General features: G+C 45.1%; 1 long non-coding RNA gene across 1 annotated transcript; it reads left to right on the forward strand.

The window, feature by feature from the left end:
- Positions 1-32,350: 32,350 nt before the first annotated feature.
- Positions 32,351-83,311, forward strand: LOC115073220. The gene is made up of 3 exons (XR_003851950.1): positions 32,351-32,556; positions 47,735-47,917; positions 83,251-83,311. It is a non-coding gene; the product is annotated as an uncharacterized LOC115073220 (long non-coding RNA).
- Positions 83,312-123,656: the final 40,345 nt, after the last annotated feature.

Consider the following 123,656-nt stretch of genomic DNA (forward strand, 5'->3'; position numbering starts at 1 on the left):
GGGCAATTCCAGTCCTCGAGGGCCACAAACCTGTCAAGGTTTTAGGATATCCTACTGAATATGCATGACATAGATTTGCATACAACTGAGGCAGAGTGCATGAAAATCTCTCTCATGCATATTCATTAGGGATATCCTGAAAACCAGACTGGTTTGTGGCCCTCGAGGACCGGAACTGCCCACCCCTGCTCTAGAGGAAATGTGGGACAGGGGAGATACGATACCTCATAGGGTCTCTTCCAATGGAAAGGAAGCTCTGAAACGAGAGTCATGGAATGAGGGTGAAAGGGGGTAGACTCAGGACTAATCTAAGGAAGTATTTCTTTACAGAAAGAGTGGTGGACGATTGGAATAGTCTCCCAGTGGAGGCCATGGAGACGAGGACAGACTCTGAATGCAAGAAAGCATGGGGCATGCACAGGGGATCTCTGAGGGAATGGTAGGGATTGTAGAGATGAGTAATTGGTGTGGATGGATCACCACATTTCTGTTCAGGGTTATGGCAGTTGTTGAATGGCCACAGATAAGTTCATTACATGATGGTATCACACAGCTGTCCTTTGCTTGGCTGCCTTCTTCATTGTCTGTCTGTTTACTTTCATGTCAGAGAGCGCGGGCAGGAAAGAGACTTATGTGACAGGGACTATAAAGCAGGAAGCCAGAAGCAGAGAGACAGGTGGCTCTCAGTCTTCATTTCTGGACACATGTGGCTAGTCTGAGGCTAGCGAACTTACTAAGGGCAAGATTTAACTTCAGCTAGGTTTCTGAATCTTTGTCCCTGGCTTAACATGCTACCTAAGGAATCAGCCCGGGCCAGTGGAGCTGCTTCCAGGGTGTGCAAGGTGCCTGAACAGAACCAGTCTTCATACAGGGGCTGCAACACGTGAATCCCTTTCTCGCAAACTCGATTACAAACTGTTTTTCAAGCTTAAGGAACACTGCTGACTTCTAGGAAACTGCAGACTGCACACCAGATTGTCACGAGCTTTCGTCGTAGACTTCTTTGGCACAGAAATATAGGAATTTCCATCTCTTGGTTGCTTCCTTTACAAATCGAGAGCCCCTGCTAAGAAAAGAAGGTGGGCAGCCTGAGCCATGACTTACAATCCTCAGCCTTCTGGAAAGTTTGCAGCACACTATAGGGCTGGTGCCATATGCATAAGCTGCCACACAAACAGGAATTACATCAAGAAGTACATGCAAACAGCTGCTTACAGACCTTTGGATATTGAGCACAAATATCTTTGGACTGATCGGCACTGGCATAATATAATAAACCTGTTGGAGGAGCAAGAAACTGCTTGATGAGAATGACTGGATGTGAGAGTGGCACACTGGGAGGAGGTGCTCAGTAAAAGAAAAGCTTCTTCATCCATCAGCTGATCAGTGTCTGCAGCAGCAGCAGCCCAGGGCTGACCACCATGGAAAGAAGATGTTACAGCCAACATCCTGTAGGGAATGAGACCGCTAAACCTTCATTACAGGAACGGCTTGCTAGCTGACCCAATGGAGAGTGAATTGAAGCAATACTGTGAATCAGACACTGCTTAGTGACTTGGCCCTTCATCATTTCATCTGGTAGGAAAGCAAAGGGAAAGAAAGCTGAGCAGTCAAGTCAAACAAACATCCAGTATAGATGCTTTCTTCTCTCTCATTCTCCATATTTCATCATCAAACTGAGTCATTTCACACTTTTCCATCAAGAGCTCAAAGCTATACAGCATATAAGGCAGGGGTGGCTAACTCCGGCCCTTGAGAGCCACAAATAGGTCTGGTTTTCAGCATAGCTACAGTGATTATGCATGAGAAATTTGCATGCATTGGGCCAGATTTTAAATGTTACGCGCACGGGGTACATTTGTGCGCGCTACCCGGGGCGCACAAATGTGCACCCGATTTTATAACATGTGCGCGCTGCCGCGTGTTATAAAATAATAGCATATTGATCCCAATACAGAATACAACTGAAGAAACTTATAAGAGAATAACCAGCTATCTCGCAGAAATCAAACAGTGCCTATCCTCCATAAAACTCATAATAAACATTGAGAAAACAGAATTAATAATCCTAGACAAAAAAAGTCAGTGAAGCTCCAATGCAGCTGCTCAAAATGGAAGACCCTAAAACACTGATCTCTCCTGTTAGCCACGCTCAAAACCTAGGAATAACCGTAGACAAAGAGCTATCTTACATAACCCACATAAATAAAATCAAAGAAGGATACCACAAATTACTCACACTCAGACGTCTTAAACCTTTTCTCACACAAGAAGATTTCAGAACAGTACTACAACTACTTATATTCTCCAACATGGACTACTGCAATGCCTTACTGCTCGGCCTCTCTCTTACTACCATCCGTCCGCTCCAAATACTACAGAACACAGCATCCAGAATCCTTACAGGAACAAAGAAACACGAGCATATCACACCAACCCTTATCTCTCTACACTGGCTCCCAATAAAATACAGAATAGAATACAAAGTTCTAACAATCCTTCACAAAATAATCACAGGACAACAAAATCTATGGCTGAACAAACACATCATACCCCACGCTCCAAAAAGGAACCTTCGATCAACGAACAAAGGCCTCTTCAAAATACCTCATGTAAGATGCACTCATCAGAACACAACTCGTGAGAGAGCTATATCCCTCGCCAGCCCCGCCCTTTGGAACACATTACCAAGCGAAATAAGAACGCAATCCGATACCAAAACCTTTAAAAACAGACTTAAAAAACTGGTTGTTCATCAGAGCCTATGCAAATGATCTCATCCATCAACACAACAAGAATCCCACACAAACTTCCACCAAGAAAAGTCCACATCCTCAAAGAAACATAAAAACATCTAAGACAACTCAAGAAAACACCAAGAAAAGTCCACAGCCTCAGCGAATCATAAAAGCATCTAAGACAACCCAAGAACTTACAAGACAATGCAAATGGGCTGGCATAACTACTTAAACTATATAATAACCATGATGTTAATGCTATCTATAAAAAATATGATGTAACAATGTTCTCTAATATGACTCAACGTTTAACTAATGTAACTATTGTGAAGTTATGATGGCGAAACTGAATGACGGTATACAAAACGTGTTAAATAAATAAATAAGATGACTTAGGATTTCAGTTTTACTGGCGATTAGGGTGGGTTTCTGGAGGACTGGTAGCATTCATTTAAGACGCTGTGAGTGGTAGGAGCAGAATATTTTGAGGTGCAGTTTTACAGTACCATCATTATAAGACTATTTAAGGTTCGATGAGTGGTAATGTCAGAGAGACACATCTTAAATTGTGTTTTGATTGCCTGCATTGATCCTAAGGTGGTCCTTTCTCTGGCACTGGTCCTTAAGTGGCAGAACCATTAGGCGTGCTTGTTGCAGGATTGCTCAGAGCAAGAAGGGAGTCAGATGGCAGCTCAGGTGAAACATGGCAGAGCCAAGGTTTTAAACTTTGCATGGTGAATATCGGAAGCCAGTGTAGGGATTTTATAATGGGTGTGAACCTCACAAATTCTTTTACATTCACTAGCATTCAAGCTGCAGTATTCTGTATAGGGTGCAGATGCTGGGCAAGTTTTTTCTGAGATGCTGATGCAAGTTACAGTAGTCAAAGTGGGAAGTTCCACAGGTCTGGACAACTGTGGCAAAAGCTAGGCCATCTAACTAGGGGCAAAGATGTTGCAGTTGGAAGAACGCCATCTTTGCTACAACCTGGACCTGAGGCTCAAATACAAGCTTGGAGTCTCATAAAGTCTATTTTTTCCCCTTACCAACCTTCTGTAATCTGTCTTTTGTGGGCTGAGCTTCAATGTATTATAGCATCTTTGCCAGGCATTTGGTTCTTTTCATTATCTCTCTATCTGGGGCTGAATATAATCTGTATATGTAGTGGGTCATCTGATGGTTTCCAATGAGCTTGCCGGGGGTGGGGAACAAGTAGATGTTGATAAAATAGAGAGGGTAGGGAAGAGATGACACAGATCCTAACATGATAGTTTGACAGCAGTTTTGGAGGAAGCATATAAACCAAACCAGCACTAGGGCCATCTATCCTCAAGGCCCTTGGGCAAGTGATTAAGACATCATGGTCCATAGTGTATTACTCCATTACGTATGATGACTTAATGTTCCATGTTCAATGTAAAGCCTGTTGCTGCATTACTTTCTCTGTAAATCGATAAGATGTTCAAAACGATTGTCGGTATATAAAAAACGTTAAATAAATAAATAAATAGTGCTGATCACCACAGAGAGGTCAAGGGGTACTACCAGGACTATGCATAGGCATAACGCATCACCAGGCTTCCCAGCACTGTCTTGGTGGTTGCGCAGGTTACTCGATTTCTTTAAACACTGGTCTGGCTCTTGCTGTCTTTACACATCAGTCAGCAAGGCACTTATGATGGGTTGGAGACAGCCAAGAAGACCAGATTTAACTTGCTCATGCCCTCTCTGTGTACAGCATCTGTATTCAATATGTAGCAGAGATGGTCTACCAGCAAGGCTGATGGAAGGAGGGAAGAGGGTCTCTGTGTAATGCTGAGGGTATTTGTCCAACACTGGGAAAAAAAATGTCAGCTCAAAAAAAAAAAAAAAAAAAGAGAACCAAGTTGAGTGACTTCATTGCAGAAACAACTGATTACTAAATTAACTGCTGACTGCTTTGCAGGACAAGTTCATTATATGTTGAGCCTTGCAGTGAGTGCTTAATAAAACTTTTATTTGTTACATGTACACACAAAATGCTTGTGAATCTGTGTTGCATCAAAACTGTTTTTCAAGGAAAGCATTTGGTATGAACTATTACACCTTTGAAGTTGTTCTGAATAATTGTATTTGAAAAAAAATGTTTCCCACCCAATCCCCCACCCAGAATTCATATTAAATTTCAACATGTATGCTTTGGAAATCAGAAACCTAGTTAACACGAGTCTAAAACTTGTCACTTACTTCCTTTTAGAAATAATTACCTTCCACAAGGCATTGTGGTCCCCACAAGAGCGCCTAATTGAACCTCTGTATCATGTGGTGTGTTGATTGCAAAGCTGCTGGATAAAATAAAGTCATTGTTATCTCACTAGGAAGTCAAGCAGCTGCTGTTATGAAAAGCTCACTCTACGAGTAGGAAATGATGTCTATACGGGTCTCCAAACTGCTCCTGCAACGAAGGTGGTGAGTGCCACAGGAAAAGAGAGACCAAGCTGAATGAACAAGAAGTTAAACTCCCAGCGCCTCTCCAAGTAATGCATGCTAATGCACTAATGGCAAACCAAATAGAGGAATAGATTTTAAGGCTGCTGAGTTCCCATGGACTAATACGAAGGCTCTCCACACATCTTTGAATGGACCTTTCAGGCATTAAGTTTGAAAGGGGATTAAATCTGAAAGCTATTGCCGGTGGTCACTATTATGTATGCAGCCAAGCTACGTGTTTGAAGTCACAGGGCGTCTGCAGGAAGCTCTGTAAATTCTGTGTCTGTAGACCTTGGCTCCACAAAAAGGCTGCCCGTCATCATACCCACCCCACCTTGCTTCACCAGACAACATTCCCCTTACTTCCGGTACTGCCACAGATTAATTTCTCTTTCTTTCCTAGCAGATTGTAGTAAAACCCGCATTCTTATCACAAGAGAAAAGTGGAGGTAGCGTGGAAAACAAGTGACTGTGATGGGCTGCAGCAAGCATTAACCTGTGACCTTACGGTGCTGGCCTGCACCGGGTGGCAGAAGATTTGCTACTCCGAGGGGGATTTTGTACCTATTCTTGACCTTGGCTAAACAGCGCCCCATTCCGCCTCCCCGGAATCCTGCTGGAGTCCGGACCGGAGGAAGACGATGCGCCCAATCTGCTGCCGACTGGAGAAGTTAAAGGAGAAGAGGAATGGTAAAGAAATGGCTGGTGACTTAGCCTCTGTAAAGGATCTCATGTAGAAATAAAACACAGTGCACGGCTTAAGAAGGATGCTTGCAATTAATTTCTCCAGCTCTGTTTATTTCCACGTTATGCCATAAAGTTCTGCCACTATGACACAAGTGCTGGTAATTCATACTTCCTGACTTCCTTCTGGGTCATCGAGTACCTCGTTAGCTTTTATTGTGACTTCCTCATGAGTTATGGGTATACTTATTACTCTATTTATATGTACTGCGGGGATATTAATTCCTTCTGAAATTCCACAATTCTCCCTTTTTGGCAGCATTTTACAATAGGCGGCAAATCATTCTGAATTCCTCTGGTAGTTGTCAGTGTGGGTCTCTTTTGCCACTCGTGTGGATAGAAGCCCCTGATGACGGGGGCGTGTTCCTGGTAATTCAGCACTCCTCAGCCCGCCCTGTAACTTGGGCATCTCATTTGGACAAGGAGGTCTACAAAGAGCAGTGGATACGGTGCAGCAGGACCCACAGGGGAAAAGCAGAAAGTAAGAGAGCAAAATAATCAAACTGAGCCGAGGATACAAGTTATAAGGCTAGCGAGGGGCCCATATTCATTAGGGTCATCTTTCTCTCCTATCAGAGCTTAGCTTAGGCTTGAATCGTACGTACATGGAGTATAAATGGTGCTAAACTGCAGACCATCCTAGGTGCTTCACGGAGGTTTTCTCGGCACCGTGCAACGCTGCTGCTCGCATGTGGCGGGATGTTTTATCTTTTTTAATTTATGCTTTTGGGGTTTGGGGGACTTTTCATTCTTTGTAATTTGTATTCATTTGCATATTTTGATTTTATGTAAATTTCGTAATGATGTACATTTCTTTGGGTGGTTCTGTGAATTGGAAAAGCAGTGAAAAAAAAAGAAAAAACGAGCTGTCACTAAGTGTCAAGGTCTCTTCTCGTTTGTTTTTGTAAACTCTTGTGAATATCTATCAGCTCCTGTCACCCTCCCCCCTCCCCCAAAATATTATTAAGTGCATCATTCAGGGGTGTTTTGTATTATCTGTCCATCTCTGAAACAACTGTGTGCAGGGCGATGGCGCCAGCCATCGCCCTGCACACCAGCAATTATTTATGTGAATTTGATTGCCTGTGTTATTGTTACACATCTTGTGGCCTTAGTTTTTTTTAAATGTAAAAATAAAAAAATATAAATAAAGAGGAGATAACCAGGAATGCAAATGATTTTGCAGAAGCAAGGCCCACAGTCCGGTTCTGCTGTCATCCATAGGCAGGACTGGGAACCTCTAGTCCTTCAGTACAGAAGCAACCGATGGGGCTTATCAAACCATCTCAGAAAGCATGGGAGCGTCCTGGAAGCCACATGGGACCTGGGCATCATTTATTCTTCTTGCATTTCACTCAGAAATAAAATGGCAGCTGATGCCCAATGTGTGCAGGCTCTGCTTTCACTTTGCTTTTGTTTTTTTTCAGCACCACTTTCAGAGTGAGAAGTATGGATTTTTCCATCCTGGAAACAGGAGCATTTCCAGCCAGGGGAGCACTGGAGAGCCGTTTATACGTTCCAGCAGAGAATACCGTATGCAAAGGCCCCCCCCTCCCCCCCTCCGAGATAATTACAAATCAAGGGAACGAAAAATGATATGAAGCAGTTACTTGTACTCTAAGGCTGCTACATAATGAATCCTTAAAGCATCCTCCACCATTAGAAAGAGAGCCCTCAATCAACTAAAAACTTAATTTTACACTGCGATGGATTCAGCAGTCGCACAGGTTCCCATGAAACGTGCTGGAGACATCTTCTTTCAAACTTCAGTTCACTGCTATGAAGTGAGCTCTTAATTCCATACTGCAGTTCCAGCTCTGTGCTATCGCTTGCAGCCGGAGACATTACATCCAGGACGGGGCACCCAGCAGTGCCAGCTCTGTGCTATCGCTTGCAGCCGGAGACATTACATCCAGGACGGGGCACCCAGCAGAATCAGCTCTGTGCTATCGCTTGCAGCCGGAGACATTACATCCAGGACGGGGCGCCCAGCAGAATCAGCTCTGTGCTATCGCTTGCAGCCGGAGACATTACATCCAGGCCGGGGCACCCAGCAGTGCCAGCTCTGTGCTATCGCTTGCAGCCGGAGACATTACATCCAGGACGGGGCACCCAGCAGAATCAGCTCTGTGCTATCGCTTGCAGCCGGAGACATTACATCCAGGACGGGGCGCCCAGCAGAATCAGCTCTGTGCTATCGCTTGCGGCCGGAGACATTACATCCAGGATGGGGCACCCAGAAGAATCAGCTCTGTGCTATCGCTTGCGGCCGGAGACATTACATCCAGGACGGGGCACCCAGCAGTGCCAGCTCTGTGCTATCGCTTGCAGCCGGAGACATTACATCCAGGACGGGGCACCCAGCAGAATCAGCTCTGTGCTATCGCTTGCGGCCGGAGACATTACATCCAGGACGGGGCACCCAGCAGAATCAGCTCTGTGCCATCGCTTGTGGCCGGAGACATTACATCCAGGCCGGGGCGCCCAGCAGAATCAGCTCTGTGCTATCGCTTGCAGCCGGAGATATTACATCCAGGCCGGGGCACCCAGCAGAATCAGCTCTGTGCTATCGCTTGCAGCCGGAGACATTACATCCAGGCCGGGCCCCCAGCAGAATCAGCTCTGTGCTATCGCTTGCAGCCGGAGACATTATATCCAGGACGGGGCACCCAGCAGAATCAGCTCTGTGCTATCGCTTGCAGCCGGAGACATTATATCCAGGCCGGGCCCCCAGCAGAATCAGCTCTGTGCTATCGCTTGCAGCCGGAGACATTACATCCAGGACGGGGCACCCAGCAGAATCAGCTCTGTGCTATCGCTTGCAGCCGGAGACATTACATCCAGGCCGGGGCACCCAGCAGAATCAGCTCTGTGCTATCGCTTGCAGCCGGAGACATTACATCCAGGCCGGGGCACCCAGCAGAATCAGCTCTGTGCTATCGCTTGCAGCCGGAGACATTACATCCAGGACGGGGCACCCAGCAGAATCAGCTCAAAGTCATGGAGAATTTTCATTAGTGCCTAACTGGCCAGCTTTTAAGATGAAATTTCACCCTCATCGAGCCAGCCAAAATCTCACCAGGCTAGGTTTAAGCCTGCAATTCATGCAGCTCGTTTTAACCTTAGCCTGCCCCAGGAATGTCCATGTTTTAGCCGGCTAAATTCATGTACCTTTTGCGTTTAGGGAGATAAATTTAGCTGATCAAAGGGGGTAATTCTGAAACACTGTAGTTTACCTAGCTAACTCTGGAAGTAGCTGTATAAAACCTTTGACAGATTGACGCCGCCTACTGCACTTCCTCCTCTAATCTCCAGCGTTTGTTAGTACGGAGGAGGAATGAGCACGGAGGTCACCACAGCCTCTGGCCAGGGCTGACCCTAGGGACGTCGGGGCCTGGGGTAAATCTGCCTGGGCAGAGGACCACCCCCGCAGACACTAAGGAACATGGGGAAGGGCCGGCCCATATGTTGAAGAATGGGAGCAGCCCTCTTCGTAGCAGCTGTGAGTTGCTTTGTATTCTGGCCCTGCTGGCCCACAAGAACAAAAGAGCGGCAGGACTCTTGTGGCAGTGCACAGCCCGGGGAGGTAGCCCCGATTCAAACCCTTCCTGAAGGATAGTCCCGGCCCTGTAGTTCAGAAAACGGCGTGAACACGTTGCACCTTGATTTCCTGGAGCAGCTGCTTCATTAGCAAAGCATTGGCACACGTTGCTAGCACTGAACTGTGTGCGAGCTTGAATGAAGAAAGCAGATGCTGGGATAGTTAAAGGTTATGATTTATTCATGAGAATTCCTGCTATGGCCGGATTTATCTTAGGCTCGCTGAGAGAAGAGTATTTTCAGAAGCCCAGAGTCACTCACAAGTGACGGAACTGTCTGCATAGCCCTGATCGGACCTTGGTGGGCCTGCCTGGTCCTCTCTTCCTTCTATTGCTGGCAACCTACCTAATTTACTATTACTACTGCTGCTACCCGCTGTACGCAGTGCTGTACCTTTTTGAAGCTTATAAGCAAAGCCCCCTTCAGATCCACCATCCAAAATCAAACCCTGTATCCGTCCGTTCTCTATTTATTTCTGAATTACCTTTGGGTGATATTTCTATTTTCCTGTATTTCTGCAGCTTGTTTTTTTTGTTTTTTTTTTAAATTTGCTCAGTCTGGTAAGGCAATCAACCAGGCCCTGGACTCAATGACCATACGTTGCACACTAGCAGACAGATGATGCACACTTACACAGCACACAACTGGACCCATCTCCATAGGCCTCGGCTGACCCGGCATCATCATCATGCAATCACCAAACCGGAAGAAAAATTCATCTAAGAGATACTGCTGCTTGGGCATGAGGAGAGGATGGATATTATTGCAGAGACGCTCCACACCTGGAGGGCTCGGGAGATGGTTTCAGCTAGCACCGAGCAATAAATCAGAGTCCTAGTGAAAATACAAGATTTCTTTCTGAAACAACAAACAGACAGAAAATAACTGTTCTTTCTCCTCTCCTCACCTCCCCCAAAGTAATTACCGACTAATGTGAGCTGGGACTTATTCCCCTCCCTTTTCAGAGGAAAGTAAATGAAACAGCTTTGGCAGGGACCATAAAAGGATTTCTTACTTCAAGAAAAAGTATATTGTGCAAACTGCTGGTGTAGTCAGATGCCACCCCGCCTGAGCCAAACTTAATGGGAAGATGCCCCAACGCCATCCCAGCTGCTCCCCCTGGCACTCCTGGGGGAAAAGAGTGAAGGAGGTGCGGTAAGAAGGGTAGAGGAGGAGGAGGTGAGGTGGTAAAAACAGACAAAAAACCATAGCGGGTACTTCAGCAAGAGAGACCCACAAGGGTATCATTCCTATTGCACAATATTAAAGCTCAACTAATAGAACATTTGGGAAATCCGTAGTATTTGAACTGAGCCTGACTGGGCCACACACAGGGTGCTCTAGGAGAGATAGGCCTGAGGATACAAAAGGAGATGAGGCCAGAGCAGAGGGAGAATGCAGCGTCTTCTCTCTACAAATGTAAAAGTCTCACCCGAGGATGTGCATGAGTTCTCCCCACTTTCTTTCCTTTAGATTGCACAATACTGTGTATCTTAGAAACCGAAAGTCATTGAGTTGAAACCAAAGAAGATGGAGCTTTGATGTAAAGGGCGTACAATGAGAGCTTATGTAGGTGGGTAGGGCATGGCCGTCCATTAGATTTGGTATGCATGAACATTTCTGGAGAGAGGGAGGAGGGGAAAGTGTGAAGAAGCTCAGGTAGATCTCCTGCCCATGAATTTCTTGAGTTTTTTTTTACTCGTGTAACTATAAATACACTAAGAGATGTTGTTACCTTTGGTAAGCTTATCACTAACACCCAATGCATGGGTCATCCGATGACATGTAGCATGACAATCCTTCCTTTAGCATATTCCTCACTCATGGCACTGCCTTTAGAATTCCTTCATTTATCACTGTTCACTGCAACGATTAAACTGTTATCATAGTATCATAATACAACACGAGAGGAAGAGACCAGCTGCTCCATTCAGTCAGCCCACTTATTCCTGTCCATACGATTAAGCAAATTCCCAGCTGACAGTCACAAAGCATGACTGCCTGTAGGAAATCATTCCCTGTCCAGGGCAGTTTTTGTCAGCCTCTTCCAGTGTATTCACCCTCCTGGAATAATGCAGTATGCAAGATCTCTTTTTAGTTTACCCACCTCATCCCTCTCCTTCCATTTATTTATTTAAAACTTTTATATACCGTTTTTCCATATTCTATCACAACAGTTTACAAAACTCAACAAGTAAAATCAAACATAAAAATACAATAGATATAATAAAACAAGTACATTATATGATAAAAATTAAAAACCACAAGGTCCCACAATAATCTACCCACAACCACTAAGACCAGCGTGTCTGCTACCTGAACACCTGACCCCCTCCCCAGTGCTCCTGCTGATCCACCAGATGGACCCTTGCCATTCTGATCCAGTGAACACAAGGAGTGAATAGCCTGCCAGACTGACCCAGCTATGAGAGCAATTGCATTTCTACTAAGATTTCTAGATATTACTGTACTTGCAGCCTACCAGATAGACTCAGGAGCTAATTAATTCTTCCAGCTACTTGTGAAAGGTAGGCTGAGTGGTGATATATTATGTCATAGAACACACTATACAACCTTGTAAAAGCAAAACTCAGTTTACTAAAAATGGTGAATAATTGGTAGAAAATTGTATTATCAGCAAAGACAATATCTAAAGTAAATATCAGTAATAAGCACACAACATCACAAGAAGCATTATATAACAAAGATAGAAATAAGGAAAGATTTTTTTTTTTTACACAGAGTACTTCCCTCATAGATCTCCCTTTCCATAAGCCAATGTATTCTGTGAAACGGAAGATTGTACGATGCCAGGAACTCCACAAACCAGCTATTCACTCTTTGTTTGTGGCTCATTCAAAGAACACTATTACATGTAGCTTCTCTTATATCTCATTTTCTGGCTTTAGTCTAGCGTCTGCAAGTATTAAATGTTTCAATTTGCACTCATAGCACCGACATTAGCTAGACCAGATGCAGCTCATTAAATTATGATCAATTTAGACTCACAGTTACAGTAAGATTTATAGCCCCGGCTATGGCTATTAAGGCGATATCCTGTGTTAGTCTCTGAACACTGGCCCTCACCAACATTATCTCTTAGAAAAACAAATGTAGAAAGAACAGAGTATCCAGGCTTATCTTTTAGCACATTCGTACCAAGCAGCATGACTAAAGAAAAACAATGACGACATCCTACAGTTTTCAGGCCTTTCTTATGCTATGTGCAAAGTACATATATTGATCCACATCTATCAATTATTGCTGATTGTTTTGGTCTATCACTAACCCCATCTTTTGCTTAAAATAATCTTAATACATTACTCTTCATATTCTTCTGTGCTTATTCCATGCCTTCTTGAAGTCCATTACTGCTTTAACTTTTACCACCTACTCTGGGAGAGCATGCCAGGCATCCACAACCCTTTCCATGAACAAATATTTCCTGATGTTGCTCCTGAGTCTACCTCTTCAAAGCCTTATATCATGATCCCTTGTTCTAGAACGTCCTTTCCATTAAAAAAGATGTCTTTTTCACGCGTTTGAACGTCTCAATCATATGTCCCTGTTTGTTCTTTCCTCTAGGGTCTAGATTTCATCTCATAGGGCTTCTGGTACAAACAGTACCCCACTATAGTAGACCTTCACTGGACTATCTCCATTCTGACTATTATCCTGGAAATATGGCCTCCAGAACTGGGCATGTTACTCTAGTTCTGGAAGGCTTACACAGAAAATTACTTATGTCCTCTTGGACTTGCAGGGATTTTAGTTCACAAACATGATAAAGGGGAAGTGGACGTCAGCACTGGATGACATATTGGAAAGTGAAGAGGATCATGGCATATAGTGACATCAGCATTCCTCTTTGAGAAACAGTTACAGTGCACCACGATGTAACACTATAGTGACTGGCTCTGGGGAAAATGATCCCCAAGATGCAACATTACAGCAACGGACTCTGGAGGAAATGACACATTGTGGTGAAAAACATGGTATAATGAGGTTCAGTATGCAATCATTGTATTCACCTTATGTATTTAAAACTGCAGTTTAGCCTGAATTTGACTCTCTCTAAATTATATTTGGAGCAAGTTACAAACCAGTTTAAGGGTATTCCCACATGACTGAAGATAACTTACTTTGCAATTTGGAAATGGGGAACAAATGAATTGTACATATTAAGTTGCAAACAAGGGCTGTGCTGTACGAGATGCAGGTACAATGTTAATTCTTGCATGGGGGTGCAGTACTTAATGCCATGCCCCTAGCAGCATGTGTACCGATGTATTCCTGGTGGGCCATGGCTTCATGGAGCCTGAGCTAAGGTGTCTTTCCTGTTATGCCTGAATGACCGTACCATGTTTTGGGTTCTCTGGCAAAGATTTTGTGACTAATTTACTGAAATGTACACTGAAGCAGCAGCTGGGAGCAGCAAAGCCCTCCATGCCCATCACATGGAAACCCAATAGATGCCATGCGTTTCTCTTCTTTATCTCACCCCGCTGACTTCATTAAGAGAAACTGCCATACTCCAGGAGACACAGTTAAACAGACATAATTGCTCCTTCAACTTCTGATCAATTTATTTTTTTCAGCTTCGTAATTCATTTCTGTGAGACGTCCACGTGTGGACTATTAATGAGCTTGTTGGTCTGTCTCACTCCTTTTCTAATGGAGGCCACGTGATCCTTGGACCAGTGGCCCGTCTGTAAAAGAGACAGACAAGTTAGTTCTGTCACTCTCATCTTCTGTCTTGGACACTGTGTGGAAAACATTTAAATTGATATTTAACGCATGCCCATTAATCTGGAGACGCATGGTAAAACTTACAGAAGAAAATCCTTAGCCAGGAAACTGAGCAGTCAGAAATGAGTTAGAGAAGCAAGAGAGTCAAAAAAATCAGGACTCTGTGAATTATCTACGCCATGCCGGCAGATTCTCCCCATCTGATCCATGGTGGTGCGATGAGGCTTATGGCATCAACCAATTCTCCAGGCTAATATGGGTTTATATATTAAATTCATGACAGTGAAGAATATTTATTATTAACAGGTCGGTCTCCAGTGCAGTTCATGGAGAAACCATGCATGCAGGGTGAGACCAGTGGTTCACCAAGCCAGCATTCTGCCTCCCACCATGGTCAGTCTGGCTCATTTGTTCTTTTATAAAGAGGAGCGAGGGTTATTTTCTGCATCACAGATTTATGTTAACTCACTGCTGCCTGCAGGCTTCCAACTATACTGGGATTCTCCTAAAATACACTGGGCCCAGCATAGAGATGTGAGTGACACAAATCTCCTCTACAGTAACCTACCAGTCTGAAACAAGCGTTGGGTCCTTCCGGGCAAGATCAGACTTGACTGAGGGCAAATATCTCACCTAGAATTCAGGCAACGTTATTTGAAGCTGGACATTTCCGGCCACTAGTACGTCTGATGAAATCATCAAAGCGTGTGAAAAGCATTCCCCCTTCATACTCGGGCTCCTCGCTGGACAATAACTGTCTTTTCTTTTTATATTTTTCTGTCCAAATCAGAAGTTCCCAGCACAAGTATTGTAGCCTGGTGCAAAAACAGCAGCATCCATCCCCGGCCCCCATGCAAGGAGCCAGCAGTGAACAGCGCTTCAGAGGGCCAAGACAGAGAAAAAGCTGAGGGTAAAATGCCCTTTGAAATTTCAATTATTAAAAAGTCTTTTTGCAAGACTGGGTTTCATTTTGTTTTTATTAATAGGAGACCATGACGGAGCTGAGCCATCCTCTGGGGGAAAAAAGGCCCTGATAAATCTGGAGAAAGACCTTCAAACGGTGTTTGGCTGAACATAAGAGATGGGGTCTCTCTCTCCGATTGCCACCCAGGGGAGAAAATAAAGCAGCACGGCAGGAAAAACAGACGGGCAGCCCCCTTTCATCAGGGATGCACTTACTGACTGAGAAGGTAAATGGACACGGTCATAGCTCATTTAGCAAGAGACTAATAATAATCAATACTTGCTCCAGAGCCTTGTTACTGATCCTGGCGGCCTTCCCACTCTGATCATTAAGGCAAGCACATGGCCAGGCTGCGGGTGATGAATGGGCTCTTCAGCCTTACAGATACAGGTCTCGCACACAGACCTGGGGCAATCAACAGCACGAGAGGCTCGGGGGGGGGGGGGGGGGGGGGAGACTACGTTACTGCTTCCCCACCCCCCTTTCTTCTGGGCTGCAGGGCCACCGCGCCGCTCTCCCTTGGGCCTGACCCTGTATTGCGGGCGAGAGCTCTTTAAGGACGTTCAGCTTGCCACGCAGAGCTAATGCAAGAGACTGCAGTCCTGCTGATGCTAGCACACGCTTGCCACGCAGAGCTAATGCAAGAGACTGCAGTCCTGCTGATGCTAGCACACGCTTGCCACGCAGAGCTAATGCAAGAGACTGCAGTCCTGCTGCTGCTAGCACACGCTTGTCACGCAGAGCTAATGCAAGAGACTGCAGTCCTGCTGCTGCTAGCACACGCTTGCCACGCAGAGCTAATGCAAGAGACTGCAGTCCTGCTGCTGCTAGCACACGCTTGCCACGCAGAGCTAATGCAAGAGACTGCAGTCCTGCTGCTGCTAGCACACGCTTGCCACGCAGAGCTAATGCAAGAGACTGCAGTCCTGCTGATGCTAGAACACGCTTGCCACGCAGAGCTAATGCAAGAGACTGCAGTCCTGCTGATGCTAGAACACGCTTGCCACGCAGAGCTAATGCAAGAGACTGCAGTCCTGCTGATGCTAGAACACGCTTGCCACGCAGAGCTAATGCAAGAGACTGCAGTCCTGCTGATGCTAGCACACGCTTGTCACGCAGAGCTAATGCAAGAGACTGCAGTCCTGCTGCTGCTAGCACACGCTTGTCACGCAGAGCTAATGCAAGAGACTTGACAGTATGACAAAATTATGTACAGACTGCAGTCCTGCTGCTGCTAGCACACGCTTGCCACGCAGAGCTAATGCAAGAGACTGCAGTCCTGCTGCTGCTAGCACACGCTTGTCACGCAGAGCTAATGCAAGAGACTTGACAGTATGACAAAATTATGTACAGACTGCAGTCCTGCTGCTGCTAGCACACGCTTGCCACGCAGAGCTAATGCAAGAGACTGCAGTCCTGCTGCTGCTAGCACACGCTTGCCACGCAGAGCTAATGCAAGAGACTGCAGTCCTGCTGCTGCTAGCACACGCTTGCCACGCAGAGCTAATGCAAGAGACTGCAGTCCTGCTGCTGCTAGCACACGCTTGCCACGCAGAGCTAATGCAAGAGACTGCAGTCCTGCTGCTGCTAGCACACGCTTGCCACGCAGAGCTAATGCAAGAGACTGCAGTCCTGCTGCTGCTAGCACACGCTTGCCACGCAGAGCTAATGCAAGAGACTGCAGTCCTGCTGCTGCTAGCACACGCTTGTCACGCAGAGCTAATGCAAGAGACTTGACAGTATGACAAAATTATGTACAGACTGCAGTCCTGCTGCTGCTAGCACACGCTTGCCACGCAGAGCTAATGCAAGAGACTGCAGTCCTGCTGCTGCTAGCACACGCTTGCCACGCAGAGCTAATGCAAGAGACTGCAGTCCTGCTGATGCTAGCACACACTTGCCACGCAGAGCTAATGCAAGAGACTGCAGTCCTGCTGCTGCTAGCACACGCTTGCCACGCAGAGCTAATGCAAGAGACTGCAGTCCTGCTGCTGCTAGCACACGCTTGCCACGCAGAGCTAATGCAAGAGACTGCAGTCCTGCTGCTGCTAGCACACGCTTGCCACGCAGAGCTAATGCAAGAGACTGCAGTCCTGCTGCTGCTAGCACACGCTTGCCACGCAGAGCTAATGCAAGAGACTGCAGTCCTGCTGATGCTAGCACACGCTTGCCACGCAGAGCTAATGCAAGAGACTGCAGTCCTGCTGATGCTAGCACACGCTTGCCACGCAGAGCTAATGCAAGAGACTGCAGTCCTGCTGCTGCTAGCACACGCTTGCCACGCAGAGCTAATGCAAGAGACTGCAGTCCTGCTGCTGCTAGCACACGCTTGTCACGCAGAGCTAATGCAAGAGACTGCAGTCCTGCTGCTGCTAGCACACGCTTGCCACGCAGAGCTAATGCAAGAGACTGCAGTCCTGCTGATGCTAGCACACGCTTGCCACGCAGAGCTAATGCAAGAGACTGCAGTCCTGCTGATGCTAGCACACGCTTGCCACGCAGAGCTAATGCAAGAGACTGCAGTCCTGCTGATGCTAGCACACGCTTGCCACGCAGAGCTAATGCAAGAGACTGCAGTCCTGCTGCTGCTAGCACACGCTTGCCACGCAGAGCTAATGCAAGAGACTGCAGTCCTGCTGCTGCTAGCACACGCTTGCCACGCAGAGCTAATGCAAGAGACTGCAGTCCTGCTGATGCTAGAACACGCTTGGTTTTCTTTTCATCACGGATTTAGGGCAAGGATCCTGGTGAATGAGTGCAGGGACCTAGCCCCAGCAGACAGGGTATTGGGCGCCCTAGCCGACCCTTGCGCTGTCGCCACCCGGTCGCGGCCCTCCCCTACCTGTTTCGGCACAGACTGTGCGCTTCTCAGGGCACTGAGCCGTAAGGGGCACCGAAGAGCAGCCACGTGGTGCCGCAAGCGGGGCCTATCCTGCTTACGGCAAAGAGAAATAGAGACTGTGTGCACTGTTTCTCTTTGCCACAAGCGGGACAGGCCCTGCCTGAGGCACCATGTGCACTATTTGAGGCACCACGTGCACTGTTTCTCTTTGCCACAAGCGGGATAGGCCCTGCTTGAGGCACCACGTGCACTATTTGAGGCACCACGTGCACTGTTTCTCTTTGCCACAAGCGGGATAGGCCCTGCTTGAGGCACCACGTGCACTATTTGAGGCACCACGTGCACTGTTTCTCTTTGCCACAAGCGGGATAGGCCCTGCTTGAGGCACCACGTGCACTATTTGAGACACCACGTGCACTATTTCTCTTTGCCACAAGCGGGACAGGCCCTGCTTGAGGCACCACGTGCACTATTTGAGGCACCATGTGCACTATTTGAGGCACCACGTGCACTGTTTCTCTTTGCCACAAGCGGGATAGGCCCTGCTTGAGGCACCACGTGCACTATTTGAGGCACCACGTGCACTGTTTCTCTTTGCCACAAGCGGGATAGGCCCTGCTTGAGGCACCACGTGCACTATTTGAGGCACCACGTGCACTGTTTCTCTTTGCCACAAGCGGGACAGGCCCTGCCTGAGGCACCACGTGCACTATTTCTCTTTGCCACAAGCGGGACAGGCCCTGCCTGAGGCACCACGTGCACTGTTTCTCTTTGCCACAAGCGGGACAGGCCCTGCCTGAGGCACCACGTGCACTATTTGAGGCACCACGTGCACTATTTGAGGCACCACGTGCACTATTTCTCTTTGCCACAAGCGGGATAGGCCCTGCTTGAGGCATCACGTGCACTATTTCTCTTTGCCACAAGCGGGGCAGGCCCTGCCTGAGGCACCACGTGCACTATTTCTCTTTGCCACAAGCGGGGCAGGCCCTGCCTGAGGCACCACGTGCACTGTTTCTTTTTGCCACAAGCGGGATAGGCCCTGCCTGACGCACCGCGTGCACTGTTTCTCTTCCCACAAGCGGGATAGGCCCTGCCTGAGGCACCGCGTGCACCGTTTCTCTTTCCACAAGCGGGACAGGTCCTGCCTGAGGCACCACGTGCACTGTTTCTCTTTGCCACAAGCGGGATAGGCCCTGCTTGTGGTGCCACGTGGCTGCTCTTTGGCGCCCCCTACGGCTCAGTGCCCTAGGCGACCGCCGAACTTCGCCTAATGGACGCTCCGGCCCTGCCAGCAGAGCACAAACCAGGGTCAGAAGACAGCCAGCGGAGGAGCAGTCCTTTATGCAAGATACATGCAATTATACTCGCCGCCCATCCAGAGGCAGTAAATATTGGCGTTGCACACGCAACCTTCTCAGCTTTTGCGTAAGTTCTAATTTATATTTTAGGCTTTCAGTAGTTATAATGGAGGTACTTTCTTTAAAAGGGGTTTGTGACTGACCTGCCCGTTCTGGCCAAAGGGTTTTCATACAATTAAACCAAACTAAGATGTCAATTGTTATTTATTTATTATTATTTAATTACACTTATAGCCTGCACCGTAATACCACAAATCTCTCTAGGCAGGTAATGCAATGAAACATCACAAAAAAATGATAATCAACAAAATATAAGACAATAAGATAAAACCTAATATTATACTATGAAAAAACAATCTCAGGAGACTCAGTTGTAAAACGAATACAAAACACAAATAAGGACTGGAAGAATTTAAGTTCAGTCCATGGAAAATGCTGTTTGAAACAGCCCAGACTTTACAAGTTTATGCAAGTGTGAATAGCCCATACAAACTCCGACTTCAACCGGGCGCGTATTCCAGAGCGATGGGGCGACACAGCTGAAAGATGTACAGCGCTTCCCCGGGAGTCCTGCTTCTCATAACACGGAGGCAGCAGAGCAGGGGCAGTAACAGGAGAGAGGGACCAGCAGGCAATTTTGAATGTGAGCCGATACATAACTGGCAGCCAGGGAAGGTCACATAAAACCGGGGCTGTATGATCTCTGTACTTCACATTAGGGATATCAGGCCCTTCAGCACTCCGAACCAGCTGAAGGCAGCAAAGATGTTTTCTGGGTAAACCAAGTAATAAACTGCAGCAGTAATCCCATCTTATAAGCACCAAGGAAGAAGGACTGTGCTTAGAGGATCTTCTGAATGGGCCTGTTAGTGTTTTATAAGGCAACGCGAGGAGAAAGCGAGGGCATGGACAAACAAGGTCAGACAAATTATCCAGCAAGATTTCCAGGCTATTAGCCTGAAGAGTCACTGGAATAGCCGGCTGTCCTGACACCTGGACAGCCTAATCTTGCCGAATTGTCCAGCATCTCCCCATCCCAGATAGTCTTGCTAAATTAAATAGAAGAGAGCTATTGCATCAAGAACTGTGAAACAACATTTGCTCAGCATTTTCCCACAGACATAGAATGGCAGTAAAGTCTTAGTAAATCAGGCCCTAAATTCTGTAAAACTAATGAAGTGTCCTGCCCAGCAGCTGACAAAGGTCAATATACAGAATCCTGGGGGACCTAAGAGACTGTATTGATACAACCAGGGAATGATCAGACAAAAAAAAACTGCAAAAGCCAGCAGCAGACGTTCACCCCAGAACTCACCTGCAGTCCTGGCTTAGCACCGAGCCCCGCTGCATTTGGAGGTCATCTCTCAGGACGGCTCTGACAGAACCTAAACTGCGGCTCCTCTTCTCATCCACTAAAATCAGAAAGCTGCCCAGCGTCTCAATAAGCTCTCCTAGAAAATGGAGGTTGGCTACGGGGCACATTCTCGACATTCAGGCCTCTTGAGCATGGCTTGAACGCTGCTGTTGTGTAAAGTTGTGAATGTTTCCTGGGGGGGGAGCAGGGGAGACTTTCTGACAATGTTTTTCTGCTTCGGGGAAGGTAGTGGGCACACAGGGAACCTTTCTAAGGTCATGGGAGTCCCTCCTTCCGTGCACCAGCGCCCAGTTTGCAGTCCTGAGAAAGCGGGGGGTGATCCCAGTCCCTCTGCAGGAGCTTGCCTGCCTCCTGGCCCGGTTCTTCTACTCTACACCCGTCAGTGCTGAGCAACTCACACCTTACCATTCCTAATTAGCCCAAGTATGCAAATTAAACCACTTCCATCCACAGCTCAGCTCCAAGCATAGGTGCAGGGCTGCTTGATTTAAAATCCATTATTGGGATGAGAGACTGCAAATTACAATCGTTAAAGACAATTTGGGGCCTCTGGTGAACAAGCCTATTGGCAGTGGAGCACTTTATGCTTTTGTATCTTTGGTTTCCATGGAAACATTTCATAGCAGTGCTAATGTAGAAAGCAGCTAAAGAATTGGGGAAAGTTAGCATTGGCTTTGCAGAGCTGTCAATGCACTTCTGCAGCACCACAGGACATTCTGGACTGTTAGGCGAAGGGTTGCGTTTCAGACAAGATCCGTGATGCTCACTGCTTGGGTTTTTTTTTCTCTAAAACTGAGAATCGGGTTTTAAGGTCCCGCTTCCGGAGTCCCCTGGGGGCACAGTTTTATTGCAGATTCAACTTCCTGTTACGAAACGCCCGTCATCAGGGAGGGGCTGGTGCTATAGGAGAGGCCTCCAGGGAAGGCGCGGTGCTCGCTTCAGTCCAGTGAGTCGAGGCGATTTGGAGAAAAGCAGAGTTGCGTCATTATTAAGCTTCCTGGGTAAAATGCTGGAAATGGATGAGCTCTCTGGTGAAGCACACCCCACATAGCTTACTTTACTTATTTTACTATTTCCGAGAGTTTTAGGCATCCTTCCATTTATCAGCCGCATCCAGTTCTGGGAAGAGACTTTCTTGAGAAGTTAATAGCTCTGTGTACAATGCACTGTTCTTTTTTTTTTTTTCGCTCAAGATAACAAACCGAAATCCATCTTTCCCCTACCCGCTGACGTCCCTGGCTCTATTTATTAATATTAATGCAAGCCACTTCCAAGTTCGTGTATTCATTTCGTGCCCACAAGGGGACCTGAATAAGAACACAGTCATAAAACAACCGTCCCTGTTCTGGGGAAGGGAACAGTTCGAGAGATCTTCTAGCTGCTGGGCAATGCCTTCGCGAGCCCAGCAGTGCTCGGGCCTCTCTCAGCCATTTTATGATTGTTTAATGTCCACGCTGTGCATAAGGAGGGTTCTGTTACCTAAACACAATGCTGCAAGGGTTTCCGACTTTCAACCAAATAACAGCCATCTCCCCCGCGGCACCGCTCTCTCCTTCCCCGAAGGCGCGCGCGCGCGGACTCACATCTTGGCCCCACGCGCCGGGCGGGCGCAGAGCCCGCGCTGATCTCGCGCTCCGGGAGGAACCTGGGAGCAGAGCTCGCGCTGACCAGCACCTGGGCCCCGCGCGCCTTCGGGTTTGCTCCTGGGCGGGAGGTGGTTGCAGTGTGGCTAAGGCTGACCTCGGGCACGTTTCTAAGGTATTGTGTTTCAACTCCGGAGCCCCCAGGCTGCTCCGCCGTTTGTTTATTTGCAGCAGGCGCGTTAGAGCAGTTACCACACGTTGGAGGCGTGGGCCGGGTACCACTGCCGCAGTTTCACTTCTCCAGTCGCTGCACTTCCTGGTTCGTTTGCTCCTTTATGGGCCTGACGCTTTCTTGGTGTCGCATGCACCTACCCCGCACCTTCATCCCGTTTAAGTTTTATGCATTTGAACATTATGCGTGTCTTATTTTGTAAACCGCCTGGGTAGTATATAAAGTCAGGTGGCTGAGGCACCCCTCGGAGTTCATTTTCAGGCAGTCTAGTACGGTTTATTCTTTAACGGTGAATTTTCAAAGGCGTTCCACATGTAAATGTAATATGCCATCCTGCCAATTTTCAAACGCCATTTACTCATGTTAACATATATTGACATTCATTGTAGCACTTTTCAAAAGCCCACTTACATGGGTAAAGTGCATTTACATATAGAAACCAGTTTTAAGTGTGTAACTATTTTTGAAAATCAGGCCTTACGTGAATACAACACTTTCCTCTTAGAAAGTATTCCAACGTAAGGAAGGCCAGACATTAAAGCAAGAGAGGTCAATAAGTGGTTAATAAATTTTAAATAAATAAAACATAGACCACAGAAAAGACCAAAGCAACACTTCCATTGGGCGCACGTTTCTGAATTAGACTACTGTATCAATGAGCTTATGCATGGAATAAGTAAAGAAAAATGTAAGACTTTTGAAGCTAAGCCACTTCAGACGTGACAAGAGAAGAAGCCACAAAGACCTGGGTTTCTTACCTTATTATGAGTCATTATCCCCATTATGAGCTCCTGAATAACGTTTGATATCACGAACAGGACATAGAGAAGTCATACAAAGACCCGAGTTTTGAATTTTATAAATATGGACTTTGTCAAAATGGGGATGTGCCTGAAAGAACTGAAATGGTAGAAAATGGAACAACAGTGGGCCAAATTAAAAGGAGCTATTACAAAGGCAACAAATGTATATGTTAGAAAAGTAAACAAGAGTAAGAGAAAAAAGAAACTGATCTGGTTCTCAATGGAGGTAAAAAGGCAAAAAGAACAGTGTTCTAGAATATAAAGGATCCAAAAAAAGAGGAAGACAGGGATGCATATCTGATGAACCTGAGGGAAATGAAAGAACGAAATCAAGAAATTGAAAGATAGTGGAAGAAAGGACACCAACAAAGTAAAGTGAGGTGAGACGACAGTTTTCTGATGGAAGAGGGAAGGCCTGAAGAACTATAGTGAAGGAGCAATGTGTGGAGAGAGACAAAGAAATGGCAGAAATATTAAAGAAATACTTCAGTTCTGTGTTCACTAAAAAAAAGACCCTAGAGAACGCCCATTGCTGGTTCACAAGATCGTTGATGGGGATGGGGTAGATGAAACTCCATTTACAGAGGAGAATGTATGGGAAGAGCTGGGGAAACTGAAAGTGGACAAGGCCATGGGGGTGGGATGAGGAACATCCCAGGATACTGAGGGAGCTCAGAGATGTGTTGGCGGCTCCGCTGAGTGACCTGTTCAATAGATCCCTAGAAACGGGAGTGGTGCCGAGTGATTGGAGAAGAGCGGTGGTGGTCCCACGTCACAAGAGTAGGAGCAGAGAGCAGGCTGGAAACTACAGACCAGTTAGCCTCACCTCAGTGATGGGAAAATTAATGGAGGCTCTGCTGAAGGAAAGAATAGTGAACTATCTACAAACTGGTGGGCTGCTGGACCTGAGGCAGCAGGGATTCTCCAGGGGAAGGTCCTGTCAGACCAGACTGATTGATAGGAGGCAGTGGGTAATGGTAAATGAAACCTAATCTGAAGAGAAAACAGTGTTAAGTGGCGTGCCCACAGGGATCGGTTCTGCTCAGTATCTTTGAGCGACATTGTGGAAGAGATAGAAGTGAAAGCTTCTCTTTTTGCGAATGATTCTAAGGTCTGCAACCGAGTGCACATGCCTGAAGTTGTAGAGAGAATGAAAAGTGATTTAAGAAAGTTGGAAGAGTGGTTGAATTTTGGCAGCTGGGATTCAATGCCAAGAAGTGCAGAGTCATGCATCCGAGATGCAGTAATCCACAAGAGCTGTATGTGATGGGGGGTGATTCACTAATGTGCATGGACCAAGAGAGACCTTGGGGTGACAGTGTCTGGCGATATGAAGATGGCGAAGCAGTGTGACAAGGCGATAGCTAAAGCCAGAAGAATGCTGGAATGCATTGAGAGAGGAATAACCAGTAAGAAAAAGGAGGTGATAATCCCCTCATGCAGGTGCTTGGTGAGGCCTCACCTGGAGTGCTGTATTCATTTCTGGAGACCGTATCTCAAAGGAGACAGAGACAGGATGGAGGCAGTCCAGAGAAGGGCGATCCAAATTGTGTGGTGTCAGTATTGGAAGATTTACGAGGAGAGGCTGAAGGATCTAAATATGTACACCCTGGAGGAGAGGAGGTGCAGGGGAGATATGATGCAGACCTTCAGATACCTGAAAGGTTTTAATGATGCACGAACTTTGAACCTTATCCGTTGGAAAGGAAACAGGAGAACTAGGGGTCACGAAATGAAACTCCAGAGGGGACAACTCAGAACCAACATCAGGAAATATTTCTTTATGGAGAGGGTGGTGGATGCACCTGGAATACCTTTCTGGAGGAGGTGATGAGGAAGAAAATTCACCAGATTGAAAGAAGCATGGGATAAACACTGTGGATTTTCTAAAGGCTAGAGGATGGAAATGAAGATACGAGTGCATGGGGGTAACCTGCACGGAACGGCAGCTACTACCATAAGAAACTTGCTGGGCAGATTGGGTGGACTTTTTCTGCCATCATTGCTCTGTTACCATGTATGTAAAGTTATTCTGTCCGTCACTTTCATTACCCTCTAGCGCCCTCCTTCACCTCTGTCTTCTCCTATTGGAAGGCTGTTTATGATTTATTTGTATTTTCTGGTAATGTCATCCTTTGCTTGTTTTATACTGACCCGAGGAAGAGAGTAAGCTCTCAAAAGTAATCAAGCAGCCTATTAAGTTGGGCCAATAAAACGCTCTCCTATATATATATATTGGTTAAACTCTGAGAGGAATATGTATAGGATATATATATATCGGTCAACCTCTGAGGAGAGGAATATGTATAGGATATATATATCGGTCAACCTCTGAGGAGAGGAATATGTATAGGATATATATATCGGTCAACCTCTGAGGAGAGGAATATGTATAGGATACATATATTGGTCAACCTCTGAGGAGAGGAATATGTATAGGATATATATATATATATATATGTCAACCTCTGAGGAGAGGAATATGTATAGGATATATATATCGGTCAACCTCTGAGGAGAGGTGTAAGATATATATATCGGTCAACCACTGAGGAGAGGAATATGTATAGGATATATATATCGGTCAACCTCTGAGGAGAGGTGTAAGATATATATATCGGTCAACCACTGAGGAGAGGAATATGTATAGGATATATATATTGGTTAACCTCTGAGGAGAGGAATATGTATAGGATATATATATATTGGTCAACCTCTGAGGAGAGGAATATGTATAGGATATATATATATATTGGTCAACCTCTGAGGAGAGGTGTAGGATATATATATTGGTCAACCTCTGAGGAGAGGAATATGTATAGGATATATATATCGGTTAACCTCTGAGGAGAGGAATATGTATAGGATATATATATCGGTTAACCTCTGAGGAGAGGAATATGTATAGGATATATATATCGGTTAACCTCTGAGGAGAGGAATATGTATAGGATATATATATCGGTCAACCTCTGAGGAGAGATATAGGATATATATATCGGTCAACCTCTGAGAAGAGGAATATGTATAGGATATATATATCGGTCAACCTCTGAGGAGAGGAATATGTATAGGATATATATATCGGTCAACCTCTGAGGAGAGGAATATGTATAGGATATATATATTGGTTAACCTCTGAGGAGAGGAATAAGCACTTCTAGTCACAAATTATATTTAGTCCAGTAAAAAGGTATTGCCAGTTTTTGGTTAATCTTTGTTTGAAACTGAGTTAAATGAAGAGACTTTTTTAATGAGGCAGTTTTTCCATGCTGGGACTCCATAATCCATGAAAACTACCCCATTGGTCTAGAAGTAGAGCACATAATGGTCTCCCCTGCATGGGAAAAGTTGCATCAATCTGTGTTGTACGCAGTTACATCAGACTTCTCTCTCTCTCTCTTTACTTTTCCTCCTCTCTGCTCATTCTGTACCTCGATATCTTCAGGCAGACCCTCCCGCTTCTCTCTTCCACACAGTCAGTCTTCCTTTATACATGATGAAGGAGACAGGATCCGGGTTCAGTCCGTGCAGTTTTGGGACCAGGGTCACAGGTGTGATATTGCAGAATACGAGACCACATACACGGAGGTTTAATGTACCTGCACTGCCCTCCCTCTCTGGCGGTTACATTACTCGCACTCCGAAACGTGTTGTGGGTACTTTGTGTGTGTGTAGGGGGGGGGGGGGGGTTATTTTATTTTATCAATTTCAGTATTAATACAAAGAAAATCTTTGTTCAGAAACATCAGAGAGAACCTAAAGGTAATAAATATGAATCAGAAAATACATCAAATGAAACTTTCTCTCCTTATTGAGCATTTGCAGTTATCGGGAGGGAGAGAGAAAGAGAGGAGAATTGAAACAGGGAAAGAAAAGGAGGAGAAAGCCATAGCATGAACTCCTATGTCCTGTGGGGGACACAGATGGAGGAGCAGCTTTCTCATATCCCAGAAGCTCCGCAGCTGTTCTGAGTGTGAGCGCACACTTGCAGGGAGGTTCCTAACGCCCTGTACTTCCTGACTTTCTCACTTGGTACTCCCCAAGCCTAGGGGTAATTCATACTCCAGACCCAGGGGGATGGGGACACAGAATAACTTCAGTCTGTCTCTCACCTTGCTATGTGCTGCGTGCAAGATGCAAAAACATGGAAGCAGCCCTTCCTCCCTTCAGTCAGGAGCTGATCCAAATAACCAAACGTTCTCTTTCTTTCAAGATCCTCAAAAACTCCTAGTCTCCCAAAGCCTCTTAACTTGACAAGGCCTTGAGGACACTTTTCTTCACTGTGACATCCAGGGATGATGGCCTTTCTCTTCAGTACCTCCTAACGCACTCTGTGTCTCCCAACCCTCTGCAGCCTGGATTCAGGGGATGTTTCTTCATGGAGAGGGTGCTGGGGGCCTGCAATGCCCTTCCGGAGGAGGCGGTGAGACAAAAACAGTAAAAGATTTCAGAGGGGCAAGAAGACGGAAATGAAGAAAGAGTGCATGGGGGGGTGACTTGCTGGTGCGGCGGTCGCTGCCCTTAGCAGATGGCATGGGGATTACTACCCTTAACGGCTTTAAGGCAGCTGCAACATTGCTCCCCACGTCGGCATGGGGGAAAGAGGAATTTGATTCAGACAACAGCCAGGAGGGTCCCGACTTCTACGCTCTGGGGAACTGATATGCAGACATCAGGGAGAAAGCGCAGGACTGCATCTACAGCCAAGTCCGTAAGCAACGCACGTCAAGCAGCAGGGTCTGGATTTTCAAGAAAGCTCCTCACCCAGTAAAGATGTTGTTAGCAGAAATTTTATGGGTTATCATAAACCTTGGGATAAGTGCACGGCGTGGCAGTTACTACCCCTAAGAGAAACATGAGGGTAGCCTGCACGGCGCGGCAGTTACTGCCTAGGGAAGCTTGCTGGGCAGATTGGATGGACAATTTGGTCTCCTTCTGCCGTCATTACCACGATACTTTGTACGTTTCTTGTATTGATAAATCCTGACTGGCCGGCCCAAGACGTTTCCATTCGTATTTTGGAAATAACATTTCATAATATGACTCTGTGTGCATGCGTGTCACAAAGCGGCAGGTCCAGCAGATTTGTGGCTCTGACTTTCATGGGTACAGGAGTTACCCGTGGGGTGCCGGCCCACCGGAAAGTCTCATAGCAAGCCCATGGTCTGCAACATAGCCGTGTTTCAAGTTTAAAAATGATACCTCATGGTGATGAAGGAAAAAAAAATGTAAAAGTACAGAGGAATAAGCATCAAAATGTTCTCTGGCTGAGGGCAGCTAAATCCCCCTTCGGGCAATAATTAATGGGGTCGTCCCCCTAGCAAGCGGTGGCGTCATTCCCCCGGGGCATCTCTGGCACCTAGAGTGGCTTCCTGAGCAATGCACAGGCCTCTGAAACAGTAAACCCCGTCCCGCACGTGCCACAAAAAGTCAGCAAAAACTCCTGCGCTTTTTCCTGAGGAAGAAGAAGAAACCTCTTGCATGAGTTTCAGGGAACAATAAGGAATAATCATGTTTATTGCTGGCATTTGAACAAAGTCTGCAATCTGGGCAGCAGTAATCAAAGTTAATTTTATGAAACCTGTCTTGCCATTGGAAAGATTTAGCTTTTCTAATTACCACGCTGAATGTGGGGTGCTGCAGAGGAACAAGGCTTCAAGTGGCTATTAAGCATTCACAGCAACAAGGAAATTGATTTCCAGCCACCCCACGTTATCAGTGGTTAATTTGCTAAAGTGAAATGCAGCTCCCCAGGCTGAGCCCCAGCTCCCCTGAAGGTGGGCTGGAGTGCAGACAGCTCTTCCTTCTCATCCTATCTGCGGGAGCTCTTACCTGTATTTATTTTAATTATACACCACCCTTCCCCCTCCAGCTCCCATCAAGGAGCCGATACAACCTCATGGGGATTGGGGTGGGGAGCTGCGCCTATAGAATTTGTCATATAGGGTGGGAATCATTTCAGGTTGAATTTTGCTGTCTTTGCCTGTGCGCTATGAGGAAAGGCTGAAGAGGTTAGGGCTGATCGGTTTGGAGAAGAGATGGCTGAGGCGGGGATATGATAGAGGTCTTTAAAATCATGAAAGCACTTCAACAAGTTAATGTAAATCGGTTATTTACTCTCTCAGATAACAGAAGGACCAGGGGGCACTCCATGAAGTTAGCAAGTAGCTCATTTAAAACAAATCGAAGAAAATTCTTTTTCACTCAGTGCATAGTTAAACTCTCTGGAATTCATTGCCAGAGGATGTGGTTACAGCAGTTAGTGTAACTGGGTTTAAAAAAGGTTTGGATAAGTTCCTAGAGGAAAAATCCATAAACTGCTATTAATTAATAAAGAATAGTAGCTTGAGATTTATTTAATGTTTGGGTAATTGCCAGGTACTTGTTACTTGGATTGGCCACTGTTGGAAACAGGATACTGGGCTTGATGGACCCTTGGTCTGACCCAGTACGGCATGTTCTGATGTTGCCCACTATAGGGTTGATTTTAAGACCCGTGTGCAGTTTGCACTGATTTAATAACATGGCATTGGCACATGCATGTTATAAAATGTTTCCCGCAAGCACATGTGCGCCAGATTTTCATATCCGTGCACGCGTGTGCAGGTGGATGGCCTGCTCCATGCGTGCGGTGTGTGGGGAGGGAATTTTTAGAATAATATGCGCGGCGACACGTGTAGGGCTTCCCCTGTTCCCTAACCCTATCCTTCCTTCCTCTTCCCCGACCCCTAAATCTACACTACCTAACCCCAGTTTTTTTGTTTTGATACTTAGTGCTCCTCTGGAGCAGAAGTAAACTCCGGCATGCGCTTCCCCGGGACAGCGTCTAATCTCCCACCCTGCAGGCACGGAGCTTGTGCGCATTTCGGGGTTATGCACGGGGCGCATGCAAGGCCCAGCCATATGCGTAACTCCCATCCAGAAATGCAGGTTAGCACAGGTGTCTCCCCTCCGTGCTTCCCGTTAAGGGAGTAATCCAGCTCCCGTCCAGAAATGCAGGTCAGCACGGGTGTCTCCCCTCCGTGCTTCCCGTTAAGGGAGTAATCCAGCTCCCCGTCCAGAAATGCAGGTCAGCACGGGTGTCTCCCCTCCGTGCTTCCCGTTAAGGGAGTAATCCAGCTCCCGTCCAGAAATACAGGTCAGCACGGGTGTCTCCCCTCCGTGCTTCCCGTTAAGGGAGTAATCCAGCTCCCGTCCAGAAATACAGGTCAGCACGGGTGTCTCCCCTCCGTGCTTCCCGTTAAGGGAGTAATCCAGCTCCCGTCCAGAAATGCAGGTCAGCACGGGTGTCTCCCCTCCATGCTTCCCGTTAAGGGAGTAATCCAGCTCCCGTCCAGAAATGCAGGTCAGCACGGGTGTCTCCCCTCCGTGCTTCCCGTTAAGGGAGTAATCCAGCTCCCGTCCAGAAATGCTATGTCTCCAGTTACAGGGGCTTTCCACTCCTCCTCATTTCCATCCTTGAGCCGTTAGGGATCTTCTCTGTTTGTGCCAAAGCCTTTTGAATGTTAGACAAGGCCCTAAAAATTACACAGCCTTGTATTCTCCATCCAGAGTAGTAAAAGTGCTGTGCGGGGGTTCCCTTTGACGCCTGTGAGACCCTTTTTAAATAGCTGAGAGCCCCCAGTGAGACGTTCATAACATATCATTGATTTATGGGGGTGGGTTTTTTTGGAAATCATGAAATTCCATGTATGTAAATTTGGTGCCGTTTTGTTTTTGGAGTCAAAACAATAAAAACCTTTTTATATTTCAAAGAAAACAGGTGTGGAAAGCAGGAGCTTCCTAGTCTGAGTTTTTGGATGTGTTTATGCTATTTTTAAGAGGAGATATTCTCGACACGCTCCTGGGTGATTTCTAACTTCAGACTTTTCTTCCCATTTTGTTCTGTCATGGATTTTTCTGGTAGGGACAGAATAAAGCTGGGAGCTCAGTGTGTGGGTAGAAGAGGGTCCATGACTGACCATGGTGAGAATCATCATGATGCTTTCCGTAAAATGAAACCATTGGAAGAAAAAGTTCAGGTCCAGCGGGGATGGTGATCAAGGAACGTACAGCCCTAGGAGAAGATGAGTACTCGCAAACCTTTTGCATGCAAGGGCAATATGTTATTTTCTCAACGTTTTTTCGAGTTGTATTTGTCCTGACAGTGCCTTGGCTAGGTTGCAAGCTCCATGGAGCAGGGACTGTCTCTCAGTATCTATGCATGTTTTGTAGCACTATGTAAATAATTAGTAGTATAAGTCAGATGGCCTGGTCCAAACAAACAGGCAGGCATCTTCTACCTGAGCAAGTAGGGGAGAAACAGGATCTTCTCCTGTGCTGGGGAGTTTTCAGTCTGTGAAGCTTTGCAGTTTCCCATATGAGCCTGCAGAAGAGATGGTTGAGGCCAGATATGAGAGAGGTTTAAAAAATGAGTGGAGTGGGACAAGTAAATGCAACTCAGTTGTTTCCTCTTTCAAAAAGTACAAAGACCAGGGGACATGCAATGAAGTTACTGGGTGATGCATAGAAGTCAAGAGAGAATATTTTTTTTACTCTCTCTGCATAATTAAACTCTGGAATCTGTTGCAGGAGGATGTGGTGAAAGCTGTTAGTGTAGCTGCATTAAAACAGTTTGAACACTTTCCTGGAAGAAAAGTCTGTAAACCATTATTGAGATGGATTTGGGGATATCCACTCCTTCTTGCTGGAATCTGTCCAGTGTTAGGCACTTGATTAAAAGAATATAAAATCATTAGCAGGGCATGCTTTGTGTACAGCATGTTCTGCCAGGATAGATTGGATTGCAAGACTTTCTCAGAAAGGGCTGGTGCTAAATATAGACTGAAGTCGCCTGTATGTGGTTGCAGTAGTTCTGTCCATCCAGATCTCTCCATAAAACATTTTCTGTTCTACGCTAAAGACGATGCATATGGTTGCCATAACCTCCCACACTAGAGAATGACACTGCAGGGAGAAAGACTAAAAGTCCCTCTTTTGGGTCTGCTTGGAGATTGCAATGACTTTGTGGAAGAATGGAAGACTCCTATCATTTATTTGCCAAAAAGGAACAGGGACTTCAGAGATTTGAATTGTTTCTTCAACCAAGCTGCTGTGAGATTTATTTTAATTTTTTGACTTGCACCTTCATTCAGGCACTGTATGTATGTCCTTGTCAAAGGGGTTATATGCGTAAATATAACATTTAGCAACTTTTAAAAGCCATTTACTTGAGTAAAGTGCACTTGTGTAAGTAAATCCTATGGACAATTTAATGGCTTATATTGTAGCACAGTAACGACGGAGAAAAAGAGCAGATGGGCCCATCCAGTCTGCCCAGCAAGTTATCTGCCACTCTGTGTAGTATACCCCAGTTATCTGCCACTCTGTGTAGTATACCCCAGTTACTACCCCAGCGTTTCACTCTGTGTAGTATACCCCAGTTATCTGCCACTCTGTGTAGTATACCCCAGATATCTGCCACTCTGTGTAGTATACCCCAGTTATCTGCCACTCTGTGTAGTATACCCCAGCTATCTGCCACTCTGTGTAGTATACCCCAGTCACTACCCCAGCGTTTCACTCTGTGTAGTATACCCCAGTTATCTGCCACTCTGTGTAGTATACCCCAGTTACTACCCCAGCGTTTCACTCTGTGTAGTATACCCCAGCTATCTGCCACTCTGTGTAGTATACCCCAGTTACTACCCCAGCGTTTCACTCTGTGTAGTATACCCCAGATATCTTCCACTCTGTGTGGTATACCCCAGATATCTGCCACTCTGTGTGGTATACCCCAGATATCTGCCACTCTGTGTGGTATACCCCAGTTATCTGCCACTCTGTGTAGTATACCCCAGTTACTACCCCAGCGTTTCACTCTGTGTAGTATACCCCAGATATCTTCCACTCTGTGTAGTATACCCCAGCTATCTGCCACTCTGTGTAGTATACCCCAGTTATCTGCCACTCTGTGTGGTATACCCCAGATATCTGCCACTCTGTGTGGTATACCCCAGATATCTGCCACTCTGTGTAGTATACCCCAGCTATCTGCCACTCTGTGTGGTATACCCCAGATATCTGCCACTCTGTGTAGTATACCCCAGCTATCTGCCACTCTGTGTGGTATACCCCAGTTACTACCCCAGCGTTTCACTCTGTGTAGTATACCCCAGCTATCTGCCACTCTGTGTAGTATACCCCAGTGTTTCACTCTGTGTAGTATACCCCAGTTACTACCCCAGTGTTTCACTCTGTGTAGTATACCCCAGCTATCTGCCACTCTGTGTAGTATACCCCAGTTACTACCCCAGTGTTTCACTCTGTGTAGTATACCCCAGTTACTACCCCAGTGTTTCACTCTGTGTAGTATACCCCAGCTATCTGCCACTCTGTGTAGTATACCCCAGTTACTACCCCAGTGTTTCACTCTGTGTAGTATACCCCAGTTACTACCCCAGTGTTTCACTCTGTGTAGTATACCCCAGTTACTACCCCAGTGTTTCACTCTGTGTAGTATACCCCAGCTATCTGCCACTCTGTGTAGTATACCCCAGTTACTACCCCAGTGTTTCACTCTGTGTAGTATACCCCAGTTACTACCCCAGTGTTTCACTCTGTGTAGTATACCCCAGTTACTACCCCAGTGTTTCACTCTGTGTAGTATACCCCAGTCTTTCACTCTGTGTAGTATACCCCAGTTACTACCCCAGTGTTTCACTCTGTGTAGTATACCCCAGTTACTACCCCAGTGTTTCACTCTGTGTAGTATACCCCACAGGACGGCACCCAAGGTCAAGCAGCAGTTTCTGAATTATCAAGAAGGCTCCACACCCAGTAAAAATGTTGCAGGCAGTAATTTTGTTATGAGTTTGACAGTTGCCTGGTTTTGATTAATATTGCTACCTTTATTAGGCTTGGGGGTATCCTGCACAGAGCTGCAGATACCCCCAAGATAAGATTGTTGGGCAGACTGGATGTGCCATCTGCTCCTTTTCTGTCATCATTGCTATGTTACAAGGAGCGTTGGCGGGATTTGAACCCTGGCTTCTCCAGTTTTCAGCCCTCTGCCCTAACCACTAGGCAGAGACTGAAGGTTTGCAGGCTTTTGCTCAGCATTACCCATAAAACAGAAGTAACTTTAATGAAGAGAAATATGTTCTCTTTTACAAACATTTTAAATACCAAAATGGGTCCATCCATAATTTTCATTAGAAAATGCCAAAAAAAAACCCAAACCCACTAGTATTTGTCTGCTTAAATTCCTCAATGACCACCTTAATGAACGAGTACACAAACCCACCTGCTGCAGGCTTGCGCTGTGCTGCCAGCAGCTCTCAGGGTCTGAATAGGTTTGATCTGGCAGATGGGTTGTGACTGAGTTATACAATGGCCTTTTACTTTCAGCAGCCAAAAAAATAATTACAGCTCAACCAAAGAGAGGAAAATTTAAAACAAATAAATTAAAAATAAATGAGAATCAAAATGCCCAAGATCACAAAATATAATCAAGACTTCTTTGAATGGAGGATATCCTCTGCAACGACTAAAAATGATGGGAAAGCAGAAGGGGTGGGTGTGTGTGTGTATGGGGGGTGTGTGTGGGTGTATGGGGGGTGTGTGTGGGTGTATGGGGGTGTGTGCATGTGGTGATGTATGGGTGACTGTGGGGGGGGGTGTAGGCGTATGTGTATGTGGTTGTGTGTGGGTTGGTATGGGGGTGTGTATTTGTGGTGTGTGGGTGGGGGTGTATGGGTGTGAGTATGTGGTTGTGTGGATGGGTGTGTGGGGGTGTATGGGGGGTGTATTTGTGGTGGTGTGTGGGTGGAAGTGTGGGGGTGTGGATGGGGTGTGTGCGGGGGGTGTAGGGGTGTGTGGGTATGGGGGGTGTATGGGGTTGTGTATATGTGGTGGTATGTGGGTGGAAGTGTGGGTGTATGGGTATGAGTATGTGGTTGTGTGTGTGTGGGGTGTGTGGGTGTGGGGGTGTGTATTTGTGGTGGTGTGTGGGTGGAAGTGTGGGGGTGTGGATGGGTGTGTGTGCGGGGGGTGCAGGGGTGTGTGGGTATGGGGGGTGTATGGGGGTGTGTATATGTGGTGGTGTGTGGGGGTGTATGGGTGTGAGTATGTGGTTGTGGGTGGGAGTGTGGGGGTGTATGGGTGTGAGTATGGGGGTGTGTGGGTGGGTTTGTGTGTTGGGGATGTGTGCGGGGGTATGGATGGGTGGGTTTGTGTATTGGGGATATGTGTGGGGGTGTGGATGGGTGTATGGGGGTGTGTATATGTGGTGGTGTGTGGGTGGAAGTGTGAGGGTGATTGGGTGTGAGTATGTGGTTGTGTGTGTGGGGGTGTGTATGGGGGTGTGTATATGTGTGGGATGGAAGTGTGGGGGTGTATGGGTGTGAGTATGTGGTTGTGTGTGTGGGGGTGTGGATAGGTGTGTGGGTATGGGGGGTGTATGAGGGTGTGTATATGTGGTGGTGTGTGGGTGTATGGGTGTGAGTATGTGGTTGTGGGTGGAAGTGTGGGGGTGTATGGGTGTGAGTATGTGGTTGTGTGTGTGGGTGTGTGGGGTATGGGGGGTGTATGGGGGTGTGTATATGTGGTGGTGTGTGGGTGTATGGGTGTATGTGGGTGTGGGTGGGAGTGTGGGGGTGTATGGGTGGTTGTGTGTGGGTGGGTGTGTAGGTGTGTGTGGGTGGGTGTGGGTGGGTTTGTGTGTTGGGGATGTGTGTGTGTGTGTGTGAATGAATGTTTGGATCCACAGACAGTGGCCTGTAAAGCAGCTGTGTAATCACTGAAGGGAGTTCAGGTGAGAAAATGCTGTCATCTTCCTGTTGTTCATTTCATTATATGGGCACAGCTGCTTACAGCATCTTCAGGACTGACCATTTAGTACATCCGAGGCACGTGGTCAGAATAAGAGCTTTTGTTGGAGGTGATCAGAGAAGCCACAATTAAGCCTGTGCTGAAGCCCCAGGTCATGAGGGAGAGAAGCGATGGCTCGGGCTCCCTGGCCCCAGCAGACCTGGGGTTCATTTCCTGAAAAGTAGCTGAGCAGTCAGACGCCACTTACTGAAGTCCCAATTGATTGTGTTACAAAAGAATCGGTGTCTGTTGTCGTCTGATTGACTTTGACCATTCATCCATGACCATGATCCGTAATTCACTTCTGTTCCTGCGTATTTTAGCCTGAACCGTTCTTAGTTTCATCTCGTGTTCCAGCAGGCAGAAGCCGCACTACTTGAGATTGGATTAGATTTGGAGGCCTTGATAATACTTTGCCCACATTTTTATTTATTTGGTTTATGTTTCACTTATTCCACCGTTCACGGTGGATTCCATTTAAAACTTGCAAAACAATAATGTATTTTATAGATAAACAAACATACAATAAAAACAGTACAAAAATAGTGCCAGCATAAATACTTTATAGATAAACAAACATACAATAAAAACAGTACAAAAATAGTGCCAGCACAAATTAGAAGACTGGAGGGTGGCCAATGTAACCCCTACATTTTAACAAAGGATTCAGGAATGATCCGGGAAACTATAGACCAGTGAGCCTGACTTCAGTGCTGGGAAAAATCATGGAGACTGTTATAAAGAATAAAATCATAGAACATTTAGATAAACATGGTTTTATTTATTTATTTAAAAACTTTTCTATACCGTCGCTAAGTTATATACCATCGCAACGGTTTACAAATAGGCACATAGACTAAGGTATGAAATGTAGGTTATCGTACATTCTAACAGGTGCCAATAAAGTTTAGTTACAATTTCATAAATAAAATCATTATTTGAGTAATGTTGGTCAAGTCCAGGTATATTATTGAGTTACTATCTCTTTGAGATATTACTTCTTAAATGTAGGACTGAGTAAATTCATTCTCATCTGCATTACCCTGTACTTTCATTCTCTACCCTGGTTTGATAGGACACAGCCAATATGGATTTACCCAAGGGAAGTCTTGCCTCACAAATCTCTTACATTTTTTTGAAGGGGTGAATAAACGTGGACAAAGGCGAACCAGTAGATGTAGTGTATTTGGATTTTCAGAAGGCATTCGACAAAGTCCCGCATGAGAGGCTTCTAAAAAAAACTAAAAAGTCATGGGATAGGAGGCGATGTCCTTTTGTGGATTACAAACTGGTTAAAAGACAGGAAACAGAGAGTAGGATTAAATGGTCAATTTTCTCAGTGGAAAAGGGTAAACAGTGGAGTGCCTCAGGGATCTGTACTTGGACCGGTGCTTTTTAATATATTTATAAAGGATCTGGAAAGGGATACATCGAGCGAGGTGATCAGATTTGCGGATGACACAAAATTATGCAGCATAGTTAAATCTGAAGCGGATTGTGATGAATTGCAGGAGGATCTTGCGAGACTGGAAGATTGGGCATCCAAATGGCAGATGAAATTTAATGTGGACAAGTGCAAATGCATATAGAGAAAAATAACCCATGCTATAATTACACAATGTTAGGTTCCATATTAGGAGCTACCACCCAGGAAAGAGATCTAGGCATCATAGTGGATAACACATTGAAATCGTCGGCTCAGTGTGCTGCGGCAGTCAAAAAAGCAAACAGAATGTTGGGAATTATTAGAAAGGGAATGGTGAATAAAACGGAAAATGTCATAATGCCTCTGTATCGCTCCATGGTGAGACCGCACCTTGAATACTGTGTACAATTCTGGTCACCGCATCTCAAAAAAGATATAGTTGCGATGGAGAAGGTACAGAGAAGGGCAACCAAAATGATAAAGGGGATGGAACAGCTCCCCTATGAGGAAAGGCTGAAGAGGTTAGGGCTGTTCAGCTTAGAGAACAGACAGCTGAGGAGGGATATGATAGAAGTCTACAAAATAATGAAAGAACTTGAACAAGTTAATGTAAATCGATAATTGAAAAAAGCAGAATACTCTCTCAGATAATCGAAGGACCAGGGGGCACTCCATGAAGTTAGCAAGTAGCTCATTTAAAACAAATCGAAGACAATTCTTTTTTCTGTCAGCGCATAGTTAAGCTCTGGAATCCATTGCCAGAGGATGTGGTTATGGCAGTTAGTGTAACTGGGTTTAAAAAAGATTTGGATAAGTTCCTAGAGTATAAATCCATAAACTGCTATTACAGTAATTAATAAGCAATAGTAGCTTGTGATCTATCTAATTTTTGGGTACTTGCCAGGTACTCGTGACTTGGATTGGCCACAGTTGGAAACAGGATGCTGGGCTTGATGGACCCTTGGTCTGACCCAGTATGGCATGTTCTTATGTTCTTATACAAACCAAATGACATAAAACGTTTAACTGATCAATCACAGAGCTGAGTCAAGGTTGTCATTTCTTATGGTGGCCCACTTCTGGATTAAATGTTGGTCATTTTTCTGCAAACCCCCTTAGTTCTCAGGGGCAGATTAATTAGTGAATTGCATCTAACTTGAACGACTTAAATTAATGACCCACAAAACATAACATTAATGAATGCCCCCTGCTCCTCAAATGCCACATTAACCGTTCCATCCTGGTAAACCTCTTCATGCTTCGGCATTGTCTTAACTTGGTAACCACTCAAGTCTTAAATAAACAATTAACAGCCATGTAGTGAATGGACGTGCTAAGGAACTCTCCGGAAGACAGACAAGGCCCATCTAGTCTGCTCAATTTATTTCCTGTTGCATTGCAATAGGTCCCAGTTGACTTTGGGCTTTTCTTCTCGACTACGGATCACTGGGCCTTTCTTCCAATCTTCCTTTATCATTTTTGTTTGGTTTGCTGTAAGAATATTGTGTTCATACATCATTTCACAGCCAAAGAACCTAGAGCAGTTTCATATATTTGTACAATTAGTGTTACTCTGCTGCAATTTATTCTCATTCTTTCTAGCCCAGAGGAGTGAGAGGCTGGCCTTGCCGCGCTAGTAGTATCTGTCTCCTCTTCTTTCCAATATTTTTTTTGAAGTCTGAATCAAATGTAAATAAAACATCTTTTCAAGTGTGTTTTGCAGTTAAGACAGTGCCTGTGTGCTTGGGTCCTGATCTATTAATGTTTTGAAGCCTTGGTGGAACGTAACCAGAAAACAGAATTACCCCTTCCATGCCTGTGCTGGCCTTAATGAAGAGGGGTTCTGCTTTTAATCTTCTTCTTTTCCTGCAGTCTTACCTTGAATTTTAATGTGCTGGGACTGGGAGCTGGCTGAATAGTATTTGATGAGCAGAAGCCTTTGGGATAATGTTTTTAATGGCCTGCAGTGATTTTGGGAGGTGTCTGGTAATCCGTTGCCTGTTCAGCCCCATGCACCTTTACAGGGTATCTTCAAAGGCATTTACACAAGTAAACTGGCCTGGCTGAAAATTGCCTTCTCTCAATGTGGTTAAAAGTCTGAGATTTGTGAAATAACAAGTGTACTCACAGCTGCCTTTAGGGGAGATGTTCCCAGGGGTGCCTTTTTGGCAGGATTAGGAAGTAATGCATGTAGATTGCATACATTTGAAAATACACACTATTTTCCATTAACAACAAACTTACCCACACACAAAGCATGTGAGGATTTTTTTTTTTTTTGTGAGTGTGAAGGGTAGTGGGTGTGTGAGTCCTTGGTGCTGCAGTGTAGTTTTCTCAGCCTCTAGGGCAAACCCCGAAGGCCTACGCCAGCAGCTGGTGACCATGCCCTGTAGTGGGACCAGTCTGGAGTTTATACCTAGACCAGCCGTCGCCTCCGTGGGTTGAGCTCTTCGGTTCAGGCGGCTGGCAGGATTTAGGCGAGTCCCTACGGCGGTGACGATAACTAAAGTCCAAAAGTCCACCGGGGTCAGGGCGGGCAGCAGACAGAGACGGGCCAAGGTCAGGGCATGCACCAGACAAGAGTGGTCAGGTGCAGGTGGCAGGCAATAGAGGTCGAGATCCGGAGAGTTAGGCCAAGGACGGGCGAAGACACACTGACACTGGACAAGATGGATAAGAGAAGGCGAGGCTGGATTATAAGGCTCGAGGAGATGAGGCACTGGAACAGGAATCGGGAACGCTGGGCAACACACAGTGCAAGGCAAGGAAAAGCAGAGTGGCTGAGCCTGAGATAGGGCGCCAGATGAGGTCCTCACTAGGTGATCTGAAACGACTTTCCTGCCGTGGGGCGTTTACGGTGTGCGCAGTTGTGTGCACATGCTCCTGAGGCTGGCGCGGAGAGGGGAGCAGCATCCTGGCAGCGTCCCTGCTGCATGGCACTCTTGGCCAGCATCCGGGACCTTGGCGTGCACGGGGTAAATGCGACTGGTTTCCGGGACCTGCTTGCAGACGCCCAAACGGAAGAGAGGGTTTTTTGGAGAGGGTTGGAAATTGTTGGAAAGCATGGGGATAAGAAGTATCTATGCACTTTGTGCCAATGTGGATGGTTTGAATGTTGACTCCGCCCCCCCCCATGATACCTGAAAAAGCCTCGGTTCAGATTTTTCTTTTTCTTTTTTTATTATTTAAAGTTTATTGATTTTCTAACATTTTAACAATGCATGAAATAGGACAGTTTGATTTACATCACAATTAAAAACAAGAAAAAATTTCTTAACATTACTATAATTGTAAACTCAAAACACTCCAGCCCACATATTTGGGGTACCATCCAAGGAAAAAAAAAAGAGGAAATAACTTCAACATATACAAGTTAATTAGGAGATGAGCCTTACTTTACATACCAGTTAATTATTCCCAACTGCAGGAGTTGCTAGAATGTCCTGTCCTCCCTTATCCAGAAGAAAATTTTCAAGGTGGCTCGGTTCTAGAAAAATAAATTTATTTCTTTGATAGGTAATTAAACACTTGCAAGGAAATTTAAGATAGAAGGTTGCCCAGATTTTTATTTTTTTATATTATATATTTATTCATTTTTCAAACATTATAAGCAGAAACAGTATATATACTTATAAGGACATAAAGTACAGATAAACAAAAAAAAAAAAAACCACATAAGGAAAATAGTAATGTTAAAGTGACCCACAAAGTGGGGAAAATCGAGAGAATATAAGCCCAGCCTAAATTAATATTCATTCCTGAACCCCAGACTCTAAAGTATGCACTGAAGAGCTATCCTTATTGAGCAGAATAAAAAACGCACTAACGTTATGTTGAACCTCCAAGAAAACTCCTTTCAGTAACTCTAGAGGAGAAATCACAGACACTTAGGGAAAATGTAGAAATCTTAAACTGAGCTTTCTTGAAATGTTCTCGAGATTCTCCATTACAGTGGAGAGTCTCGTGGTCCTTAACCAACGAAGGATCGCAATCATTTCTTAACCTGCTCTTCCAATTCTTCAGTTTTTCCCCGAATGATCTTGCAACACTGACGAGTGTTCCTGTGCCCTGCGAGTTAGAGCATCCAGTTTAACTAAAGCATTATCAATCTGTGTGGTCAAAGAGCTTTCCGTCCGCTCAGTAGCAGTCCATGATGTCTCTAAGGTACAGCTGGAGGCTTGGGAGTCAAACAGACGACCGATTAAGATGACCGCTGAGGAGAGAGTCCCCTAAAGTTCTTATAATTGCAGGTGAGCAGAATAAAGCTGCATCTCCTCCATCGGTTGAAATGGCAGCCGAGGCAACTGACGTCGTAGGAGGCAACCAGATCCATGCTAAGGTTTGGAGGTAACCGGGAAACTGGACTGAGAGACGAGCAAATCACCCTAGCACGGTTACCCAGATGTGGGCTGCATAAAGACTTCAGCTATTGGCTGAGAAGACGGAGGTTTTGCCCCGATGAATTAGGCTTCACTGTGCCCTTCCTCTTCTTTTCCAAATGTTCGCTAAGGGGCCTGCGGCTTCGGCTGCGTGCCGGCTTGCTTTTCGGCAGGAGTCAGCATTGCTCCCTCTGATCTCAGATGCCAGGAACGACGCGACTCTCCCTCACTGGCTCGGCACAGTTCCTGCAGAGACTCTCCCCTGCATTAGACTGAAGTTTAATTTTAGTTTACGTGTCCCATGTATGCTGCTGCTGGAGGCACTGGTTGGTCATGACATAGAGCTAACATAGCAGTTGCGGGTAGATAAGAACATCTTGGCCTATCAAATCTGCCAGGTTTCCCTGCCTCCTGAGCTCCCACACATGCCACCTGATCTCCCACACATGCCACCTGATCTCCCACGCATGCCACCTGATCTCCCACGCATGCCACCTGATCTCCCACGCATGCCACCTGATCTCCCTTGCCTTTACCACTGGCCTATGTACCTTTCTCACGCGTGCTTGAATTCTGTCATTGCTTTGGTTACTGCCGGCTCTGATGGTATTTTTAAATTACCGGTACTCAAAATTCTGCTTAGGATGCTGTCATTTTTATCAGTGGTTTCAATCAAAGTACCCATCAGCTCGTTTTCCCGCAGGGCCTCTGCTAGAGAATAAAGAAGCGAATTATTCTAACTGGTCCGTTCCATAAGAAATCTCTCGCCGTTGTAAAACCATCGAGTATGCTCCTTTGACTTCTACATCTCGGTGCATCCAGGAGTACAAAAAGGAGGCCAAAAACTGGCTGGTTCCACACAAACAAACTATAACCAAAACCAAAACACAGCAGTCCCACACCAATCCAACCTATGCAGTTCTTAGGTAGGCTGGCGTCCTGCCTTCTTGTGCGAGGCTGCAGGGACCCTCCCTTGCTGGGTTGCCTGGCTCTGGTCCTCTAAGATGTTCCGAGGGAGTTTCTTATCTCACACTCTCCATATAAATTTGGAGAAATGCTTAAAGTTCAATGTTTAGAAGATTGGAAGCCTGTCCATGTTTAAGAAGTCAAAATAATACAACTGAATTATGGGAAGTGGGATAGTTTTCTTCTTATTGTAGGAGGTGGTGTTGTGCATGGAAGATGATAGCCTTGGATTGAGAAACAGCAGCCCAGCCTGTAAACTGGTAGCCTGAGCTGGAACCTTTTGACTCTTGATCAGATTACTGTGGGACAAGGGTACAAATAATTGATATGATGACAGGTTTATTGGATCGCTGCTATCCAACCTTAGATAGTGATCCAAAAAAACCCCTAACAGGGCAAAGCACTCAGGTTAATGATGTTCAGGGGATTTATTTATTTAAACATTTTTATATACTGGCATTAGTTGTGGACATCATGTCGGTTTACAGTGAACAGGTTAAGTTTGGAAAATTACATTTTAACAGGGAAGTCAAAACTGGGAGAGGGGGTAACGAAAGGCAGCTGAGAAAAGACAGGATAACAAATTCATAAAGCAGAGTGGTGGGCTTCTGGTTTGGTAAGAGGCCTGGCATATGATGGGCACATGCTGCTCTGCTTTCACTCGCCTGTCCTCGCTGCTTGTCTTACGTCATCCCCTACTCCTCTCCTGAATCCAGGCCAAGCATGGCACCCTGTGCAGTCTCCACGCTGCCTTATTTTCCTGCACGGTTGTTATTTGAATGAGTGCCCTGGCAGGCCAAGACCCGCTCCCATGAAGGTACACTCGAGATGAATGCCTAATTTTTCTGCATCTGAGTGGTTTTTTTTTTTTCTCTTGACTTGGTTCTAAGCATGAGTCAGCGTATGAACCAAGAGCACTAATAGCTTGCCTAGCTTCTGCTTCAGAGAAAATGAAAAAATGCAAGACTATTACTCACAGTGCCTAGTGTCCAACTGCCTGACTGAATACCCCTAATATTATAAGAGTCGGCTGCAGAGAGGCTTGTTAGCATTGCACACAAACACAGCCACACGTCAGAGCAAGCATCTTATGGACAGATGTGCCTGGCGAACACCAGAGCTCTCACCTGTGCTTGTCCGATGTCCTGAGTTGCAGCAGTTTGCCCTCCTCGTTTGTCTCTCTCCTGTCACGTCGTGGATTGACAGAGGGCAGCAGCTGTGGTAAAAGGGACCTCACTCTGAGGTGAGACGGGTCACTAGTGGACTGCCTGTGGGATTGGTTCTAGGACCAGTTCTGTATCTTTGTGAGAGATATTCCGGAGGGCTTAGAGCAGTTTTTGTCTTTTTGCAGATGACCCCAAGATCTGCAACAGAGTGGACATCCTGGAGTAGAGAGAAAGAGAAATGGTCTAAGAGCTTGAGGAGTGGTTAATAGTTTGGGAGCTGGGACTCGGTGCCAAAAAATGCAGAGAAATCCATAAGAGCTGCACTTGATAGGGGACGAGAAACCTCAGGGTGATGGTGAAGGTAGTGAAGCGGTGGGGTAAGGCAGTGACTTGGGCCAGGGACATGCTGGGCTGCATGGAAAGAGGTGATAATGCAGGTCTTAAAGAGGTGAAAGGTAACCAGAATGGTGTGGGGTCTTCACCAAAAGACACATGAGGAGACTTGAGGACCTAAATATCTCCTTAAACTCATCCATCAAGCTGCTGGAGGCAGATGTGGGACTCTGTCATATGGAGAGAGCTGCTGGAGATTCACACATAGTGACGGGTTATTTAGCTTGGGGGCCGAGTGCTCTTCGGCAGAGTCTCCAGCAGAACGTGCTTGCTGCGTTAGTTTATCCGCACGTGAGACGCGTCACCAGTGATGGCGCATGTCCTGTAAAATGTCTGTCTGTATTGTTGTACAAATACAAGGTTAAAATCCATCACTTGCTGGCATGCAAGCCTGGTCAGGTAAGCAGTATAGAAGTATTTAAAATAAACTTTTCGATACGGCAGTGCTTCCAATAGCTGTATGAGAAGGCTTTCTCAGCAGTTTACACCTGTGGGGATCTTTCCTCACGGTCTTGGCTGTGCATAGCTCTGTGACACCACAGTTTCCTATGGCAGTGGCTTGTGCATGTGGCACAGTCTGATGATTTATCATTTTTCCAGCTCTCCTCAGGGAACCACAATGTAAGGCCCCTCTTTTTCTTTCCGTCTTCCTATTGGACACTCGGCCGGGGGGCCATCATACACGACCTCTCTGCTTACACCTGCACATCTTGTTTCCGCATCGCGTGTGATCTCCGGTGTTGTGCTTGTTACTGCCCTGCATTGTCTGCGGGTCGCGTCGCAGGAATCCTCTGCAGATGTGCTCGGTGCCGCTATCCCATCAGCTGCTGACCAGTCCCAGACGTTCAGGCCCGTTCCTCTGCTTTCTGCTGGGCTCTCGGGGTGCCGCTGCAACTTATCGATGATTTCGGCCAGGATTTAAACCCATAACCTGGTGAGAAGAGCCTGGATGCCAAGAGTTTCGGTAGCTGGAGTGTTACCCTTTCCACTCCCAGTCCTATGAGTTTGTGTGGCGTGCGCGTGGTTCTTCTTCTTACCTATGTTACGCTGAGAACCCAGTGCTGTGATAGAACGGGTGCTCCTAGCATCTCCTAAAGACACATTCAAATGAAGCTGAAATAACGAGGTTCGAATTAGAAAAAAAACTGAGGTGGCATCTTTCTAAACTCTGTGAACTCTAAATTATAGTTTGACAAACCAGGATCACAGTTTTTTTGTTTTGTCTCTTTTGGGAGAGAATTGTATTTCCATATGAACAGAGAAATTTTAATTTCATTGTACTTTCTTTAAAAAAAAAAAAAAAAAAAAAGAAACAAATCCAAACCCTTTTTACAGAGACAGAGATAAAGGCAGACCTAGCTCTTACAGAAGCTGTGGGTATTTTTATATTTTGTCTTGTGTTCCAGAAATGGAAGGAAATTGCAGAGCAGGTAGTGTCCTGGCTGGAACTAGCACTGAGATAACTTTGTAGTTTATTTAATGATGCCTAGTTGGGGAGATCCTTGTTCTTCCATGCCTGGTGTTACAGAAGAAACATCACTCAATTTCTCTAAACTTATGCATCTTATTGGCCAGCCAGTTTTAGAATTGCTGAATATTTTATAAACTTTATAAAATTCTGGTGGAGAAACAGAGGAACATACACTGTCTTAGTACTACTGCCCTGTTTCATTTCTAAAGCACTACTAGATGTACACAGCACTGTACAGGTACAATTGTAGAGCTTAGCTAGTGCTGAGATGCACCTTTGAATTGCAAAGTAAAATGTGATTGCTATTTAAACTGGTACACTCATAGTATTATAAAGCTGCAAAACACTTTCTCATATGCTGCTATTCTAATATATTGTAAACCGTTTTGGGTGAACTGTGTATTCGAAAAAAGCGAGTAACAAATCCAAATAAACATAAGAGTCTGTCTTGTCTTCATGGAACTTACAATGTAGTCATGACAAACGAGCCTATGAGAAGTGCATTTATTATTGGAATGTGGTTATGATTTGAAAGTGGCCTCAGAAAGTATCTAGCTTAATTGGTTAGGGGTAGTAACTGCCACAATAAGCAAGCTACTCCCACGCTTATTGGTTTACCCAGCCTGTGCAATTCAGTCCTTGTTGGTTGTTGTCTGAATATAAATCATCTTTTATTCATTCCCCCTGCCGTTGAAGCAGAGAGCTATGCTGGATATGCATTGAAAGTGAAGTATCAGGCTTATTTGGTTTGGGGTAGTAACCACCGCAACAAGCAAGCTACTTCCCCGCTTTTTTGTGAATGCAAATCCTTTTTTCCACATTTCCTCTTGCCGTTGAAGCACACAACATAGTAGGCATTATGTAGATGAATCAAGTAAATAAGGTTGCAATCATAAGAATAAAGAAAAGGTATTAGACAAAGAATACTCTCCTCATAGGTCCTCCCTGCTATGGAATTGTGTATTCTTGAAAACAAAGGACTATTCGAGGCTGGGAGCTCCAAATATAGGAGCTATTCTCTCTCTTGTTCATGGCTCATCACTGTTGCACACAGCTTTATGTATCTGACTTTAGTTCAGTGTCTGCAAGTTAGGTGCTCTGTTTGCATTTTAAGAAAAGATTCACAACCAGCTGGGTAGGAAGGTATTTTAGTACTAATCTCTGATCTTCCCCACCTTTATTTCTTAACAAAACTGTTGTTAAGAGCTGATTATCAGCTCATTGGTGCCAGGGAGTCTGGGGGGAATGAAGGGGAAATAATGCCATGTCTTTACAATCCTTGTACTTAAATTAGATATCTATTTGGGGCCTGTTCTGATCCATAGCTCTCTTTGGTTATAAAGTCTTCCGGGGTTCTAGCTAAGCTGCCTAAAATCATCTTCTTACAAAAGGGTGATGAGGAAAAAGCAGAACTGTGAATATTTCTATTCAGTATTCACTGAGGAAGAGCCAGGAATTGGACCACAGAAACTTGAGACACGTAGGACTGGAAATCAGGTAAACTTTAAATGATTTTCAGAAGATTGCATTTCTGAGGAGATAAAGTAAGTTTTTGGGTAAAGAATGAGGATGGATTGAGACACATGCAAGGACTGGCTGACCTTTCTCTGTGCTTGTTTAGATTCTGCAGGAGCTTTGGATGACTGGAGACAGGCGGATGTGGAAGTAAGGAGGAGGCTGGGAACTACAGGTCCGTCAGTCTGACCTCTGTGCTGAGTAAATTAATGGAATTGCTGCTAAAACGGAGGATGGTGCAGTTTCTGGCGTCCAATGGATTGATCTGAGGCAGCTTGGCTTGCCAGAGGTAGGTCTTCCCAGACGAATCTGATCAATGTATTTAATTGGGTAGAGAGAGCACTGGGTGCACTGTGTGCTTGCAGTTTGCTACGGTCTTTGACAGGGTGTAAGCTCTAAAGGTGAATAATGGGGTTAGAAGCTGGTTGAGTGAGAGGTGACAAAGGGTAGTAGTGGTAATGGAGTTTACTCCCAGGAGAGGGGCATTACTACTAATATGCCACAGGGATTGGTCTTTGGACCGATTCTTTTCAATATTGTCAAATGATATTGTGGAAGGGATGTTGGGAAAGGTTTTCCTTTTTGTGGATGATACCCAAATCTACAACAGAGTAGACAGCCAAGAAGGTGTAGAAAGCATGAGGAGGGATTTAGCAAAGCTTGAGGAATAGTCTAGACTGGCAGCAAAGATTTAATGCTAACAAAAAAATACAGAGTCAGGTTTTTGCAGCCCAAAGGCCAGTACAGTATAAAGGGTGAAGTTGTTCCAGGCATAGAACAAGAGTGGGATCTGGGAGTAATCGTATTAGATCTGAAGGTGGATAAAGCGATGGCAAAAGTTAGAAAGATGCTTGGCTGCATAGGGAGAGGACTGGTCAGCAGAAAAAGGGAGGTGATGCTGCCCCTGTATAGGTCCCTGGTGAGACCTCACCTGGAATACTGAGACCGCACCTTCATAAGGATAGAAACAGGATGGAGTTGGGCCAGAGGGAGGCTACTAACATGGCCAGTGATCTTCATTCTAAAGCACATGGGGATAGACTTAGAGATGTAAACATGAACACCCTGGAGGAAAGGTGAGATGGGGGAGATAAGGTAGAGACATTCAGATATCTCAGAGGTTTCCATGCACAGGAGCTGAGCCTCTCAATGGAAATGAGGCTCTAGAACGAGGGGTCATGGGTTGAGGGTGAAAGGGGGATAGACTCAGGAGTAGTCTAAGGAAGTATTTCTTTACATGCAGGGTAGTGAATGAATGGACCAACCTTCCAGTGGAGGTGGTGGAGAGAGGACAGGATATGAATTTAGGAAAGCATGGAATAAGCAGAGGGGATCTCTGAGGGAGAGGAAGGGATTGTACAGCTGAGCAGATGGGCAGACTGACATATTTCCTTGTCCTGTGTTGTATTTCTGGTGTCTTCTGGGTACTGACAGTCTATTTTCTTTCATTAATGCTGCTATGAGGTGTTTTTTTCCCAGGCAGACAGTAATTCTTGTCTGGCATCAGCATAGGAGAATCTTTCAGTGTCTCAGTATTTCTCAGCTGTGCAGATCAGTTCCCTATAGCTATAAATTTGCAGGATATGACTTTTTTTTTCCCTATTTTATTTATTTATTTGTTTATTTAAAACCTTTTTTTATACCATCGTTTAGTAATGTACCATCACAACGGTTTACATATTTAGTTTGGTTACAAAAATATCTCTGAAAGTGCCACTATAGTGTCGGTACATGTTTATATAATAAGAGGTAGGTGACATGGATCGAGTCCATTTATATGATTAATAGGGTAATCATACAAGTATTGTGCTTCAACCGGAGTTCTCTAGCATTATCTTTTGAGTAAAAAAAAAAAAGAATTGAGACCATGCATCTATGTAACTGTGTTTCTTATTCTCCGTTCTCAATGTAAAATCACATCAGCAAAGCAATTAGAGGCTGCAGTGTCCTCTCTCGCTGAGTCTCAGTTCATACAGGCCCTCCTATATGCAGTGTGATATCACCATTGAATATGTCGTGGCAGTTAAAATCTTTAAATGCAAGATGGCTACAGTCCTATGTACATTTTCTTCTTTTTTTTTTTGGTCAAAGAAAGCATTAAGAAATTACCAATGTCCCTGAGAGTCCTAAAGTAGAGGCTAAGGTTTATTTTTTTTTTTCTGTGCTTTTCCTGGGTGTGGGTACTGCTGCCTCAGACGATGGCTGGATTGCATGGGCTTATTCAACGTGAGCAAGGAGAAAAACGTCTCTGGCTGTGTGACAGCAGCATCCTCCGCAGCCTGACCTCCAGGAGGGCTTCATCTGTCACTGTCACGGGCGCACAGCTGCCCAGCAAACCTCTCCCCCACAAACAGATTCTTTATTATGTTTCTCGCAGGTAATTGAATACAGCACATTTTTCAAAGGTCAGAAAATGGTTTCTTCAATTCGCTAGTTGTCTTTTTGCAAAAGTAAATTATGAGTGCTTTATTCTGCCCTGGGCGCTTTCACTCTGGGCGTAGCGATCAGGGATAACGTGCTGATTTTATTTATTTTTTTTATTTCCCAAAGCTTTCTGACACTGATTGCTTTTTCTTTGGATTCCTGATGATTTCCCAAAGTTGGCCAGAATGGGTGTTTCTTGTCTGCTTTTTTTTTTTTTTTTTGGTTCTGCTTCCTTGCTTTTTCCCTCCTCTGGTTGTTGCAGCATTGCCAGTTTTCAGTCTGGTCCTGCCTCAGCTGCAGTATTTGATTTTTATTGCGCAGTGCTGGAGGCATTAGATGATGCTATAGTGCAGGCCTGAAAGCCCCTTTACATCCCTTCAGCTAGCCTGAAATCTAGTTTTATTTCTAGATTGCCTTTCCAATTTTAACATGAAAGCACTTTACAATATTTTTTTCAGTCCCTGCCTGAAGAGCTTACAGTTCAAATGGGAGGTAGTGACTTGCCCAAGGTGACAAGGAACGTGAGTGGAAGAAGCAGCTCTTGAACCCTGGTTTCCTGTTGTTCTAACCTCTTGCCCATTCCTGCGCTCAATTTAACTTCTCTATTTGATGAATTTGAAAAATGTTTTTCATTTAAGTTTTTAACTGCAAAATGAGCACCTTCTTCAACCATGGGAGAGAGAGTTCTCATGGAGTGCACGAGAAACTCTCTCTTTCCGTGGCAAAATGAAATGCTCCACCTTCCCAGGTTGTGGTCTTTGACCTGCTGTATCCACCTCCCATCCTAATGCAATCTGAGCTGCAGCTGCCTGGCTCCGTGCGTGGATATACTTTGCAGTATGAGGACGAGTGGCATGGCCTGTGCTGGACTTCCTTCTCACACCTGCATTTCCTTCTGTAAGGAGAGGAGCTCACACAGCTGGATACATTCTGCAGGGACGCCTGACCACCTTAAAAGCACCAGAAAAACCAGGGCACAGCGCTTGATCAGGAAGAGCAAATCTAGTTGGAATCCAGCCCTTCCATAAGAGGGGGAGAATTACATGCTGCATACTGCTAACGGTGAAATCACTTCTCATGGAAGAGCTAGAGACGTCTGCTGGGCTTTGGACCTTGCTCTGACCCAGCATGGCGTGTTCTAAAGACATGGAGTTAACTGTGACTCTCGTGAGATATTTGCTACAAAATGGCTGCTCCCAGTTCAAGTCTGGATTACTGCACATCTGCTTGAACCTAAAACTTCTTCACAAGCCATTCGGGCGTTTTCATCTGGCTGGGCAGAAGTTTGTTTTTCTTTTTTTTTTTTTTTAATGGTATGTAATTCTCTTTTTTAAAAAAAATAAATTAAAATCCCAGATGCTGAAGCTCAGAATCCATCTATAAGCCACATTGCAGGCCGGCAAGTCATGGGCAAGTAAATTCAGCCCTGTACAAGGGGCCAGTATCCACAAGTGCCCAAGCCTGTGGGTGTGGCAGTCTGCTTTTATAATCTCTGCCTGGCTTTCAGCTTCGTGTTCCTATTAATAAGAGTGGAATTAGCAGTCCAGCCCACCAGACCCAGCGCAAAGGAATGACATCTTTCATTTTGCTCATAATTGGGTGTCATAAAGAAGAAGAGAGATGCCTCGCTGACAGCACCAACTACGTCCCTGGTTTTTCTAAAGTTCTATTGATTACACTTTAAGAGCCTTGCAAGAAAATATTCATTTTAACAGAGTTAAATTTAAGTGTCAACTCCTATTGGCAAGGTAGGGTTAATCAAGAGGAAAAGCGAGCCTTTAAATACCATGCCCTGACTGAGCAGTCATGCCTGAAGAGAAGGCCAAGCTCGCTATTAGCTACACTTTCCTAATTTGACTCCAAATGTTAGTCAATAGCAGTAAGAAATGTCAGGGGACCTGGGTGGAGAGTTTACTCTCCTGGCAAGCCAGTGGTTGGCAGATGCTGAACTCGTGCCTACGGCCTCTTCAGGTGGATTATGCTTTCATGCAGCTGTGGTGCTGTTTTGCTGATGGCAGCCTGTTGCTATCTGTCGTGTAGTAACAACAATCACAGTGAAACTCTCGGTGCAGTCACCAGTGTCAGCTCTTACCCAGCGTGCTGACGAATGACGGCGGTGGCCTGCTCTGTTCTCTGGAAGCAAGGTTAACACATTTGGTTGACTTTTTTGCAGTGGTGTTACCTATGTTCCTGCACTGTACAGTGTAATAATTCATTAAATGTTTTGGGTTTTCCAGGATAATCTGAGTACTATTACACTTAACTTACAGTTGGATAAGTTGAGGTTGAAGGTGATAACAGTGAATCTGAAATCGTGCAGAGAGGTGGTAGAGTTGGAATACAGATCCTGCAGTTTCTAATTCCCAATCTAACCATTGTGGAGAAATTTTCAGACTGTTGGTACTGGGCAAAGTCTATGGGTATATATATATATATATGTTTTGTTTTTTTTTTCTTGTGAGCTTTGCATCAGTTTACAAAGTGAAAATATGCATTTACTTAGCTTTCAAATGTTCTGTGCGCACAAAGCACCCATGGATGTATGTGTTTCTTCTGTGGGTACTTTTTAAATTGAAAATGCATTCTCTGTGTGCTGCCTTCCTCCCTGTCATAACCCCATAGCACAATGAGGGATGATTGGACAGTCACTTAACACGAGTAAATGCCTTAGACCAGCTTAAACAACTTCTGAAATTGTTCTTGATATCTTCTCCCTTTCTGCAAGCTCACTGTCAGGATTTGCTTGCTCTTGATCCAAGCTTTCACACTTAGTCGCTATATGACTTTGACCAAGGGAATTACCGCTCTTAAAGCCTTAGCACTGAGGTGTATTGGAATAGCAGAAAGCGTCTCAGGGCAGGACTGGGGTGATACTGTACTGGTCTCTTTCATATGATCCAGTGTATTTCAGTTATCCATGCTTCCACTTTCACTGTCTTTGATTAATATCTGAGAAAACAAGGAGGAAAAGAGGATTAGTGGTTACCACAAAACAACATTTTGCTAAAATGAATAGAATCCAAACATTCATTAATCTGATTTTTGGTATTTGGTGTGCTTTCAAGTAAGCGGTATTGATTCCTCAATATAATCAAGTTCCCATGGAAATTTTTTATGTGTAAAGGTGAATTAGTGAAAAAACATGAAAAGTCCATTTTCAAATGTACATTAATTGTAATGTAACGCAAAATACTTTGTAGCTGTGAAAGCACCCAGTGGACCTGACAAGCGACACTGCTAGGCACTCGTGTGCCAGTATCGGGATCAGACGGCTATCATTCACTTCAGCTTCTACTAGAATTGTCCACTAGTGTCTGAGGTTTGGCATGGCACTGTTCTTACATGCACATTTTTTTTTTTTGCCCAAAGGAGCTCCTTGCTTCATTTAGCAGGTCCTGGAGGCTGCCCCAGAGTAGTTATGTTGCAGGCTGACACTACTTGGTAACTCATTTTCTCTTCGGGGTTATCAGAACTACTGGATTCCTTACGGAAAATTACTTTCCTGAATAACCCCCAACACAACATTAACAAGCAGCAAAAGATTGACCTTTAACCTCGTTATGATTTGAATTTCATTTGCATCTACCCATAATACCCCTTCTTATATATATTGTTATTCTGGAACCCAGCAAAGAGTACGGAGCTTTATAAAAGCGAGCGATTATTCCGCCGTCTTGAAGCTGTCGCCTGATCGATGATAGCGTAAGGCTGGCACTTCTGGTGGGCCTGGAGTTTGCTGGTGCGCCTTTAGGATTATTTTTAGAATTGAAACAGAATTTTACCACTGTTCTTGGGCAGAAAGGGAGAGGTCTGTGATTAAACATATTTAGGGAAAGAGAATTTTCAGTGGAAAGCAACTTGCCAGCAGCTAGCTGGCTGCTATTCTCTGTGCTCAGTCTCGCCTCATGCTAGGCAGCTACAGCGCACAGCCACTAATGAGAACACCAGGGGTTGCAGTGGTGCTCTTAAGCTTAATTAAGAAATTTCACCCACAATAGGCTGCGTTGGGTAATTACTGACACAATCCACTTCTCAGGGGTAATAATTATTACCCAGTAATATCTGCTTTGTACAAGTGGGTGTTAGGACGGCTGACACTTGAATGTTGCTTTTCACGTTGAGCCTAGCATAACTGAAATAGGAGAATGCTGCGGCGGAGGCTGCTTCTGACAGCTGTCAACGTAGGGTTTGTGGGTTGCAAGCTGAGCAGGGCCCGCTCAGCCTGTCATCCTGGGAGGTAGGTCGAGAGAGATCCAGTTTTAATAACAAGAATCTCTAACTTTTATCTGCAAGGTGCATTGGATTGAAGCACTTATCTCACAAGAAGGAAAATATTTTCCTTCTCAGGACTGAAAAGATCTGCAGATTACAGGATGATAACGACAACAATTTGAATCTTTTGGCCATCTAAGCCATCCACTTCTCCAGCAGGAAAAAATGCCCCCTCTCAAAAAATGCACGTGCAACAGGGGCCATACGGTATGCTAGCGAGCGCCCTTGAGGAACTCTCACTGTACTAGTGATGAAGTGACGTGCAGATTGTACGTTAGATGCAAAGGTGAGTCTTATGGCAGCCTTCCAAAATGCACGTGCAACAGGGGCCATACGGTATGCCAGCGAGCGCCCTTGAGGAACTCTCACTGTACAAGTGAGGAAGCGACGTGCAGATTGTACGTTAGATGCAAAGGTGAGTTTTATGGCAGCCTTCCAAAATGCACGTGCAACAGGGGCCATACGGTATGCCAGCGAGCGCCCTTGAGGAACTCTCACTGTACAAGTGATGAAGCGACGTGCAGATTGTACGTTAGATGCAAAGGTGAGTTTTATGGCAGCCTTCCAAAATGCACGTGCAACAGGGGCCATACGGTATGCTAGCGAGCGCCCTTGAGGAACTCTCACTGTACAGGTGATGAAGCGACGTGCAGATTGTACTTTAGATGCAAAGGTGAATTTTATGGCAGCCTTCCAAAATGCACGTGCAACAGGGGCCATACGGTATGCTAGCGAGCGCCCTTGAGGAACTCTCACTGTACAGGTGATGAAGCGACGTGCAGATTGTACGTTAGATGCAAAGGTGAATTTTATGGCAGCCTTCCAAAATGCACGTGCAACAGGGGCCATACGGTATGCTAGCGAGCGCCCTTGAGGAACTCTCACTGTACAGGTGATGAAGCGACGTGCAGATTGTATGTTAGATGCAAAGGTGAGTTTTATGGCAGCCTTCCAAAATGCACGTGCAACAGGGGCCATACGGTATGCTAGCGAGCGCCCTTGAGGAACTCTCACTGTACAGGTGATGAAGCGATATGCAGATTGTACGTTAGATGCAAAGGTGAGTTTTATGGCAGCCTTCCAAAATGTTGACAATTTGTGGCCAATAACTTTATCCCTGTCTCTTGTCATGGCACCCAACTCCTCCATAAACTGAAAACTACCAGAGAACTGAGGGTTTTTTGTTTTTTTTTTAAACCCAAACTGTTAACCCTGTCCTTACCACTGCCCTCCTCTTCTGAGCATGTTCTTTGTGCTTTCTCCTTTTCAGCATCATTGAAATCCTTCTGTTTGGAACCAGCCTTATAGGGTTGCTGGCTGGCTCCATTATTATTTCTTTTACCAACAGTCTCATTCTCATCTAGTCCAGCCTTTAACCCCGTTGAATGCATGCATGGTCGTTATACCTCCTGCTTTCATAGGGGAAATCGGAACCAGCCTGTGGGGGTAAAGTGTGGAATGGATCAGCCTGTTTTGTTTAAGAAAAAAATGAATGATGTCTGCAGGCAACCGTGCTCTCTGCTGTGGTGGGTGCTGGTGCTAGGCTGGGCTGCCTGTGCTGCTGTTGCAATTATTTCTGTTCTTACCAAAAGCAGAGCCATAAAACCTGTATGTGTCTGACTAATCTTGACGAGCACTGCCCTGGGCTTAAGAGCTCGTCTGAATTGTAATCTGTGCGGCTCTGGATGCTTTTTTGCTATTCTCCCCCCCCCCCCCCCCCCCCTCCTCCCACCAAATTGGCATCCAGAAAAGAGGTCGCTAGGGCCTCCTCTCGTTTAAGTAGCACACAAAGTTGCTGTTGCATGGAACTCTCTCTAATTTGTTTTGTCTCGTTTCCAGAGTCCTGTTTTGGCTAAATATTTATACCTACATCTTTACATCATTACTGTGTATGAAATGTCATGATTGCAACTGAGCATAAAAATTAGAGATGTTTTTGCTATCACTGTTCTGTGTGCTTGTTACCGCGTTTATGGAAATTTCAGTAAGAACAAAGAATAAAAATAAGCCCTGGAACGCTGTAAAGCCACAAGCTTAACGGCAAAGTAAAGGCGATCTTGCCACCTTCCCTAAAACAAAATGTGAATCTTCAGAGGAGGAGAGGAGGCAATGGAAGGCATGGCTGGGGCTGGAGGCCAGCCAGCGTGCCCTCGCTCACTCGCACACCTCTCCTGCACTGCCTTCCTCAGCCAGCTGCTGACCACATATATATATATATATATATATATATATTTTTTTTTTTTTTTTTTTTGCAGACAAGTTTCGGTATGCTATGTTTCCATAGCAACCAGGAGAATGCAGTGGGTTACCAAATCCCTTCTGCCTGTACATGCGTGTGGCTCATGCTCCCTGCATCCTCTGGGGGATATTTTTGAAAAATGGCAGAATTAATGACCTAATTCCATATTATCCTGAGGTCTGGAGTGGGGGCGAATTTAATTGCTCGAACCTTCCTTGCAGGCTCCTCTCCTTGCTGTAGCCTCATCCAGTTCTCATCAGGGAGCCATCGTGCAAATCTCTTTAATCTATTCATGCTGTTTTCTCTATCTTTTCTCTCTCCCATTGACCAGGAAGGAACCTCAGTAACTAACTTTGGTCACGAGATGTTGCTGCTGCGCCTTCAGTGCTCCCTTTTAATGTTTTTTTGGGTTTTTTTTTTATCAGTCTGATTAGGGGTGTGCAAGGAAAAATGTTTTTTTTTTCATTTATCTTTTCATTTTGTTTACTGTCTGTATTTTAGCATCTGCTAAAACAATTTAGCTTGCATTCACAACAAAACCATTTTTTATGCCTTTTGGGTGAGAGGTCATGGAACAAAACCATAAATGTTGTCCCATGTCATTTTAAACACTTGCATATCCATATTCCTAAGGCCTCAACCTCTGCTGAGTGCTGTTTTATCTTAACTTAGTGCTAGAGCAAGGAGCAGAAATGGATGGAAATCAGCTCGGGCTCATGAGAACCAATGTCTGGATCTTCACTTTTCATATGATAGCATGGCCAGAATGCATTGGGGGCTGGAGCTGGAGAAAGAGGGACAGTTCCCAGAATGCATTGGGGGCTGGAGCTGGAGAAAGAGGGACAGTTCCCAGAATGCATTGGGGGCTGGAGCTGGAGAAAGCGGTACAGTTCCCAGAATGCGTTGGGGGTTGGAGCCGGAGAAAGCGGGACAGTTCCCAGAATGCGTTGGGGGTTGGAGCCGGAGAAAGCGGGACAGTTCCCAGAATGCGTTGGGGGTTGGAGCCGGAGAAAACGGGACAGTTCCCAGAATGCGTTGGGGGCTGGAGCCGGAGAAAGCGGGACAGTTCCCAGAATGCATTGGGGGTTGGAGCCGGAGAAAGCGGGACAGTTCCCAGAATGCATTGGGGGCTGGAGCTGGAGGAAGAGAGACAGTTCCCAGAATGCATTGGGGGTTGGAGCCTGAGAAAGCGGGACATCTCACAGAATGTGTTAGGGTGAATGTAAAGAAGGGAGTGCTAGAATCTCCCCCAGGATCAAGAGTTTGACAGTTCTTTGATAGTAATTTGTTGCCATGACAGGACATATAAGAGCTGAATTTGCTAACAGCTTCTCTGAGTTTCCTTAATGAATGCTTGTAAATGCCCCAGGATGTCAGCAAGTGCCTTTATTTCATTTTTTTAATTAGTGAGTTCTTTCTTGTAGAACAGTATTAGTCTAATTAATCAATCCCCTTTTTTTATTTTTCCCACTGTGTGTTAAAACGACCCTGATCTCAGCGCACACATGACGTGCCTTATCTTCATTTCAGAAATTAGCACTGGAAAATTTAGAAGACCATGGTCACACCTGTAAATGGGAGAGATCTAAGCTCTGGATCCACCTTTTGCATCTAATGATACGCAAAACCTGGCAGTTGCCTACAAAACGTGCACATGGCTGCCGCAAGCTCCAACTGCACACTTTATAAATGCATGCAGGGTGCTGATTTGTTCCTTCATGACATCGTAACCCAGCTGGACCAATAAGATATCTGTGTGTGATGTTTTCACTAATACCTCGTACAGTCACGGCTGCTCTCGTGTGTACTGGGGAGGGAGAAGAAGAGTGTGGGAGCCAAAATGGTAAAATAGAATTGACAGAAAACGGCTGCATGAAAAACTCAAACTAGAAACAAAGAATCCGGGGCTGCTCCTCGTGACCTTGTGCAAGTCATTTCACCCTTCAGTGCTTCAGATACAAATTTAGACCTAGATTTATCAAACTGCTATAAATATCTCAGAAATAGAGCCCGCCATTAAAAAAAAAAAAAAAAGTGGAGGTGGTTAGGCTAATTTTCCTGCTACGCATGGCATGGGATACACGAGGGAGACGCAGACTCTATGGAGGCTCACATATAAGCTAACTATTTATACCACTGTAAGAGGGGTGGGGTAGGTTTTGCATTCACAGTCATAAGTGTGAACACAGTTGGCAATGTTCTCTCTACCTCGATCGAGAGAGCATTGTACAAATCTACTCTTTTTACCTTTTATCACTCCGAATCACATAATCTTCAGTGATGGCAACTGTGCTATTTGTACCTCTGACTGTGCATGTAAAATTGCCCCCCCAAAAACCTCACCTCACGTTACTAGTGGCCCCTCTTACAGTGGTATAAATAGTTAGCTTATATGTGAGATTTCCTCTCGCCACGTGGGCACAACGCACAGAAAAAAAGTGCAGTGATTTCCGGCATTGAAACCTGCGTTGCTGTGCCTCACTCCATCGCACGCCACCTTAACCAACTCTCCTTCCCAGAATCCTCCCACTTCTGTACTAACTTTAAATTTGCATACGCATTTTGTGATGCGGCGTTATCACCGGCGTTAGGGCCCTAACGCAATTTGATAAATCACCCTGAAAGGAGACCTCTCGGGACAGAGAAATACCTTCAGGTACCTGAATGTAACTCGCCTTGAGCTAGCATGAAAGGCAGGAACTAAATCTAAATAATAATAATAAAAAAAACAAACAAACAATCAGCTCAAGGGCTGTGGGGAGAGACCTGGGTTTGATTTCCGGGTCAGGTCCTCTGCTTCCTGAGCTGGCGTTGCTAGAAAGGCATCATTCATAGCCTATGGGGGAGAGGAAGTCCCAGCTGTTAGGCAACGTTGCCACCTAGTGGTTGGATTAATGCCCATAATGGCAGGCTTCTGGAGGCAGCCCTGGGGCACTGCCCCCATCAGCAAGCTCTCCCTGCGAAGGCCGGCCTAAGCAAGTTAGGAAGGGGGTTTACAAAAGAGAGGGGAAAGTCTCTGAACAGCTGTGAATGGAGGCGCATTATGCTGCTGGATCCTGGCCTGGTTCCAACTGAGCTGGAAACTCAAATGGAGCAGAATAAACTGGGCGAGCCTCCAGTTCTTTCCTGCCCCTTTTGCCTCGCCTCCCCTATCCCATAGAATTGATCCTATTCCTGTAGGACAGTGACTTCTCAGGTGGACTGCCCTAGGTGCACGTTTAAGCAGCAGATTCAATATTCATTTGAGGTTTTTGTCAGTTTATATCCATTCACATCCTGCCCTGTCTTCTGTACACATACCTAAATTATTTTATCAACAAGTCATAATGTATATATGTTATATGCTATAATTTTATTTTTCCATGTATTTCTGTTATAATTGTTATCATGTTATATGTAAAATAGGGCAGACCTCGCCCTATTCTCTCAGTTACCTGGAAACCGATGTGATATCTCGATTGAATGTCGGTATATAAAATAAATAAATAAATAAATAAAATAAATAATCTTAGGTGCATAAAATCCCACTTAGAAATGCGACCGCTTGACCCCTTGCCCGTTTGGCTGCAGGTAGCATGCGCACTCCAGAAAGCTTGCATGGTCCTGCATTGGATTGTGTGTGACTGGATGTAAAAACGTTATTCTCGCAGGTTTTCCCAACTTGTTGCGTGAATGGTGAAGTTTTTCATGTTAAGTTTGCCGATGCGTTTGGGAAAAGTCAACTCTAAGTCTGTGGCTGTCAAAAGAAATTTGCAACCAGTGCAATGGTTCTTGACAGCTTGCATACATGAAACACATTCTTCTTTATGCTTGGTTTGCTGCAGAGGAAAATTGAGAGGTAAACACAGTTTGGAGACGTGATCTGCTGGTTTAGGAACACTAACAAGCATCCAGGAGCCTTCATTCCTGTTGTGCACTTCTGTATGTTGATTAATAAAGAACATCTTTTTTTTTTTCTTGTGTTGTACAAACGTTGGTTCACTTTGCAAATCTCAAGTTATTACAAGGGTGTAAAAGGTGCGCCTGAGAGCAGATGAGTCTGAGAAAAGCAAAGAGATTTCCCCCACAAAATTAAACATACAATAATGGAAAAAGAAAAGTTAATTTCTTATTCTGTTTGCCAGAGTGCAAGCAGGATTGAGAGCTTGGGTGAAAAATATGGAAAGTGAGGAGCTGATGCTGATTTAAGCATGAGAAAATATAAAGAGATGGAGGACTAGAGAGGAAGACATGTATGCAGCTTAGATGGGCTGATTGGTCTTTATCTGCTGTCATCTACTTAGGGCCGGTTCTTCCGTTAAGCAAACTAGACAGTCGCCTAGAGTGCCAAAGCTTTGGGGGTGGCAGAGTCCTGGCGGCACGAGGCCCAAAGGGTTTCTGTGCCAGAGCTAATATTGTCCAAGAAGGAGCCACTGCCATCGATTTAGTTCTAGCCCGGTGCTCCCTCCTAAGTTGGGGGAGGGGGTGCATGACTGAAGGTTCGCCTAGGGTGCCCTGCGTGTAGGATGTTTTAGTGAGAGGCATGGACTGCTCCGGTTCCTGCCTCTCTGCCACACAGAAGAAAAAGACACAGGCACCAGTGGGAGAGAATACACTAGAGACGCAGATGTAAAGAAGAAAGAGGAGAGTCTGGCAGCAGGGTGATGGCCAAGGTGTACATGCTTGCAGAGTTAGCAAAAATATGTACTTTATTTGGAGTTAATCATGGTTTTTGTGTGTGTGTTATCTAATTATAATAATAATTTAATTCTGCTACCTTCCTCCGTATCTCCTTGCATGTGGCTATACTGCATCAAGGATAATGGACTTTACAGAAGCACCAGGACTATCAAGTGACGGCACTGGCACTAGGTAGTTTTGTGTGCTGTTTGTGATGGCGAAGGACGCACAGAGCTTTACTAATTAGTACTGGGATAAAGTATTGAATGAGCACGCTAATGCTAGATAGATTAGTAAGAATGAATGTTTTATAGATTTTCCTGCATTGTGGAGGAGGCTTCTTAGCAGCAGACCAAAGGGTGTAGTAGCAAAGAATTATTTGGACGATAAACCGAAAGGAAATTGGAAAAAAAAAAAAACCCCTTTGTGGCGTTTCCCTCTGAAAACGAGGGGCTGGTCAGCATTGGGAGGCCCTTCTGTACCTGTGGCCTTTGCATCTGCTCTGCCCTTGGTGGTGCAGGTAGGCAGGCAACATCCTATATAAGCCTGAGGACAAGATGAGATGATGGAATGAGCATCCCCTGCTGAGATCAGCTGAGCACCAGAGAGAAATGGCCACTTCCCTTCCTGCTCGATTGGTTGTGGTGCATGGAGGGGAAGACTCGGAGGTGGATTATTGTCCCGTATACGCGGAGGGCTCTCTAGTAGTCCCTCTTAGATTAGATGTTTAGTTCTGCTGTCTAGCCAGTTGTTGCCCGCCGTGCTGATCAAGGTGTTTACAGAAGGGGAGGAAAAGGCCTCTCCAGATTTTTAGGATAGAAATCCAGCTGAGAGTTGCCTCTCACCTCTGCCTTTCCTTTTCTGGATTTTCTTTTGCTCTAAATACTTGGAAGCAGCAAGAGCAGACTGGATGGGCTATTTTGGTCTTTGTCGTTTGCTTTTTTTTCTCTAAAACCAACCAACCAGGATCAGTCAAAGGATTGGGTGCCTTGGATGGTCCCCTGAAAGCTCAGCTCCCGCAGGTGCCCTGCATCCCACTCTTCAAGGGGTTAAAAAGTTACCACATTTTTATTCTAGATATCCCTTTGCTACAAAGCCTTTCAAGCTGTTTTCTGCTTGCTGCCTTAAAGGCCAAGGGTGTAGAAAGCCATGCAATGTAACTGATGGCTAGGGCACACTGAACCCTATCTGGCATGGATGACCGTTTGTGCATTTCTTACATTTGTTATAGTTTTGTAAAATCACTTTGCTTTCTGGGGTCTCTAAGGTAGAATTGAATGGCCTTAAAATTCAAATTAAATATTATTGAACTTATGCAATCAGTTGCATCAGGCAGTGCACAGAGATCAGATGAACTGCCAAAGATTAGGAAAACATGGTGTCCTTAGTGGTGCATGTTAATCCTGAATACATGTGTTAGAGCAGTTATTCAATCTGACTGCCACGGGTCTCAGCTGGAGGAACTATTGTTGTGTATTGGGATTTTCTAGTGAGGTCCTGCCCTCAGTGTCTCCCTGATTTCCATTTTCTGTGGCAGCACTGCAGTTTCGAAGGCTGATTGTCTAGACCTGTTTAAAGTTACTCAGCGTTGCAGATAGGATACAGAGAGGTCACCCACATACCCAAGTGTTGAATTTAAAAAATACAGACTTTGTTGAAATGAGGAAGTACCTGGATGTATAACTAGAAGACTGGGAGAAAATGGGAGAGGTGGAACAACAGTGGGCCAAACTGAAAGGAGCAATTACAAAAGCAACAAATCTATATCTTAGAAAAGTAAACAAAATAAAAGAAATAAGAAACCAATCTGGTTCTCAAAGGAGATGGCTGATAAAATAAAAACAAACCTCCCCCCAGCGTTCAAGAAATATAAAGTATCCCAAAAAGAGGAACACAGGGGAGAATATCTGGTGAAACTGAGGGAGACGAAGATAGAAATCAAGAAAACAAAATGTCAAGCAGAAGAAAGTATTGCCAAAGAGGTAAAGCGAGGTGACACAACATTTTTCAGATATATCAGAGAAAGGACCGAAGTGGTGTAGTGAAACTGAAAGGTGACGAAGAGCACTGTGTGGAGAGAGACACAGAAATGATGAAAATATTAAACAAATACTTCAGTTCGGTGTTCACTAAACAAGACCCTGGAGAAGGACCGTCGCTAGTTGACAAGACTGAAGATGGGGGTGGAGTAGACAAAACTCTGTTTACAGAAGAAAATGTATGGGAAGAGCTTGGAAAATTGAAGGTGGACAAGGCCATGGGGCCTGATGAGGTTCATCCCAGGATACTGAGGGAGCTCAGAGATGTGCTGGCGGCTCTGCTGAGTGACCTGTTCAATAGATCCCTGGAGACAGGAGTGGTGCCGAGTGATGGAGAAGAGCGGTGGTGGTCCTGCTTCACAAAAGTGGGAGCGGAGAGGAGGCTGGAAACTACAGGCCGGTTACCCTCACTTCAGTGATGGGAAAATTAATGGAGACCCTGCTGAAGGAAAGGGTAGTGAACTATCTACAGTCAGGAGGATTGCTGGACCTGAGGCAACATGGATTCACCAGGGAAAGGTCCTGTTGGACAAATCTGATTGAGTGACTAGAGAATTGGTCAGGGAAGAATGCTGGATGTGATTTATTTGGATTTTAGTAAAGCTTTTGATACCGTCCCACATAGGAGACTCGTCAACAAAATGAGAAGCTTGGAAGTGGGTACCAAGGTAGTAGTGTGGATTGCAAACTGATTGACTGACAGGAGACAGTGTGTGATGGTAAATGGAACCATCGCTGAAGAAAGAATGGTGTTAAGTGGATCTGCTTTGGGACCGGTTCTGTTCATTATCTTTGGGAGCGAGCTGGCAGAAGGGATAGAAGGTAAAGTATGTCTATTTGTGGATGATACTAAGATCTGCAACAGAGTGGACACACTGAAAGAATGAAAAGTGATTTAAGAAAGCTTGAAGAGTGGTCAAAGATTTGGTAGCTGGGATTCAATGCCAAGAAGGGCAGATTCATGCATCCGAGATGCAGTAATCCAAAAGAGCTGCATATGATTGGGGGGGGGGGGGGGGAGGGTGAAGAGCTGTTGTGTATGGAACAAGAGAGAGACATTGGGGTGATAGTGTCCAGCAATCTGAAGATGACGATGCAATGTGACAAGGCAATAGCTAATTCCAGAAGAATACTGGGCTTCATAGAGAGAGGAATAACCAGTAAGATAAAGGAGATGATAATCCCCTTATACAGGTCCTTGGTGAGGTCTCACGTGGTGTACTGCATTACTGGAGCCTCAATCTCAAAAAGGATAAAGACAGGATAGTGACGGTTCAAAGAAGAGCGACCAAAATGGTGAGGGGTCAGCATTGGAAGACTTATGAGGAGAGGCTGAAGGATCTGAATATGTGCACCCTGGAAGAGAGGAGGCGCAGGGGGATAGGATACAGAGCTTCAGATACCCTGGAAGAGAGGGGGTGCAGGGGGATAGGATACAGAGCTTCAGATACCCTGGAGGAGAGGAGGTGCAGGGGGGATAGGATACAGACCTTCAGATACCTGAAAGGTTTTAATGATGCACAATCGTCAAACCTTTTCCATTGGAAAGCAAGCCATATAACTAGGGGTCATGAAATGAAACTCCAGGGATGATGACTCAGAACCAACGTCAGGAAATATTTCTTCAGGGAGAAGATGGTGAAGATGAAAAAAGTGAAGGAATTGAAAGGGGCATGGGATGAGGATGGAAATAAAGATACGAGTGCATGGGGGTATCCTGCTGGTGTAGCAGTTGCTGCCTTTAACAAATAAGACTTGATATTGTTAATGCAACTCCATCTTTGCTCTCTGCTTCAGCGGCAGTGGGAAAGGGGAATTGGATTCAGACAGCACCCAATGAGGCCCTGACTTTTACAGTCTGGGAAACATAAACATGGGGGTAACTTGCTGATGCGACTTTTGCTACCCTTAATCACTAAGCCTGGTACTTTTGTTGCAGCTCCATCATTGCTCTCTGCTTACACTGTAAGGGTTAAGGGAAATTACATTCAAACAGCATTTGAGGGCCCCTGACTGATAAGCATGGGGGTAACCTGCACCGTGCAGCAGATACTGGCATAAGCTTTCTGGCGAGACTGGGTGCATCATTTGATCCTTTTCTGCCGTCGTTTCTGTGTTTCATTCTTAGGGGTACCATGGATTTTTTAAAATGTATTTTTACACATTGCATGTTGTGTTCTGAGAACTCATGTCTGAGTGAGGGCTTCCATGCATGTTCATTATTTTTCAGATTTGGATAGGATTAATGGATTTATCCATGTTTTTATTCGCTCTTGGAGTAACTGCTTGAAAAAAGAATCAAACTGTCCTGATAGAGCTTTAATAAACTTGAGCTTTTCATGCTTAAATATGATTTTACCCCCAGTTACTCTTTTCTGCACCCCAGAGCCAGTGTAAAGTTATTTCAACAGTTTGCTGCATTCACAGTAATGATAATATAACCACAATTCATTTTCACTAATCCCGGTCAACTGTATTTCTCGAGAAGGAAGTCTGATAGTTTATCTAGCATTCCTACTGTCCACAAGCTCTCAACTGAGCTCCAGGGCAGGAACACAAAAACTCATTTGACATCTTTTAGCATTTGTTGACATTTCTTATTCACACTCATCACACATAACTGGGGTATCATAGCCCTGCTTGGAACCTTAGTAGGTAGGTGACACTTTGAGATATTAATAAGGTTATCAACTATCTTTGCTCTGGATGCAGTGAACACAATATTTATAAACATTTAATATGCCACCTCTTTTTTAAATTAGGCACAAGGTGGATTACATTCAAAATAGACATGAGCATGTAGGTAGTCTAGAATCTAATCACAGGGCAGATTACATACAAGATAGACATGTAGGTAAAGTTGAATAAAGCTAATCAGAAAGCCATCTGCATTCAGATAAGATGATGAGCACGGTATTGAAACAATATGCCTTCTATTGGCTGTGGTAACCTTGTTTGCGCAGAATACTTGAGGATGAGTAGCATCATTGCATTTCTGTCATGTGACTGAGCTGACCCCATGAAGCTTGTTTCAGTTGGAAAGGAGGAGATAAGTAATTAGGTCTTGATCAATATGTTTCACAGTGCTGACTCCTTAAGGCTTCTTAATTGGCATCTCGAATCTATGTGTGAGGTGAAGGGAAAGCCTTTGAAGGGAAGGATTAATCTCACTCTTTTAGTTTTAACAAATTAAAACAAATTGTAAAGCAACTTGGTTAGGGTCATGTCTGGTTGTTTTCTGTTTGATGCTTGACTGAAGACTTCTTATGCATATAAATGTTTACCTGCCAGGTGACTCAACTATGTGGTCCTCATGCAAACTGGAGCTATTGCAGAGGTAATGAGCAACTCTTGGCATGACCTCCCAAGGTTGCATGCTCATTTTGTACCATTCCTCATGAGCTAGTGACATCAAGGAGGAGTTGCCAGAGTTGTTAGTTCAGAGCTTTGGCTGCTGCTGTTTTGTTTTTTTTTATTTGTATCTCGAATGTTAATCTCACCCTCCTGTACCCAACAATTTTTTATATATCAATTTTTTTGTTTTAAGTAAAAAATAATAATATGGAATGGAAAAAGGTAAGTTTCATACATATGAATGCATGCCTCCTCGGCCTTGCTTCAATTTTGTAGTGTAATCATAAGCTTACCAACCTTCCAATCCTTTTGTTATTTATGTTTATTCTTTATTTTAATCAATGTGTGAATAAATAATAAAATTATTCTCTATATGACGCCAGTACTGGCTTTTAGCTTATTTGCTTTGTATAAAATATTTATAGTCAAAACGCCATTAATGTGAACCTCTGTAAGGTAAGATTTTATACTAGGAAAATGTCCATGGTGAACGCCATGATAGTAAGGTATAGAAAACGTGTCACTTATCTCCCAACACAGCTGTGTTTCGAAAAAGTATCCTTTCTTCCTCAGGGGAGTTTGTATCCTTTTAATGGAACGCGCTCTCAAGTTCCGCCAGTTCTGCAGACTCTTCTCCTGGCCCAAATTTGAATATCTCCTGCCTCAAAATGGCAAACGCTAATTCAATGGCGTGCTGGTTTCCTCGGCATTATCCTTGTGCTAATTAGCACTGATCCATGGCTATTAGTTATTCCTTTCTCTCAGGCTTAATCAGCTCTGAATGGCGGCGTTTTTTTTTTTTTTTTTTTTTTATGCTTCTCAGTTAGCTATTTTATAAAAAACTACGGATCACAATCCCGCCAATGGTAGGAGGGACGTCTTAGTTGTTACGTTACTCAGGTGTTTAGAAATCAGCTGTGAGCGACGTATTGCTTGTTACGTAGCTCACAGTGGGAGGGATACCAATATGTCTAAAGATCAGCTGGGGACAGCGTCTTACGTCTTACGTCATCAGTAAGAAATTTCTATTCAAAACATACTATAATGCATGTATGCCAGAAGGGAATCCGGCTCGATTAGTCTAATTATGTCAAATCAATGTTGTCCACTCTATTTCTTCGTTCAATCCATGTGGAACCACCGTTTTTAACCTGAAAATCCAATGTTGTTCCTTATAATTTAAACTTTTCTTCTGATCGCCTCCTCGTTCATTATCGTCTATTTTGTCCAAAATCGTCCATCTTAGTTGGTGAAACTGATGGTCCTTGCTGACACAATGGTCAACTATTGGAGCCTCCATTGTTTTGGTGTTAAGTTTTGATTTGTGCTCTGTCAACCTCGTTCGTATTGGCCTAGATGTTCTGCCCACATAGTTTTTTGGACATGGGCATTGTATAAGGTAAATCACATTTTTGGATGTGCAATCGGTGTTTCTTTTCCTTTTTACGGAGTATCCTGTTACAGAATCTGTCCATTCTACGCCCTCTATGGTCGTGCTGCACATGTTGCATCTTTGACATGCTCTGTGCTGTCCCCCATAATGTTCATCAATTTTCATTATGTCTGCATGAACAACTTTATCTCTGATGTTAGACCCTCTTGTAGTAGCTATAAGAGGGAATTCTTCAAATTCTTCATGAATTGCTAGTATAGGCCAATGTCTCCGAATGGAGGCTATGACCGATGCCGACGCCGTGCTTTGTGGTATGATACAAGTTAATCTGTTGTGTTCTTTTTTGTTCTGATACTGTAACAATAAATCGCGATCTGAAAATTTGGCTCTTTTGTAAGCCTTATTGATGACTTTCTTAGGGTAACCCCTATCTTTGAACTTATTTTTCAGAAATTCCGCCTGCCTTTCGAATTCTTCCGAAGTGGAACATATTCTCTTGTATCTAAAAAATTGGCTAACCGGAGGGCGTTTTGACTATAAATATTTTATACAAAGCAAATAAGCTAAAAGCCAGTACTGGCGTCATATAGAGAATAATTTTATTATTTATTCACACATTGATTAAAATAAAGAATAAACATAAATAACAAAAGGATTGGAAGGTTGGTAAGCTTATGATTACACTACAAAATTGAAGCAAGGCCGAGGAGGCATGCATTCATATGTATGAAACTTACCTTTTTCCATTCCATATTATTATTTTTTACTTAAAACAAAAAAATTGATATATAAAAAATTGTTGGGTACAGGAGGGTGAGATTAACATTCGAGATACATATATATTTGCTAGGTCTCACTTTCAGCGGAGATTGGGAACGTTAATTATTGTTTTTTTTTATTACCATTGCTATTGCTGAATGAATTTAATTGCATTATGTTGAGTTTGAGCATTCAGTCTTGTCTTGAGATACTTGGTTGATTTTAGCCTGGTCATTGTCATCTATCTTGTTCCCTGCTGTTAGAAGAGGTATTGACTTCATGCATCTCCCTGTAAGAGCTTCAGAGTCAACATGTATGCTTTAAGTGGGTACATGGCATCCAACGATAATTTAGAACCAGTTGGCAAACTCGGGCAATAAATCTCCCCTCTGGCTGCAGCACAATGCACGAGATTGGTACAGCTCTTCTGCAGGTATTAAAAATGGTTGTGGTGTTGGTATTCAAGAGCGAGTGGTGTGTTGGGAGGGAAGGTGGCTGGATCTCGTCAGCCAGATGTGGTTGCTGACTCCTGATTTAGAAGATACAGTAACAGATTTATACTTGGCTCCCTTCTGGCGGTCATCACATTAACCAAATGTACACATGAGGTTACTGAACAGAGGAATACCAGCCATGCCTGCTGTTACTTCTTTCAAGGTTTCCTCTGTTTCACTTCATTGGCCTCTCTGCCCACTGTGATAATTGCACCTCCTCGTCTTGGTCCATGGATCTTAACTATGGCAATCTTGAATCAAACTACAGCTTTCTCTGCTAGTGTAGATGCATCACAGCCCTTGGTTACATACTCCTCCAAACCTGTTACTGAAAGAGATATTCCCTGCTCCCCCAGTACTAACCTTCTGACAACAGCCTACCTGAAACAAAATCATAGGAGTAAGCTCCAAACAGAAACTGAAATGCAAGAAAATGCCACACAATGTAAAATGTGCCAGCACACGTCACAGGACCCAGCAACTAATTACATGGAAAAGACATTTAAACTAAAAGGTTCACATTTGTGCTTGCCTATGAATATTGTATACATGATCCAATGCAAAAAACATGAAGAAGGATCCTATGTTGGTGAAACAAACCCAAAATTAAGGAATACAGCTTCATAGACATGACCTAAACCATTACTGAGAAAAACCCAACTAGCTCAGTAGGTGAACATTTCTTAATGAGAATCATGAAACTTAAAATTAATTTTAGCGGTACAGAATGATGGGGAACAATTAAAATTAGGATGATTAAACACTTTGAAACACAAAAGACTTAATAAGGACTTTTAAACTAGAACAAGGGGGAAAGCAGACAGTCACTCAGCAGTGTATGGCTCGGAGGAATGTATCTTTGAAGGATACTAATGAAACAGGAGAGTTAGGGCATCCCAACTGAGAGGTTCCAATAAATGCAAAAGTAGCCCATGTGCCTATAAGTAAAGAATCACCTAAGCGAAAGAATTCCAAATTATCCATATCAACTGAAAAGAAGGTTGTTAATACAAACAAACAAAAAACACACTTTGAAATGTCTGTATGCCAATGCCAGAAGTCTAAGAAGTAAGATGGGAGAATTAGAGTGAATAGCACTAAATGATGAGATTGACATAATTGGCATCTCAAAGATCTGGTGGAAGGAGGATAACCAATGGGACAGTGCTATATCAGGGTACAAATTATATCGCAATGATAGAGAGGATCAACTTGGTGGGGGTGTGGCACTTTATGTCCGGGAGGGCATAGAGTCCAACAGGCTAAAGATCATACAAGAGACTAAATGCTCAGTCTGTATCGGTAGAAATCACGTGTGTGTTGGGTAAGAGTATAGTGATAGGAGTATATTATCGTCCACCTGGTCAAAATGGTCAGACAGATGATGAAATGCTAATTTATTTATTTAACGGCTTTTCTATACTGATATTAGTGGATACATCATATCAATTTACATCAAACTGCAGGTAGAAAATTACATCAAACAGGGACTGGGCAGTGGAGTGAAGGAATGTAACAAGAGTAAATATAAAATATAGAAAGCAGGAAATACAACTGAGAGCAAGTTAACAAATTAGAAAACGGGTATTGAATTGGAGGCATAATGAAAGCAATGGATGGAGGGGGCTGATGACCTAATCTGGGAATGCCTAAGAGAGATCAGGGAAGCTAACCAACTTGGCAGTGCAATATTAATGGTAGATTTCAATTACCCCAATATTGACTGGGTAAATGTAACATCAGGACTTGCTAGAGACATAAAGTTCCTGGATGTAATAAATGATTGCTTCATGGAGCAATTGGTTCAGGAACCAATGAGAGATGGAGCTATTTTACATTTATTTCATAGTGGCATGCAAGATTTGGTGAGAGAGATAACGGTGGTGAGGCCGCTTGGCAATAGTGATCATAACATGATCAAATTTAAACTAATAACTGGAAGGGGGACAATAAGTAAATCTACAGCTCTGACTCTAAGGGGGTCATTTTCAAAAGGGATCGTACGCGAAAAGTCTCTTTTTGCGTGCGATACCTAGATCGGGGCATCCGCACCAGAAGGGGAGGAGTCGGGGTGGCACCGGGGCAGATGCCGCAAAGACGTTGCTGACGGCGAGAAGGTAAGGGCCCTTTTCGCCGCCAGTTTCGCACCCAATAGCACCACCTTTTATGGTGCCGCTATTGGGTGCGAAAGCCGGCCCCCCGCTTCGCCACCCTGCCCCCCCATTATTGCCGGATTTTCTAAGGTCTGCGACCTTAGAAAATCCAGGCCTAAATTTTCAAAAAGGAAACTTTGATAAAATGAGGAAAATAGTTAGAAAAAAACTGAAAGGTGCAGCTGCAAAGATTAAAAGTGTTCAACAGGCTTGGACATTGTTTAAAAATACAATCTTAGAAGCGCAGTCCATATGTATTCCATGTTCTAAGAAAGGTGGGAGTAAGGCAAAATGATTACCGGCATGGTTAAAAGGTGAAGTGAAAGAGGCTATTTTAGCCAAAAAAAAACCCTTCAAAAATTGGAAGAATGATCCATCTGAAGAAAACAGGATAAAACATAAGCATTGTCAAGTTAAGTGTAAAACATTGATAAGGCAGGCTAAGATAGAATGTGAAATGAAGTTGGACATAGAGGCAAAAACTCATAATAAAATCTTTTAAAATATATCCGAAGCAAGAAACCTGTGAGGGAGTCGGTTGGACCTTTAGATGACTGAGGGGTTCAAGAGGTTCTTGGGGAAGATAAGGCCAATGCAGAAAGACTAAATGAATTCTTTGCTTCTGTATTTACTAATGAGGATGTTGGGGAGATACCGGTTCCAGAGATGGTTTTCAGGGGTGTTGAGTCAGACGAACTGAATGAAATCACTGTGAACCTGGAAGATATAATAGCCCATACTGACAAACTAAAGAGTAGCAAATCACCTGGACTGGATGGTATGCACCCCAGGATTTTGAAGGAACTAAAAAAGAAATTTCACATCTATTAGTTAAAATTTGTAACCTATTATCAACATGAAAAACCCTAACTCTGAAAAGGCAATGTTGCAGGCCCTAAACACCTCTATACCTCCTATTAGGAAAATAGAACAAGCCAGCCTGCTATAGCAGAAGTTGTCAACCCAGTCCTCAGGACACATTTATCCAGTCCGGTTTTCAGGATATCCACAATGACTATGCATGAGATACATTTGCATATATTGGAGGCAGCACATGCAAATCTCTCATGCATAGTCATTGTGGATATCCTGAAAACCTGACTGACTGGGTTGAGAACCCCTGTGTGTTAGAGCCCTACAGAGAAACCACTACCGAGCAGAATACCTCACCTCAGTCACACATGCAGAACACAAACATACCTTCATCCAGTACAGAATAAAAAGAGACTGATGGAGTGCACTGACAACTCCCTCACTCTACCTTAAGGCTTCAGGCAACAAGGGATTCTGGGTGAAAGAGGTTCCCTTCACCCTACTCTGTGAACCCAGGCCCAGAGAGCTTGTCAAGCCCAGAGAAGCTGAGAGGGTCTCGTATGCAAGGAGCAGTTACGACTAAGGTTTGTGATTGACATAAAGGTAAAAACCCTATTCTGCTAAGGATGTGAATTACCTGTATTTAAGGAAAGCTGTACTGATGTTTTTTGAGTTGATTTTTGTACTACCTGAAGCTAAGGTGAGCTGCACTGCTTGTTTTAAGTTTGGAACTTTTATTCGTTGTAAATAAAGTGCACAAAACGGTAACAGCCAGTGTCTGCAGCCTGATTCTTTCTGGCTGTGACCAAGCCGCACGCACCAGCTTACTGTAAGAGCATAAAGTATAAACAGAAAATGCAGACAAAAACTGAACAGGAATCTGCAACAAGCAGAGACTGTATGCAGTGCAACAATGGAAAAATAAAAATTCCATTTCTCAAAACAATAAAATCAAGAAAAATAAAGCATCAGTCATAATAGTAAAAAACATACTAATAATAAATTTCAAAACAGCTGATGGGTAGAACATCAGCCAATAATTAAAAATTCATATAACAATTATAGAACATTTTCCAAATATCAAAATATTTCAAAATAGCAGACACATCAAGTAACACTCAGTAATTAAAACTTAACAAGGATCAAAGAGATCTCTGCTTTTCATACCTGGGAACTCTTGATCTCTGTTCATCCTGAGATTGCTGTGGATTAATACGAGGGGCAGGAAGGGGGAACTTTCTTCTCTCACACACATGCACATACATTCTCTCTCTCATACATACAAGTGCTCACACGCACACACTACATATACATGCGCCTGCACACACATGCATGTATTTTCTCTCGTACATACACACGTGCTCTTGTACAAACACACTCTCCCTCTGCCTTATTCACAGTGCTCTCTCCTTTCTTTTTTGGCTGTGGTGGGCAGGATAAGCTGAGCAGGCAGCCCGGATCTCACATTTTGTCCTACTGCCTGCAGTCGCTGGGTCTTTTTTTTTTTTTCAAGCGCAGGTTGGGCTCTGCCAGCAGCCTGGAGGGGTCTCGTTTTTGCTGCTGGTGGGTTGGGCTCTGCCAGCAGCCTGGAGGGGTCTCGTTTTTGCTGCTGGTGGGTTGGGCTCTGCCAGCAGCCTGGAGGGGTCTCGTTTTTGCTGCTGGTGGTGGGTTGGGCTCTGCCAGCAGCCTGGAGGGGTCTCGTTTTTGCTGCTGGTGGTGGGTTGGGCTCTGCCAGCAGCCTGGAGGGGTCTCGTTTTTGCTGCTGGTGGGTTGGGCTCTGCCAGCAGCCTGGAGGGGTCTCGTTTTTGCTGCTGGTGGGTTGGGCTCTGCCAGCAGCCTGGAGGGGTCTCGTTTTTGCTGCTGGTGGTGGGTTGGGCTCCGCCGGCAGCCCATGGGGCTTTCCTCTTACCTTCACCACTGGAGATTTGGGCTCTGTTGGCAGCTCACGCGGTTTCCCTCTCACCTTCGCTGCTGGAGGGTTGGGCTCCACTGGTGGCCCTCAAGGCCTCTTCTGTTTTCCAGCTGCTGGTGGCTTGGGCTCTGCTGATGGCTGCTGGGACTCTTCAGTAATCTCTGTGTGCTGCTGTGAGACTCCTCTCCTAGCCCGCGGGGAGTGGGAACCTCACTGGCACGACATCTATTTGTGCCACGGGGCTCTTCTTCTGGCATATTAAAGGGTGAGGAGGCCGCCCAAGGAGTATTTTGGGGGATGCCTTTTGCTGCTTTAAATGCAGTCTCGTTAGAGAACCGCTGCCGGTGCTGGGTGGACCAGCAAGGCCATGCCAGCCACTAGCTCAGGTCTGACTGGTGACAAATGGTAGGGAGAGGGGCACCAGTGGTAGAAGAATAGGGACTGACTCGGACCCATAATATCACGTGTAAGTTTGTAATAAAGCTGCGACCCTGTTATGACAATAGAACAAGGTATGTGTGTGTGTGTGTGTGTGTGTGGTGGTTTTGGATGGTGGTTGTGTGGTTAAAAGGAGGGGATGTAATGGGGAGTTTGTGGTAACGTAAGTTAAGGATGTCATCCAGCCCAGCGTCGAGCCAGTAAACGGCGCCATTCCACCTGGCGTTGCGCGACAAAGGGGCACTCCCCTTTGTGCACCCCTTTGTGCAACCCTTAGTGCTACCTTTTTTTTTTTTTCGTTTTTTTCTTTTAAACATCTATGTTCTTCCTCTTTTATTTATTTATTTATTTATTTATTGTTTTTGTTATACCGAGTTTCATGACAGGCATCACATCAACCCGGTTTACAATTAACAAAGTGTGAAAAACATAACGTAGCGTAGTAAACAATATTCTCAATAAAAACCTTGAACTTTAAATACAGGGAATCAGAAAAAGGATGTGAGAAAGTTACAATAAAACAGGGAAAAATTAACTTGGAACTGGAAGGGGGGAGAGAAAAGAACAGAGCAATATTTACATTTCAGCCAATTAATGTAAAAAAATTAGCAAGATGAGTAGATAAGACTATGCGAATAAATGTGGCGGTACATCACTGTGAGATGTTTAACTTTTGTTTAACTTTCTCTTTTTTTATAGTTGTTATCCCTTGTTAACAATTTTCATTGTTATTAATGTTAAATGTATTTGACAAAGGTAACTTTTTTTCCTGCATCTCCTGTTTTAATGTAAACCGGTATGATTTGTATATTATACAAGAATGTCGGTATATAAAAATTATAAATAAATAAATAAATAAATTTGGTAACAGAAAATTGTGCCATCTAATGGGTAGAGCTTGAGAAGGGCTCTGATGAGATTCAGTGGCAAAAGACAGTGAAGGTCATTAATCACTAGCAACCCTTGAAGCAGTATCACTGAATGATGCCAGAGACCATTTACATAAACCAATCATGGAGGACTATTATGCATTACCTGTTCCCCCGTGGATTTTGTCTTAATTCAGAGACCACCTTCTTAGTATAATCAAGAAGACACCTGCTGCCTTCATTTCCATTTAATTATGCTGCAGCCTGGGCCCCCAGCAAACCCACGTCACCCAGGCAGGGTTTAATGTGCGGCGATGCACTGCTGAGGCTGTCATTCTCTGCTCCACCTGGGAGATAAATAGCTTGAAATTAGAAGCAGATAGGAAAAATATCTTAATATATCAAGTTGGCACACAGAGGCAGCTTTAGCGGACCTGAGAGACAGACTGTCAGAGCCCCTGGGTAAATATATTTAATTCTACTTTTGAACTGATAAGTGTACAAGGAAGATGGTTCCTCTGCTCTCTCAATCAGGATAAAGACTCTGAACAGTTGGGTTTTAGTCTGCTAATGCCCTTTGTCAGCATTAATGGCTGAATGGCAGAGAACAGCAGCCCAGGTCTTACCTGCCAGCTGTCACCCCAGCGCATTCTGGGACTTGCAGTCCTACTGTTCTTAGTGAAGATTTGCTGCAGGTGAAGGATCTGGCAGGCGCCATTATTTACCCCAGCGTCCCACAGTCCTAGCACGTGTGGAAGAAAGGCTCTTGGGATGATGATGATCATTTCTTTACTGTTACAAAATGGTCTAGACTTTCGTGGCTTTTATAGGGTAAGGGGGAGAAAATGAGGAATGTAGGACATCGTGTCAGAATACAGCATTGCAGGAGCCAGAGAGGGGCTGCTGTTGAGTAAATCAGTGTTTCCCAGCCCGTGTGCCTTCAGGCCTGATCAAGTGAGCCATGGCAAAGCCACCAGTGCTTGGTGCTCGGATGCAGACCAGCATCTGGGCTCTCCACGCAGCACCTCACAGCAACAACAGTCGGCAGTGGTGCCTCTTAAACGTGTAGGAGCTCCTTTCTGAGAAGACATGTAATCATGCATGCTGCCTCTTCCTAGCTGCAGCATGAGCCCTGGACTGTGGTAACTAACGGACAGCATGCAGGGCAGGCATAGTTGGGCCCCGTTTTTGTTTAGCGCACACAATGTGCTCAGCACTTCATCCTCATTTTCCCCATCCTAAGCTTTTTCCTTTGAGTTCTTCCAGACTGTCTTGTTCCCAAGCTGAGTGAGACACGGAGAACGTGCACGGAGCACTGGATGCCACGCCTTCTGAATGTTGGGAGTGGCGGCGGTGGAAGAGCACTGGCAGCCACACGTGGCAGGCAAGATAAACTAATCGAGCTGGCTGATGCATGACTCCAACTTCTCCCTTCTCCCGCACTTGTACATAGAGGGAACTGAGACGAGTTCATGAGAGTCTCTGCCCCCTCTCACCCTTTGTTTAAAAATTGGAAGAGAGGCTACTTGGACTTTCAGTGCCTCCCTAGCCCTTTCCATGTCTGCATTGCCTGCCTTGTGGAGGTTGGGGCGCTACATAACATTTTTGTTAATGTGGGTGTGCCTTGTGCTAGAAAAGGTTGGGAAACACTGGATTAAATCAATGTCCTCTGATCAGCTCTCCAGACCAGTCAGGAAGTAGACATTTTGATTTTGGAAGGGCATTGTCACTGAAGTTTAAAGTTTTATCAAAGGTAAAAGTTTAAATCACAGAAGTGATGGTCCTTTTAGTCCCATTTAACTGCTTTGGTGACTACCTCCTCCCCCCCCCCCCCCCCCAAGGAGTATTATTGAAGCATGGAAGCCCCCATCAAAAGATGAGAAGGAACAAGTGTGTATTGGAGCAGAGTCTTTTGGGGGCAGGAAGATAAGAGCGGCTTAAGAAAACAGTGGGCGTAAAAGGGGCATTCAGAGTAAGGCCATAGTACAAAAACTAAACAAATTGTTTTGGTAATTACTGAGGATGATGGTGGAGAGAGATTCAAAGCCTGAACAATACTCTATAGGTAATGTTTCAAAGGAGTTGAATCAAACCAGTGTGAATCTGGAAGAGCTGCCAACAAATAGTAGCAAATCAATGGGACCTGATGGTACTTGCCTCGGAATTCTCAAATAACATCTCAGGCCTGGTTCTAGTAATCTGTAACCTATTCAGATCTTGCCACCTCTACCTGAGGATTGAAGTGTAGAAAATGTTGACTCCAGGTGTGACCCGAGTAATTGCAAACTGGTGAGCCTGATATCGGTGCAGGGTAAAATAGCTTCTGCTATTTTAAGAACAAAATTAGTGGTCATATAGATTCACATGGCTTAAGCAGAAGAATCGGTATGGATTTGGCAAAAGCAAATCCTGTTATAGTAACCTATTAGAAAGTTTTGATGGGGCGAGTAGGCATGTTGGGTAAAGGTGAGTTGTTTGGATTTCGTGTATTTGGATTTTCCCTCAGAAAACTAAGGTGTCATGGGATAGGAGGTGATTCCTTACTTCAGACTGATAACTTATTGTCAAGTTAAATGTAAGACATTGATAAGACAGGCTAAGAGAGAATTTGAAAAGAAGTTGGCTGTAGAGGCAAAAACTCACAGTAAAAACTTTTAAAAATATATCCGAAGCAGAAAGCCTGTGAGGAAGTCAGTTGGACCTTTAGATGATTGAGGGGTTAAAGGGACGCTTAGAGAAGATAAGGCCATCACGGAAAGATTAAATGATTTCTTTGCTTCGGTGTTTACTGAAGAGGATGTTGGGGAGATACCCGTATCAGAGAAGGTTTTCATGGGTAATGATTCAGATGGACTGAACCAAATCACGGTGAACCTAGAAGATGTGGTAGGCCTGATTGACAAACTGAAGAGTAGTAAATCACCTGGACCGGATGGTATACACCCCAGTGTTCTGAAGGAACTTAACAATGAAATTTCAGACCTATTAGTAAAAATTTGTAACCTATCATTAAAATCATCCATTGTACCTGAAGACTGGAGGGTAGCTAATGTAACTTCAATATTTAAAAAGGGCTCCAGGGGCGATCCGGGAAACTACAGACCAGTTAGCCTGACTTCAGTGCCAGGAAAAATAGTGGAAAGTGTTCTAAATATCAAAATCACAGAACATATAGAAAGACATGGTTTAATGGAATAAAGTCAGCATGGCTTTACCCAAGGCAAGTCTTGCCTTACAAATCTGCTTCTCTTTTTTGAAGGAGTTAATAAACATGTGGATAAAGGTGAACCAGTAGATGTAGTATACTTGGATTTTCAGAAAGCATTTGACAAGGTTCCTCATGAGAGGCTTCTAGGAAAAGTAAAAAGTCATGGGACAGGTGGTGATGTCCTTTAGTGGATTACAAACTGGCTAAAAGACAGGAAACAGAGAGTAGGATTAAATGGACAATTTTCTCAGTGGAAGGGAGTGGGCAGTGGAGTGCCTCAGGGATCTGTATTGGGACCCGTACTTTTCAATATATTTATAAATGATCTGGAAAGAAATACGATGAGTGAGGTAATCAAATTTGCAGATGATACAAAATTGTTCAGAGTAGTTAAATCACAAGCAGATTGTGATAAACTGCAGGAAGACCATATGAGACTGGAAAATTGGGCATCCAAATGGCAGATGAAATTTAATGTGGATAAGTGCAAGGTGATGCATATAGGGAAAAATAACCCATGCTATAGTTACGCAATGTTAGGTTCCATATTAGGTGCTACAACCCAAGAAAGAGATCTAGGCGTTATAGTGGATAACACATTGAAATAGTCTGTTCAGTGTGCTGCGGCAGTCAAAAAAGCAAACAGAATGTTGGGAATTATTAGAAAAGGAATGGTGAATAAAACGGAAAATGTCATAATGCCTCTGTATCGCTCCATTGTGAGACCGCACCTTGAATACTGTGTGCAATTCTGGCCGCCGCATCTCAAAAAAGATATAATTGTGATGGAGAAGTTACAGAGAAGGGCTACCAAAATGATAAGGGGAATGGAACAGCTCCCCTATGAGGAAAGACTAAAGAGGTTAGGACTTTTCAGCTTGGAGAAGAGACGACTGAGGGGGGATATGATAGAGGTGTTTAAAATCATGAGAGGTCTAGAACGGGTTAATGTGAATCAGTTATTTACTCTTTCGGATAATAGAAAGACTAGGGGGCACTCCATGAAGTTAGCATGTAGCACATTTAAAACTAATCGGAGAAAGTTCTTTTTCACTCAACGCACAACGCACAATTAAACTCTGGAATTTGTTGCCAGAGGATGTGGTTAGTGCAGTTAGTATAGCTGTGTTTAAAAAAGGATTGGATAAGTTCTTGGAGGAGAAGTCCATTACCTGCTATTAATTAAGTTGACTTAGATAATAGCCACTGCTATTACTGGCATCAGTAGCATTGAATAGACTTTTGGGTAACTGCCAGATACTTATGGCCTGGATTGGCCACTGTTGAAAACAGGATGCTGGGCTTGTTGGACCCTTGGTCTGACCCAGTATGGCATTTTCTTATGTTCTTCTGATACGAAACAAAGAGCAGGATTAAATAACCAGTTTTCCTATTGGAGAAAAGTAAATGGTGGCGTGCCCCGGGGATCTGAACTGGGACCAGCATTGTTTAACTTATTCCTTGACTATCTAGGAAAGGGAACAATGTTTGACCAATGAAATGGTCAAATTTGCAGATGATGCGAAAATATTCAAAAATCGTGTGAGAAACTGCAGATGGACCTTGCAAAACTGGGGAACTGGGCATTTAAATGGCGATGAAATTTTAATGTGCAGAAGTGCAGAGGGCTGCATGTAGGGAAGAATAATGCAAAGTATCGGTACAGGATGCTGGGTTCCATGTTAGGAGTCACCGTGGATGAGATGTTGAAACTCTCAGCTCAGTGGGCGTGGCAGCAGTCAAAAAAAAAAAAGGATTTTAGGAATTATTCAGCAAGAAATAGAGAATAAACCTGAGACTGTATCGTTCTGTGGCGCAACTTGAGTCTCGTGAGCAGCTCTGAAGAAAGATATAGCAGAAGTGGACAAGGCTCAGAGGAGGGTGAGCAAACGGTTAGGGCTCTTCAGCCTGGAGAAGAAATAACAGAGGAGATGTGATAGTTTATAAAATTGTGAATGGGGTGGGACAGTTATTACCCTTTCAGATAGTCTCATGGAATGACCCCTAGTCTTAGTACTAACAGGTAGAAGATTTAAAATAAATGGAGAACGTGTGTGTGTTGTTTTTTTTAATTAATTCTGTGCGCAGCGACGCTGTGAGAATTCATTGTCAGAGGATGTAGTCAAGGCATAGCAGAGTTAGAAGATGTTTGGTCAAATCCATAAACGATAATTAACCAGATGGAGTCAGAGGAGGCGAGAAGTAATTGTATCTACGTTGGGATTTGCCCCGGTTGGGCTTGTGTTGGAGACAGGCTGCTCGGCTTGATGGGCCCGAGACTGGCACCCTTTCCTACTCTGTGACAATTAAAACTCTACCAAGGGATTTCCCTGACGAGTTTTCCGGAGCAGTGTGGAGCTTTTACAGCTGAGGACGCATGGGAGCGAGCCTTCCTCAGCCTGGAGATAAGGTCACCGCTCCCCCTTGCATTCCGAAAATGTGAAGAACAGCAAAAAAAAAACCCAAAAGGAGAAATTGACTTATTGTATGCCCAGAAACGTACACAGGGACATATCTGATAGTGCTGGGCTCGCCACCCCCAGCTACAGCCACTCGCGTCTTGTTCACAGCTGGAATCCTCCCAGCCTGGCATAGTATCAGCTGGGAAAGCTCAGACTGCCACTGACTCTGCCTTCCTCCTCTTGCAAAAATAGAATTTATTTCACAAGGTGGTTGAGACGTGAGGGCTTCTGCATTGACCGTGGTGGCTCTCAAAACCCCCTCTGTTTCTCATGCATCCCTACACCTCCCACACTGTCCTGCAGAGCAGTTGCAATGCAAGCTGCCCTGAAACAGGGAGCATCACCACGGAAGAGGCGCAACACGCGGGTACTGCTAGGCACACGTTTACATAGGTCCTGACACACAGCAAAGATCAGAGCGGTACTGGAAAGCATTCCTAGTGACAGCAGGTGAGAGATGCTACTCTGTGCTGTGCTATATTGTGAGCCCTTGCTTCACTAATTAGAGTTAAAAAAAACACCCAACCCAGACGCTGGGACCAGGAAGAGAAGGCAGTGCAGCATCCCAGTGTTCAATTTGCTGCACAATTACTATGAATGTAGCTGAGGAATCATTTTGCAGTCCAAATAACAACCTGCTCTTTGCCCTGAATTATCTTGTACAAAATTGAAACCATTACATTTGTATGTTAAGGCTTTGTATACTAACTGTATGCTGCAGAAAATAATTTCTTCCTCTAGCAGACCATGCCCTTCACCTAAGAATAATGCAGAGCTGCGAGGAGAAACGCCTGTCCTGTATCTCTTATGTCCCCGACCGCCACAAGCTCTACCCCAGCCAGAGCTCCTCGCTCAGCACCGCAGGAACACATTTCCTGTGCAATAATACATGGGCCTCCCTCCCTCACTCCAGCTACATTTTACCATAAAGTTATTATTAATCTGAGGCCAATAAGCAAAGAGGGATGCAGCACGGGGCGGCCAGAGGGCAGAACCGTGCCTAGGGTAACGTACAGGATAGGGAAAGCTTGATCCTGCTGCAAACCAGTGCTGAAAGCCTGGGGCACAACGCACAAGGCTGATATTCTTCCCTTACCGAGTGGCTAGGTAACATTTTTTAACACTTCTGACACACCGGGGTGGGCAGGCACATGTTTGTGTCTGGCCAAAAGATTTTTGGAGCAAAGCGAAGCCGGTAAGTCTGAAGACTACGGAATCGTTGCTTGAAATTGCACATTTTTTTGGAAGGCCCCGTATAAAAGAGTGAACAGGTTGGGGGGGACATTTGAACAGCTCATGCTGTTTGCAGGTTACGTAGACACTTTTTTTTTTGGCCGGTGTACATCTGCTGCCGGCTTTGAAAGAGAAAGGCGCCTTTCGGGACCACAAGTGGCAGAGCGAGGGCGACGTGGCGCCCGTACATTTTGAAAATGAAACGCACGCGCCTGCCTAACTTGTGCGCGCTGTGGAGGCCGGCGTGAGCTTGCAGGTGGGCAGAGGAGGCTCCGCCTTCAGCCCGGCCAGTTTACCAGGGAAATCGCCCTGCTGCGTGCGATGTTAGTGAGGTGCCCGTCTCTGATACTGCAGGTGGGCAGAGGAGGCCTCACTGTCAGCCCGGCCAGTTTACCAGGGAAATCGCCCTGCTGCGTGCGTTGTTAGTGAGGTGCCCGTCTCTGATACTGCAGGTGGGCAGAGGAGGCCTCGCCGTCAGCCCGGCCAGTTTACCAGGGAAATCGCCCTGCTGCGTGCGATGTTAGTGAGGTGCCCGTCTCTGATACTGCAGGTGGGCAGAGGAGGCCTCGCCGTCAGCCCGGCCAGTTTACCAGGGAAATCGCCCTGCTGCATGCGATGTTAGTGAGGTGCCCGTCTCTGATACTGCAGGTGGGCAGAGGAGGCCTCACTGTCAGCCCGGCCAGTTTACCAGGGAAATCGCCCTGCTGCGTGCGATGTTAGTGAGGTGCCCGTCTCTGATACCGCAGGTGGGCAGAGGAGGCCTCACTGTCAGCCCGGCCAGTTTACCAGGGAAATCGCCCTGCTGCGTGCGATGTTAGTGAGGTGCCCGTCTCTGATACTGCACAAGTTTGACAAGTTGAGTTGCTCTCCGTGCTGAGTTGCCGCACTGCCTGTGTTTCAGATGTTCCTGGATTTGAGAGAAGACGGACGACATCCCCGGGGCTGGCTGGCAGGGACGTAAGTAATCAAAATTAAGACCATTAAGTAATTCAGTCAGCATGGTCTCCGTGCTCGAAACCTGGGTTTCTTCAAATACTTGCCCTACAATATGAAGGCTGGCACAGCAGCTCTTTCGCCGAGAGACGTCTTCTGTTAATTATGCAGAATTATAAATTTCCGTTAGGAGTGTAAAATAATTAGATTCATAAGGCAGAATAACAATTGCTAAGTATGAGGTGGGTTCATTCTTTGGGGTTTCACAACAGTGCAAGTGTTTAATGATTGTAATAGAAGGAAGCCACAGTATGTATTATGCCAGCCCTGCACCAAGGATTATTTCATCATTTCAGAATTATAGCTGCTCTTTTTATGTAGCTGTCTCGCCTCGGTGGCGGGAAGCAACAGCTTGTGGGAGGCGCTCGCCAGACTTCCATCTCTCACCTACACCAGTGCACTTTCTCTCTGAGTATTTAGAGAAAAGGTGCAGGCCCCCACTTACCTCCCCCCCCCCCTCCCTTAAAATGATTTATCAAAGCTTCTGTTCTCTTTAACTCTTGTGCTAAAGCCGTTGGAGAAGTTTTAATGCTGCAGGAATGAATTACTGGGCACTGCTGGTATCTGTAAGAGAGGCTGCGTGCGGGTGACGAGTACCACGTGCTGATCCCGCTCAGCACGGTGTGCGGGTGACGAGTACCACGCGCTGATCCCGCTCAGCGCGGCGTGCGGGTGATGAGCACCACGCGCTGATCCCGCTCAGCGCGGCGTGCGGGTGATGAGCACCACGCGCTGATCCCTGTCAGCACGGCGTGCGGGTGATGAGTACCATGTGCTGATCCCTGTCAGCACGGCGTGCGGGTGATGAGTACCAGGCGCTGATCCCGGTCAGCACGGCGTGCGGGTGACGAGCACCACGCGCTGATCCCGGTCAGCACGGCGTGCGGGTGACGAGCACCAGGCGCTGATCCCGCTCAGCGCGGCTTGCGGGTGATGAGCACCACGCGCTGATCCCGCTCAGCGCGGCGTGCGGGTGATGAGCACCACGCGCTGAACCCGGTCAGCGCGGCGTGCGGGTGATGAGCACCACGCGCTGATCCCGCTCAGCGCGGCGTGCGGGTGATGAGCACCAGGCGCTGATCCCGCTCAGCACGGCGTGCGGGTGATGAGCACCAGGCGCTGATCCCGGTCAGCACGGCGTGCGGGTGATGAGTACCAGGCGCTGATCCCTGTCAGCACGGCGTGCGGGTGATGAGTACCACGCGCTGATCCCGCTCAGCACGGCGTGCGGGTGATGAGTACCATGTGCTGATCCCTGTCAGCACGGCGTGCGGGTGATGAGTACCAGGCGCTGATTTCGCTCAGCACGGCTTGCGGGTGATGAGTACCACGCGCTGATCCCGGTCAGCACGGCGAGCGGGTGATGAGTACCACGTGCTGATCCCGCTCAGCACGGCGTGCGGGTGATGAGCACCACGCGCTGATTTCGCTCAGCACGGCGTGCGGGTGATGAGCACCACGCGCTGATCCCTGTCAGCACGGCGTGCGGGTGATGAGTACCACGCCTGATCCCGCTCAGCACGGCGTGCGGGTGATGAGTACCAGGCGCTGATCCCGCTCAGCACGGCGTGCGGGTGATGAGCACCAGGCGCTGATCCCGCTCAGCACGGCGTGCGGGTGATGAGCACCAGGCGCTGATCCCGGTCAGCACGGCGTGCGGGTGATGAGCACCAGGCGCTGATCCCGCTCAGCACGGCGTGCGGGTGATGAGCACCAGGCGCTGATCCCGGTCAGCACGGCGTGCGGGGTGATGAGTACCAGGCGCTGATCCCTGTCAGCACGGCGTGCGGGTGATGAGTACCAGGCGCTGATCCCTGTCAGCACGGCGTGCGGGTGATGAGTACCAGGCGCTGATCCCGGTCAGCACGGCGTGCGGGTGATGAGCACCAGGCGCTGATCCCTGTCAGCACGGCGTGCGGGTGATGAGTACCACGCGCTGATCCCGCTCAGCACGGCGTGCGGGTGATGAGTACCATGTGCTGATCCCTGTCAGCACGGCGTGCGGGTGATGAGTACCAGGCGCTGATCCCGGTCAGCACGGCGTGCGGGTGATGAGTACCATGTGCTGATCCCTGTCAGCACGGCGTGCGGGTGATGAGTACCAGGCGCTGATCCCGGTCAGCACGGCGTGCGGGTGATGAGCACCAGGCGCTGATCCCGCTCAGCACGGCGTGCGGGTGATGAGCACCAGGCGCTGATCCCGCTCAGCACGGCGTGCGGGTGATGAGCACCAGGCGCTGATCCCGGTCAGCACGGCGTGCGGGTGATGAGCACCAGGCGCTGATCCCGCTCAGCACGGCGTGCGGGTGATGAGCACCACGCGCTGATCCCGGTCAGCGCGGCGTGCGGGTGATGAGCACCAGGTGCTGATCCCGCTCAGCACGGCGTGCGGGTGATGAGCACCACGCGCTGATCCCGGTCAGCGCGGCGTGCGGGTGATGAGCACCAGGCGCTGATCCCGCTCAGCACGGCGTGCGGGTGATGAGCACCAGGCGCTGATCCCGGTCAGCACGGCGTGCGGGTGATGAGTACCAGGCGCTGATCCCTGTCAGCACGGCGTGCGGGTGATGAGTACCACGCGCTGATCCCGCTCAGCACGGCGTGCGGGTGATGAGTACCATGTGCTGATCCCTGTCAGCACGGCGTGCGGGTGATGAGTACCAGGCGCTGATCCCGGTCAGCACGGCGTGCGGGTGATGAGCACCACGCGCTGAACCCGGTCAGCGCGGCGTGCGGGTGATGAGTACCACGCCTGATCCCGCTCAGCACGGCGTGCGGGTGATGAGCACCACGCCTGATCCCGCTCAGCACGGCGTGCGGGTGATGAGTACCAGGCGCTGATCCCGGTCAGCACGGCGTGCGGGTGATGAGTACCAGGCGCTGATCCCTGTCAGCACGGCGTGCGGGTGATGAGTACCACGCGCTGATCCCGCTCAGCACGGCGTGCGGGTGATGAGTACCACGCGCTGATCCCTGTCAGCACGGCGTGCGGGTGATGAGTACCACGCCTGATCCCGCTCAGCACGGCGTGCGGGTGATGAGTACCACGCGCTGATCCCGCTCAGCACGGCGTGCGGGTGACGAGTACCACGCGCTGATCCCGGTCAGCACGGCGTGCGGGTGATGAGTACCAGGCGCTGATCCCGCTCAGCACGGCGTGCGGGTGATGAGCACCAGGCGCTGATCCCTGTCAGCACGGCGTGCGGGTGATGAGTACCAGGCGCTGATCCCGCTCAGCACGGCGTGCGGGTGATGAGCACCACGCGCTGATCCCTGTCAGCACGGCGTGCGGGTGATGAGTACCATGCCTGATCCCGCTCAGCACGGCGTGCGGGTGATGAGCACCACGCGCTGATCCCGGTCAGCACGGCGTGCGGGTGATGAGCACCACGCGCTGATCCCGGTCAGCACGGTGAAGGAATACCCGAAGGACCTGCAAGGGCAAGTCCGTACTTGGATTAAGCTGCACGGGGGGTTTGCAAGCAGTTCAGTGTCCTGATGTTCTCCCCTGTATGTACAGGGGACGTCTTTGGGTGCCCCTTACTCCCTCATCCTGTCCAGAAACCCCCTGAATGTTCTTTATAATAAACTAGTAGAAGATGTAAAACCAATTTAAGAAAGTGTTTTTCAGCCAAGGCACAGTTAAGCTATAAAATTTGTTGCTGGATGATGCGGTCATAGTTGGTGGTATAAGAGAGTTCACAAATGCTTGGACAAATTTCTGGAGGACAAGTCTAATAATTATTCAGGCGGACGTGATAAGGAACAAACTTTCCTATTAGGATCTTCCAGGTAGTGCCAGCTGACCTAGCCTGGCCAATATCGGACAGGATGTTGGACTCTATGGACCACTGGTCCGACCCAGCCTGACACATTTTATCTTCTTGGGTGATTTGGTGCTTGATGACAATAGGATGTATATTCTGGGGTAGATTTTAAAAGCCCTACGCTTGTAAATCGGGTTACGCGTGCCGGCGACGCGTGTAAAGCCCCGGGACACGTCTAAGTCCCGGGGCTTTGGGAAAGGGGTGGTCCGGGGGCGGGGCCATTTGCCGCTGTGGCAGAGGATCGCGTGCCGGCGCCTGCCCCTAAGCAGGCGCAGCAGGTAAAATAATTTTTTGGGGGGGGATTAGGACAGGGATAGGGGGCGGGTTGGTTAGGGGAAGGGGAAAGGAGGTTAGCGTTAGGGGGTTGGGAATTTCCCTCCCTGAAATCTCAGCTTGGCCAAAGAAAAGGGGAGGGCCGGGTGAGGCAGGCCACGAGAGCGGCATTAGATGGGGGTCCTGGGGAAGTGCCGGCAGCTGCTGGCCGGCGCGCAGAGTTTACTTCTGCTCCAGAGGAGAGCAGTAAGTATCAAAACCAAAAAACTGAGCTTAGGTAGAGTAGGTTTAGGGGTCAGGGAGGAAGGTTAGGGTTAGGGAACTGGGAAAAAGGCCGATGTGATTGAAAAATTCCCCCCCCCCCCCCCACACACACAAATGGGGCATCTGCCCGCACATACATGTGCCGATTATACAATTGGGCACGCATGTGCTGGTGAAGATCATATTTTATAACATGTGCTTGTCCATCTGCGTGCACGGGTTTGAAATTGGCCCCATAAGTCCTGCTGAGTCTCTTGTATGATCTTCATCCTGTTGGACTCTATACCCTCCCGAACATAAAGTGCCACACCCCCACCAAGTTGATCCTCCCTATCATTGCGATATAATTTGTACCCTGATATAGCACTGTCCCATTGGTTATCCTCCTTCCACCAAGTCTCTGTGATGCCAATCTCATCATTTGCTGCTATACACTCTAACTCTCCCATCTTACTTCTTACACTTCTGGCATTGGCATACAGACATTTCAAAGTGTGTCTTTGTTTGTATTAACAACCTGCTTTTCAGTTGTTTGGGATAATTTGGAATTCTTTACCTCAGGTGATTTTTTACATATGGGCACATGGACTGTGTTTGCTTTTATTGGAACCTCTCTGCTGGGATGCCCTAACTCTCCTGTTTCATTAGTATCCTGCAAGGATACATTCCTCCGACCCATGCGCTGCTGAGCGACTGTCGGCTTTCCCCCTTCTTCTGGTTGAAAAGCTGCTCATTCCTGGCTGCATCTCTATGAGAATGATCCACCATCGGGTTAGTGCACAGAGTGCAGTCGCCTCCCACACATAAATGTTGTACAATCAGATCCCAGGAGCACCTTGCACATAGGATTATGCAGCTCTGACTCACCACAACGTCTCCCCTCTAAAATAACCCTCCCTCCCTCCGGGTGGCAGCTTGATCGATGCCCTTGCAATGGAAGATGCTTGTGACTTCTCTACTGTGGGAGGCGGACACCGCGCCCTCCCCTTTAATTTCTCTTGTTCCTTTGGCACGAGGTGCGTTTCCTGCACAAACGCAATGGATGTCCCCTGCTTTTTAAGGTCATGAAGGATTGTAGATCTCTTCAGTGGTGAGGAAACCTCCCGACCGTTGACAGAGACTTTCTTCAAGTCTCGATGCATCTTAGCTCACCCCACTAATATAACAAATAAATCAAACAGAGTACAGCAACTTCTGGAAAATTAACATTTGTGAAGACTTGGCTTATCACCAACTGCGAAACCCAATGTCGGGGTTTACATTTTTCTTCCCCCTCTCCACTCAGTCTCAACAACTGCCCCCCAACACCCACCCCCTCCCCTTTCCCCATAACGAGGGCTCTAGCTTGCTTGTGTATAGTAGACAACAGAAAATAAATAAAAGATATCTACTGTCTATGTAAACAGAGCCAGATGCCCAGGGGGAAAAAACCTCAGCCCGAGCACCAGCTTCGCAACGCTGAGCAGAGAGAAAAACAATTGTGCTCTGTAAGCACCAAAACAGAGTAAAAACCTTCAGAAAAGAAGAACTGGAAAAATAGTCAAATGCAACATCTCTTTGCAAATGTAATAATGAGGTGGGACCGTGGCTGAGATCCTTTCCTTGGACAGCTAAATCCCAAACCGCAGGGGGCTGATGGGCTGAAGCAGCCTCCTGTCCCGTCCAGCGACAGACCACCCCCGCTCAAAAAGATACCAAGTCAGCAAATTAAAAACCTAAAAGGCAAAACCAAACCTACTCCTGCAACAGAACCTCCCCAGGCCATGCAATCCTGCAGACAGAGCTCAGGAAATTCCTGCCTCGCCATGTGAATGCTAGTGACCAGCCAAAAAAACTTGCAGTTAAGAAAGTTGCGCTGCGCTTTGCACGCTGCCCGTCGCCGGCGACAATCCGCTGAGCCGCTCTGGGGAAAGGAGCCCCCATGCCTCCGTCAAACATCACTGCAGAAAGCAACTTCTTGTCACTGGCAATGACTTTCAGTTTAGCGGGACACAGGAGCTTTTTAAGCTCCTCAAAGCTTGCTCTTTTTTTTTTTTTTGAATTGCTTGCAAAAAGTCATTAAAGACAAAATTGTGATTTTGCCGGTACTTAATCAGCGCCATAGGCCGAGCTTGGTGCGTGTAGGACCGCTGTTTGCGGAGGGACCAGGACCCCATGCGCTCGCTCCATTTTCACCTGTGGCCACCCTGCGTTTCCAGGCGTCCTTGGGGAAGCCCCCATGCAGATAACTTTGCAGTGGCCCCCGTTTTCCACCTGTATCTGATGTAATTTGCAGTCAGGCTGCTCCCGTCTCGGTCCGTGACATCTCCACGTCCTGCATGCAGCTCTCCATCTCCAACAATTTTGCCCAATTCTCCTGAACAGTGGACACCAACTGCACCACTTTCTCTGCTACCTCCGCCAGCAACTTTCTCCGAAAATCATTCTAACATGTTTTGCAACGTTTCTGCAGTGTCCAGGGGGGTCGCCGGGACCGGCCACTCTCCAACGGCTTAAATTTATTCTGCCGCGGCGGCTTAGCAGTATTTTCAGCCCCTAATGCTGGCAGGGACTTCCCCTGCGGTTCTTTCTTAGTTTTTGCCATTAGCTTAGTCCAAAATCTCACTTTTTCTCAGGATGAATGAGAGAGGTCTGGGGACACTGCTTACTCACATCAGGTGACCCCCAATTTTGTGGATTTTGATTATTGTTATGCACCGTTCGGATCGGTCTGGTCCTAGGTGAATGGAAATTAATTAATTTAGAAATTGTTGTAGTGTAGACCAAAGTAAAAGTATTTTACATTCAGATTACTATGCAACCACCCCTGCGGTGGAAAGAAGGCAATAACTTCGACAGCAAACTGCACCAGGGTAGTCTTGGGGAAGAAAAATGGCTAGAAAGCATAGGGGGAAGATGCACGCATAGAAAGCATAGGGGGAAGATGCACGCATAGAAAGCTTAGGTGGAAGATGCACACATAGAAAGCATAGGGAGAAGATGCACACATAGAAAGCATAGGGGGAAGATGCATGCATAGAAAGCTTAGATGGAAGATGCACACATAGAAAGCATAGGGAGAAGATGCACGCATAGAAAGCATAGGTGGAAGATGCACACATAGAAAGCATAGGGGGAAGATGCACGCATAGAAAACATAGGGGGAAGATGCACGCATAGAAAGCATAGGGGGAAGATGCACACATAGAAAGCATGGGGGAAGATGCACACATAGAAAGCATAGGGGGAATTTGCACGCATAGAAAGCATAGGGGGAAGTTGCACACATAGAAAGCATAGGGAGAAGATGCACGCATAGAAAACATAGGGGGGAAGATGCACGCATAGAAAGCATAGGGGGGAAGATGCACGCATAGAAAGCATAGGGGGAAGATGCACGCATAGAAAGCATGGGGGAAGATGCACGCATAGAAAGCATAGGGGGAAGATGCACGCATAGAAAGCATAGGGAGAAGATGCACGCATAGAAAGCATGGGGGAAGATGTACGCATAGAAAGCTTAGGGGGGACATGTACGCATAGAAAGCTTAGGGGGGACATGTACGCCTAGAAAGCTTAGGGAGAAGATGCACACATAGAAAGCATAGGGGGAAGATGCACGCATAGAAAGCATAGGGGGGGACATGCATGCATAGAAAGCATAGGGGGGGGACATGCACGCATAGAAAGCATAGGGGGGGGACATGCATGCATAGAAAGCATAGGGGGGAAGATGCACGCATAGAAAGCATAGGGGGGACATGCATGCATAGAAAGCATAGCCCATCCTTTACAACCTCCACTGGCTCCCTATTAAATATAGAGTTCTCTACAAAGTCCTAACCATCATGCACAAAACCTTACACAACCTAGCCCCAATGGATCTCACCTTCCAGTTCCGCACCAACAACTCCACCAGACCGATTAGAAGAGCATACCAAGGCACTCTATTCCTCCCACAAGCTAAAACTTCTCTAAGGAATAGGGCCCTTTCCACAGCAGGTCCTACTCAATGGAACTCTCTCCCACCAGATCTCCGACAAGACCCCTGTCCAATTTCTTTCAAGAAAAAACTCAAAACATGGTTATTCAGCCTAGCATTTCCAGAACCCGCATGTTAACCAATTTGGGTAATTGCCAGGTTCTTGTGGCCTGGTTTTGGCCTCTGTTGGAAACAGGATGCTGGGCTTGATGGACCCTTGGTCTGACCCAGCATGGCAATTTCTTATGTTCTTATGTTCATTCTCACCCTAGTCTCAACATACCCTTTCTAATTCTCCTTTCAAGTATGGCATGTTATAATTCATTTTCATAGTCTCTCTTCACCCTTTATCCCTTGATAAGGGCCATTGATACCCTCTGGTCCTGTTTCTCAGGTCTCCTCTTTCTTTCAAGCTCTTTGCACTCCATCTATCTTCCCCTCACCCCTACTGCAACCTTGCCCCAACTGATTAAGGTAATTGATCGCTTATTTTAACTTTATTACTATGTAATTCAAATTGCTTACGATATTATTTAACTTTCATACTATGTTACTCGAGTTTTTTAGATGTTTTTGGTTCTATGTAATTGCTCACAGGCAAGTTTGTTGTTTCACTGTAAAACGGTTTGATTTGTATTCAATGCAAGAAGATCGGTATATAAAAGTCAAAAATAAATATAAATAAACAGGGGGAAGATGTACACAGGCAGGTAAAGTGACTTGCTGTATTTTCCATTTCTGCTGTGGATTGGTGCATTATTGAGCGAGTCAGCACCCAAGGCTCTGTTTCCTGCCCCTGCCCCTGGGAATGCCTCTCCCCAGTACTGCTGAGCCTGCCTGTTATGCAATCCCGTGTGCACACTGAGAGCCCAATTTACCAAGGTAATTTGCTATTTACTTGTGTAACTGTCTTTAAGAATTGCCCCTTCCAAAACAAAATACCCCAACTAAAAAATGTCCTAGTACTAAAGTCTGAGATGGAGCCACAGGTCCTGTCTATGGCACGGAGGGGGGAAGCATTTCTGGAGGTGCCGCATCCGAAACCCAGCTCTGTCCTTGTAGGGAGGGCTGAGAATAAGATGATCTCAGCCAACGAGTCTGCTTTTCAGGAGATCCACCCTGAATAGGAAGGAGATGCGCTTGCAGGCTCTGGAGGCAGCATATGCAGATATATCTCTTGCATATTAATTCAGGGTATCCCGAAAACCAGACCTGTAGGCAAGACCCAAAGACCCATGTTGTAATTAATCCCAGCCAGCTCCATGCGTTACGATTGATCCACGAACCACTGATGTTGGTGTCTGAGGAGCAGGATAAGAAGAGAAACTTGTGGGGATGGTTTGGTTTGCCTGGCCAAAGCTCTCAGACTCAACAATGAATCCCATGTTCCAGTTAATGGCGCTGCTGTTTCTGACAAAATGCATTTCTTTAAGGGCACACAGTATTCAAAGTGTTCTTGGTAAATGGTTGCCTGTCGTCATTTTTATGCTCAAACTCTGTGAAATCAATTAACAGAAACTAGTTTGAGGGTTTCTTTTTGTCTCTGCCTTACTGTTTTTATTATTTTATATTTTTGCTGTTTATGTAAGATCGTAGGCCACTTAGAGCAGGTTCTGCCATTATGCGATTTTATAAATGTTTTTAATAAATAAATGTTGAGATGCTAGGAGAGGTAAAGAGCACTGCATAATTATGTTGTCACCAGGGGTGCTCATGCCATCCTAAGGAGGTGCCTGCTCCGGGCACTGTGTGCGATCTGACCTGTGACCTCGCTGGCCAATCCTCAGCTCATGCTTTTACCTTAAGGGCGGTGCCCCTAGGAGAATGAGACCAGCCTGCTGGCCGCATCCCTCCAAGGGCACGTTCATGATATCCTCCTCCTCCTCCTCCTTGGTGTTTGAATTCTCGTCTTACAACCATTGCAAGTTCTGTCTCCCTGTGGCAGGGCTGCAGGAGGAGGAGTGTGAACAAGTGGTAACTGCCTCCAAGTAAACTTTCCCCGGGTTTTGCATGGCACTGTCTGCTGCTTTCTCCCTGGGTCAGTGCACCGTGCTTGCCGTCTGTCTTTTAATAGTGTAGCCTGAAGTGGGTAAGAACAAGTAAAGCAAAGCGGGAAAGAACTTGATGAATTTTTCTTTTATACCACACGGAAAATTACAGCATCTGCTTAGTGGAGCACAGGTGCAGTGTTTAGTGGACAGAATTAAAGTGAGAACATTGGCCACTGTACTTAGCATCAGCTACACCTGCTTTCTCCCAGCCACTCAAGTGGGCTCTTTAAAATGTGAGAACTTTGTGTTCTTATTTCAGGTTGAAGTTTCTTTTGTCCTGAGTGTTGTTAAGGCTTCCGCTTGGTTTACAATTGAAGGGACAACCCTCACGCTGCCCAGGCTGCCACAGGTCTGCCCGTGCAAGCTTGTGAAACAGCGCATCTGCTTCTAGCCTCACTGAGAAAGGAAGGGTCGTTTTTCAAAAGCCATTTTTATTCTGGTAAACCTGCGAAAAGACCTTCTGAAGATTGCCCTGTATAGGATGTTCTCCTTCAACACATGCAAATCAAGGTTAGCTGAGCTAAGAGTGGGGTTTTTTTTTGGTATTACCTGAATACATTTGTGACCAGAGTATAACTCTCAGCAGCTGCGTACAAAGAGGCTTAGTTTTTATGTTGTCCCGGGGCCTTCAGGCTCCTTGTGGAGTTTTCCTTTGAAAATCTGGCTGGCGTGTACAGCGTGGGTACGTTTGTACATGCACGCTTTGAAGATGAAACCTCTGCATGTATTTTCTCTCTTGAGGCTTAACTTTCATGCAGCAGGGAAGGGGAAGTGTGCATTGTGAAATTGGGGTGCTTACCTTTTCCGTAGATGGGGATGTGGGGACAAATTTTTCAAAATGCATTTTTACGCAGGTAAAGACGTTTATTCACATATAAGCCTTTGAGAATTGCCTCCAAATTGAACAAAAATGAGGTGGCATCTGTAATGTTTGACCTTTATTTCTGCCAAGTGATAGATAAAACGATCATGAGGCAGGAGGGCAGCCTCTCTAGGGTTAAGCTTGTTCTGTCGAAGGTTGCATGGAACGCAGCTAGCGTAAAGGAGATTAACTTAATGACTTGCTCTGGAGCCTCTCGTCTCGCATCCACAGCAGAGCAGAAAAATATCCCAGCGGCCCAAAGCAGCGTGAGAGGGACAGAAATCTAACCCCGAAGACCATCAAGTGACTTTCAGAGGAAGAAATGGCTGAGAATCGATGAGCCGTCTCCCCTTGAGTAATTTAGTTCCTTCTTTTCAATCTCTTCTACCCCTGCAACCTTTCCTTGTAATCACGCATGCTTTCATGCACCATTCAGCTGGGGGTGCTGCCGCCACACCACCACACTATATAAAACTTGCCTTGTAATCACGCTTGCTTTCATGCACCATTCAGCTGGGGGTGCTGCCGCCACACCACCACACTATATAAAACTTGCCGTGTAATCACGCATGCTTTCATGCACCATTCAGCTGGGGGTGCTGCCGCCACACCGCCACACTATATAAAACTTGCCTTGTAATCACGCTTGCTTTCATGCACCATTCAGCTGGGGGTGCTGCCGCCACACCGCCACACTATATAAAACTTGCCTTGTAATCACGCTTGCTTTCATGCACCATTCAGCTGGGGGTGCTGCCGCCACACCGCCACACTATATAAAACTTGCCTTGTAATCACGCTTGCTTTCTTGCACCATTCAGCTGGGGGTGCTGCCGCCACACCACCACACTAATTAAAACTTGCCTTGTAATCACGCATGCTTTCATGCACCATTCAGCTGGGTGTGCTGCCGCCACACCACCACACTAATTAAAACTTGCCTTGTAATCACGCTTGCTTTCATGCACCATTCAGCTGGGGGTGCTGCCGCCACATCACCACACTATATAAAACTTGCCGTGTAATCACGCATGCTTTCATGCACCATTCAGCTGGGGGTGCTGCGGCCACACCACCACACTATATAAAACTTGCCTTGTAATCACGCTTGCTTTCATGCACCATTCAGCTGGGGGTGCTGCCGCCACACCACCACACTATATAAAACTTGATTGGATTTTTTTTTTTTTTTTAAGATGGTGTAAAAATAAAAAGAATGGCCAGTGAAATCCTGCAATTTGCAGTTTTCTACGGCGGGGACTCTTGGTCCTTTTGGATGCCAGCTCTGTACCTTGGAGGTATGCAACCCTCATTAAAATCAATGGAGGGCACCCTGGCAATTATACAGAGCTTCCAGCGCAAGTCACCTTCTGACATATCCAAGAGATTGAGATTGTTCTTACCCATAGGGGAAGAATTCAGCCTTTTATTATCCCATCTTACATCTCTGCAAAAAAAAAAAAAAACAACTCTGCAGAAAGTAAAGTCAAATCGAGAGGTCTTCCAAAGCCTGGGCAGTGCTTAAGCCATTCCTTATTACTAACGCAGCCGGTCTGGATGCAGGTGCCCCGTGACCCCGACACAGCTCCAGGCCCTGTCACTATGAGATCTTTCTCTTGCCTATGGATCGAAAGAATCCATTTTTCTTATTATTAAATTACCTGAAATGCCTGTCATAGATGTTTGTTTAGCAGAGCTGCCCCTGCTTACTCCATGTGTCAGTAAACCCTGGGATATTGTTGGCCAATCTTGGCCCTTTTTTCTATGATACTAACCTTCAATCATTCAATTATGTTTGTCTCACTTTCGTGTAAAACAATGCTCGAAGCAAGGTACAACAAAACATGAATAATAATTTCTCATAAAATCAAAACCACAAATTAAACATCCTAAAAAATCTTTACCTAACCCATTAATCAGGCAGAGACAATTAAATCCACAATCAACAGCCTAAAAACTTTGATTTCTTGATTCTCTTTATCTAGTTTTAGGACTTGAGTTTGAGCATTTAATCAAGGCCTGGATTTCTGTACAGTCTGAATGCAATTATGTGACACTTGCACAAAGTCGATCCTGACTCCATGATAATGCTCCTTGTAGCAGCCATGAATTAGCTCCGGGAGGTAGATGTGTCAGAAATATTTGCCCGGACTCACTCCTCTAGGGTTACTTAATGCTCGGGGTAGCGTCTGCTTCTGCTGCTGGCTATTGATGCTAACTGGTTGGTGTCAAACTCCTAGAAGAAGTAGCTGCTCTTACATGATGTTTGACTAATCTCTCCATGGCACCTCTTTATGACACTATAATCTGCTTGTCATTGATGATTAGGGAGGTGTCTTCACAGTGCAAGCTGAGGAAGGTAGTGTCTATTACAACATACATGACATTTTAAGAAGATTATTTTCACATGGTTTCAAAAGAGGATTTTTTTTGTATGTGTTTTATTATGCAGTTTTGATGCATTTTATTATGTTTATTGATCATTATGTTAACATGTTTTACTATAATAAGAACATAAGAACATGCCATACTGGGTCAGACCAAGGGTCCATCAAGCCCAGCATCCTGTTTCCAACAGTGGCCAATCCAGGCCATAAGAACCTGGCAAGTACCCAAAAACTAAGTCTATTCCATGTTACCTCTGCTAATGGCAGTGGCTATTCTCTAGGTGAACTTAATAGCAGGTAATGGACTTCTCCTCCAAGAACTTATCCAATCCTTTTTAAAACCCAGCTATAATAAGAGCATAAGAATATGCCATACTGGGGAAGGAAGGCAGTATATAAACATAGATATAGAAAGGTAATGTCTCTCCTGCTCAGATAAATCAAATTCAGAACAGGGGTGTAGCTTCGAGGGGGCCTCAGGGCCTGTGCCCACTCACATTTGGCTCAGACCCCTAACTGAGCAGCAGGGTCGTGTCACTTTTGAGCCAGTTCTTAAAGCTGCAGCAGATAGAGGGCTCGGGGGCACTGTAATTCGCTGCCAGTCCATCATTCCCTATGCCTGTAAAAAGGCTAACTTGAACAAGGAAACACTCCCCTTGGGTTAGTCCTGAAAAGATTTGAGGCCTTCAAAGTCTGTGTTTACTTTTGGCAGGTAATTATGCGTCTCCTCCTCCTCTCGGCACTTAAACGTTCAGGAATGCCTGGTGTGGTTAGAAGCCTGTTTACATAATTGTGCAGCCTGAGAGATGAACACTTGCATAAAGTAGTTGCCATAACCAGAGAGAGAGAGACAGACACAGCCAGGGCAAGGAGAGTGTAAAACAAATCTGACAAAAGTGTTGCCAGAAATTAAAAGGTTTTATAACCACTGCTGTACTGGGGTAAGAGATGGGGGCAGGATGCTGGGCTAACACAGTGTCCCCTCCCCCATTTTAATCTTGGCCCCCCCCCCCCAAAGATTTCAGTTCTGGCTGTTCCCCTGATTCAGATATAGATCTTTGCTTCAGACATGGTTGAGAGATGGGTTTGAGGTAATCTTGCAAGATGGGGGAGGTGATGTGCGTTTCCATCTAATTCTGATGAGCAATTGTTACAAGACGTAGAGGAAACTTCTCCTGGGAACGAGCTGCAGGAGAGGAGGGATGACGCAGAGAGAAGAACGCGGAGCCTATGTGTGAATTGAAAAGATTTCACTTTATTATCAGTAGCGGGTGGAAGAGAGGCCCTACCACGTTGAGAATGGGCTTGGGTGAAGCTCCAGAGAGAGGGCGGTAAGATATCAGCCTGCAGAGTAGGTGAAGGCGCACAGCTGGGGACAAAAGGTCATAAGTGTCAGCCCCTCCACTGCCTCAGGTACAAAATCAGATTGTGAGCCCTCTGGGGACAGGGAAATACCTGCAGTACCTGAATCTAAACCACTTTCAAATGCTAAAAAGTGGAATATAAAGCAAATCTTCATGGTCAGTGCATGCAGAATAGGAAATCTATAGGATGCCATGTTTTCTCTTGCCTTTGGTTTATCTGTGAAGTCACAAGTTTGCTCTGTATTCAGGTGCTTGAGCTGTGCTTCGTTTGCAAGATGTGACTTGATCAGAGATGGTAATAAGGGGTTTGCAGTTAAATATGCGATGGTAAATGGTGATGCAAGGCAGACCTTACTCCTGGGGAGAAGGATCAGGACAGTGGGGGCTGGGTGGATGTTTGTAACTCGCTAAGGGACGTGACCTGCTCAAGTCTGTTTGAGTGTGTGTGCGTGTGAGTGTGTGTGAGTGTGTGTGCGTGTGTGTGCTTGTGAGTGTGCGTGTGAGTGTGTGTGTGTGAGTGTGTACGTGTGCGTGCCTGTGAGTGTGTGTGTGAGCGTGTGTGTGAGTGTGTGCGTGTGTGTGCTTGTGAGTGTGCGTGTGTGTGAGTGTGTGAGTGTGTGCGTGTGTGTGTGAGTGTGTGCGTGAGTGTGCGTGTGTGAGTGTGTGCGCGTGTGTGTGTTGGGGGTGGGAGGAGAATAAAAAGAAATGGCAAGGGACTGCTGAATGCATCGTGAAGCTCCAATCCAGGGTAGTGAATAGCGGAGGCTGTAAGGTTAATGATTATCTGTGCACTGATATGCACGTGGGCGTCCGTGCAGTGCCCTCCCAAATGTTGTAGTGCATGTGCAGATCTGTTTCTCCTTCCCCATATGCTCAAGTCATGTCGGTGCCTCCTGCCACTCTGGAATCCAGAAAGAAAGGCAGAGGCGGAGGTCTGTTTAAAAAAAGATTACTGGTTTGTGCTTCTCTTGCAGACTACGGTATGAATCCATTCTGCATGGGGGCGGCAGTGGGAAAACTTTAACGTGAGACATTTTGCACTGCCCAGGATTGCCCCTTCAGTAAGTTCAGGGTCGTGCTCTGGAGATTTCCTACTCTAAGCCTCTGACATCAGCAACGCCGCAGCCCACTGGTGGTTCCTCGCTCCTCGGAGCCTACACAAATGTCTGCCAGTTTGCAGGCCCTGTGCAGTTAAAACATGTAACCCCCCCAACCCCATGGGTGGCACCCACTGCTGATCCAGAACCAGAATCTGGATTACCACAGGTTGTGTTTTGGATTGCACTTACTTTTGCCTTTCCAAATTGAAGCTGGAGGAGCATCATAGTCGGGGCCCGGTAGCTGTCTGTCCCTGAAGCAATGCCAGCTGACGTGAGCTGCGCAAGCTCACAAGGAGAGTCGCTGGGAGAAGGGTATCCTTGCTTCTCAGGCCTCTGCTCTGCTTCAGGCAATGTCTGCCCTCTCCATTCTTATTTAACGTGCAGGTCTGCAGGGAAGGGAGTTTCTCTTTAATACATTTGTGTGGAGAATATAAGGCCATCACGGGTGGAATTCAGAGTATTTTTTTTATTTTTATTTTCTTGGCTTTGCAGATTTTTACATAGGTCTGATAAATTCACATAATTTTAATAACCTTGCTTTAGAAATTCTACATTTGAAATATATATTTTTCATCAGGGGTAAGTTATTCAGGGGATAATCTTGTAACTGCCCACCTAAAGTTTACGTCAAATAGATGCAGAAGTTACACCAAAACCTTTCTTGCAGTTTATTGCAAACCCTTACCCACCCCTGGGAGCCCCTCTGCTCAGTCCGGGTAAACATATCACATCTCAGGCGGGCATGCACTGTTTTAGCTGTGGGCATGAACCTTTTTTAAATATTAACCTCTAATTGGGCAATGGGAATCCATCACTTAATCATTTCCTGCTCAATCTTGAGACTTTGCCTGCCAGATGTCTGAGCAGGGATTTTGCAGTCACTGACTGAGGTAAGGCCTGAGGCTGAAGGTAGATCGCTGGTGGATTTGCTTATTGCTAAGTGATGAGGCTCTTGCACGGATCTGCACTCACACGCATGCTCACTAGATTTGTGGGGGAGAAATGGGATTCATTTTTTTTCCTGGTGATGTTTATCTGGGATTAGAGATGTGAATCGTGTCCTCGATCGTCTTAACGATCGATTTCGGCTGGGAGGGGGAGGGAATCGTATTGTTGCCGTTTGGGTGTTTAAAATATCGTGAAAATCGTTAAAATCGTGAGCCGGCACACTAAAACCCCCTAAAACCCACCCCCGACCCTTTAAATTAAATCCCCCACCCCAAATGCCTTAATACTTCATCAACTTTGGGAGGGAAGTACTTACTTGCCCTAAACCAATGGCAGGAAAACCGGCACACTAAAACCCCCTAAAACCCACCCCCGACCCTTTAAATTAAATCCCCCACCCTCCCGAACCCCCCTGCAGGTCGTTCAGCGGCGGTCCGGAACCCCCGCTGAACGACCTGCAGTCGATCTCCTGCCGGCGCCATTTTCCGTATGGAAAACGATTCACGGCAGGAGATCGCTCCCGGACCCCCGCTGGACCCCCAGGGACTTTTGGCCAGCTTGGGGGGGCCTCCTGACCCCCACAAGACTTGCCAAAAGTCCAGCGGGGGTCCGGAACGACCTCCTGCAGTCGAATCGTGTTGGTCTATGGCCGCCGCCATTTTGCGGCCTCCATTTTGCAAAATGGCGCCGGCTGAAGACAACACAATTCAATTGCAGGAGCCCGTTCCGGACCGCCGCTGGACCCCCAGGTAATTTAAGGCATTTGGGGGGGGGTTCGGGAGGGTGGGGGATTTAATTTAAAGGGTCGGGGTGGGTTTTAGGGGGTTTTAGTGTGCCGGTTTTCCTGCCATTGGTTTAGGGCAAGTAAGTAAGTTCCTGCCCTCCCCCTTCCCCCGATTTACGATTTTTTAACGATAAATCGGGGGGAATTGGTATTGTATCGTGGCCCTAATGATTTTTGACGATTTAAAATATATCGGACGATATTTTAAATCGTCAAAAAACGATTCACATCCCTATCTGGGATCACGATAGCTTGGTGTAGTAGTGCAGTCTAGCAATGCACACGACCCAGATGCACCTCCTGGCGACAGCCCTGGTACCGTGTCTGCAGGCAAATTCCAGAAAACGTTTTGATTTGCTGCAGCTTGGTTGCAGGTTTGCTGAACCCAGAAGTCCAAGTATGTTTATGCACAATATTTTTAAGCAGATTTTCAGAGTTATGCAGGTAAAAATGACTTATCTGGTGAAATGTTCCATCTGTTCATTCATAAGATGGCAACACAATAGAGAGAACCCCAACAAGGTCCATGATCTGCATCAGGGGGTGTTTGCCACAATCATATATAATTTCAGCGATTGGAATATCCTAAATATACATTGCCATGTATCTTCCAGAGCGTCAGCTGACTTCTCATGAAAGCATGATTGTGCATAATCAGACTTATGGACTGACCCTTTGATTTAATATAAGGCAAATGCAGGACATTCACCTTTCAGCCGGTTCTGCCCTTGCTTTATACCGTGTGTGAGTGAATTAACACCACCTTAATATCTCCGGGGGCACAGGGTGAAGGTGGCGCGTGCCGGCAGACACCAGCAGGCTGATAGAGATCAGGTTCAGGACCCTGCTTTCCTGTTACTGAGGTTCCCTCTCCTTTTTTGCTTTGTAAAATGGTGAAAGGAAAGTCAGGGGTGCAGTGCCAGCCAACAGAGGGTGCTTGGAGGGGGTTTGCAGTATTTTAAACTGCCTGCACTGATGTGATCATTTACCTTCTGACTCTGCACCTGTCTGCCTGCAGACCCTTCAACTTGCTTCTTTCTACAGGGATTTAAAATGATGCAGTCTATGCACGTCCCCCAGGAGCACCCCTCTATGCATACGCAGGTTGTGCATCCCCGTGTGCACCTTTATCCGTGTAGAGGGAGGACAATTTGTGCAGGTTAATGACACTGATAATTCCTCTCCCCATCTCTCTTGTTCTGGCCCTCGTGCGTTCCTCCTTCCATAAGAACATAAGAACATGCCATACTGGGTCAGACCAAGGGTCCATCAAGCCCAGCATCCTGTTTCCAACAGTGGCCAATCCAGGCCATAAGAACCTGGCAAGTACCCAAAAACTAAGTCTATTCCATGTAACCATTGCTAATGGCAGTGGCTATTCTCTAAGTGAACTTAATAGCAGGTAATGGACTTCTCCTCCAAGAACTTATCCAATCCTTTTTTAAACACAGCTATACTAACTGCACTAACCACATCCTCTGGCAACAAATTCCAGAGTTTAATTGTGCGTTGAATAAAAAAAGAACTTTCTCCGATTAGTTTTAAATGTGCCCCATGCTAACTTCATGGAGTGCCCCCTAGTCTTTCTACTATCCGAAAGAGTAAATAACCGATTCACATCTACCCGTTCTAGACCTCTCATGATTTTAAACACCTCTATCATATCCCCCCTCAGTCATCTCTTCTCCAAGCTGAAAAGTCCTAACCTCTTCAGCCTTTCCTCATAGGGGAGTTGTTCCATTCCCCTTATCATTTTGGTTGCCCTTCTCTGTACCTTCTCCATCGCAGTTATATCTTTTTTGAGATGCGGCGACCAGAATTGTACACGGTATTCAAGGTGCGGTCTCACCATGGAGCGATACAGAGGCATTATGACATTTTCTGTTTTATTCATCATTCCTTTTCTAATAATTCCCAACATTCTGTTTGCTTTTTTGACTGCCTCAGCACACTGCACCGACGATTTCAATGTGTTATCCACTATGACACCTAGATCTCTTTCTTGCGTTGTAGCACCTAATATGGAACCCAACATTGTGTAATTATAGCATGGGTTATTTTTCCCTATATGCATCACCTTGCACTTATCCACATTAAATTTCATCTGCCATTTGGATGCCCAATTTTCCAGTCTCACAAGGTCTTCCTGCAATTTATCACAATCTGCTTGTGATTTAACTACTCTGAACAATTTTGTGTCATCTGCAAATTTGATTATCTCACTCGTTGTATTTCTTTCCAGATCATTTATAAATATATTGAACAGTAAGGGTCCCAATACAGATCCCTGAGGCACTCCACTGTCCACTCCCTTCCACTGAGAAAATTGTCCATTTAATCCTACTCTCTGTTTCCTGTCTTTTAACCAGTTTGCAATCCACGAAAGGACATCGCCACTTATCCCATGACTTTTTACTTTTCCTAGAAGCCTCTCATGAGGAACTTTGTCAAACGCCTTCTGAAAATCCAAGTATACTATATCTACCGGTTCACCTTTATCCACGTTTGCCTTTGGCAAGACTTGGGATCTTGCTTTGAGGCTGAGTCCTCTCTCTTATCTTGGGGGCATGGACTTCCTCTGCCTGCACAGATTAATGGTGTGTGTCATAGCTTTTGTCCACTGACCCTGCTGCCGACCCATGCAGTGCGCATACGAAGAAACCAGCATTGCTTCTGCATGAAGAGAGACTTTCTCACTGAGACACGGACCCACAACAAAACAGCAACCAGAGGAGCAGCGGCTGCTGCAGAAGATTCTCAGAGACCAGAGGGCCCCTTGACTTAGCACAGCCTGCCTGGAAGAGGGCTCTTATCACTCTCCAAAAAGTCTGGTTGGCCATGGAGAAAGCTGAGTCTTCTCTGTCAGATGTTAAGGTTAAATAATAAAGTACTGCCAGTATGACACAGTCTGCTCTTGAAATGCACAGAAACAAAGGTCAACAACCACAAAAATATAAGGTGATTCCTTTTTATTGGACTAACGTAATAATCTGGAAATAAAGATGAAGAGCAGTGATACAAAGATGAAAAGTCGAATTTCTTTGTTTCCACTGCAGAATACTTCCTTCATGAGAGATAGTTTTGTCCTTCCTGGAAAACATGAGATTATAGAAACATTTTGCCAAAAAAACAATCTGGGCCTTAATTATTCTAAACCTCTAAAAGTATCAGCTTTGGATGTGTTCAGATGTTATCTTCAGAAAGTATTGAATATGCCAGAGGCAGCTGTTTAAGAACATAAGAAATTGCCATGCTGGGTCAGACCAAGGGTCCATCAAGCCCAGCATCCTGTTTCCAACAGTGGCCAATCCAGGCCACAAGAACCTGGCAAGTACCCAAACACTAAGAAGATCCCATGCTACTGATGCAATTAATAGCAGTGGCTATTCCCTAAGTAAACTTGATTAATAGCCGTTAAGGGACTTCTCCTCCAAGAACTTATCCAATCCTTTTTAAAACCCAGCTACACTAAGGGCTGGATTTTAAAAAGCTTACGCGCGTAAGTCCTGGGGCTTGCAAAAAGGGGCAGGGGCTGGGTCAGTGGCTCCTGGCACAGTGGCTATTTGCCGCTGTGTCAGAGATCGCGTTGCGGCAATCGGCTGGCGCAAAAGGTAAAACAAAAATTTTGGGGGCATTAGAGTAGGGCTGGGGAGGGGGGATCAGGTTAGGGGGAAGGGAAGTTCCCTCACAGGCCGCTCTGATTTCGGAGTGGCCTGGGAGGGAATGGGGGAAGGCTGTGCGGTTCGGCGCGCACAAGGTGCACAATTGGGCACCCCCTTGCATGTGCCAACCCCGGATTTTATAATTTGCGTGCACCTGCGTGCGCAAGTTATAAATTCGGGTGTACATGTACGTGCGCCGCATAGCGAGCACACATGTACGCCCAAGCGCAACCTTTTAAAATCTACCTCTAACTGCGCTAACCACATCCTCTGGCAACAAATTCCAGAGCATAATTGTGCTTTGAGTGAAAAAGAATTTTCTCCGATTAGTCTTAAATGTGCTACTTGCTAACTTCATGGAGTATCCCCTAGTCCTTGTATTATCTGAAAGAGTAAATAACTGAGTCACATCTACTCGTTCAAGACCTCTCATGATCTTAAAGACCTCTATCATATCCCCCCTCAGCCGTCTCTTCTCCAAGCTGAACAGTCCTAACCTCTTCAGCCTTTCCTCATAGGGGAGCTGTTCCATCCCCTTTATCATTTTGGTTGCCCTTCTCTGTACCTTCTCCATCGCAACTATATCTTTTTTGAGATGCGGCGACCAGAATTGTACACAGTATTCAAGGTGCAGTCTCACCATGGAGCAATACAGAGGCATTATGACATTTTCCGTTTTATTCACCATTCCCTTCCTAATAATTCCTAACATTCTATTTGCTTTTTTGTCCGCTGCAGCACACTGAGCCGACGATTTCAATGTGTTATCCACTATGATGCCTAGATCTCTTTCTTGGGTAGTAGCTCCTAATATGGAAACTAACATTGTGTAACTACAGCGAGGGTTATTTTTCCCTATATGCATCACCTTGCACTTATCCACATTAAATTTCATCTGCCATTTGGATGCCCAATTTTCCAGTCTCACAAAGTCTTCCTACAATTTATCACAATCTGCTTGTGATTTAACTACTCTGAATAATTTTGTGTCATCTGCAAATTTGATAACCTCATTCGTCGTATTCCTTTCCAGATCATTTATAAATATATTGAAAAGTAAGTGTCCCAATACAAATCCCTGAGGCACTCCACTGCCCACTCCCTTCCACCGAGAAAATTGCCCATTTAATCCTACTCTCTGTTTCCTGTCTTTTAACCAGTTTGTAATCCACGAAAGGACATCGCCTCCTATCCCATGACATTTTAGTTTTCTTAGAAGCCTCTCATGAGGGACTTTGTCAAACGCCTTCTGAAAATCCAAATACACTACATCTATCTCACCCTATTTTAGTTTGATTGAATGAATTTTATGTATTTTGTTATTTTAAAATGATTAGGATATAATTTTATATGTTTTTACAGGGTGATTGTATTTTTTAGTTTATTTTTATCTTTATTTTATTTATTGTTATTTTACTCTATTGAGTGATTTTAGGACAGGTCGTTAAAGACTGTCCTCTAAACTATGTAAACCGACATGAGGTGTATACAATATGTTCGGTATATAAAAATGCCTAAATAAATAAATAAATACCGGTTCACCTTTATCCATATGTTTATTAACCCCTTCAAAAAAAATGAAGCAGATTTGTTAGGCAAGACTTCCCTTGGGTAAATCCATGTTGACTGTGTTCCATTAAATCATGTCTTTCTATATGCTCTGCGATTTTGATCTTCAGAATAGTTTCCACTATTTTTCCCGGCACTGAAGTCAGGCTCACTGGTCTATAGTTACCCGGATCGCCCCTGGAGCCCTTTTTAAATTTTGGAGTTAAATTGGCCACCCTCCAGTCTTCAGGTACAATGGATGAATTTAATAAGTTTCAAATTTTAACTAATAGATCAGAAATTTCATTTTTTAGTTCCTTCAGTACCCTAGGATGCATACCATCCGGTCCAGGTGATTTGCTACTCTTTAGTTTGTCAATCTGGCCTACTACATCCTCCAGGTTCACAGTGAGTTGGTTCAGTTCGTCTGACTCATCACCCTTGAAAACCATCTCCAGAACTGGTATCTCCCCAACATCCTCATTAGTAAACACAGAAGCAAAGAATTCATTTAGTCTTTCTGCAATGGCTTTATCTTCCCTAAGAGCCTCTTTAACGCCTTGGTTATCTAACGGTCCAACCGACTCCCTCACAGGTTTCTTGCTTCGGATATATTTTTAAAAGTTTTTATTATGAGTTTTTGCCTCTATGGCCAACTTCATTTCAAATTCTCTCTTAGCCTGCCTTATCAATGTTTTACACTTAACTTGACAATGCTTATGTTTTATCCTATTTTCTTCAGATGGATCCTTCTTCCAATTTTTGAAGGATGTTTTTTGGCTAAAATAGTCTCTTTCACCTCCCCTTTTAACCATGACGGTAATCGTTTTGCCTTCCTTCCACCTTTCTTAATGTGTGGAAAACATCTGGACTGTGCTTCTAAGATTGTATTTTTAAACAATGTCCACGCCGGTTGAACACTTTTAACCTTTGCAGCTGCATCTTTCATTTTTTTTCTGTTTTCCTCATTTTGTCAGTTTCCCTTTTGAAACTTTCTGTTTAGGTTGAATCTTAGAATTTCTTTAATACATTGCTGGATGTTCTCTGTTTTATCTGCCTGATTTGATTTCTTCTTTGTCTCTTTATTTTCAGGCATGACTTTACTGCATTTGGGGGTTTGGATTTTTTTGTGAGTTAGAATCCTTTATTGACAGATTTTCTTTTTCATCTATGTTCTTTCTGGAGTCTTTCAGCACTTGGGAATATCTGTATGATTATTTTCACTTTTTAACTTTTGTTCTTTGAAAGTATGTTAAGATTGTTTTGTTTTTATTTTTTTTTTTAAATAAAGCTCTGATACAGCCTTAGGTGAAATGTGGGCATGTAATTTCCCAAGACATAAATTCAACTTGGGAAGAACTGTTTTGAAAGGCATGGACCTGAATGAATAGGAGTTTGCCCGGTTAGAATGGCCTGCCTGAAAGTTGCTGTCCTCACAGGGTACAACCAGAGTCCACAGTGCGTGCATTGTTAGCGAGAGGGTAAAATGGACATGTTACAGTTTGTCACGATGCCGTTTGCCCTCCCCTTCACTACCTGCATTAATAGCAGGCACAGTGCATCCGCACGCTTCTGCCCTGCGTATTCTGCAGTTGTTAATTTTCAAAAGAACAAATGTAGGTCATTCCTCTTTGAAAATGTTTCTGAAGTGCCCAGAAAATATGCAACTACACAGTCTATAAATGGACTCATTGTATCTCCAAAGGTAGCCAAAATCATGCATGTGCTTGGGAGTTTGGAGTGGTTTTCACTTTTTTTTCTTTTTTTAACACGCCATGGTGAATTTCAGTAGGGGTAAATTCTAGGACCAAGTTGGCCTTCACATGAACTTTGAGCCTCATCTGTTCACTTTAACACAAGTTATTGTGCTTCCAGACAGATGAATGGACTGAATCACTACATCAAATCTTTACAAATGTGTTGTAAAGCAAGAAAAAAGTAGAATGGGAACTCTAATTTACTTAAAACTAGACAAGCATGAACTTTGCATGCTCCTAAAATACTGCTTAATCTGGGTGCCATCTAGAAGCAAGGCGACAAGTATGTCTGTGAGTCAGGACGGCTCCCGGGCACCTGGTGCACATCCCAGCTAGAGCGAGGTTTCCTATACAAACCAGTTTATCTCCTTACAGCATCCAAGGGTACATGCCTTCAGGTGAACAACTATGTCTGTGAGTCAGGACGGCTCCCGGGCACCTGGTGCACATCCCAGCTAGAGCGAGGTTTCCTATACAAACCAGTTTATCTCCTTACAGCATCCGAGGGTACATGCCTTCAGGTGAACAACTATGTCTGTGAGTCAGGACGGCTCCCGGGCACCTGGTGCACATCCCAGCTAGAGCGAAGTTTCCTATACAAACCAGTTTATCTCCTTACAGCATCCGAGGGTACATGCCTTCAGGTGAACAACTATGTCTGTGAGTCAGGACGGCTCCCGGGCACCTGGTGCACACCCCGTCAGATACCACGCCAGACATTTTTTTAATTTTTGCATGCTGATGCTTTCTGTGATTCCTCCTACCACAGAAAGCAGGAATTTTGTTTTCGTGGTTGAGCCTTAACTCCAGTTCCGGGGCTGCTGTAAAACTTGCTGCATTACAATGGGCACATTGGGCGTGTGGCAGTTTTTGAATCGCAGGGTAATAGTTAATGCCTCGTCTGCATGGAATGTGCATGTGATGAGTGCTCTTAGTACGTTTTGGATGCGCTAATCCCTGTATTGCATCAGGAGTTATTTTAGTATGTCCGAAATGCACATCCAATCTCATGTTAAGCACTGTGCTAGCTTAGGCGCACGGTACTGCATCAGCCTATCTGAGGGGCCCAGGCTTCAGGGCAGTTTCCAACAGGTTTGAAAGGAGTAGGAACTACAGTGTTGCTCCCAGAAGGTACCCACTTAACTAAAAATTAAGGATATGCAGTAATTGAACAAGAAACAGGAAATTTGGTAACATTTTCTTCTTCATTTTGTTTTACAACTAGAAACGAGGCCACCATTGCTGTAAGTCCGTCCCTTGCCTGCCCCCTGTTGAAAATATTTCCTGGGGGAGGAACGATCCTCGGCAGCTCTCGTGGTGTAGCTGCCGCTGTTGCAGGCGGTGCTGGCAGACTGAGGCTGGTGCTGTTGTAAAGTTTTGCCGTACAAACTTCCACCACCCAGGCTGGCACCATCTTGTATGAGTCACCGGGATTTGTTGCTGCCCTGTGAAGAAACTTTAACCAAGGGGATAAGAATGTTGGGGGGGGGGGGGGGGAGTCATTGGGGGAGAGTTAGAGGAAGGTGGAGTGAGGGCACAGGAGTGGGGGGGGGGGGGGGGGGAGGGTTGGGTGTAGACATGACTTTTTTGTTTGTTTTATTTTTCCTTTGTATGTGTTGTCATTTTTTTTTGTTTTGTTTTAAATAAATGAAAAGAAACAAAAAATGAAACCAAATAAAAAATGTCTGTGTATTACCCCTACTAATAGTGGAGATTAATTTACTGAGGCATGATGCGCGAGGGCGAGGAGGTAATGATTTAAGGTGAAGCTGAAATGTTTTAATCATCCCGGGGCATTGTTAAACAGGACAGCATTACCCTTGTAAGCCATCTAATTAAAAAAAAACAAAAAACAACTAAGTATGCTGAAGGATGTTTATTGCATTTTGTTTTTCTCTCTCTATGCACACTGCCAGCAGAGCTGCATAAGAAATCGAAGGAAGTCCTCATAATCTGTTCATCTTCTCGTGCAAGTTAAAGCACGGTGCTTAATCTTAGCCAGAGAAACCTGCTAGAGTAGCAGCAAGCGAGAAATCCCTCCGGAGAGCCTCCGCTGATGGATTTTTCTGAATATACAATGTTCTGTTTTTCCCTCGCACTCATTCTTCTTCTGCCTTCTCGCCCCTGTTTTGTTTCTGACTCTTCCAATCTGCTTTGACTTATTTCTTCGGCTCTTGTTGTGATTTCTCTCCCATTGCTCGTTGCTTCCCGTCTGTCTTACTTCTCTGTGTCTTTCCTTTGTTCTTGCTTCCTTTGTGTCTGCTTTCCCTGTAATAACTGTAGATTGTGTTCAGTGTGTTTGATCTGCACATGGAGGCTTTAATTTAGGTGGTGCAGTTACCAGTAAAACAGTCCCTCAAGTAAGGATGGGTGCAGTGGCATTTTAAAGCGTCATATCCCAGACTATGGCTCACAAAAATACAAAAGATTGGCACAAAATATCCACCAAACCAATTACAATAATCTAAATAATACAAACATGAAGTTTAACAAACACTAAATAAAATAATAAAACAGAACAATCAAAATATAGTAATTCAATCATCTAAGGTCTGGAAAATGCAGAGTGAATAAGGCAGGTCTTTACGGCTTTCCGACTAGGTAAACGTTGGTCTAATCTAAGAGATGACAGTCCTGGGGCACAGTATTCCATAGTCTAGGGCCAACTGAATAAAAAGCACCCCGAAAACCAGACCGTCTCAAGAGGTTCTGGAAGAATAAGATGACACCAGAGCTATTCCACTGCTAGTGAGGAGATTTCTCAGCTAGCTTTTCTGTTTCTCACCGACCACTGTTGCTCTCCAGCAGCAAAATTTCATTTGAAAGCCAAAATCAGAAGACTGGCCCTGGGCAATACCCTCCTCTTTCCTCCTGGGTCGTATATACGTAACTTACTGTGAATAAACAGGCCAGGAGTCAGTGAGCAATGGCAGGCCACAGATGCACAAGCACTCGGCCCTTTGGCATAAACTTTGAATCTGCAGCCATCAAACCTGTCAGCAGGAGAGCGAGATACCTTGAGAGAGTGGCCTCTTCCCATCTGTGTCTCCCACCACCCTACTATCATCGGTTCACGAGCACATGATGCCTTGTGTTGATTCTGTAGCCTCAAGGACAGGAGCCCAAATCTAGAACCCAGCCGCCATGTTGACTCGCAGGGCTACTACAGGGCTGCTAAGCTGTTCCCCTTGATGAATTTTCTGTGTTACGAGAATTCTTTTCTGTCCCCTCCCTCCAAAACGCCACCTATTCCATTCTGATTTTAAACCACTTATTTTAATCCAGTGTTGGAAGAGAGTTGCTAACCAAATTTCTGTTGCAGCCGCTTGACTTTAGAATAGGCTGCCATTGGAAATCCAGCTGCAGCAAAATTATATGCCTTTTAGGACAAACGTTAAGACATGGATTTTCCCTTGGTAGGGGTTGAATGGCTGGTTAGAGCCAAGTAGAGGATTAGTGGACGAGGAAATATTTTATGGGAGTTTCCTAGATCAAGTTATGGTAAGGTATTGCTATGATGTTGATTCTGGTTCACTCTGGCTGAGGCTTTCCTGAGATTTTGGCTGGTCAGTGTTTTGGGATGCAATTGATCTGTTATGAGAGTGTTTAATTTTTCAACTTGACTCTTGTTTTTAATATTTGACTTCTGTATGTTTTCTTATTTCTATGTTCTGCATGCTGCTTTGGGCAATCTCATTAAGGCCAGGCTTGTTAGTTTATTTATCCATATTTATTATTTCTTTGGTGACCCTTTCCTGGGCGTTCTTACCATAGGGAAGTGAGCTGCGATGTTAGTACAGACTGAGCCCTCAGCTCAGCTCAGGGCCCCCCGAGACTGGGGACAAGCCGGCGTGAGAGGTGATGTAGTGAGATAGATCTGCCTTCTAAAGGAACATCCTCACTTAGCCAGGAAACGATGGACTTTAGTGAGAGAATCTTTGAGCAGCATTATAGCAACAATATAGCGCTAACTATTGGAAGATTGAAAATAATTAGACTTAAGAGTCCAAACCCAGCATGGCTAGTGTATGCTTGAAGCTTGGTATCTTATTTGATCGTACCAGGTGTCTTGGAGAAGGCAGTGAGACATCTCTGTCTCTGCCTGCTGTCTTGGCAGTGAGATATCTCTGTCTCTGCCTGCTGTCTCGGCAGTGAGACATCTCTGTCTCTGCCTGCTGTCTCGGCAGTGAGATATCTCTGTCTGCTCCCTCAAGAACTCAGAATGGAACCCAGCACCAGAGCATTTAAAAAGGGTATTAAAACCTGGCTTTTTCAAAACGCCTTCACCTAACTTCAGGTGATACGTCTTACCACACAGTCGTTTTGTCAATAATTCCTTTAATCATATTGCAGAATTTTAAAAAAATTTAGTTACTTTTATTGTATTCTATAATATTGATTTATATTTTATTTTGAAATATTTTAACTATTTTAATGTCTAATGTGCTTAGTTTTATTCAACTGTTTATTTTATGTTTTACTGTAAACGTTGGTATATAAAAATATATACGTTGGTTTATAAAAACAAATAAATAAATAAACAAACAAATAAAGGAAAAGGGTATGTTATACATAATAGTTAACCCTAAATGTCCTAAACCTAACCTACAAATGGTGTGTTTTCTCTCTCTCCATTTTTGCAAATCATAATTGCGCTTCCTGCAGTAAGTGAGAGTGCATTATGTCAGTGTGTGAAAGGTATAAGGAAATGCCCTACTAGCACTGCACTATGCACATTTTTATTATTATTATTATTATGTCAGTGTGTGAAAGGTATAAGGAAATGACCTGGGCTAAAAACGCAGCAGCACTACTAGCACTGCTCTATGCACATTTTTATTATTATTATTATTATGTCAGTGTGTGAAAGGTATAAGGAAATGACCTGGGCTAAAAACGCAGCAGCACTACTAGCACTGCACTATGCACATTTTTATTATTATTATGTCAGTGTGTGAAAGGTATAAGGAAATGACCTGGGCTAAAAAACGCAGCAGCACTACTAGCACTGCGCTATGCACATTTTTATTATTATTATTATTATTATTATGTCAGTGTGTGAAAGGTATAAGGAAATGACCTGGGTTAAAAACGCAGCAGCACTACTAGCACTGCACTATGCACATTTTTATTATTATTATGTCAGAGTGTGAAAGGTATAAGGAAATGACCTGGGCTAAAAACGCAGCAGCACTACTAGCACTGCACTATGCACATTTTTATTATTATTATTATTATTATGTCAGTGTGTGAAAGGTATAAGGAAATGACCTGGGCTAAAAACGCAGTAGCACTACTAGCACTGCACTGTGCACATTTTTATTATTATTATGTCAGTGTGTGAAAGCTATAAGGAAATGACGTGGGCTAAAAACGCAGCAGCACTACTAGCACTGCACTATGCACATTTTTATTATTATTATGTCAGTGTGTGAAAGGTATAAGGAAATGACCTGGGCTAAAAACGCAGCAGCACTACTAGCACTGCACTTTGCACATTTTTATTATTATTATGTCAGTGTGTGAAAGGTGTAAGGAAATGACCTGGGCTAAAAACGCAGCAGCACTACTAGCACTGCACTGTGCACATTTTTATTATTATTATGTCAGTGTGTGAAAGGTGTAAGGAAATGACCTGGGCTAAAAACGCAGCAGCACTACTAGCACTGCACTGTGCACATTTTATTATTATTATGTCAGTGTGTGAAAGGTGTAAGCAAATGACCTGGGCTAAAAACGCAGCAGCACTACTAGCACTGCACTATGCACATTTTTATTATTATTATGTCAGTGTGTGAAAGGTATAAGGAAATGACCTGGGCTAAAAACGCAGCAGCACTACTAGCACTGCACTGTGCACATTTTTATTATTATTATGTCAGTGTGTGAAAGGTATAAGGAAATGACGTGGGCTAAAAACGCAGCAGCACTACTAGCACTGCACTATGCACATTTTTATTATTATTATGTCAGTGTGTGAAAGGAGTAAGGAAATGACGTGGGCTAAAAACGCAGCAGCACTACTAGCACTGCACTATGCACATTTTTATTATTATTATGTCAGTGTGTGAAAGGTGTAAGGAAATGACGTGGGCTAAAAACGCAGCAGCACTACTAGCACTGCACTTTGCACATTATTATTCTTATTATTATTATGTCAGTGTGTGAAAGGTGTAAGGAAATGACCTGGGCTAAAAACGCAGCAGCACTACTAGCACTGCACTATGCACATTTTTATTATTATTATGTCAGTGTGTGAAAGGTGTAAGGAAATGACCTGGGCTAAAAACGCAGCAGCACTACTAGCACTGCACTGTGCACATTTTTATTATTATTATGTCAGTGTGTGAAAGGTATAAGGAAATGACCTGGGCTAAAAACGCAGCAGCACTACTAGCACTGCATTATGCACATTTTTATTATTATTATGTCAGTGTGTGAAAGGTATAAGGAAATGACCTGGGCTAAAAACGCAGCAGCACTACGAGCACTGCACTATGCACATTATTATTCTTATTATTATTATGTCAGTGTGTGAAAGGTGTAAGGAAATGACCTGGGCTAAAAAACGCAGCAGCACTACTAGCACTGCACTATGCACATTTTTATTATTATTATGTTAGTGTGTGAAAGGTGTAAGGAAATGACCTGGGCTAAAAACGCAGCAGCACTACTAGCACTGCACTATGCACATTTTTATTATTATTATGTCAGTGTGTGAAAGGTATAAGGAAATGACCTGGGCTAAAAACGCAGCAGCACTACGAGCACTGCACTATGCACATTATTATTCTTATTATTATTATGTCAGTGTGTGAAAGGTGTAAGGAAATGACCTGGGCTAAAAACGCAGCAGCACTACTAGCACTGCACTATGCACATTTTTATTATTATTATGTCAGTGTGTGAAAGGTGTAAGGAAATGACGTGGGCTAAAAACGCAGCAGCACTACTAGCACTGCACTATGCACATTTTTAACCTTTTTGCAATTCTTCTGGAACTCAGACCTTTCTAACCTCAGGGTTTTAAAGCAGTGATTGTGACTGGTACTGAGAGTCAGGACAGGAAGGACTAAGTTGGTTCTTGGACTGATTTATAGTGCATGAAGGCTGTGTGGTGGGAGAGGGAGCAGGTGTATGACTATGATGAGCCCTGATCCTGGGATTTCCTTTTAATGCCTTGTTGTTGAAAAGTCAGATTTAGTGGAAGGCTTTGCTTATCTTTACAATATAATTGATAGAAGTTCAGAGGACGGTTTTTTTTTTCACTCTTCTGGATCATCGGAAACTAATGTGTAAATGTTGGATGGATTCAAGAAGGGCCCAACTTGATGGACTGCTGTCGCCTTTTTCCGTGAGGCTGAGCACGGAGAGCAGTTACTGCAGGATGCGTGAACTCGTTAGGCAGGGCTTACTGTACCACCACCTCCTTCTGTTTCTCTTTTAAAATACTGTGCATGCTGCCAGATCACAGAACTCACTGATAGATGCATTATTAAAAACAATAACGTTATCAACAAATACTCCATTCTCAATACTTCTAATTAACAGATGAGAAAACCAGAGATGTCAACTCACCTGATAAGGATATTATGGCTGCGGCTGAACGTGTAAACCTTTTTCTTGGATGTGGCCCACGCCTCTAATTTATGTAATGGATAAAAACCAACGCGAGGGCAAGCTCCATGTACCTCCAGCTTTACCAGAACTGCCCACGTTAAAGTTTGATGGTAGGTCCTGCAAATCTGCACGGATATTCCTCAGGCCCCCCCGTTCTTCTGCAGCACATGGGCAGTCGTCCGGTTGACCTCAGTCGTTTAGAGTCACTCCTGATCCCTAAGCAGGGTGAGGCACCCAGTGCAGCTGCGATGAGCACATCATGGCCAGAGAGCAGCCAGTGTAGCCACATTCATCTAATTTTGTTTTACTACTATTGGTTGCTAATAGATCTCTTCCCAGGTCACCATGGAAAACACGCTTTCTTCGCCGAAGCATTTTAATGGCTCCATCAATGCTTGTGAATAATTCTTTAACAAGGTGCTGGCTTTATATTTTTTTTAAAATGCATTCCCATTTAATGTGGAAATGCATTTCTTTACAGCGTTGTCTTGAAAGCCTGTAATTTTTTTTTTTTGCTCCCCACCGCTACTAGTTTGGAAGCTTTTTGTGAGTGCTTTTAAAAGGAGCCACCTGTTTATAAAGTGCATCGGAGCTCCCCTGCTGCAGAAGCAGGTTTTTTCCTTGCAAGCTTAAGTGTGTTTCTTAGAAACCATGAAGGGTGTTCATCAGCTCTATATTATCCTGGCTAATCAAAAGTGTTTGCAGTAAATACGACATCTAAATCTTTCTTAAAAGGAAGCAGAATGGTCCCATGTCAGGGTTTGTCTGTCCAATAAAGGATATCACATAGCGCCATCTGTTTTTGATTACTCCAGAATAAGACGAAAACTCTGTAGATAAAGCTGCTTATATTCCAGGGTTTTGTTTTATTTTACCCATTTTCTCCACTGTAAGATTTCAAATAACATTTTTCAATCAAGTTTTAAACTTAATTGAAAGATTTGTTAAAGCCTGGCGGTTAGATTGCCAGGTATTATACGCCCTCGTCAAGTGACACTCGAATAGCTGAGTGAGTCTTTTGAACGGTTTCTGCTAGTAGCAGGGGTTCTGTGGGAAACATTGTCTTTGAAATAACGAAATGGACAGACCAGTTGCTTTTTCTTCCATGCTCTGAGATATCAGGAATGGTGTTAAAGTGCAAAGATCAGAGTTATTTTGTACTGGGACACAGCGTTAGGTTTCTAGCCATCACTTCATTTTTCTAGGACCCTACTGATGGAGCCTCTCCTCCCCTTTCCCGGAGTTTCGGCAGGTGAATCTCAGCATTGTCCTTCCGTTGGAGAAGAGCGCGTCGTTAACGGGGAGATGTGGATACTTTTTTTTTCTCTGCTTTACCTTTTTTCTCCTTCCTCGCTTAAGGTAATTAATTTTGCAAGCCGGGGAGAGCACTGTCGATCACTCACGACGTGAAGGACAGGCGGGAAGGCAGAAATGACACGGTAATGTGAAATAATGGCAGGCAGTGCCCTGTGAAGGTGAATGGTTTTCATCTGCAGAGGCTGAGCCACTGTCACTAATTCCTCACCTTGCAGAACAACCTATGACCCTTCTAAACAGCAAACATGTCACTCGCCCCTTACCAGTCCCTCGTGTGCGCCGTGACTGGGAAAGGATTCTGCACAACAAGTTTCTGCTCTAGAAAATATTCATAAACAAAGTAGTTGATACCCGCTGTTTTTGCTTGGTTATCATTTTGCCAATTATTGGGTGTAGTGGAAAGCCATTCTCTTCTTCGCTGAACTAGCTCCTATTGTAATAGTGCTAGAGGCTCACAGTGTGGCTAAGCGTTCATAAAAATCCTTTTACCCACATAGGGAAAGCAGGATCCTTGAAAGGACAACCTGGAAATGCTATAAACCTGCTGTACAAACCTGGTTCTTTCTAAAGGCTCAGTGGAGGCCTTTGCTAATCCAAGCATCCCCTGCTTTACTCATCAGAAAAGCTAGGCATCCCTAAAAAAAAGTTTCAGTTCCTCTTTAAATGGCCTATAAACTGATTTTGATAGAATAGTGCAAGGCATGAACAGCAGACCCTGACACAGTGGTCATAAGTAACTGTGAAAAGTCTGTTAACATCATCCATGATGTTAAAAGGAAAAGTTGGAAGTCTAGCATTTAAACTGGTTGAGGAATGATTATAGAGACCCTGACTCCCAATGTCCATGTAAGATCTGCCTCCGTGTTTAATTCTTCTCTCAGCATAAAAGACCCAGGCTACACTGGGATGGGAGTCAGAGCCCTGGACTGGGCCAGTGTATCATTATAACATGCAGTTATAATAGATTGACAACACCAATCACATTTAAAGAATCATATATCTTGGAAATTGCATTTTGAATTTGGATCAAGCTTCTAATTAGTTTTGTAGAGCTTTTTTGGCAGCATTCACAGCAATTGAAAATTGTATAACAACAAAGAACTCCAGTGAGTAAAAATCTCTTGTAGCGCTAATATCTGTGATTACACAGAGACTGCAGCATTGTTGTCTGTAGAAAATTGCACTTGGTGGAATGTGGTTTCCAATACAAAATATGGACTTAATTGGCTTGTGCAAAAAGGTCTCTGGTTCTCATTCTCTTGTTTGGCTCTCTGTAAAGCTGATGAGCTAATGAAGTGGTGCAGCATCCAGCCCAGATTAAATGAACCTTTATAGGGTGTAAATGAGGAAATCCTGAACAAAAATTAAATTAAAGGATTAAGAATAAGTAAAAGCAAAGGGCAGGGAACAAGTCTCCATTAGTAGGAGATAATGTTAGATGCAGCTGCAGTAAATGAGGCAGTTTTACAAATATAAGTATTTTGCAACTGTGTCAGAAGGCAAGCGTGGCACCCAGTTGGCGAACAGCGACGCCGTTCATCCAAGTCCGTTTGTAGAGTTTTGCTGGCAGTCTTGTTTGGCGCAGCATCCTACTTGAGTAGGCAAGGCATCAGAACTGGGCACATCAAGATGAGGAAGGCAGCCAATAACCAATGAATGGTGAGAAAATCCATTAGAAATAGACTGAATGTATTATCAGGCTCTGTGTTCTACAGAAAGTCCCAAATGGGGGAATGCATCTCAGGCCCCAGGCTGGTGGAGCACACTAGGGGGCAACAATTTGTTTCTCTGGAGCTGGCTGGGTGGTTCACTCACAAAGCATAAAGGCCAAAAATACACGACATACCATCCTAATATATATTATAACTACTAATTTGCAGCCCATGTGGAGTAATTCACAAGGTTAAACATTTAGGAGCCATGGACACGGTTTAAAATTGACATCCTTGAGACCCAGATAAAATGTATTCCATGTATTAAAAAAGGTGTGTTTAATAGTAAGGTGAAAGGAAGCAATTAAAGCCAAAAAGGCATCTTTCAAAAAATAGAAAAAGACCCAATGAGGAATATAGGTTAGATCATAAGCACTGGCAAGTTTGATGTAAACAAATTAAGCAAAGAGAATTTGGAAAGAAGCTTGCCATAGAGGTAAAAACAAGAAGTAAAAACCTTTTGAAGTATATTTGAAGCAAAAAGCTTGTGAGTGAGTCAGGCTGCTAGATGACCGAAGGGAAGACAAGAAATTAGCAGAAAACCTAAATTAATTCTTTTTCTCTGTCTTTACAGAGGAGGATATCTGTGTTATATCCACATTGGAACATTTTTTGATGGTGATGATTCTGAGTGACTAAATGAAATCAGTGTGGAACTGGAGGATATTATAAATCTGATTGATCGACTAAAGAATAACAAATCACTGGGACCTGATAGTATTCACTCAAGAGTTGTGAAGGAAGTCAAACATGAAAATTGTAGACCTGTTTCTGGTGATTTCCAAGCTATCATTTAAAATCACCACAGTAGCTGAAAACTGGAGGATAGCCAATACTAAACTGGTTTTCAAAAAGAGCTCTGAGGTGATTTGGAAACTATAGACCAGTTGAGCCTGATGTCGGTCCTGGGCAAAATGGTAGAAACTATTCTTAAAAACAAAATTGCTGACCGCATAGGCCAAATGTAGTTTTTTGCAACGGGAATTGTTGCCTTACCAATTTACTAGATTATTCTGAAGGTATAAGCATACAGATAAAGATGATCCAGTTGATAATAGTGTATCTGGATTTTCAGAAGGCATTTGACAAAGTCCCTCAGGAGACTCATCAAGAAATTGAGAGGTCATGGGATAGGAGACAGTGTGCTATTGTTGATTGGGACTGGATAAAAGACAGGAAAAAAGGGTAGGACTAAATGGAGAAAGGTCGTTAGTGGAGTGCCCCGGGGATCTGTACTGGGACCTGTGCTATTGATCATATGAATGATCTGAAGAAAGGAACTCTGAGTAGAGAGACCAGATTTGGAGGGTGACACAAAGTTGTTTCAAGTTGTTAGAAGAGCACGGATTATGAGGAACTGCAGAAGGACCTTGTGAGAGTAGGAGATGCAATTTAATGTGGACCAGTGGAAAAATAAATCCTAACTACAGCTACATGATCCTGGGTCCTGTGGTAGGAGTCTCCACCTAGGAAAAGGACCTCTGAGTCCTTGTGGATAATATTTTAAATCTTTTGCTTGTTGTGTGGTGGTGATCCAAAGGCAAAAATAGAATGCTGGGGATTATTCGGAAAGGAATGGAGAATAAAACGGAGACTCATCATGTAATGCCTCTGGATCGCTCCATGGCGAAGACGGCACCTGGGCATTGTGTGCATCTCTGATCGCCTCATCTCAAAAAAGATATAGCAGAATAAGAAACGGTAGAGAGAAGAGTGACCAAAAATGGTGACGGGGATGGAAAAGCTGCATCACGGAGAAAGGCTAAATAGATGAGGGCTCCAGCTTGGAAATGAGATTGTTTAAAAGAGGATATGGTTGTGATTTATAAAAACCATGAGCGGGGTGGAACGGGTAAAATAGGAAATAGTTATTTACCTTTTCTAACACTAGGATTAGGGGGTCACTCCGTGAAACTAGCAAATGGGGGATTTGAAAACACTCAGCTCAGTTAAGCTGTGGAATCTGTTGTCCAAGGATGTGGTCAAGGTAATTTACATAGTGAGGTTCAAAAGAGGATTGGACAAGCTCCTGAAGGAAAAGTGCATAAGCCGTTATTAGCCAGAGAGAGTTGGGAAAGCCGGCGCTTATCCCTGGGAGTGAGGTACAGCTACTGGGGATCTGGCGGGCACTTTGTCCCGGACTGGAGAACCTCTTATATTCTTGCATTCTTATCTTTCTGTCTCAGAAGTTCATGTTGCTTGTGAATATTCAGATTTATGAAAATGTATTACCAAAACGTGGTATTTTCCATAAAAGTGAGCCATTCATGCTCTGCCAAGGCAACCTTCTGCGCTCCTCACCCTTCTCCCCCTCTCCACAGGCACAAATGCCGTGGAGAGGGGGGAAAGCAGGGCTCAGAGTTCCCAGAGGAGTGGCAGATAGTGACAATGATATTTCCAGGAAGCTTCCCACCTTTTCCCCAGCGTCTTCCCTGCAGAAGTGGGAGATGGGTGAATGGTGGAGGTCTGTGCGTGCCAAAACTCTCTCCGAGCCACTGCAATAGGTGAACTTTACAAGCCTCTCCCCCCGCCCTCACCACACACAATTATAATTACACATTTACAGTAATCACGTTTACAAGAAAAAGGACCATTGAAGGTAATAAACTTCTGAGATTAAAAATCACAACCCTGCAATAAACACACTTGAAGTGAATATGGTAATTAGGCCTGTTGTAATGCAGATGTGGGCTTTGCTTGCAAAAAGCCCAGAGTAAACTGAATTACAATTACATTACAGTAAACCTCCCATACTAAAAAGAGAACTAACTGCCAGCACTCAAAAATAAAAATACTAAAAAGAAACGATGCAAATATTACAACCAGGCCCTAAACAGCAATGCACCTCCTACCAGGAAATCGGAACAAGACAGGCTGCTATAGATTCCTACACAGAAAGTACTCTCGCCAGCAGAATACTTCACCTCGGTCACACATGCAGACACGGGCAGATCCTCACCGAATACAGAATAAAGAGAACATAAAGTCTAAACAGAAACATGTAAACTAAAACTGAACTGGGAATCGCAGCAAGCCAAACACTATGTAGTGCAAAATGTAAAATAAAATTCTATTCCTCAAATAATAAATCAAAGAATATAAAACATCATAATAGTAAAAACATACTAATAAAACAATAAATATTTCAAAATAGAATAAAAACAATAAATATTTCAAAATAGAATAACAGAATAATAGAATAATAGAATAAGTTATTAAAAACTCATACAAAAATTATGCATTTCCCAAACATCAATAAAATATTTAAAAATAGCAAATACATCAAATATCACCCAATAATTAAAACTGAGAGGATGTTTTAAAAATCCCAGTTTCCATACCTGGGAACTTTTGATTTCAAGTCATTCTGAAATTGTCGTGGATTAGTGCGGGGGGCAAGGAGAGGATTTCCTTCTCTTATATACACCTCTCTCTCTTACCACACACACACACACACACACACACTCATACATGCTCTTTCACACACACACACACACACACAAATGTTCTCATGCTTTCGCTCACAGATGCTTTCTCACACACACATGTGCGCTGTCACACATAGATACTCTCATATGCTCTTCCACACACATGCATGCTTTCACATGTTCTTTCACAAATATACTTGCTCACACATTCTTGCACACACAACTAGATGCTGTCATATGTAAGCTCTCACATAATGCTTTTTCACACACGTTCTCATGTTCTTTCACACACACATGCTCGCTCTAGTTCTTTCACACACACACACATATATGCTCTCTCGCCCACTTTTATATGCTCTCACACATATATACATGCTCTCTCATACATACCCATATACTCTCTCACAAAAACACACACTCATACACCCTCTACCTCACTCACATTTTGTCTTTTGGCTGTGGGCAAGATGAGCTCAGCAGACAGCTAGAGGCCTCGTTGTCTTCTGCGACAGATAGCTGCTGGGCTGCCTCCATTTTTTGCTGGCAGCAGGTTGGACTCTGCTGACAGACTGCCGGCATACCTGGGGACTAGGGAGGATAGGACATACACAAGCATACATGCTCATTCTTACACACTCACACATACATGCTCATTCTTACACACTCACACATGCTCTCATGCACATGCCCACTCATACTTCTCTCTTCCACACACACAAACCCACTTAACCCACTCTTTAACACTTCCACATACTCATGCCCATTCACCACTCATTCCCTCGTACAAATATGTCTAAAAACAGACACAATAACTTTCAGCCTCTCTCGGCCAACAGGACTGCTCTTTCTTCCTGCCACACGGCTGCTTCCAGTTTAGCCCCCGGCTCCTTCTTCAGGTGAGGACCCATCAATGCATCGCTCCCATTGCTCCTTCTGGCGCGGGCCCGAAGCTCCGCTTTCTTTCCGCCCACACGGGCCCAGCTGACTTCCTCATCTTTGCCCGTGCAGGAGCTCTGAGCAGCAGGAGCAACACTTGAACTCAGAGTTCTGACCCAGAGAGCCAGCAATCCCTTTGGAATTCTGGAGCCTCCGGGTCAGATCTGGAGAGTTTCCACATGTGCCAGCTGCTGGTGGGTTCGGCTCCAGTCTTTGGCTGTCGCCGGCCCACCGGGCCTCTTCCGTTCTTTGCTGCTGGCAGGTTGGACTTCGCCGGCGGCACGCTGGGGGGGGGGGGCCCTTTGGGACTTTTCTCTTTTTTATCCTCGTGGGCGTGTCATTTTCCTGTGCCGTCGTGAGGCTCCTTTTCTGCTGCGGGAGTTGGGAACCTCACGGGCATATCAGTAAATTTGGTGGCAAGATGAGGTGGCAGCCAGACAGTTTTGGGGGACCTTTTTTGCTGCTCCAAAATTTTTGCCACCCGAGGCGGCCGCCTCACCCTGCCTCATTATA

The sequence above is a fragment of the Rhinatrema bivittatum genome, chromosome 11 (genome assembly GCF_901001135.1).
Source record: "Rhinatrema bivittatum chromosome 11, aRhiBiv1.1, whole genome shotgun sequence".
NCBI lineage: Eukaryota > Metazoa > Chordata > Amphibia > Gymnophiona > Rhinatrematidae > Rhinatrema > Rhinatrema bivittatum.